Below are 144,179 nucleotides of genomic sequence, written 5' to 3'. Positions count from 1 at the left end.
CGGCTGCTCATTATTCCATCTCGTATTCACTGCTTCCCCCGCCCACTGGCGCCTATGATTGGTTGCAGTCAGACCCGCCCCCAATCTACACTCGGGCACTCTACCCGGCTCATCCCGAATTCCCCTGGTGCGGTGGCAATCGAGGTAATAAGGAGTTAATGGCAGAAGCCCATAGCTGCCACTAAGTCCTAGGTTAATCATGGCAGGTGTCTAAGAGACACCCCCAATGATTAACCTGTAAGTGAAAGTAAATAAACACATACACCCGAAAAAATACTTTATTTGGAATAAAAGATAAAAAAACACCCTTTTTTACCACTTTATTAATCCCCAAATATCCCTCCAGGTCCCGCGATGCATCCAGCTCTGCTACATGAAGCTGACAGGAGCGGCCGTAGAACACCACTGCTCTCTGTCAGCTCCAGGCAGCAACTGAAGTGAGTTGCGCTGTCAGCAGGGACGTCACTGAGGTAATGTGTGCGACAATGATGGGAGCAGTAGTACCGGTGTGTATGCGGTGATGAGTGCGGTAGTGCCTGCGTGTGTGCGGTGATGATGGGTGCGGTAGTGCCGGTATGTGTGCGGTGATGATGAGTGCGTAGTGCCTGCGTGTGTGCGGTGATGATGAGTGCGTAGTGCCTGCGTGTGTGCGGTGATGATGAGTGCGGTAGTGCCTGCGTGTGTGCGGTGATGATGGAGGTGGTAGTGCCTGGGTGTGTGCGGTGATGAGTGCGGTAGTGTCGGTGTATGTGCGGTGATAATGGGTGCGGTAGTGCCGGGGTGTGTGCAGTGATGTTGGGTGCGGTAGTGCTGGTGTATGTGCGGTGATGATGAGTGCGGTAGTGCCGGGGTGTGTGCAGTGATGATGGGTGCGGTAGTGCCGGGGTGTGTGCAGTGATGATGATGAGTGCGGTAGTGCCGGGGTGTGTGCAGTGATGATGGGTGCGGTAGAGCCGGGGTGTGTGCAGTGATGATGATGAGTGCGGTAGTGTCGGGTGTGTGCAGTGATGATGATGAGTGCGGTAGTGTCGGGGTGTGTGCAGTGATGATGGGTGCGGTAGAGCCGGGGTGTGTGTAGTGATGATGATGAGTGCGGTATTGTCGGGGTGTGTGCAGTGATGATGATGATGAGGAGTGCGGTAGTGCCGGGGTGTGTGCAGTAATGATGGGGTCTCTCTCTCGGATTAACGCAACGCGTTATTTCACAGGAATCCGTTGCCTACACTACAGTATTTACAACGCATCCGTCACATGCATCACACAACGCATTGTGACGGATGCCGTTCAACGCAAGTGTGAAAGTAACCTTATTTTTATAGAGCAACGCACTCAGTAATGAAGAAGCTGTATAGAGCAGCGCACTCAGTAATGGCGATGTTGTATAGAGCAGAGCGCTCAGTAACGAAGAAGTTGTATAGTGCAGTGCACTCAGTAATGGAGAGGTTGTATAGTGCAGCGCACTCAGTAAGAGAGAGGTTGTATAGAGCAGCACACTCAGTAATGAAGAGGTTGTATAGAGCAGCGCACTCAGTAATGGCGATGTTGTATAGAGCAGAGCGCTCAGTAATGAAGAGGTTGTATAGAGCAGTGCACTCAGTAATGGAGAGGTTGTATAGAGCAGCGCACTCAGTAATGGAGAGGTTGTATAGAGCAGAGCGCTCAGTAATGAAGAGGTTGTATAGAGCAGTGCACTCAGTAATGGAGAGGTTGTATAGTGCAGCACACTCAGTAATGAAGAGGTTGTATAGTGCAGCACACTCAGTAATGAAGAGGTTGTATAGTGCAGCACACTCAGTAATGAAGAGGTTGTATAGAGCAGCGCACTCAGTAATGAAGAGGTTGTATAGTGCAGCACACTCAGTAATGAAGAGGTTGTATAGAGCAGCGCACTCAGTAATGGCGATGTTGTATAGAGCAGAGCGCTCAGTAATGAAGAGGTTGTATAGAGCAGCGCACTCAGTAATAGAGATGTTGTATAGTGCAGCACACTCGGTAATGAAGAGGTTGTATAGTGCAGCACACTCAGTAATGAAGAGGTTGTATAGTGCAGCACACTCAGTAATGAAGAGGTTGTATAGAGCAGCGCACTCAGTAATGAAGAGGTTGTATAGTATAGTGCAGTGCACTCAGTAATGAAGAGGTTGTATAGTGCAGCACACTCAGTAATGGTGAGGTTGTATAGTGCAGCACACTCAGTAATGGAGAGGTTGTATAGAGCAGCACGCTCAGTAATGGAGAGGTTGTATAGAGCAGCGCACTCAGTAATGGAGAGGTTGTATAGAGCAGCACACTCAGTAATGGAGAGGTTGTATAGTGCAGCGCACTCAGTAATGGAGAGGTTGTATAGAGCAGCACACTCAGTAATGGAGAGGTTGTATAGTGCAGTGCACTCAGTAATGGAGAGGTTGTATAGTGCAGTGCACTCAGTAATAGAGAGGTTGTATAGAGTAGCACACTCAGTAATGGAAAGGTTGTATAGAGCAGCGCACTCAGTAATGGAGAGGTTGTATAGAGCAGCGCACTCAGTAATGGAGAGGTTGTATAGAGCAGTACACTCAGTAATGGAGAGGCTGTATAGAGCAACTCAGTAATGGAGAGGTTGTATAGAGCAGCACACTCAGTAATGGAGAGGTTGTATAGAGCAGCTCAGTAATGGAGAGGTTGTATAGAGCAGCGCGCTCAGTAATGGAGAGGTTGTATAGAGCAGCGCACTCAGTAATGGAGAGGTTGTATAGAGCAGCACACTCAGTAATGGAGAGGTTGTATAGAGCAGCACACTCAGTAATGAAGAGGTTGTATAGAGCAGCACACTCAGTAATGGAGAGGTTGTATAGAGCAGCACACTCAGTAATGGAGAGGTTGTATAGAGCAGCACACTCAGTAATGGAGAGGTTGTATAGAGCAGCGCACTCAGTAATGGAGAGGTTGTATAGAGCAGCGCACTCAGTAATGGAGAGGTTGTATAGAGCAGTACACTCAGTAATGGAGAGGCTGTATAGAGCAACTCAGTAATGGAGAGGTTGTATAGAGCAGCACACTCAGTAATGGAGAGGTTGTATAGAGCAGCACACTCAGTAATGGAGAGGTTGTATAGAGCAGCGCACTCAGTAATGAAGAGGTTGTATAGAGCAGCGCACTCAGTAATGGAGAGGTTGTATAGAGCAGTACACTCAGTAATGGAGAGGCTGTATAGTGCAGCACACTCAGTAATGAAGAGGTTGTATAGAGCAGCACACTCAGTAATGAAGAGGTTGTATAGAGCAGTGCACTCAGTAATGAAGAGGTTGTATAAAGCAGCACACTCAGTAATGAAGAGGTTGTATAGAGCAGTGCATTCAGTAATGGAGAGGTTGTATAGAGCAGCACACTCAGTAATGAAGAGGTTGTATAGAGCAGCACACTCAGTAATGAAGAGGTTGTATAGAGCAGTGCACTCAGTAATGAAGAGGTTGTATAGTTGTCAGGGCCAGGCGGTCGGGCAGACCCAGGAGGTGGATCCACTGGGCCGAACTCTAAGATGGTGGTAAGGAGTCCGGTAGCTGCAGCAGTATGGGCAGTAGAACAGTCCGTGCAAGTGAAGGTACCGAAGAAGTCCCTGGGACCACGGAGTCACGGATGGTAGTCCGGGTGACGTAGCTCAGGTTCGGAAGCCGAGATGATGTCAGGCGGGGTCCGGAACCTTTTGGAGCGAGATGACGGGTCACAGCAGGGATCCAAGATGGTACGGACTGTCAGATGGCAGACGGACAGCGTGCGGGGTTCGGGATTCAGCAGGACCGGCTGGCGAGGCAGGATCAGCTCTAGAAGAGAGATACGTGAGTATGGCAAGACGACACAAGGAGACCTGACTCCTAGCTTGGAAAACACGAAGATCAGGCCCCGCCCTCTTGGACAATACACCCCTTTATACCCTGTACCTGTTTAGCCTCATTTCCTGTTAATGGACGCTGGCCCTTTAAGAAAGGGTCAGTGACCGCGCGCGCGCCCTAATGCGCATGCGCGCAGCCCGGGTGCCAGAAGCCAGGGAAGGAGGCTGAGAAGAGGACGCAGGGGAGCCGGCCAGAACCTGGGAAGCCGTCGGGCGCCGCGATCGGAGACCAGGGGGCCTGGGAAGGACGGGCACCGGAGCCAAGGACCCGGGGAGCGTGGCAGGTGAGCCGGGGAGCGGGGCTGAGGACCCGGGGAGCGGAGCAGAGGACCCGGGGAGGGGAGCCAAGGACCCGGGGAGCGTGACAGTACCCCCCCCCCCCACGCCCCCCTCCCCGCAACCGGGACATGAAGGCACGGATCAGAGGAGTGCCCACGTTCTCCCTGGGCTCCCAGGACCTATCCTCAGGACCATACCCCTCCCAGTCCACCAGAAAGAACTGTCGGCCTCGAACAGTCTTCATGGCCACGATATCCCTTACCGCATAGATGTCGTCATCGGCAATAGGTGGAGGAGCCGGACTGGCAGCAGCGGAGAAGGGACCAAGGACAACCGGCTTGAGCAGGGAGACGTGGAATGAGTTGGGTATCCTCATCGTGGCCGGGAGCTGTAGCTTGTAGGAGACCTCGTTGATCTTGTAGAGGACCTTAAACGGCCCGATGTAGCGAGGACCCAGCTTGTAGGAAGGAATCTTCAATCGGATGTATTGGGAAGCAAGCCAGACCAGGTCACCAGGAGAGAAACACGGAGGGTCCAGACGCCTCTTGTCAGCGTGTTTCTTCATCCGCTGGGAAGCGCGTCCAAGGGACGCCTTGACAGAGTCCCAAATGGTAGCGAAGTCACGGGCTACAGTATCAGCCGCAGGGACATCCGAAGAAGGGGATATAGGCAATGGAACGGAGGGCTGAAGTCCGTAAACGACATGGAAGGGAGATTTGGAGGACGACTCACTGATGTGGTGGTTATGTGAGAATTCAGCCCAAGGCAGAAGCGTGGACCAGTCGTCGTGATGGGCGTTGACATAGTGACGTAAGAAGGATGTCAAGATTTGATTGACCCTCTCCACTTGGCCATTAGACTGAGGATGGTATGCGGAAGAAAAGTCCAGAGTCACTCCCAGATGTTTGCAGAGCGCCCTCCAGAAGCGGGAGGTGAACTGAGTTCCTCTGTCGGACACGATGTGGGATGGAAAGCCATGCAAGCGGAAGATGTGATGGATATAGGCTTCCGCGAGTTCCTGAGCAGAGGGCAGTCCAGCCATGGGGATGAAGTGAGCCATTTTGGAGAACCGGTCCACCACGACCCATATGACTGTGTGTCCAGAGGATAATGGCAAGTCCGTAATGAAATCCATCGCTATGTGTTGCCACGGAACTGAGGGTATAGGCAGAGGCAGAAGACGGCCATAGGGCAGGTGTTTGGGCGTCTTGTTTCTGGCACAAGAGGAGCAGGCAGAGACAAAAGCAGCGACGTCCGTGCGAAGGGATGGCCACCAGTAATGGCGTACAATCGCACCCCATGTTCTCTTCTGGCCTGCATGACCGGCTGTTTTTGAGGCATGACCCCAGTGCAACACTTTTTGCCTGTCAGTCTCAGAGACATAGGTCTTTCCGGGCGGTATCTGGGCCAGGGTGACAGGAGCCACCGAAATGATCTTGCTAGGAGAGATGATGGGTTGGGTAGTCTCTTCCTCCTGCTCCATGGGCATGAAAGACCTAGACAAAGCATCAGCGCGTACGTTCTTGTCCGCGGGTCGGAAATGGAGCTGGAAGTCGAACCTGGCAAAGAATAGGGACCACCTGGCTTGGCGTGGGTTCAGTCGCTGAGCTGACCGCAGGTATTCCAGGTTCTTGTGGTCCGTGTAGATAATCACGGGGTACACTGCTCCTTCCAGGAGGTAGCGCCACTCCTCCAGAGCCAGTTTGACCGCCAATAGTTCTCGGTCACCGATGGTGTAATTACGTTCAGGCGCTGAGAAGCTCTTGGAGAAGAAACCGCACGTCACCATCTTGCCGGAGGAGGACTTCTGCATGAGCACTGCTCCGGCTCCCGAGGAGGAGGCATCCACCTCCAAGGTGAACTGGCGGTTTAACTCCGGACGGTGGAGTACAGGAGCGGAGGCAAATGCTCGCTTCAGCGAGCAAAACGCGGCGTCGGCCGCAGGTGACCAGTCCTTTGGATTAGCCTCTTTTTTGGTCAAAGCGGAGAGAGGAGCAGTCAGGGCAGAGAAGTGAGGGATAAACTGGCGGTAGTAGTTGGCGAATCCCAGGAACCGTTGGATTGCCTTCAGTCCAGAAGGGGGAGGCCAGTTGAGTATGGAGGAGACCTTCTTTGGATCCATCTGCAGTCCAGTGCCCGAGATGATGTATCCCAGGAAAGGGAGAGAAGACTGCTCAAAGACACACTTCTCATATTTGGCGTAGAGACGATTCTCTCTCAGTCTTTGTAAAACCAGCTGTACGTTCTCTCGGTGGGTCTGGAGGTCCGGAGAGAAGATAAGGATGTCGTCCAGATAAACTACTACACAGATGTAGAGGAGGTCCCGGAATATGTCGTTCACCAATTCTTGGAAGACTGCTGGTGCGTTACACAGGCCGAAGGGCATCACGCAGTATTCATAATGCCCATCGCGAGTATTAAACGCGGTCTTCCATTCGTCCCCAGAGCGGATACGAACTAGGTTGTAGGCACCCCGAAGATCCAGCTTGGTGAACACACGGGCTCCTCGGAGCCGGTCGAACAATTCGGGGATGAGCGGCAGAGGGTACTTATTTTTTACGGTGATCTGATTCAGACCCCGGTAGTCGATGCATGGGCGTAGGTCACCCTCTTTCTTCTTAACGAAGAAGAAGCCTGCTCCCGCAGGAGAGGAGGATCTCCGGATGAATCCCTTTGCCAGGCTTTCTGTGACGTAGGTGGACATGGCCCTGGTTTCGGCTGGGGACAACGGATATATCCGTCCTCGAGGCGGTGTTGTTCCTGGGAGTAGGTCGATGGCACAATCGTAGGGACGGTGTGGCGGAAGTACCTCAGACTCCTTCTTGTCAAAAACGTCTGCGAAGGACCAATAGGCCGAAGGCAGTTCCGGCAGGTTCTCTGGAACCGGAGGTCGTCGGATGGGTTGTATGGACTTCAGACACTTCTCATGACAAGCAGGACCCCATCGGGTGATTTCGCCAGTACCCCAGCTGACTGATGGTTCATGTGTCCGCAACCAGGGAAGTCCCAGCAGGATTTGATGGGACATGTGTGGAAGGACGTAGAGAGCGATGTTCTCGGTGTGCAGGGCACCGATACGCAGTACGACCGGACTGGTGACCCAGGAGATGGTATCAGAGAGGGGTCTCCCATCCACAGAGGCAATCACTAGGGGCTTCTCGAGTGGAGTAACAGGCAGCTGGTACTTGTCCACCGTGGCCTGCTGGATGAAATTGCCTGCTGCTCCAGAGTCGAGGTATGCCTCAGCCGTGAAGCGCGTCTCTCCCGTTGACACTTGCACAGTCCACATAACCGGGTCTGAGAGAGTCCCAGCACCTAGGGTGGCCTCTCCTACCAACCCTAGGCTTTGGAGTTTCCCGGCCTTTCCGGACAGGAGCGTAGGAGGTGTGTGTCCTCTCCGCAGTAAAAGCAGAGGCCCTTGGCGAGCCGCTCTGCTCGACGTTGTTCAGACTGTCGTACTCGGTCGATCTGCATGGGCTCGTGGACGGGAATCCCAGCTGTTGATGACTGAGATACGGAGGGCTTCTGTGGAGGAGAGGAATGCCGTACCGGACGTCTCTCCCGAGACAGCTCTTTGGAGCGCTCCTGAAAACGAATGTCCACTCGAGTTGCTAGGGCAATCAGGGCATCTAGGGTGGAGGGCACGTCACGACCCGCCAACTCATCTTTGATGCGACTCGAGAGTCCTTCCCAGAAGGCGGCTGTTAGGGCCTCATTATTCCACCCGAGTTCTGAAGCCAGAGTGCGGAAACGGATGGCGTATTGGCCCACCGTCAATGTTCCTTGACGTAAGCGGAGAAGGGATGAAGCAGACGCAGAGGTGCGTCCCGGCTCGTCAAAGGTGCTACGAAAGGCCTGCAGGAACTCTTGAAGATCCTTGGTCATAGGGTCCTCCTTCTCCCACAACGGGTTCATCCACGCCAGTGCCTCGCCCTCCAGGTGAGACATGATGAAGGCGACCTTGGCTTGGTCGGAGGCAAACAGATGTGGTAGCTGCGTGAAATGAAGGGAACATTGGTTTATGAAGCCCCTTCAGGTCTTGGGATCTCCGGCATAACGAGGTGGTGAAGCCAAACAGAGTTGGGAAGCATTCGAAGAGGCTGCCACGGGTGCGGGAGCCGTGGATTGACTAGTGGAGGCCCGGAACGTTGAAGGCGTAACTGCCGCTTGTAACGTGTACAGGCGGGTATCCACGGAAGTCATAAAGTTCAGCATGCGGGTCTGGACTTCACGCTGGCGTTGGAGTTCCTCTTGCAAGGCCGCTAGTGCTGCAGCGGGATCCATGGCCTGATCTTACTGTCAGGGCCAGGCGGTCGGGCAGACCCAGGAGGTGGATCCACTGGGCCGAACTCTAAGATGGTGGTAAGGAGTCCGGTAGCTGCAGCAGTATGGGCAGTAGAACAGTCCGTGCAAGTGAAGGTACCGAAGAAGTCCCTGGGACCACGGAGTCACGGATGGTAGTCCGGGTGACGTAGCTCAGGTTCGGAAGCCGAGATGATGTCAGGCGGGGTCCGGAACCTTTTGGAGCGAGATGACGGGTCACAGCAGGGATCCAAGATGGTACGGACTGTCAGATGGCAGACGGACAGCGTGCGGGGTTCGGGATTCAGCAGGACCGGCTGGCGAGGCAGGATCAGCTCTAGAAGAGAGATACGTGAGTATGGCAAGACGACACAAGGAGACCTGACTCCTAGCTTGGAAAACACGAAGATCAGGCCCCGCCCTCTTGGACAATACACCCCTTTATACCCTGTACCTGTTTAGCCTCATTTCCTGTTAATGGACGCTGGCCCTTTAAGAAAGGGTCAGTGACCGCGCGCGCGCCCTAATGCGCATGCGCGCAGCCCGGGTGCCAGAAGCCAGGGAAGGAGGCTGAGAAGAGGACGCAGGGGAGCCGGCCAGAACCTGGGAAGCCGTCGGGCGCCGCGATCGGAGACCAGGGGGCCTGGGAAGGACGGGCACCGGAGCCAAGGACCCGGGGAGCGTGGCAGGTGAGCCGGGGAGCGGGGCTGAGGACCCGGGGAGCGGAGCAGAGGACCCGGGGAGGGGAGCCAAGGACCCGGGGAGCGTGACAATAGTGCAGCACACTCAGTAATGAAGAGGTTGTATAGAGCAGCACACTCAGTAATGAAGAGGTTGTATAGAGCAGCACACTCAGTAATGAAGAGGTTGTATAGAGCAGTGCACTCAGTAATGAAGAGGTTGTATAAAGCAGCACACTCAGTAATGAAGAGGTTGTATAGAGCAGTGCATTCAGTAATGGAGAGGTTGTATAGAGCAGCGCACTCAGTAATAGAGAGGTTGTATAGTGCAGCACACTCAGTAAGGAAGAGGTTGTATAGTGCAGCACACTCAGTAATGGAGAGGTTGTATAGAGCAGTACACTCAGTAATGGAGAGGCTGTATAGAGCAACTCAGTAATGGAGAGGTTGTATAGAGCAGCACACTCAGTAATGGAGAGGTTGTATAGAGCAGCACACTCAGTAATGGAGAGGTTGTATAGAGCAGCACACTCAGTAATGAAGAGGTTGTATAGAGCAGCGCACTCAGTAATGGAGAGGTTGTATAGAGCAGTACACTCAGTAATGGAGAGGCTGTATAGTGCAGCACACTCAGTAATGAAGAGGTTGTATAGTGCAGCACACTCAGTAATGAAGAGGTTGTATAGAGCAGCACACTCAGTAATGAAGAGGTTGTATAGAGCAGCACACTCAGTAATGAAGAGGCTGTATAGAGCAGCTCAGTAATGGAGAGGTTGTATAGAGCAGCACACTCAGTAATGGAGAGGTTGTATAGAGCAGCACACTCAGTAATGGAAAGGTTGTATAGAGCAGCACACTCAGTAATGAAGAGGTTGTATAGAGCAGCGCACTCAGTAATGGAGAGGTTGTATAGAGCAGTACACTCAGTAATGGAGAGGCTGTATAGTGCAGCACACTCAGTAATGAAGAGGTTGTATAGTGCAGCACACTCAGTAATGAAGAGGTTGTATAGAGCAGCTCAGTAATGGAGAGGTTGTATAGAGCAGCACACTCAGTAATGGAGAGGTTGTATAGAGCAGCTCAGTAATGGAGAGGTTGTATAGAGCAGCGCGCTCAGTAATGGAGAGGTTGTATAGAGCAGCGCACCCAGTAATGGAGAGGTTGTATAGAGGAGCACACTCAGTAATGGAGAGGTTGTATAGAGCAGCACACTCAGTAATGAAGAGGTTGTATAGAGCAGCACACTCAGTAATGGAGAGGTTGTATAGAGCAGCACACTCAGTAATGGAGAGGTTGTATAGAGCAGCACACTCAGTAATGGAGAGGTTGTATAGAGCAGCGCACTCAGTAATGGAGAGGTTGTATAGAGCAGCGCACTCAGTAATGGAGAGGTTGTATAGAGCAGTACACTCAGTAATGGAGAGGCTGTATAGAGCAACTCAGTAATGGAGAGGTTGTATAGAGCAGCACACTCAGTAATGGAGAGGTTGTATAGAGCAGCACATTCAGTAATGGAGAGGTTGTATAGAGCAGCGCACTCAGTAATGAAGAGGTTGTATAGAGCAGCGCACTCAGTAATGGAGAGGTTGTATAGAGCAGTACACTCAGTAATGGAGAGGCTGTATAGTGCAGCACACTCAGTAATGAAGAGGTTGTATAGAGCAGCACACTCAGTAATGAAGAGGTTGTATAGAGCAGTGCACTCAGTAATGAAGAGGTTGTATAAAGCAGCACACTCAGTAATGAAGAGGTTGTATAGAGCAGCACACTCAGTAATGAAGAGGTTGTATAGAGCAGCACACTCAGTAATGAAGAGGTTGTATAGAGCAGTGCACTCAGTAATGAAGAGGTTGTATAGTGCAGCACACTCAGTAATGAAGAGGTTGTATAGAGCAGCACACTCAGTAATGAAGAGGTTGTATAGAGCAGCACACTCAGTAATGAAGAGGTTGCATAGAGCAGTGCACTCAGTAATGAAGAGGTTGTATAAAGCAGCACACTCAGTAATGAAGAGGTTGTATAGAGCAGTGCATTCAGTAATGGAGAGGTTGTATAGAGCAGCACACTCAGTAATAGAGAGGTTGTATAGTGCAGCACACTCAGTAATGAAGAGGTTGTATAGTGCAGCACACTCAGTAATGGAGAGGTTGTATAGAGCAGTACACTCAGTAATGGAGAGGCTGTATAGAGCAACTCAGTAATGGAGAGGTTGTATAGAGCAGCACACTCAGTAATGGAGAGGTTGTATAGAGCAGCACACTCAGTAATGGAGAGGTTGTATAGAGCAGCACACTCAGTAATGAAGAGGTTGTATAGAGCAGCGCACTCAGTAATGGAGAGGTTGTATAGAGCAGTACACTCAGTAATGGAGAGGCTGTATAGTGCAGCACACTCAGTAATGAAGAGGTTGTATAGTGCAGCACACTCAGTAATGAAGAGGTTGTATAGAGCAGCACACTCAGTAATGGAGAGGTTGTATAGTGCAGCACACTCAGTAATGAAGAGGTTGTATAGTGCAGCACACTCAGTAATGAAGAGGTTGTATAGAGCAGCGCACTCAGTAATGGAGAGGTTGTATAGAGCAGTACACTCAGTAATGGAGAGGCTGTATAGTGCAGCACACTCAGTAATGAAGAGGTTGTATAGAGCAGCACACTCAGTAATGAAGAGGTTGTATAGAGCAGTGCACTCAGTAATGAAGAGGTTGTATAAAGCAGCACACTCAGTAATGAAGAGGTTGTATAGAGCAGCACACTCAGTAATGAAGAGGTTGTATAGAGCAGCACACTCAGTAATGAAGAGGTTGTATAGAGCAGTGCACTCAGTAATGAAGAGGTTGTATAGTGCAGCACACTCAGTAATGAAGAGGTTGTATAGAGCAGCACACTCAGTAATGAAGAGGTTGTATAGAGCAGCACACTCAGTAATGAAGAGGTTGTATAGAGCAGTGCACTCAGTAATGAAGAGGTTGTATAAAGCAGCACACTCAGTAATGAAGAGGTTGTATAGAGCAGTGCATTCAGTAATGGAGAGGTTGTATAGAGCAGCACACTCAGTAATAGAGAGGTTGTATAGTGCAGCACACTCAGTAATGAAGAGGTTGTATAGTGCAGCACACTCAGTAATGGAGAGGTTGTATAGAGCAGTACACTCAGTAATGGAGAGGCTGTATAGAGCAACTCAGTAATGGAGAGGTTGTATAGAGCAGCACACTCAGTAATGGAGAGGTTGTATAGAGCAGCACACTCAGTAATGGAGAGGTTGTATAGAGCAGCACACTCAGTAATGAAGAGGTTGTATAGAGCAGCGCACTCAGTAATGGAGAGGTTGTATAGAGCAGTACACTCAGTAATGGAGAGGCTGTATAGTGCAGCACACTCAGTAATGAAGAGGTTGTATAGTGCAGCACACTCAGTAATGAAGAGGTTGTATAGAGCAGCACACTCAGTAATGAAGAGGCTGTATAGAGCAGCTCAGTAATGGAGAGGTTGTATAGAGCAGCACACTCAGTAATGGAGAGGTTGTATAGAGCAGCACACTCAGTAATGGAAAGGTTGTATAGAGCAGCACACTCAGTAATGAAGAGGTTGTATAGAGCAGCACACTCAGTAATGAAGAGGTTGTATAGAGCAGCTCAGTAATGGAGAGGTTGTATAGAGCAGCACACTCAGTAATGGAGAGGTTGTATAGAGCAGCTCAGTAATGGAGAGGTTGTATAGAGCAGCGCGCTCAGTAATGGAGAGGTTGTATAGAGCAGCACACTCAGTAATGGAGAGGTTGTATAGAGCAGCTCAGTAATGGAGAGGTTGTATAGAGCAGCGCGCTCAGTAATGGAGAGGTTGTATAGAGCAGCGCACTCAGTAATGGAGAGGTTGTATAGAGCAGCACACTCAGTAATAGAGAGGTTGTATAGTGCAGCACACTCAGTAATGGAGGTTGCATAGAGCAGTGCACTCAGTAATGGAGAGGTTGTATAGAGCAGTGCACTCAGTAATGGAGAGGTTGTATAGAGCAGCGCACTCAGTAATGGAGAGGTTGTATAGAGCAGCGCGCTCAGTAATGGAGAGGTTGTATAGAGCAGCGCACTCAGTAATAGAGAGGTTGTATAGTGCAGCACACTCAGTAATGGAGGTTGCATAGAGCAGTGCACTCAGTAATGGAGAGGTTGTATAGAGCAGTGCACTCAGTAATGGAGAGGTTGTATAGAGCAGCGCACTCAGTAATGGAGAGGTTGTATAGTGCAGCACACTCAGTAATGCAGAGGTTGTATAGAGCAGCTCAGTAATGGAGAGGTTGTATAGAGCAGCACACTCAGTAATGGAGAGGTTGTATAGAGCAGCTCAGTAATGGAAAGGTTGTATAGAGCAGCGCGCTCAGTAATGGAGAGGTTGTATAGTGCAGCACACTCAGTAATGGAGAGGTTGTATAGAGCAGCACACTCAGTAATGGAGAGGTTGTATAGAGCAGCACACTCAGTAATGGAGAGGTTGTATGGAGCAGCGCACTCAGTAATGGAGAGGTTGTATAGAGCAGCGCACTCAGTAATGCAGAGGTTGTATAGAGCAGCGCACTCAGTAATGGAGAGGTTGTATAGAGCAGCACACTCAGTAATGCAGAGGTTGTATAGTGCAGCACACTCAGTAATGGATATGTTGTATAGAGCAGCACACTCAGTAATGGAGAGGTTGTATAGAGCAGCACACTCAGTAATGGAGGTTGTATAGAGCAGCACACTCAGTAATGCAGAGGTTGTATAGTGCAGCACACTCAGTAATGCAGAGGTTGTATAGTGCAGCACACTCAGTAATGGATATGTTGTATAGAGCAGCACACTCAGTAATGGAGGTTGTATAGAGCAGCACACTCAGTAATACAGAGGTTGTATAGTGCAGCACACTCAGTAATGCAGAGGTTGTATAGAGCAGCACACTCAGTAATGGGGAGGTTGTATAGAGCAGCACACTCAGTAATGCAGAGGTTGTATAGAGCAGCACACTCAGTAATGGGGAGGTTGTATAGTGCAGCACACTCAGTAATGGAGAGGTTGTATAGAGCAGCACACTCAGTAATGGAGAGGTTGTATAGAGCAGCGCACTCAGTAATGGAGAGGTTGTATAGAGCAGCGCACTCAGTAATGCAGAGGTTGTATAGAGCAGCACACTCAGTAATGGAGAGGTTGTATAGTGCAGCACACTCAGTAATGGAGAGGTTGTATAGAGCAGCACACTCAGTAATGGAGAGGTTGTATAGAGCAGCACACTCAGTAATGGAGAGGTTGTATAGAGCAGCGCACTCAGTAATGGAGAGGTTGTATAGAGCAGCGCACTCAGTAATGTGGAGGTTGTATAGTGCAGCACACTCAGTAATGGAGAGGTTGTATAGAGCAGCACACTCAGTAATGGAGAGGTTGTATAGAGCAGCACACTCAGTAATGGAGAGGTTGTATAGAGCAGCACACTCAGTAATGGAGAGGCTGTATAGAGCAACTCAGTAATGGAGAGGTTGTATAGAGCAGCACACTCAGTAATGGAGAGGTTGTATAGAGCAGCACACTCAGTAATGGGGAGGTTGTATAGTGCAGCACACTCAGTAATGGAGAGGTTGTATAGAGCAGCACACTCAGTAATGGAGAGGTTGTATAGAGCAGCGCACTCAGTAATGGAGAGGTTGTATAGAGCAGCGCACTCAGTAATGCAGAGGTTGTATAGAGCAGCACACTCAGTAATGGAGAGGTTGTATAGTGCAGCACACTCAGTAATGGAGAGGTTGTATAGAGCAGCACACTCAGTAATGGAGAGGTTGTATAGAGCAGCACACTCAGTAATGGAGAGGTTGTATAGAGCAGCGCACTCAGTAATGGAGAGGTTGTATAGAGCAGCGCACTCAGTAATGCAGAGGTTGTATAGAGCAGCGCACTCAGTAATGGAGAGGTTGTATAGAGCAGCACACTCAGTAATGGAGAGGTTGTATAGTGCAGCACACTCAGTAATGCAGAGGTTGTATAGTGCAGCACACTCAGTAATGGATATGTTGTATAGAGCAGCACACTCAGTAATGGAGAGGTTGTATAGAGCAGCACACTCAGTAATGGAGGTTGTATAGAGCAGCACACTCAGTAATGCAGAGGTTGTATAGTGCAGCACACTCAGTAATGCAGAGGTTGTATAGTGCAGCACACTCAGTAATGGATATGTTGTATAGAGCAGCACACTCAGTAATGGAGAGGTTGTATAGAGCAGCACACTCAGTAATGCAGAGGTTGTATAGTGCAGCACACTCAGTAATGGGGATGTTGTATAGAGCAGCGCACTCAGTAATGAAGAGGTTGTATAGAGCAGCACACTCAGTAATGGAGAGGTTGTATAGAGCAGCGCACTCAGTAATGGAGAGGTTGTATAGAGCAGCGCACTCAGTAATGGAGAGGTTGTATAGAGCAGTACACTCAGTAATGGAGAGGCTGTATAGAGCAACTCAGTAATGGAGAGGTTGTATAGAGCAGCACACTCAGTAATGGAGAGGTTGTATAGAGCAGCACACTCAGTAATGGAGAGGTTGTATAGAGCAGCGCACTCAGTAATGAAGAGGTTGTATAGAGCAGCGCACTCAGTAATGGAGAGGTTGTATAGAGCAGTACACTCAGTAATGGAGAGGCTGTATAGTGCAGCACACTCAGTAATGAAGAGGTTGTATAGAGCAGCACACTCAGTAATGAAGAGGTTGTATAGAGCAGTGCACTCAGTAATGAAGAGGTTGTATAAAGCAGCACACTCAGTAATGAAGAGGTTGTATAGAGCAGCACACTCAGTAATGAAGAGGTTGTATAGAGCAGCACACTCAGTAATGAAGAGGTTGTATAGAGCAGTGCACTCAGTAATGAAGAGGTTGTATAGTGCAGCACACTCAGTAATGAAGAGGTTGTATAGAGCAGCACACTCAGTAATGAAGAGGTTGTATAGAGCAGCACACTCAGTAATGAAGAGGTTGTATAGAGCAGTGCACTCAGTAATGAAGAGGTTGTATAAAGCAGCACACTCAGTAATGAAGAGGTTGTATAGAGCAGTGCATTCAGTAATGGAGAGGTTGTATAGAGCAGCGCACTCAGTAATAGAGAGGTTGTATAATGCAGCACACTCAGTAATGAAGAGGTTGTATAGTGCAGCACACTCAGTAATGGAGAGGTTGTATAGAGCAGCGCACTCAGTAATGGAGAGTTTGTGTAGAGCAGTACACTCAGTAATGGAGAGGCTGTAAAGAGCAACTCAGTAATGGAGAGGTTGTATAGAGCAGCATACTCAGTAATGGAGAGGTTGTATAGAGCAGCACACTCAGTAATGGAGAGGTTGTATAGAGCAGCACACTCAGTAATGAAGAGGTTGTATAGAGCAGCGCACTCAGTAATGGAGAGGTTGTATAGAGCAGTACACTCAGTAATGGAGAGGCTGTATAGTGCAGCACACTCAGTAATGAAGAGGTTGTATAGTGCAGCACACTCAGTAATGAAGAGGTTGTATAGAGCAGCACACTCAGTAATGAAGAGGCTGTATAGAGCAGCTCAGTAATGGAGAGGTTGTATAGAGCAGCACACTCAGTAATGGAGAGGTTGTATAGAGCAGCACACTCAGTAATGGAAAGGTTGTATAGAGCAGCACACTCAGTAATGAAGAGGTTGTATAGAGCAGCGCACTCAGTAATGGAGAGGCTGTATAGTGCAGCACACTCAGTAATGAAGAGGTTGTATAGAGCAGCACACTCAGTAATGGAGAGGTTGTATAGTGCAGCACACTCAGTAATGAAGAGGTTGTATAGAGCAGCACACTCAGTAATGAAGAGGTTGTATAGAGCAGCTCAGTAATGGAGAGGTTGTATAGAGCAGCACACTCAGTAATGGAGAGGTTGTATAGAGCAGCTCAGTAATGGAGAGGTTGTATAGAGCAGCGCGCTCAGTAATGGAGAGGTTGTATAGAGCAGCACACTCAGTAATGGAGAGGTTGTATAGAGCAGCTCAGTAATGGAGAGGTTGTATAGAGCAGCGCACTCAGTAATGGAGAGGTTGTATAGAGCAGCGCACTCAGTAATGGAGAGGTTGTATAGAGCAGCGCACTCAGTAATAGAGAGGTTGTATAGTGCAGCACACTCAGTAATGGAGGTTGCATAGAGCAGTGCACTCAGTAATGGAGAGGTTGTATGGAGCAGTGCACTCAGTAATGGAGAGGTTGTATAGAGCAGCGCACTCAGTAATGGAGAGGTTGTATAGTGCAGCACACTCAGTAATGCAGAGGTTGTATAGAGCAGCTCAGTAATGGAGAGGTTGTATAGAGCAGCACACTCAGTAATGGAGAGGTTGTATAGAGCAGCTCAGTAATGGAGAGGTTGTATAGAGCAGCGCGCTCAGTAATGGAGAGGTTGTATAGAGCAGCACACTCAGTAATGCAGAGGTTGTATAGTGCAGCACACTCAGTAATGCAGAGGTTGTATAGAGCAGCACACTCAGTAATGCAGAGGTTGTATAGAGCAGCACACTCAGTAATGGGGAGGTTGTATAGAGCAGCACACTCAGTAATGCAAAGGTTGTATAGTGCAGCACACTCAGTAATGGATATGTTGTATAGAGCAGCACACTCAGTAATGGAGAGGTTGTATAGTGCAGCACACTCAGTAATGGAGAGGTTGTATAGAGCAGCACACTCAGTAATGGAGAGGTTGTATAGAGCAGCACACTCAGTAATGGAGACGTTGTATGGAGCAGCGCACTCAGTAATGGAGAGGTTGTATAGAGCAGCGCACTCAGTAATGCAGAGGTTGTATAGAGCAGCGCACTCAGTAATGAAGAGGTTGTATAGAGCAGCACACTCAGTAATGCAGAGGTTGTATAGTGCAGCACACTCAGTAATGGATATGTTGTATAGAGCAGCACACTCAGTAATGGAGAGGTTGTATAGAGCAGCACACTCAGTAATGCAGAGGTTGTATAGTGCAGCACACTCAGTAATGGAGAGGTTGTATAGAGCAGCACACTCAGTAATGGAGAGGTTGTATAGAGCAGCACACTCAGTAATGGAGGTTGTATAGAGCAGCACACTCAGTAATGCAGAGGTTGTATAGTGCAGCACACTCAGTAATGGATATGTTGTATAGAGCAGCACACTCAGTAATGGAGGTTGTATAGAGCAGCACACTCAGTAATACAGAGGTTGTATAGTGCAGCACACTCAGTAATGCAGAGGTTGTATAGAGCAGCACACTCAGTAATGGGGAGGTTGTATAGAGCAGCACACTCAGTAATGCAGAGGTTGTATAGTTCAGCACACTCAGTAATGCAGAGGTTGTATAGAGCAGCACACTCAGTAATGCAGAGGTTGTATAGAGCAGCACACTCAGTAATGGATATGTTGTATAGAGCAGCACACTCAGTAATGGAGAGGTTGTATAGTGCAGCACACTCAGTAATGGAGAGGTTGTATAGAGCAGCACACTCAGTAATGGAGAGGTTGTATAGAGCAGCACACTCAGTAATGGAGAGGTTGTATAGAGCAGCACACTCAGTAATGGAGAGGTTGTATAGAGCAGCACACTCAGTAATGGAGAGGTTGTATAGAGCAGCGCACTCAGTAATGCAGAGGTTGTATAGAGCAGCGCACTCAGTAATGGAGAGGTTGTATAGAGCAGCACACTCAGTAATGGAGAGGTTGTATAGTGCAGCACACTCAGTAATGCAGAGGTTGTATAGTGCAGCACACTCAGTAATGGATATGTTGTATAGAGCAGCACACTCAGTAATGGAGAGGTTGTATAGAGCAGCACACTCAGTAATGGAGGTTGTATAGAGCAGCACACTCAGTAATGCAGAGGTTGTATAGTGCAGCACACTCAGTAATGCAGAGGTTGTATAGTGCAGCACACTCAGTAATGGATATGTTGTATAGAGCAGCACACTCAGTAATGCAGAGGTTGTATAGTGCAGCACACTCAGTAATGCAGAGGTTGTATAGAGCAGCACACTCAGTAATGGATATGTTGTATAGAGCAGCACACTCAGTAATGGAGAGGTTGTATAGAGCAGCACACTCAGTAATGCAGAGGTTGTATAGTGCAGCACTCAGTAATGGGGATGTTGTATAGAGCAGCGCACTCAGTAATGAAGAGGTTGTATAGAGCAGCACACTCAGTAATGGAGAGGTTGTATAGAGCAGCGCACTCAGTAATGGAGAGGTTGTATAGTGCAGCACACTCAGTAATGGAGAGGTTGTATAGTGCAGCACACTCAGTAATGCAGAGGTTGTATAGTGCAGCACACTCAGTAATGGATATGTTGTATAGAGCAGCACACTCAGTAATGGAGAGGTTGTATAGAGCAGCACACTCAGTAATGCAGAGGTTGTATAGTGCAGCACACTCAGTAATGGATATGTTGTATAGAGCAGCACACTCAGTAATGGAGAGGTTGTATAGAGCAGCACACTCAGTAATGCAGAGGTTGTATAGTGCAGCACACTCAGTAATGGGGAGGTTGTATAGAGCAGCGCACTCAGTAATGAAGAGGTTGTATAGAGCAGCACACTCAGTAATGGAGAGGTTGTATAGTGCAGCACACTCAGTAATGGAGAGGTTGTATAGAGCAGCGCACTCAGTAATGGAGAGGTTGTATAGTGCAGCACACTCAGTAATGGAGAGGTTGTATAGAGCAGCGCACTCAGTAATGAAGAGGTTGTATAGAGCAGCACACTCAGTAATGGAGAGGTTGTATAGAGCAGCACACTCAGTAATGCAGAGGTTGTATAGAGCAGCACACTCAGTAATGGAGTGGTTGTATAGAGCAGCGCACTCAGTAATGGAGAGGTTGTATAGAGCAGCGCACTCAGTAATGGAGAGGTTGTATAGAGCAGCGCACTCAGTAATGGAGAGGTTGTATAGAGCAGTGCACTTAGTAATGGAGAGGTTGTATAGAGCAGCGCACTCAGTAATGGAGAGGTTGTATAGAGCAGCGCACTCAGTAATGAAGAGGTTGTATAGAGCAGCACACTCAGTAATGGAGAGGTTGTATAGAGCAGCACACTCAGTAATGGAGAGGCTGTATAGTGCAGCACACTCAGTAATGGAGAGGTTGTATAGAGCAGCGCACTCAGTAATGGAGAGGTTGTATAGAGCAGCGCACTCAGTAATGGAGAGGCTGTATAGTGCAGCACACTCAGTAATGGAGAGGTTGTATAGAGCAGCACACTCAGTAATGGAGAGGTTGTATAGTGCAGCACACTCAGTAATGGAGAGGCTGTATAGTGCAGCACACTCAGTAATGGAGAGGTTGTATAGAGCAGCACACTCAGTAATGGAGAGGCTGTATAGAGCAGCGCACTCAGTAATGGAGAGGCTGTATAGTGCAGCACACTCAGTAATGGAGAGGTTGTATAGAGCAGCGCACTCAGTAATGGAGAGGTTGTATAGAGCAGCGCACTCAGTAATGGAGAGGCTGTATAGTGCAGCACACTCAGTAATGGAGAGGTTGTATAGAGCAGCACACTCAGTAATGGAGAGGTTGTATAGTGCAGCACACTCAGTAATGGAGAGGCTGTATAGTGCAGCACACTCAGTAATGGAGAGGTTGTATAGAGCAGCGCACTCAGTAATGGAGAGGTTGTATAGAGCAGCGCACTCAGTAATGGAGAGGTTGTATAGAGCAGCGCACTCAGTAATGGAGAGGCTGTATAGAGCAGCGCACTCAGTAATGGAGAGGTTGTATAGAGCAGCGCACTCAGTAATGGAGAGGTTGTATAGAGCAGCGCACTCAGTAATGGAGAGGTTGTATAGAGCAGCACACTCAGTAATGGAGAGGTTGTATAGAGCAGCACACTCAGTAATGGAGAGGTTGTATAGAGCAGCACACTCAGTAATGGAGAGGCTGTATAGTGCAGCACACTCAGTAATGGAGAGGTTGTATAGAGCAGCACACTCAGTAATGCAGAGGTTGTATAGAGCAGCGCACGCAGTAATGGAGAGGTTGTATAGTGCAGCACACTCAGTAATGAAGAGGTTGTATAGAGCAGCACACTCAGTAATGGAGAGGTTGTATAGTGCAGCACACTCAGTAATGAAGAGGTTGTATAGAGTAGCACACTCAGTAATGGAGAGGTTGTATAGAGTAGCACACTCAGTAATGGAGAGGTTGTATAGTGCAGCACACTCAGTAATGGAGAGGTTGTATAGAGCAGCGCACTCAGTAATGAAGAGGTTGTATAGAGCAGCACACTCAGTAATGGAGAGGTTGTATAGAGCAGCACACTCAGTAATGCAGAGGTTGTATAGAGCAGCACACTCAGTAATGGAGTGGTTGTATAGAGCAGCGCACTCAGTAATGGAGAGGTTGTATAGAGCAGCGCACTCAGTAATGGAGAGGTTGTATAGAGCAGCGCACTCAGTAATGGAGAGGTTGTATAGAGCAGTGCACTCAGTAATGGAGAGGTTGTATAGAGCAGCGCACTCAGTAATGGAGTGGTTGTATAGAGCAGCGCACTCAGTAATGAAGAGGTTGTATAGAGCAGCACACTCAGTAATGGAGAGGTTGTATAGAGCAGCACACTCAGTAATGGAGAGGCTGTATAGTGCAGCACACTCAGTAATGGAGAGGTTGTATAGAGCAGCGCACTCAGTAATGGAGAGGTTGTATAGAGCAGCGCACTCAGTAATGGAGAGGCTGTATAGTGCAGCACACTCAGTAATGGAGAGGTTGTATAGAGCAGCACACTCAGTAATGGAGAGGTTGTATAGTGCAGCACACTCAGTAATGGAGAGGCTGTATAGTGCAGCACACTCAGTAATGGAGAGGTTGTATAGAGCAGCACACTCAGTAATGGAGAGGCTGTATAGTGCAGCACACTCAGTAATGGAGAGGTTGTATAGAGCAGCGCACTCAGTAATGGAGAGGTTGTATAGAGCAGCACACTTAGTAATGGAGAGGTTGTATAGAGCAGCACACTCAGTAATGGAGAGGCTGTATAGTGCAGCACACTCAGTAATGGAGAGGTTGTATAGAGCAGCGCACTCAGTAATGAAGAGGTTGTATAGAGCAGCACACTCAGTAATGGAGAGGTTGTATAGAGCAGCACACTCAGTAATGGAGAGGCTGTATAGTGCAGCACACTCAGTAATGGAGAGGTTGTATAGAGCAGCGCACTCAGTAATGAAGAGGTTGTATAGAGCAGCACACTCAGTAATGGAGAGGTTGTATAGAGCAGCACACTCAGTAATGGAGAGGCTGTATAGTGCAGCACACTCAGTAATGGAGAGGTTGTATAGAGCAGCGCACTCAGTAATGGAGAGGTTGTATAGAGCAGCGCACTCAGTAATGGAGAGGCTGTATAGTGCAGCACACTCAGTAATGGAGAGGTTGTATAGAGCAGCACACTCAGTAATGGAGAGGCTGTATAGTGCAGCACACTCAGTAATGGAGAGGTTGTATAGTGCAGCACACTCAGTAATGGAGAGGCTGTATAGTGCAGCACACTCAGTAATGGAGAGGTTGTATAGAGCAGCGCACTCAGTAATGGAGAGGTTGTATAGAGCAGCGCACTCAGTAATGGAGAGGTTGTATAGAGCAGCGCACTCAGTAATGGAGAGGCTGTATAGAGCAGCGCACTCAGTAATGGAGAGGTTGTATAGAGCAGCGCACTCAGTAATGGAGAGGTTGTATAGAGCAGCGCACTCAGTAATGGAGAGGTTGTATAGAGCAGCACACTCAGTAATGGAGAGGTTGTATAGAGCAGCACACTCAGTAATGGAGAGGTTGTATAGAGCAGCACACTCAGTAATGGAGAGGCTGTATAGTGCAGCACACTCAGTAATGGAGAGGTTGTATAGAGCAGCACACTCAGTAATGCAGAGGTTGTATAGAGCAGCGCACGCAGTAATGGAGAGGTTGTATAGTGCAGCACACTCAGTAATGAAGAGGTTGTATAGAGCAGCACACTCAGTAATGGAGAGGTTGTATAGAGCAGCACACTCAGTAATGGAGAGGTTGTATAGAGCAGCACACTCAGTAATGGAGAGGTTGTATAGTGCAGCACACTCAGTAATGGAGAGGTTGTATAGAGTAGCACACTCAGTAATGGAGAGGTTGTATAGTGCAGTGCACTCAGTAATGCAGAGGTTGTATAGAGCAGCGCACTCAGTAATGGAGAGGTTGTATAGAGCAGCTCAGTAATGGAGAGGTTGTATAGAGCAGCTCAGTAATGGAGAGGTTGTATAGAGCAGCTCAGTAATGGAGAGGTTGTATAGAGCAGCGCACTCAGTAATGGAGAGGCTGTATAGTGCAGCACACTCAGTAATGGAGAGGTTGTATAGAGCAGCGCACTCAGTAATGAAGAGGTTGTATAGAGCAGCACACTCAGTAATGGAGAGGTTGTATAGAGCAGCACACTCAGTAATGGAGAGGCTGTATAGTGCAGCACACTCAGTAATGGAGAGGTTGTATAGAGCAGCGCACTCAGTAATGGAGAGGTTGTATAGAGCAGCGCACTCAGTAATGGAGAGGCTGTATAGTGCAGCACACTCAGTAATGGAGAGGTTGTATAGAGCAGCACACTCAGTAATGGAGAGGTTGTATAGTGCAGCACACTCAGTAATGGAGAGGCTGTATAGTGCAGCACACTCAGTAATGGAGAGGTTGTATAGAGCAGCGCACTCAGTAATGGAGAGGCTGTATAGTGCAGCACACTCAGTAATGGAGAGGTTGTATAGAGCAGCACACTCAGTAATGGAGAGGCTGTATAGTGCAGCACACTCAGTAATGGAGAGGTTGTATAGTGCAGCACACTCAGTAATGGAGAGGCTGTATAGTGCAGCACACTCAGTAATGATGAGGTTGTATAGAGCAGCGCACTCAGTAATGGAGAGGTTGTATAGAGCAGCGCACTCAGTAATGGAGAGGTTGTATAGAGCAGCGCACTCAGTAATGGAGAGGTTGTATAGAGCAGCGCACTCAGTAATGGAGAGGCTGTATAGAGCAGCGCACTCAGTAATGGAGAGGTTGTATAGAGCAGCGCACTCAGTAATGGAGAGGTTGTATAGAGCAGCGCACTCAGTAATGGAGAGGTTGCATAGAGCAGCACACTTTTAGTGATAGAGGCCCCTCTGTGATTTCCCGCTCACACAGCACGGGCCGGTATAAGTATACTATTCACTGTTATGCAGCTGGGGTCTCCAGGGAAATGGAGGCTCAGCTACACAGTACACAGTAGTCTAGTGTTCGTCCTAGTAGGAATACACTGCGCTTGGTGATTCGTACAGATCTGGTGACGTGGAGGCTGCCGCTCGCAGTTGTGCGTGTCACGCCTCGTTTCTATACGCACTGAGTCCGTCCCCTCAGGTGACCTTACTGGGTCTGTGATTGGAGGATTAGAGCGACCTCCTTCTTTCCGGCAGGCTTACGCACGTCTCTATTCACAGACACAAGTTACGCCGGAGCCGCTGTCAGGAAGGCTAGAGCGGTGGTCAGAAGTGAAACTACCGGCGGAGCAGCGTGGAGTGGACGGTCACCCCTCTCTTCATTCATTCTCTGCTCAGGACCTGCTGGCCGCAGCTCGGGGCTTGTACATGTGGCGATTGCTGATGTGGAGCCATTGATTGCAGATAGTGGCGCTGTGTGCGGCTGATCCTCCGCTCCTGTGTCTGCAGCTGGATGAGGACTTGATGGACAGTTCTCGGTGCTCGCCTGTTCTGTGCTGTGTGGACGGTCACGATGTGGGCCAGAGCCCTGTGTGTGGGCCTGCTGGCTGTTACTGTGGGGCTGATCCATCACCTGCAGCCGGACATCTCCGAGGCTGCCCTGGAATACCTCACCTCCTCCCTGCACAGCCTTTCCTCCAGGGAGACCACCTCAAGCCCCTCGTTTGAGGAAGCTCTGTCCGCCGCATGGGACCAAGTCATCACAGCCCCCAGCAGGCACTGGGGCAAGGTGGCAGTGGGGTGAGCATGTCCTCTATTCTAAGCAGCACTGCATGAGCACCAGATGACCTGGCCTCTGACTGCTGATCCCAGGCCCTTGTTTACATCACTGCAGAGATGACGTCACGTGCCTCCATGTGACCTCTCAGCCAATCACTGGCCACATTGGTGATCCTAGCCTGTATAAGGCACAAGTTCACTGAGGCTGTTGATTGGATGTTACATGAATGCGAGTGTCACTGATGCAGGAAAGTAAAGACTGACAGGGACCACCAAAGTGTGGGAGCTATGGGGGGGCTAGGCAGGTGAGTAATGGGTGTTAGTTTATAAATTTCCCAAAATGGAAACTGTCACGCGGCTCCTCCTGCCCAGTATGGATCGGAGCTTGGCTGCATGATTGGAGCCAGGTAGATTCTGCTCTGGTGTGTCAGAGATAACTTGGTGTAAGGATGTGCACTATACAGAGAGACTGGACTAGTCCGGCGCCTCCCAGCACCAGGAGATTGACAGGCTTCTCACTAAGCTCGCACACGGGAGATACCTGTCAATCACCTGTAATGCTGCGGGAGAAGCTGGCTATGGTGCCCGGCTGGCTAGATATTCTCATTGTATTTTTTTTCTGTAGCATTTCAGAGAAAAATATACAGTCTAATTGTATATCCAGGGTCTCATTCCTGCCGCCTGTGGTCTGGGCAGCGGGAATAACGAAGCAGGTTCCATTAAGGTATCACAGCATCCCACTATATGTAGATACACAGAATGTGGGGGAAGGGCAGACGTCAGGGAGCCGGTGTACGCAGTAATCTTTTGGTGGCACATAACTTTTTTTGATTGTATACAAGTTAGGCTAATGAAATATTACGTGGCCTCCTGAAGTGGCCTAACTGGTTCCATAATTCAATGCTATTTGGGAGTAAGAGTCCCATTTTCCTATATCTAACTCTGATCTTAATGCTGACACTGACCATCTTTATTCTGCAGAGCCATAAAAAGCAGGGCTGTGGAGTCGGTAAGCCAAACCTTCGACTCCGACTCCGACTCCGACTCCTCAAATTCTCTTGCACCGACTCCGACTCCGGCTCCGACTCCGACTCCGGCTCCGACTCCGACTCCGACTCCTACATATATTGCTTAGTTAGGTGAAAAATTTATTGTAGTACATGAATATGTGTATGTGAACATCAGACATTTAATAATTTTTATGATACAATAATCAAGATATTTGGATAGAACATAAAATATATTTATTGGAATACAACTTTAGAACACAAAAAACTGTAATAAATTGTAAATATGTAATACACTATGTAATATACAGTAGATTACATATATATCTTGTGTGTGTATATACACTGTGTGTATATATATATATATATATATATATATATATATATATATATATATATATATTACATATTTACAATTTATTAGTTTTTTGTGTTCTAAAGTTGTATTCCAATAAATATTTTATGTTCTATCCAAATATCTTGATTATTGTATCATAAAAACAATTAAATGTCTGATGTTCACATTGTACTACAATAAATTTTTCACTTAAATATAAGCATTATACTAAATGTTATTATTTAGTAAAATATTCAGCACATTCTGCATTGCACTCCTGTCCCCAATTTATTATATATTTTAGGAGTCGGAGTCGGTGCATTTTATACCGACTCCGACTCCGACTCCACCAAAATGAGCTCCGACTCCGACTCCACGACTCCGACTCCGACTCCACAGCCCTGATAAAAAGGATTAAATGTCTGATGTTCACATTGTACAATACATTTTTCACTTAAATATGAGCAATATATGTGGGAGTCGGAGTCGGTGCAAACGAATTTGAGGAGTCGGAGTCGAAGGTTTGGCTTACCGACTCTACAGCCCTGTTCACAAGTCAGTCACCTAGAGAAAGACAGCTGTAAAATGCTGCGGAAGAAGTTGTACTAGATATATAAAATGATTACCCCGAGGCCGGACAAACCCTATTAGGGTTAGTGCACACAGTGAGTGTCCAAGTGTCCACAGTGTTTTGGACATGGCGTGTTTTTGCTGCTTCCTAAATGCTGCATTACATATAGTACAAGCACAGTGGGTGGGATTTCTAGAAATCTGTCCGCTGTTCTGCTTTTAGACTCTCCATAAACTGACCTGCGGTGCCATAACATGTGAATTTATTCTGTGGAGACGCGAGTGTTCTGAGTGGGAGATCACAGGTATCACGCTGTGACTGTAATCCTGATCGAGGGCACGGATAGTGCGTTCTCCTGCCCAAGAGAAAGTACACTGCGTCCAGAACGCCGGCTCCCCGGATTGTGTGCATGTACTCGAAGGATATGTGCACACATGGTCTTTTAAGACACAAGTGCACCTACTGAGGTTTCCTAGCCAATACTACATTGGAAGAAAGCCACGGCCTTTTTTTTTCTCTACCAGTTGGTTCACTTGCGGTATTTGTCGTCAGTTGTCCAGCATTTCTGATGATGGGGTTTTTTTTCCTATAACTTCAACTGGAGAGCGGCTTCCCAGCCGCCTGAAGAGTGAGCGAGCTACTTTACTGACCCCTGGGTGTTTATAAATAATAAAAAAGAAGCATGTGCACAGCAATGTCATGTCTACATTGCTGTTCATTATGTTAGTTTTTTGCGTTGGTTTTTCCGGCTGAAGGTGGAGTTTCCAGGCGGATTTTACCTGGAAGACATTCTATGCACAATACCTAGGAAGAATGCCTTCTTTTTTTTTTTTTCCCAGAAGCATGGTTTTTGAAGAGGTTTGCTTTAGCAGTTCTGCTTAAACTACCTCCCACCCCCCAAAACTCAGCATGGTAACCTAGCCTAATAGCCATGGATCGCTTGTGCCGCTTTATTGCACAAGGATAACCAAAGATTTGGTAAATTGCTTCTGTTATGGATGCAACAGGAACTATAAAATAAATCCCTTTGAGAAAAGGGAACTACAGTAATGTACATGCACTGTGTGGAGTCTATAAGGCGCTAGTGGCTGGCGTGAAAATCAGTTTTGTTTCTTTTCTTGCATAGCACAACTACCATATTTTTTGTTCTTTAAGACGCTCAGGATTATAAGACGCATTCCAAATTTAGAAGAGGAAAGTAGGAAAAATAATTTTTAATGTTAAAATGAGGGTCCGTCTTATAATCCTAGTGCGTCTTAGGCTATTTGCGCACGTGTGCGTATTTATATGCAGTTAAGCTGCGATCTGCACAGCAGCATAACTGCATGCGTCCTGTGTCCCCAGCATAATCTATGAAGATTATGCAGGAGACGTGCGCACGTGGTGTATTAGAGCGCAGCGCTTTGGCTGCTGCCCGAAGCGCACGTTCTAAGAAGTGACATGTCACTTATTCTGTGCGCTCTGCATGCAGCCCCCACTCTGTCTATGGGAGGGTCTGCAGTCAGAGCGCATGGAATCGGCTTTTTTTTTCATTACGGACTCTTTCTGCAGCGATTTGAAGTGCACGTGTGCTGTTCAAATCGCTGCAGAAATTTCTGCAGGGACAGTACGCAACGTGCGCACATAGTCTTAATCTTCGTGCTTACCAGGGGGAGTGCCGGTGGTGGAGCGGCTCAAGAAGGTCACAGGAGGCAGGGTCAGCGATGCTGCGGGCTCAGCGGAGGGGGTATTGCGGCTCAGGACGGTTGGTGATACTGCGGGGGTGTCACGGCGGCAGGCTCCTTTTATCGGCCAGTGGGTTGCAGGGGTGACGCTACAGGGGAGCGACTCAGGAGGGTCACAGGATGGGGTGTCTCGGTGGCGGGTGCCATTGATTTGACTGTTAAAGAAATGGATTTCCAGAAAATGGCCGTGGAGGCAGTGCGTGTGCAGATATGACTCTGAGGTTATTCTCTTGAAGTTCATCTCATCAATCTGTGCACACGCCGCCTCCGCAGCCATTTTCTAGACGTTTATCAAGTCAACCGCTGGCGACTCAATGGAGCCCGCCACAGAGACACCCCATCACTGCAATGACACCCCCGCAGCCCACCAGCAGATCAATGGCGCCATGACACCCCCGCAGCTCATCCGCAGATTAATGGCACCAGACGGAGCACTCCCGAGCCTGTCCTGTGACCCTGCCTCCTATAACCCCGCTTCACCACCGCCGCCCCTAGTTTTGGGGAAAAAAGTGAGTCTTACAATCCAGAAAATACTGTATATTAAAAATTAAAATAAAACATAAATTGAGTTATATTGTAAAAATGCATTTTTCGTAAAGACCTGATTTAAACAATTGGTCACTTTCTGATGATACATTCCATGTAATACCTACACATATTAAAAAAAACTAATATACACACATATACTGTATTTTCCTGAGTAAAAAATTCAAATGGTTAATGGGAATCTGGCAGTAGCATCAGCTCTTCTAACCCATCTATATGGGCATGTAGGTCATAGGAAGCTGAAAAAAATATCTGCAATCTGATGTTTTATTCCTGACAAAGCTTGTATGTAAATAAGCTATTAAGATCTATGGAATGGACCGAGATCTCCATGAAAACCTGCCAACAGAGTTTATTTTAAATGAAAGGGAGCGTTACCAGTGTGAGACATGTAGTGACTGACAGTTTGCTCTTTTGATCTCTCAGCAGAGTGTGTATGATTACAACTAATACAGTACAGCAGAGCTGAGCTGTGTCTCATTGCAGACACCTTGGCAATTGCAGCGTTCTGCCCACCCACTGTCAGCTCTGCTGTACCACCCTTCCCCCACACTGGCTGCCTGTTTTTACACATCTGAGTGAGGGGTGAAGCCTCTGAAGAAATACCCAGTTGGAAATGTATTTATTTTGTCATACACCAGTGTAATGTTCCCTTTTTCAGGTTGGGCACACTTGAGTTTTTAGGATCTCTGATCCATTTCACTTGTAGATTTAATTCAGTTTTTAGCTGTTTGTATTTATATATTGGTATCTCATCAGCGGAAAATGTAACCAAATAACTGAGTGCCATGGTGCTTGTGTTTATAATTTTGAATGTCTGTTCTGTATTTCGTGGTGAAGGTCTGTGTGACGTGAATTTATACACTAATATTACTACTGTTACTATTGTTTTCTTCTTTCTCTACAGAGTGAATGCGTGTGTTGACGTGGTAGTCTCAGGGGTAAGCCTGCTCCAAGCTCTAGGACTAAACCCGCGGTCTGGAGGCGATCACTTGGTCCTTACTTCACCGGAGGAGCTAGCGGCTACATTTGTGCACTACATGCAGCGTGGCGCAGCAGCCGAACGTTTTTACAGTGATGCAGACAGCTTTCAGCACATCTCCCGCACTGCCACACAAGACCCAGGTGCCAAGGTGAGCCCATACATGTGGGTGGAAGACCACCTGGCTATACTGGCTCTGTTCTCCGATAGCACCTAATAGGACCCTATTACTGACGGTCTTCATCTCCTTGCTGTATTGTGGGGAGAAAAAAAACCCGTACATGTTCTTGTTAAATGCATGTATGCAGGAGGGGTGAAAATGTTTGATCGCTATGGGTCCATCATGAGACCCCAATTGATCGTGCAATAGACTCCTAGTAAGTGTGCAGCTCGGCCGACAGGAGTGCACACATGAGCGGGCTACGAGTTCAGATTCAATAGAAGGGCTATCCTTTGTACTGGATCCGAGCTTTAATATGCGGTTTCTAAAAATGGTATCATGTTTGGGGTTTTCCAGTATATAGATCTCTGAAAATCACTTCAAAACTGAAATCTTTGATGTTTTCAACATTTTCTTGAAAAAGATGCAGCTGCAATTTTAAAGCTTCCAACATAACACGATAAAGAACATTTTACTGATGGTGCTGATGTAAAGCCAACATGAGAAGTGTTATTTATTAGAGGTGGTTCACACCTTTTCATTACTGGCCACATCAATATTATGTTGAGAAATGAGGTTTCTCTCAAATACCTTGTGTTGCCAATACTGCCTGTGTACGGCGCTATTGCGGACCAATTATCCCCATCGCGTGACCCCTGGGCTCCGTGACCTCTGATGTCCAGTGATGTCACGTCAACTGAGGCAGGCCACAGTCTTCCTGAGTGACTGGGCTGTGGGTGGCGTTTCACCGCTCATCACAGTCCAGTGTTGTGTGGTGGGACTATCTGGAGTAAAGGAATAATCATTAGGGATGAGTGAACCCAAACTGTAAAGGTCTGTGTTTGCACCAAATACTGGTCTGGGGCTCAAACATGGTCTTTTTATAAAAAAAAAAAAAAAGTCCGAGTAGAGGTGATGTACATATGCTAACCATTTGATCGAGCATTGGGGTGCTCAGGTACGCTCTGTGCTCAGCCCAGGAGAGCCGCTTGCAGTCTCTGGCTGTCACTGGGGGGTCAAAACAACGTTTTCGGATGCTGTGTGTCCAAAAAACCCCTGCCTTCCATCCCCCTTAAATGCTCTGTTTATGGCAGGCTGTACGTGGGTGAAGAGCTGAATTGCCCAATAGGTGAATTCCATTATACTCATTACTCGAGTTGTCCCCTTAAGTTCGGGGCCCTAATGACTTATATGGAGTCCGGGGGTCCAGGAACAAGTTCGGGTCCCAAAATAAACTTTTAACTAAAGTCCAGCCAAACCTGGCAAACTCGAGCATACATAGGTCCGCTCATCTCTAATCATTCCAGTTTTGAAAATTGCTAATTTTATACATTTTTTTTTTCTCAAATTTTTTTTTTTTAAATAAATAAACGCAAATCCTAATCAATTGAAATTTCCCATTATCATAAAATATAATGTGTTGCAAAAATAAATCTCAATCACGGGATGTGTTGAAACATTGCAGAATTATTGTCACAGAAACTGACATATGTCACATTTTACAAATTTGGCCCTGTCAGTAAGGGGTTAAGATATAATTGTTTTTCTTTGTCGCTCCATTGGGAGACCCAGACAATTGGGTGTATAGCTTCTGCCTCCGGAGGCCACACAAAGTATTACACTTTAAAAAGTGTAACCCCTCCCCTCTGCCTATACACCCTCCCGTGCATCACGGGCTCCTCAGTTTTATGCTTTGTGTAGAAGGAGGCACACATTCACTCATGCATCTCCATTTTAGTCAGCAGCAGCTGCTGATTTTATCGGTTGGAAGAAAAGAGGGCCCCCACAGGGCCCCCGGCATGCTCCCTTCTCACCCCACTAAGTCGGCGGTGCTGTTAAGGTTGAGGTACCCATTGCGGGTACAGAGGCTGGAGCCACATGCCGTTTTCCTTCACCATCCCTTAGAGGCTCTGGATGAAGTGGGATCCTAACCGGTCATCCATTCACTGGGACCGGGCTCCCTCCGCAGCCCCTGTGGGAATCTGACGGACAGGAGTCTATTGTATCCTCAGGGACAAGGCCCTGCATCAAAAGGTACTCTGTGTCCCCATGGGGACGGTGCATGGAGCGCTTGTTTCTCAGACGCTGCAGCAGCTGCTGGTTTGTGAAGACCGGGACTTCCGCGCCGACCGCGCCTGTTTGTCAGCCGCGGTATTAAATCTAGTCCCCGGCTTCATCGCGGCCTAGTACCATAACTCCCGCCCCCGGGCCTGCCAGTCAGGGGTAAGGGCGGGATGGTCGACCTGACGTCGGCAGTGAGGGCTGGAGCATACTTTAGGTGTCCTATACCCCCCCCCCTCACTGATCACTGTAGGGCCCCAGATTCCCGCACTTTAATAGCCGCCGCCCACGGCTCCCTCCTCCCCTGAGAGCTCCGGCAGCCATTTTTATACAACATTCTGCCGGTGGAGGATTTCAGGAACGAGCTCTGGGAGACCTAAGGCAGGGAATCTGGTGGACACACACCGCTTTGGGCGGTCGGTAAGCCACACCGGTCACCCTTGCTGGTCCCCCTAGGGTGCCGGAGTGTGTGTATGTATGTATGTATATATATATATATATATATATATATATATATATATATATATATATATATATATATATATATATATATATATATATATATATATATATATATATATATATATATATATATATATATATATATATATATATATAATATATATATATATATTACAGTTAGGTCCAGAAATATTTGGACAGTGACACAAGTTTTGTTATTTTAGCTGTTTACAAAAACATATTCAGAAATACAATTATATATATAATATGGGCTGAAAGTGCACACTCCCAGCTGCAATATGAGAGTTTTCACATCCAAATCGGAGAAAGGGTTTAGGAATCATAGCTCTGTAATGCATAGCCTCCTCTTTTTCAAGGGACCAAAAGTAATTGGACAAGGGACTCTAAGGGCTGCAATTAACTCTGAAGGCGTCTCCCTCGTTAACCTGTAATCAATGAAGTAGTTAAAAGGTCTGGGGTTGATTACAGGTGTGTGGTTTTGCATTTGGAAGCTGTTGCTGTGACCAGACAACATGCGGTCTAAGGAACTCTCAGTTGAGGTGAAGCAGAACATCCTGAGGCTGAAAAAAAAGAAAAAATCCATCAGAGAGATAGCAGACATGCTTGGAGTAGCAAAATCAACAGTCGGGTACAGTCTGAGAAAAAAGGAATTGACTGGTGAGCTTGGGAACTCAAAAAGGCCTGGACGTCCACGGATGACAACAGTGGTGGATGATCGCCGCATACTTTCTTTGGTGAAGAAGAACCCGTTCACAACATCAACTGAAGTCCAGAACACTCTCAGTGAAGTAGGTGTATCTGTCTCTAAGTCAACAGTAAAGAGAAGACTCCATGAAAGTAAATACAAAGGGTTCACATCTAGATGCAAACCATTCATCAATTCCAAAAATAGACAGGCCAGAGTTAAATTTGCTGAAAAACACCTCATGAAGCCAGCTCAGTTCTGGAAAAGTATTCTATGGACAGATGAGACAAAGATCAACCTGTACCAGAATGATGGGAAGAAAAAAGTTTGGAGAAGAAAGGGAACGGCACATGATCCAAGGCACACCACATCCTCTGTAAAACATGGTGGAGGCAACGTGATGGCATGGGCATGCATGGCTTTCAATGGCACTGGGTCACTTGTGTTTATTGATGACATAACAGCAGACAAGAGTAGCCGGATGAATTCTGAAGTGTACCGGGATATACTTTCAGCCCAGATTCAGCCAAATGCCGCAAAGTTGATCGGACGGCGCTTCATAGTACAGGTGGACAATGACCCCAAGCATACAGCCAAAGCTACCCAGGAGTTCATGAGTGCAAAAAAGTGGAACATTCTGCAATGGCCAAGTCAATCATCAGATCTTAACCCAATTGAGCATGCATTTCACTTGCTCAAATCCAGACTTAAGACGGAAAGACCCACAAACAAGCAAGACCTGAAGGCTGCGGCTGTAAAGGCCTGGCAAAGCATTAAGAAGGAGGAAACCCAGCGTTTGGTGATGTCCATGGGTTCCAGACTTAAGGCAGTGATTGCCTCCAAAGGATTCGCAACAAAATATTGAAAATAAAAATATTTTGTTTGTGTTTGGTTTATTTGTCCAATTACTTTTGACCTCCTAAAATGTGGAGTGTTTGTAAAGAAATGTGTACAATTCCTACAATTTCTATCAGATATTTTTGTTCAAACCTTCAAATTAAACGTTACAATCTGCACTTGAATTCTGTTGTAGAGTTTTCAATTCAAATCCAATGTGGTGGCATGCAGAGCCCAACTCGCGAAAATTGTGTCACTGTCCAAATATTTCTGGACCTAACTGTATATGTATGTATGTATATGTGTGTGTATATATATATATATATATATATATATATATATATATATATATATATATATATATATATCTCCCTCAGTGATCACGCTCCTAGGAGACAACAGCATGTCGTCCACAAAGAGCAAGGGCGCTAAGACAAAAGGTTTTTTTGCAACCTGTACCTCTTGTAGGGCTATGTTACCTGCGGGTTCCACCTACCCTCACTGTGAGCAATGCTCGACCCCTGTTGCACTTGCCCAGCCGGAGCCTCGGTCACTAGTGGGCCCCTCGGCTCAGGCAGACCCTCCTGCTTCCCCTGTCCAGGCGGCAGGGACAGAGTTGGCAGTTTTTGCTGAGAAACTCTGAGTCACTTTCACAATCCATGGCTCAGTCTATGGACAAATGGTCTGCCAAGATACTAGAAGCCCTGCAGTCCAGACTGGTCCTTACACAGGCCCCAGGCACTGTTGGATCATCACCTCCAGGCCCCTCTCGGTCTGCGCCGCAGCGTGCTCCCGGGGTGGCCCCTAGGTCTCATGTGGAGGAGTCCTGCACGGACCACAGTCCCAGACCGGCTAAGCGGGCTCGCTGGGAATCTTCCCCGACTTCCTCACACTGCTCGGGGTCTCAGCTTGAGGACTCTCTGGAGGATGAGGCAGACGTCGCAGCTCAGGGCTCTGACCCTGACGTTGCTCTCAATCTTGATACACCTGAAGGGGACGCCATAGTAAATGACCTTATATCGTCCATCAACCAGGTGCTAGATCTCTCTCCCCCAGCTCCACCTATAGAGGAGTCGGCTTCGCAGCAGGAGAAACACCAGTTTAGGTTTCCCAAACGTACACGGAGTGCGTTTTTCGATCACTCCAACTTCAGGGATGCTGTCCAGAAGCACAGAGCTTTTCCGGACAAGCGCTTTACTAAGCGCCTTAATGACACACGTTACCCCTTCCCCTCTGACGTAGTTAAGGGTTGGGCTCAGTGTCCCAAGGTGGATCCTCCAGTCTCTAGACTGGCAGCTAGATCTGTAGTATCAGTTGCAGATGGCTCATCGCTCAAGGATGCCACTGACAGGCAGATAGAGCTCCTGGTGAAATCCATCTATGAAGCCACAGGTGCGTCCTTTGCCCCGGCCTTTGCAGCCGTGTGGGCACTCCAAGCTATCTCAGCTTGTCTGTCTGAGATTAATGCGGTGACACGTACCTCTGCTCCGCAAGTTGCGTCTTTGACTTCCCAGGCGTCGGCTTTTTCGTCCTACGCCATGAACGCCGTCCTGGACTCTGCTAGCCGTACAGCGGTAGCATCCGCTAATTCGGTGGCAGTCCGCAGAGCCATGTGGCTACGCGAATGGAAGGCATTCTCTGCTTCCAAGAAATTCTTAACCGGTTTGCCGTTTGCTGGCGACCGTTTGTTTGGCGAACGATTGGATGAAATTATTAAGCAATCCAAGGGAAAGGACTCGTCCTTACCCCAGGCCAAACCGAAGAAACCTCAGCAACGGAAAATACAACAGAGGTTTCGGTCCTTTCGGCCCTCAGCCAAGTCCCAATCCTCCTCGTCCAACAGGCCAGAGAAGGTCCAGAGGAACTTTTTTGCGTGGCGGTCTAAGGCACGCCCCCAAAAAACCGCCGGAGGCACTGCCTCCAAGGCGGCCTCCTCATGACTCTCGGCATCCCCTAGCCACATCCTCGGTCGGTGGCAGGCTCTCCCGCTTTTGCGACGCCTGGTGGCCACATGTCCAAGACCGATGGGTGAGAGACATTCTGTCTCACGGTTACAGGATAGAGTTCAGCTCTCGTCCCCCGACTCGTTTCTTCAGAACATCTCCGCCCCCCGAGCGAGCCGAGGCACTTTTTCAGGCGGTGAACACTCTGAAGACAGAAGGAGTTGTGATTCCTGTTCCTCTCCAGGAACATGGTCGTGGTTTTTACTCCAACTTGTTTGTGGTGCCAAAGAAAGACGGCTCATTCCGTCCCGTTCTGGACCTCAAACTGCTCAACAGACATGTGAGCACCAGATGGTTTCGGATGGAATCTCTCCGCTCTGTCATCGCTTCGATGTCACAAGGAGACTTCCTAGCATCGATCGACATCAAGGATGCTTATCTCCATGTGCCGATCGCACCCGAACATCAACGCTTTTTGCGTTTCGCCATCGGGGACGAACACCTTCAGTTCGTGGCATTGCCTTTCGGCCTGGCGACAGCCCCACGGGTGTTCACCAAGGTCATGGCATCTTTTGTGGCGGTCCTACACTCTCAGGGCCACTCGGTGATTCCCTACTTAGACGATCTTCTGGTCAGGGCACCCTCTCAGATGGCGTGTCAAAACAGCCTTTCTGTCGCTCTGGCGACTCTCCAGAAGTTCGGGTGGATCATCAACTTCCCAAAATCCAAGTTGACACCAACCCAATCACTAACGTACCTTGGGATGGAGTTTCATACTCAGTCAGCAGTAGTCATGCTACCGCTGGACAAGCAGCTTTCGCTGCAGGCAGGGGTGCAATCGCTTCTTCGGGGTCAGTCGCACCCCTTGAGGCGCCTCATGCACTTCCTGGGGAAGATGGTGGCAGCGATGGAGGCAGTGCCCTTCGCGCAATTCCATCTGCGGCCACTCCAGTGGGACATCCTCCGCAAATGGGACAGGAGGTCGACTTCACTCGACAGGAACGTCTCTCTTTCCCTTGCAACCAAGACGTCACTTCAGTGGTGGCTCCTTCCCAACTCTCTATCGTAGGGAAAATCCTTTCTACCCCCCACCTGGGCTGTAGTCACGACGGACGCGAGCCTGTCAGGGTGGGGGGCGGTTTTTCTCCACCACAGGGCTCAGGGAGCCTGGACTCCGATAGAGTCATCCCTTCAGATCAATATTCTGGAGATAAGGGCAGTGTATCTAGCCCTATTGGCCTTTCATCGGTGGCTGGAGGGCAGGCAGATCCGGATCCAGTCGGACAACGCCACTGCCGTCGCATACATCAACCACCAAGGCGGCACTCGCAGTCGTCAAGCCTTCCAGGAAGTCCGACGAATTCTGCAGTGAGTGGAAGCCACAGCTTCCAACATTTCCGCAGTTCATATCCCGGGCGTAGAAAACTGGGAAGCAGATTTTCTCAGCCGACAGGGCATGGACGCGGGGGAATGGTCTCTTCACCCAGACGTATTTCGAGAGATCTGTCGCCGCTGGGGAACGCCGGACGTCGATCTCATGGCATCACGGCACAACAACAAAGTCCCGGCATTCATGGCCCGGTCTCAAGATCACAGAGCTCTGGCGGCGGACACATTAGTTCAGGATTGGTCGCAGTTTCGACTGCCCTATGTATTTCCTCCTCTGGCAATGCTGCCCAGAGTGCTGCGCAAGATCAGGTCCGACTGTCCTCGCGCCATTCTCGTCGCCCCAGATTGGCCGAGGCGGTCGTGGTACCCGGATCTGTGGCATCTCACAGTGGGTCAACCGTGGGCGCTCCCTGACCGCCTGGACTTGCTGTCTCAAGGGCCGTTTTTCCATCTGAATTCTGTGGCCCTCAACCTGACTGTGTGGCCATTGAGTCCTGGCTCCTAGCGTCCTCAGGGTTATCTCAAGATGTCTTCCTAAGGTGGTATCCCCTTTTTCATCTCAATCAGGATATCTCCTTACCTTCATTTTGCCCTCATCCAGTTCACCAATGTGAAAAGGATTTGCACTCGTTAGATCTGGTGAGAGCTCTCCGGCTCTACGTGTCTCGCACGGCGCCCCTGCGCCGTTCTGATGCGCTCTTTGTCCTTGTCGCTGGCCAGCGTAAGGGTTCGCAGGCTTCCAAGTCAACCTTGGCTCGGTGGATCAAGGAACCGATTCTTGAAGCCTACCTTTCTTCTGGGCTTCCGCTTCCTTTGGGGCTGAAAGCCCATTCTACCAGAGCCGTGGGTGCGTCCTGGGCATTGCGGCACCGGGCTACGGCTCAGCAGGTGTCTCAGGCAGCTACCTGGTCTAGTCTGCACACTTTTACTAAACACTATCAGGGCATACCTATGCTTCGGCAGACGCCAGTCTAGGTAGGCGAGTCCTTCAGGCGGCGGTTGCCCACCTGTAAGAGGGGGCCGTTTCGGCTCTTTTTATCGAGGTATTCTTTTACCCACCCAGGGACTGCTTTTGGACGTCCCAATTGTCTGGGTCTCCCAATGGAGCGACAAAGAAGAAGGGAATTTTGTTTACTTACCGTAAATTCCTTTTCTTCTAGCTCCTATTGGGAGACCCAGCACCCGCCCCTGTTCCCTTCGGGCTGTTTGTTCTTTTGTGTACACATGTTGTTCATGTTGAATCGTTTCTTTTGGTTCATGGTTTTCAGTTCTCCGAACATCCTTCGGATTGAATTTACCTTAGACCAATTTATAAGTTTCCTCCTTCCTGCTTTTGCACCAAAACTGAGGAGCCCGTGATGCACGGGAGGGTGTATAGGCAGAGGGGAGGGGTTACACTTTTTAAAGTGTAATACTTTGTGTGGCCTCCGGAGGCAGAAGCTATACACCCAATTGTCTGGGTCTCCCAATAGGAGCTAGAAGAAAAGGAATTTACGGTAAGTAAACAAAATTCCCTTCTTTGTGTCCTTTCAGACAAGGAAGATAAAAGCATCCATGCTATATAAACTACAGTTTATAACCTTGGGTTTTCCAGTGTTTGAATATTCAGTACATCATCACTTTTTCTTCTTTTTAGCACTTTGTTGGTGGAAATGCTGCACTTATTGCTCAGAGATTGGCCGGTCATCCACATACTGAGGTAACCACCTACACCTGTCATATATATATGTGTGTATATATATATATATATATATATATATATAATTATACTATAATTAGCCTGTACTGCCACAGACGCTATTCATGCCAGAAATGAAGCGCTATTGTTCCCGAGAGTATCACAGACAGCCTCCATATTAGATAATAGGGTCTATTGGGTGATAGTACGGCACAATGTAACTTGGTTTCCGCTCTTTTGCCTTATTTCACCCTATAGCTGGTTGTGGAGCTCCTCATAGAGGACACACTCGTACACTGTATGATAGGAGGGGAACATCTGCAGACAGACGGGCAATGCTATACACTCCTAGCAATCAGTTGGTGTTCTTTTGTTTTTTCTTAGGACTAATATAATGTGAATTAAGTGTGTTTTCACATCTTTCCTTTACAGATTCTTCTTTGTGGCCCAATAGGCCCTAAACTTCATGAACTGCTAGATGAGCGGATCTTGGTGCCACCAACCTCATTACAAGAACAGGATGAGTATCATCTGATTTTGGAATACAAAGCAGGTAAATAATTTATATACATGTCTGACTGTTCATGTAAGATAAGGGCAACATTCATTAAAAAGATGTTCTTTCTTCCAGGAGAGCAGTGGGGCTCCGGTCGCGCTCCTGCCGCCAATCGGTTCATTTTTTCCCATGACTTGTCCAATGGTGCCATGACATCATTGGAAGTTTTACTTTCAAACCTAGAGGATTTCCAGCCAAAATTATTGGTTCTTTCTGGGTTGCACATGATGGAGGGTTTAAGTCAGGAACAAAGGACCAGTCGTTTACATGAGGTAAGAAAAAAATGGCTTCAAGGTGCTTCAATATTCCCCAAAAACGTTTCTTCTAGTTGCACCTTCTAATTGAATAAAGAGGAATAATATACTGGTATCTTTAGGCTCAATTGGATTTTCTGGACAAATCAAACTTTGAATTGCAAAAAAAATTCTATATGAGTCGCAAATTAGTAGTCACGTGGCTAGAAGCCTAAGGCTACTGTCAAAATCATTGCAAATATACAGTGGGTACATTATCATTTCACAGATCTAGTTTGTATTTTTTTTTTTTAACAAAAATTCATTATTTTTCCATTTCAAGAATTTTATTGATTTTCAAGTTCAGCATGACAGCGCAAAACAAAATATTTTGTTGATCATTCAACTTACAAGTTTGCGTGCCAACTTATACATAAGACAGAATGGGAAGAAGGAAAATAAAATCTTGGTAATATAGAGGTGATGCGAGGGAAAGATTCATTATTTATTAGTTATATCTACTGGAATATATTTAAAGGGGTTGTCTGGTCTAAATCCACATGTCTGCAGTCACTGTATGACTACACACTTGTGAATCCTCACATCTAATATACTGAGAAGATTCTTCAGTGTCAGAGCCAAGAACGATGGTCATTATATGAACAATTCAAAAATAGCACAAAAAAAAAAATAGCCATTTAACAAGCACAAGTGTCAGGTCATTATAGCCCTGTAAAAGGTTAATTAAAATTGCATTGCCACTCAACTGTATTTCTCTTTGGTACAACCTTTCAGGCTGCCAGTGCTTTGTCCGATGTTCCTTCAGATATCCTTATTCATTTGGAATTAGCAAGTATGACGGATGGCGAGTTGATGAGAGGCATAATCTACCAGGTAACCACTGAGCTTGGAAAAGCTGAACTGTATCGAGTTATGCAAAATAGAATATGTCAGAGAATCTCTTAAACAGATGAGTATGTTTAACGCCTTACTATCATGTGCCGTACATGTACGGCCCAAATCAATATTGGGTGTATGGAGCAGGCTCAGTTGGTGAAGCTGACCCATACCTGGCAGGTGATGGCTGTGATGCACCCAGGCTCTAACAGCTGCGGGTGAAGCATAACTCTGCCCCTGACTATTAAAAACCGCTGTCAAACTCTGAGAATGGCATTAACAGCACTACATCATGAGGGTGCGTCATTCTATGCGTCCTCATGACATGATGGTGAGGCCGCTGAAAGGTTTCTTTGAAAGCTAGGGGTCTGTTGAAGACCTCCATGCCTGTCATCCTAGAGCTCCTTTGAGACCCAGCCTGTGGCCCAACTTCAAAGGAGACTGTGGTTTTTACTTTATGCCAGAATACATGTGGTATCGCGTCGTCCAGAAAAGTCTGAGTTATCAAAATCTAAAAATAATTAACCGGATCAGTGTAAACACTGTAAACGGGGGACAAAATTTCAAACAGTCAAGATTTCAGGGGGGGATCCAGTTATCTAATACATTATGTAGTAAAATAAGTATTCTCTTTCTAAAGTACAACTTATCCTGCAAAAATAAAGGCCCTCATTTATCTATGTGGACAGAAAATTAAAATGATTGCTCTGAGGCCTCATTCACACATCAGTATTTTTGTATCAATGTTTGTATAGCACAGCCAGAAGTGGAACTTACAGAAAAAAATCGATAATTGAAAGATTGACACTTGTTCTATATTTTTTTTTTTTTGGTTTTTTTTTGGAGACACTCCAGGTTTTGGCATACAAATATTGATGTGTGTATTAGGTTGGAAGAAGGAAACGAGAAACCAGAAATTGACCATGGCAAATATTTTCAGCTTTGGTTTATGGGATGATCTTGGTGCATAGATTCTTAATGAGATGGGTAACGAGAGGGGTTGTCTTTTTATAATGAGTTCCATATTTGTGTTCTCTTGGTCAGCAGGTCTTCCCTTTGATAAGTTCTCTTGGACTCAATGAACAAGAACTACTGTTTTTGACCCAGTCAGCGAATGGTCCTCATTCCGCCTTGTCTGCCTGGTCCGGAGTTCCCGATGTTGGAGTAGTGAGCGATATCTTGTCTTGGATCCTCCAGGGTTCTGGTAGTGAAGGCTCTGGTCTTACGAGGGTTCATTTTCACACGCTGGCCTATCATATAATTGCCACCATTGATGGCTTTTGGGAAAACCAGGTTGCTGCTGTAGCTGCAGGTGCTCGGGTTGCTGGAACTCAGGCATGTGCTAGTGAAACCATTGATCCTGCACGAGTAATGCTTAAAAGTCCACTGGAGTTTTCCACGTCGCAAACGGAGACTGGTTATACTGCAAGGATCAGTGCTAAGGAGCCAGTTGCCGTGTGGAAAAGTGGAGGAGTGACCTTTCATTTTACACCTGTCCTAATATGCAAGGATCCAATTAGGACAGTCGGGTTGGGAGATGCTATATCAGCAGAAGGACTGTTGTTCTCAGAGTCCAAAGCTCAATAATAAAACATCTCTGCACTACAGGAACACGGGTGACGTCTACCGCTGTCGACATCGGACAACTGCTTGAACACTTTGTTGCTGCCCTATACTGTTTGGTACAGTTTTATGTCCATTATTTATAGGGGGTCAGGAAATACAAATCTAAACAAATACATGCTAGTGAAGATGCTAGCAATGTTACAATATTGAAGTATGTAATTTATGCTTTATTTAAGTAAATATGCATTCCAAACATTAAAGAGAAACATAACCCCAAATGGCCATAAATTTGCGAATTTCAGCTCTAGCCAAAGTTTAGTAATTGTTTTTTATTAACTTGGAGGCATTCTTCTGTTTTTAAATATGAATGTCCCCATATAAACGCAGGATGAGATGCTGTCATGTGAAGGATTTGTAAGGGTATGTACACACAGTGTCTTTTTCATGCAAATTCTGCCTGAAAAAAGCTCCCCATAAGATGGCCATATTGCTGTGCACATGTTCCGTCTTATCACTTTTCTCCACTTCAGGGTTAAAGCGCACCAATCACCAGTATTTTCCTGTATAATCTAAAGCCAGTGCTATATTGGCACTATCAGGCTTATTCTATACATACCTTTAGTTGTCAGCTAGGATCTATAAATTTTGAAACGTAAGCAAGTAAAGTTTTGTAACACGAGCAACTTTTTGAGTGGCAGCAGCTGTCGATCAACTGGTAGCTGGGTTGGGTATTCATAGTAATTCCCATCTCCCTGCCTCTCCATCCTCCCCCTGTTATTTATGCTAATTCAATTATAGAATCGTTTTACTAAGTGACTAGAAAGGCCTGTGCTAATATGTGACCAAAAGGGGCGGGGCCTCGGCCGACAGAAAAAATAGTGCTGCTTCCTGGTATCATCTATGTTGGCTGATTCCCGGCCCCTTCTGGTCACATGGGTGTGACATCAGCCTAGGTCCTTCTAGTTACTTAGTAAAATGACTCAGTAATAGAATTAGCATAAATAACAGGGGGGAGGATGGACAGGCAGGGGATCGGGAATCACAGAGTACCTACCCCAGCAATCACTGATTGGCAGCTGCTTTCATTCAAAAAGCTGCTCATTTTACAAACTTTACTTGCTTGCGTTTCAAAACCTTTATATCCGAGCTGACAACTAAAGGTATGTATAGAATCAGCATGATAGTGCCAGTATAGCACTGGCTGTAGGTTGTATAGGAAAATCCTGGTGGTTGGTGCGCTTTAAGAGACCCTAAAGCTATTAAGTGTCGCTGTCATTATTTTGGCGACTTCTGCTAGGAAACTGCTCAATCTGTATACCTAAAGGCCCTGTCACACAGAGATAAATCTTTGGCAGATCTGTGGTTGCAGTTAAATCATGGACATATTGTTCCATTTGTACACAGCCACAAACCTGGCACTGATTGTCCACAATTTAACTGCAACCACAGATCTGCCAATCAGTGCCAGGTTTGTGGCTGTGTACAAATGGAACAATATGTCCATGATTTCACTGCAACCACAGATCTGCCAAAGATTTATCTCTGTGTGTGACTGGGCCTTAACAGCATAGAGTGGGAGCCACTGTAAGAACGACGGCAAAGCCCCTTCAGGAAGACTACCGGCGGTTTCCTGATGCTGCGCCAGTGTCAAAATGGTGCCACGTGCACATACCTCAAAGAGGCAAAATAGGATAGATTTTTATTATTTTTTTTTTTCAAATGAAAAGAAATCCGTTCACTTCAGTGGTACAACCGAGTGTTAGTCGCAATGTTGTCCCAAAACGTGGCTGGGGTAAACTATTTCTCCTACTGGTGTATTTTGGAGTTGCTGTTCATGCACTAATTGAACGTTTCTATGTAAAGTACTTTGAAGCGGCTCGCCATGTAGTTGAGATTGCCAGATCCAAAGCTATACTGTGCGGACATATGCACACACAGGATCCGTTATGTCATCCGCCTCGTGACTTTCACTGACTTAACAAAATGTGCTTTTTGTTTATCTGATGCAGTAATTCCGTCTTTGTTCATCAGATTTGTAGTAAACTTGAGATTATTCTTCGTTAAAACTTATTACAAACCTCATTTTTTAACAATTGTTGACAAGTTTCCAGATAATTTATATTACAGAATATAGAAGCGGCATGAAAACTACATTTGGTGATAAGCAAATCAAAATGTAGTTCTTCCATTGGTTTAGAATCACAGTATATGCTGGCACTTGTGGTTCCACAATTGTAGATGACTAGCCTTAGTACATGGTGGAGCAGTTTTCTATCTCTGGGATATTACTTGTAATGGTGAAATGTTTTAATGTCTGGGTATCATTCACTCCACCTTTTATCTCTTGGTGTTACGTGCATCCATCTCTGAATCTCTCTGGTGAATTTTTATCGGGACCAAAAATATTTATGCCTTTTCTGTATTGTTGTCCCTTTCTTTTTTCCTTTGCCTATATATGTATGTGGCCGTACTTAACGCCTAATGAAATGCCTTTTTTCTTCTTTTTTTTTTTTTTTTTTTTTTTTTCTTTTTGTACCTTCTTTTTATTTATTATTATTTTTTTTTTTTTTTTTTGCTGGGATAACCTCCCATTTAATCCTATCTAACTTACTGTTACAATTTTATAACAACTTGATGAGTCATATCTCGTTATTTATTCTAGTTTTTAAAAAGCAGGTCAAGTAAAAAATGACTGAATCTGTGCACACGTGCGGATTCATTGACAGTGATAAGACAATGGTCCTATTACTATATTGAGTGGATGCAAAAAGGGAAACTTGAACTGTTTGGCCGCTACTTTTTTTTTTTTTTTTTTTTGATACTGCAAATCCACCCACTATTAAAATAGGGAGTGGATTTGTAGTATCGGTCGCGTTCACTATAGTTTTGACGGAGCTGCTGTTTTCCAGCAGTATCTCTGAAATCTTCTGGCCAGGCCTGGTAACAGCTGATTGGAAGAGGTTCCTGGTATTACACCCCCACCGATCCAATATTTATAGCCTACTGTAAGTATAAGCCATTAATAAAAGAAAAAGTTGTGGTCAACCTCTTTAAAGCGCACCAATCACCAGGATTTTCCTATTCATTGTGATCCCACCCCCTTGTCTGTCGTCCTCCCCCTGTTATTTATGCTGATTCTATTATAGAATAGTTTTACTAAGTGACTAGAAGGACCTGTACTGATGTCATACCCATGTGACCAGAAGGGGCAGGGCCTCAGCCAACATAGTCACAAAGTAAAATGATTCTATAAGAGAATTAGCATAAATAAAAGGGGAGGAACATCAGGCAGGGGGCGGGGATCACTATGAATACCCACCCCAGCTATTGCTGATCGGCAGCTGCTGCAAATTTAAAAAGCTGCTCATTTTACAAACTTTACTTGCTTATGTTTCAAAACCTACACATCCGAGCTGACAACTAATGGTATCTATAGAATCAGCCTGATAGTGCCAGTATAGCACTGGCTTTAGGGTTTATATGAAAATCCTGGTGATTGGTGCGCTCTAAGTTCTTATCCAGTGTAATAGCGTGGACGTCTGGAGTGTCTGTGGAGCAAAACCCCTGCACTGAAATCATGAGTGATGTCCAAGTGGAAGCACTGCTAACTTTCCTCACGTAATTGATCACAATATATTACAATGCCTTTTTTCCCTTTGGCTCACACCTGATTTTGTAACTTGTGATAGTACTTTGTAACTTTTTTTTCCTTTTTTTTATAAAAAAAATAATGTAATAAAAATGTGTTTTCTTACCAAACTGTTTTTATTGTATTTATTTGCAGTAATATATTAGGTAGGCTACACTCACATATCCATGTGAATTTTTACATCATTGACAAAGTTACTGCATTCGTCTGTGCAGGTTTTTTGTTTTTTTTTTTTCTTTCCCATTTTCTTTTTAAAACTAAATCAGACTGTACTTCAAAATTTCCATCTGTTTTTGACTGATCCATTGTTAAGACAAAGTGTCTTCTGCTCTTTATCCATGTCTGAAGGGAATCTGTCAGCAGGTTCCTCCCCTCATCTCCCTGAAGTTTTTATCTGTTCATATAGCTCTCTCAAAAAAAAAGTCCAAGAAAACCATAACATGCCAGTCTGATTTTCCTTTACTTTAGACATAAAGACTGATGGCACTCCAAAAACTGCAGTGCAAACAGGTGCATAACTAAACATGACAAAAAAGGAGACAATTGCACTCTGAAATGCATTTCAGAGTCCAACTGTCTTTTTTTTTTTTTTTTTTGTTTCTCCTTTACTGATAAATGAGCATTTGAATTAAAAGGCAAATGAAGCTGTAGAACTGAAGCCTTCGTCACTCCAGCTCTATTCCCCACCCAGCACCTCCTGCTTGACCGACAGCTCTATGCTGTCACTTCATGCAAAGGAGCCATCAATCAAACAAAAAGACAGCTCTAGGCCGAAAATAAAGCTGGAGTGACAGAAGCTTCAGATCAACAGCCTCATTTGCTTGTAAATTCAAACACTGATTTTTGAAAACTGCACTGGCATAGTTTGGAGTGTGAACTACTGCTGACAGACTCCCTTTAAAATATCCCTGGAGACTTTAATAGCAGAGTCTGATCTGCAAAACAGATGTCAGCGGGACATGCTCTGAATTTCACAGACCGGACACGTGGATCTGTTTTTAAAACCTGTGAGTATGGCTCAATAAAACGGGATCAGTGTGCTGTCCTAAATAAACAGCCAAAACATGGACATGTCACGCGAATGCAGATTTAGGCTTCATTCAGATGTTTGTGTTCCAGTTATAACCTATACTGCTATTCACATGTCTGTTTTTACATGGTCCGCGGGTCCCCGAGCAAAATACGGAGACATGTCTGTTGACTAGAAATGATTGGTTTGTTCTTACGTGGATTGAATAAAGTTACATTTTCTGAAAAACTATTCTATTTGTGGATCACAAAGAAAAAAAACCAAACTTGCCCAGCAACATTTCCTACATTGCTGTAACATCATAGAGTGTGCTAACATTATTGTACATTGTCCTGCGGCTCTCCCCATAATGCCCTGTATCTATATCTTATGGATTCTCTAAATCTGCAATATGTGAGAATATAAAACTTAACCTTTTACTAAGTTAATATCCTAAAAAAGGGAAGGCGGGTGTACTCTTTGGTATAAACCCCCCCCAATAATGCACACTAATCAAATGAAAGGTCAAACACCACAAAACCAACACAAAAATCTCTCCCTTTTTGTTTAAAAATGAAAAGGGGAGAATCCCACTTGGGAAAGAATGAGCTGTAATATCAAATTCCCAGTCAAAATATTAATATAAAAGATATATGAAACCATATCCTGTGGCACTCAATAATATATGCTTACATTGGCATTGCATTACTGCTATAATAATATTGGGGAAAGGAGAAAAAATATATAGCTAATGTGAAAAAAATGAGTAAAAAGACATGGGTATTGCATTACTGCTTTTGAAAATATTGACAAAAAGAGATTTTTAGCTTGTGTATTGGCCAATCCCTGTGAGCCCGATAACCAATGGCAAGGTAATTTCATGATATCAGGAACCTAACTAAATGCCTCTGTGCAATATGTTTTTAATTGCACATAGAGGCATCTACAGTTAGGTTCCTGATATAATGAGATCTCTTTGCCATTGGTTCCTGATATGAGATCTTTGCCATTGGTTATCAGGCTCACATGGATTGGCCAATACAGAAGCTAAAAATCTATTTTTGTCAATATTTCCAAAGCAGTAATGCAATGCCTATGTCTTTTTAGTGATTTTTCACATTAGCTGTGTATTTTTCTCCTTTCCCAGATATTTTATAGCAGTAATGCAATGCCAATGTATCCTTATATTATTCAGTGCCACTGGCTATGCTTTTGTAGTTGGTTTTTTTTTTTTGGTTGACGTCTGTTAACATTTGTGGAAGCTGCTGGTCAGTTTTCTGATATAGTTGTACTATAAAAGATGGACTGGTCTCACCCATCCTGTGGTCTTCATGGGTAGTCATCAGTATCCTTTTAAAGTTCACTTCCTAAACTGCAAAGGGGGCAATCTGGTCCTAGGAAGCTATTACATATGCCCTATGAATGACTACTTAAGTCCTGTGAAACCCCATTTGCTCCCGTCCTTGCAAGGGCCGACCACAGCTGTCCCTAACACTATCTAACTGCTGGCATCTGTAGGCATCCCAACATATTACTTCTAGTGATGGGTGTCGTCCCCCCCCACACACACACACACACACACACACACCCGATGGTGTGGATCTGGAGCTTCGCACGATCATTTTGTAAAGATCGGGATCGAGAACGCGAACTTACATCCGATCACCGAACTCGAGCTTGTTGGAAGACAAATCTCCGTCCGAGTCTCAGGTATTTTGCAGACTTCAACAGGTTTTCTTCAAGAATGGTCCTGAACCTTATGTGAGAACCTTGTGTATATGGTGAGTCACACAGGCTGCAATTCACAATGGGCACGGGAAAGAGGAGACAAAAGGTGGCTTTACACACTGCAACATCACAAACGACATCGCTGTAACGTCACCGGTTTTGTGACGTAATAGCGTCCTCCCTAGCGACATTGCAGTGTGTGAAACACATCAGCGACCTGGCCCCCTGCTGTGAAGTTGCTGATCGCTACAAATCGTTCAGGACCATTCTTTGGTCCTTTGTTTCCCGCTGTGCAGCATGATCGCTAGAAAGTTTGTGTGTAAAGGGGACTTTACAGCAACTTTGTTAGCGACTTCCCTTTCAAAAAGCTGCTTTACAACGTCCCCAGTGACTAGCTAGGACGTTCTGCAGGTCCGGATCGCTGTTGCGTCGTTGGCCAGGTTTGCCTGTTTGACAGCTCGCCAGCGACTCACCAGAGACATTGTAGCGATCCCGGCCAGGTTGGGATCGCTGGTGGGATCGCTGAAAGTCTCAGTGTGTAAAGGGGCCTAAAGATACTCTTGGAATGAAAGCCTGTGATAAGGACGATCATTGGGCAGGTGACCGCTGTGAAGGAGCACCTGCATAAGGTTTTCACCAGAGGGATGTATTAACCTGCCTCCTTCCTTATTCATTGTTGACTGTAGTGAATGAGTGTTACCACATATATACAAAGTCATTATCATCGGTGACCACCTGTCCCGCTCTTCAACATCATTATACATGTTATGAGACCCATATTTAACGTTTCAGGTCGTCTTCTATGGATCATGCACATTGGTATAAGCTTTAATTGCTCTCCTTGTGCCCTTCATTAGTTTCTACTGACAGTCCTTTGAGAGAGGCATATCTTGCTGAAAACGTTCTGATACTGTCTGTAAAATACCAATTTTCACTACGGATTATACTACAATAAAAGATATTTGTTTGAACACAATTCTTTGGAGTGTGACGGAGTTATTTTCTATTATTTTTGTCTTTGTACTACTGAGCACCTTGGCAGTTGAGCCAGGCTTTCTCTATTTCTGTGCTCAATAAGCCGAGGAGAAGATAATGCCTCTCCCAGTGGCGTAACTACAGTTTGATGGGCCCCGGTGCAAAGTTCAGACCTGGGCCCCCCCTCCACATACACCGACACTTTGGTACGAAATAATGACACTGACACTCTGGGTACAGGATAATGATGCTGACACTTGGCTCTTAACCACAGCACCCAGATTTCCCATGATCTTAAATCCCTCCATCAGCACCCAGCTTTCCTATGTTCTGATATCCATGTTGTCCTCGGCACCCAGCTTCCCCATGCTCTGCTATACATCTTTCCCTCAGCACCCATCTTTCCCATATCAGAGCATGGGAAAGCTGGGTGCTGAGGGAAAGAGCCTTTTTCCCTCAGCACAAAACGTTCCCATCCCCTGATTGTATCTTTGTCCCCCCTTGTATATTGTTCTCCAAATACAATAATGGCCCCCTTATAGCCTTCCAAATAGTATAAAGGGTCCCACATAACCCTTTATATATTAGAATACACTTCCATAGTCCTCCATGTATTATAATGCATTTCCCATAGTTCTCCATGCATTATAATGCACCCCATAGTACTCAATATATAATACTGCACCACATTGTCCTCCATATATTATAATGCACCCCCATAATCCTCCATGTATAAAGTAGCCCTTCAATTATCATGAATTTCTCATAGTTCTCCATGTATTATAATTCACCCCATAGTTCTCCATATATTATACTGCACCACATAGTCCTCCATATATAGCCCTATAGTCCTCCATGTATAAAGTAGCCCTTCAATTATTATAATGAATTTCTCATAGTTCTCCATATATTATAATTGACCCCATAGTACCCCATATATTATACTGCACCACATAGTCCCCAATGTTTTATAATGCACCCCCATAGTCCATGTATAAGGTAGGCTCCATAGTCCTCCATATATTATAATGTAGCCCCCATAGTCCTATATGTATTATAACACAACCCCATAAAACTTCATATTGTATTATGCAGCCCCATACTCCTCCATGCATAATGCACCCCTATATTCCATGTATAAGGTGTCCTTCATTTTGTATTATGCAGCCCTCCCAGACCTCCATATATAATAATGCAGCCAGCCTCCCCAGTCCTCCATGTATAATAATGCAGCCAGCCTCTCAAGGCCTCCATGTATAATGTAGCAGCCAGCCTCTCCAGACCTGCATGTATAACAATGCACCCAGCCTCCCCAGGCCTCCATGTATAATATAGCAGCCAGCCTCTCCAGACCTCCATCTATAATAATGCAGCCAGCCTCCCCAGTCCTACATGTACAGTGCCTACAAGTAGTATTCAACCCCCTGCAGATTTAGCAGATTTGATAAGATGCAAATAAGTTAGAGCCTTCAAACTTCAAACAAAAGCAGGATTTATTAACAGATGCATAAATCTTACAAACCAACAAGTTATGTTGCTCAGTTAAATTTTAATAAATTTTCAACATAAAAGTGTGGGTCAATTATTATTCAACCCCTAGGTTTAATATTTTGTGGAATAACCCTTGTTTGCAATAACAGCTAATAATCGTCTTTTATAAGACCTGATCAGGCCGGCACAGGTCTCTGGAGTTATCTTGGCCCATTCCTCCATGCAGATCTTCTCCAAGTTATCTAGGTTCTTTGGGTGTCTCATGTGGACTTTAATCTTGAGCTCCTTCCACAAGTTTTAAATTGGGTTAAGGTCAGGAGACTGACTAGGCCACTGCAACACCTTGATTTTTTCCTTCTTGAACCAGGCCTTGGTTTTCTTGGCTGTGTGCTTTGGGTCGTTGTCTTGTTGGAAGATGAAATGACGACCCATCTTAAGATCCTTGATGGAGGAGCGAAGGTTCTTGGCCAAAATCTCCAGGTAGGCCGTGCTATCCATCTTCCCATGGATGCGGACCAGATGGCCAGGCCCCTTGGCTGAGAAACAGCCCCACAGCATGATGCTGCCACCACCATACTTGACTGTAGGGATGGTATTCTTGGGGTCGTATGCAGTGCCATACAGTCTCCAAACGTCACGTGTGTGGTTGGCAACAAAGATCTCGATCTTGGTCTCATCAGACCAGAGAACCTTGAACCAGTCTGTCTCAGAGTCCTCCAAGTGATCATGAGCAAACTGTAGACGGGCCTTGACATGACGCTTTGAAAGTAAAGGTACCTTACGGGCTCGTCTGGAATGGAGACCATTGCGGTGGAGTACGTTACTTATGGTATTGACTGAAACCAATGTCCCCACTGCCATGAGATCTTCCCGGAGCTCCTTCCTTGTTGTCCTTGGGTTAGCCTTGACTCTTCGGACAAGCCTGGCCTCGGCACGGGAGGAAACTTTCAAAGGCTGTCCAGGCCGTGGAAGGCTAACAGTAGTTCCATAAGCCTTCCACTTCCGGATGATGCTCCCAACAGTGGAGACAGGTAGGCCCAACTCCTTGGAAAGGGTTTTGTACCCCTTGACAGCCTTGTGACCCTCCACGATCTTGTCTCTGATGGCCTTGGAATGCTCCTTTGTCTTTCCCATGTTGACCATGTATGAGTGCTGTTCACAAGTTTGGGGAGGGTCATAATTAGTCAGAAAAGGCTGGAAAAAGAGATAATTAATCCAAACATGTGAAGCTCATTGTTCTTTGTGCCTGAAATACTTCTTAATTCTATAGGGGAACCAAACAGAATTCTTGTGGTTTGAGGGGTTGAATAATAAATGACCCTCTGAAAAAACTTTTCACAATTTAAAAAAAAATAAAAAAAGAAATAACATTCTTTTTTGCTGCAGTGCATTTCACAGTTCCAGGCTGATCTACAGTCCAAATGTCACAATGCCAAGTTAATTCCGAATGTGTAAACCTGCTAAATCTGCAGGGGGTTGAATACTACTTGTAGGCACTGTATAATAATGCATCCAGCCTCCCCAGTCCTCCATGTATAATAATACAGCCAGCCTCCCCAGGCGTCCATGTATAAAATTGCAGCCAGCTTCTCCAGGCCTCCATGTATAATAATGCAGCTAGCATCCCCAGGACTCCATGTATAATGCAGCCTCCCCAGGCCTCCAGGTATAATGTAGCCTCTCCAGACCTCCATGTATAATGCAGTCTCTCCAGGCCTCCATGTATAATAATGCAGCCTCCCCAGACCTCCATGTATAATGCAGCCTTTCCAGGCCTCCATGTATAATAGTGCAGCTTCCCCAGACCTCCATGTATTATAATGCAGCCTCTGCAGGCCTCCATGTATAATAATGCAGCCTCCCCAGACTTCCATGTGTAATGCAGCATCTCCAGGCCTCCATGTATAATGCAGCCACTCCAGGCCTCCATGTATAATGCAGCCTCTCCAGGCCTCCATGTATAATATTGCAGCCTCCCCAGAACTGCATGTATAACTGCATGTAGAACTGCCTTCCTAAGCCTCTGACCACCGTGTACTCACTAATTTCTATTAATAAAAACCAAACAAGTACTCACCCTCTCTCTTCCTTCCACGGCTGCTCTGTCTTCACGTCTCCTCGTTCCACCGCTGCTGTCCTCACCTCTCTCCTCGTTCCCCAGCCACTGCTCTGTCCTCACCGCTTTCCTCTTCCACCGCAGCTCGTCCTCCCCTCTCCTCGTTTTCCCGATGCTACCGTCGGTGTCCTCCCGTCCTGCGCTCTGTGCACTCAGCACAGCAGTCGCACGGGAGTGACGTCATCGCGCAGGCACAGGGGGAGAATGGTGATGCATAGCACCGCACCGACTGCACTATGCTTCATCATTACTGTGCACGGTGACGGGGGAGCTGCCACAGCCGCTGACACCAGGCAGGGGGTCCCGGTGCCGTCGGCGGCATCGGGTCATATAGCGGCTGCGTGGTATGTGACAGATCAGCGCAGCTCTTCTCTCACTGACAGGAGCTGGCTGCTGATCTGCCTGGCGGCCGCCGAGCCCCTAACCTCCCGGGCCCAGTCGCAATGGCGACTGCTGCGACCGTGGTAGTTACGCCCCTGGCCTCCTCTATCACATTCTTCCATGCCTCTCAATTTTCATAAAATAGTAAAAGGGACAAAATGTGATGTAGTGAATTTTTCTATATACCTTTTTACAATTTCTTTCTACCCTGTCAGGAAGAGATATTAGAGGGGTTATGATGGCAGTGAGGGAGAATCATTGAACAGGAAATCCGGCACTCCAATATGTGGATGAAGGCGAAATTTGAGATCACACCATCCATAATGATGCATAAAAAAGTGATGTTTCGGTCTACATGATCTTTACAGTGCCTTGCGAAAGTATTCGGCCCCTTGAATTTTTCAACCTTTTCCCATATATCAGGCTTCAAATATAAAGATAAAAAAATAAAATTTTATGGTACAGAATCAACAAGTGGGGCACAATCGTGAAGTTGAACGAAATGTATTGCTTATTTTAAACTTTTATAAAAAAAATAATAAACTGAAAATTGGGGTGTGCAATATTATTCGATCCACTTTCAGTGCAGCAAACTCACTCCAGAAGTTCATTGAGGATCTCTGAATGACCCAATGTTGTCCTTAATGACTGATGATGATAAATATAATCCACCTGTGTGTAATCTAGTCTCCGTGTAAATGCACCTTCTCTGTGATGCTCTCTGTGCTTTAAACAGAACACTGAGACTATCATGAAGACCAAGGAACACAACTGACAGGTCTGTGATACTATTGTGGAGAAGTTTAAAGCCAAATTTGGTTATTATTATTATTTATTAATTTATAGAGCACCGTTAATTCCATGGTGCTGTAGTTAGAAAAAGATTTCTATAACTTTAAACATCCCAAGAAGCACTGTGCAAGCGATCATATTGAAATGGAAGGAGTATCATACCACTGCAAATCTACCAAGACCCGGCCATCCCTCAAAAATTTCAACTCAAACAAGGAGAAGACTAATCAGAGATGCAGCCAAGAGGCCCATGATCACTCTGGATGAACTGCAGAGATCTACAGCTGAGGTGGGAGAGTCTGTCCATAGGACAACAATCCGTCATACACTGTACAAATCTGGCCTTTATGGAAGAGTGGAAAGAAGAAAGCCATTTCTGAAAAATATCCATAAAAAGTGTCATTTAAAGTTTTCCACAAGCCACCTGTGAGACACACCAAACGTGGAAGAAGGTGCTCTGGTCAGATGTAACCAAAATCGAACTTTTTGGGCACAATGCCAAACGATATGTTTGGCATAAAAGCAACAAAACTCATCACCCTGAACACACTATCCCCACTGTCAAACATGGTGGTGGTAGCATCATGGTTTGGGCCTGCTTTTCTTCAGCAGGGACAGGGAAGATGGTTAAAATTGATGGGAAGATGGATGGAGCCAAATACGGGACCATTCTTGAAAAAAACCTGTTGGAGTCTGCAAAAGACCTGAGACTGGGACGGAGATTTGTCTTCCAACAAGACAATGATCCCAAACATAAAGTAAAATTTACAATGGAATGGTTCACAAATAAACGTATCCAGGTGTTAGAATGGCCAGGTCAAAGTCCAGACCTGAATACAATCGAGAATCTGTGGAAAGAGCTGAAAACTGCTGCTCACAAACGCTCTCCATTCAACCTCACTCAGCTCGGACTGTTTGCAAAGGTAGAATGGGCAAGAATTTCAGTCTCTCGATGTGCAAAACCTATAGCGACATACCCCAAGCGACTTGCAACTGTAATCGCAGCAATAAGTGGCACTAGAAGGTATTAGCCTAAAGGGGCCGAATAATATTGCACACCCCAATTTTCAGTTTTATTTTTTATAAATTTAAAATAAGCAATACATTTCGTTCAGCTTCACAATTGTGTCCCACTTGTTGATTCTTCACCATAAAATTAAAAAATTTTATCTTTGTTTGAAGCTTGAAATGTGGGAACAGGTTGAAAAATTCAAGGGGGCCGAATACTTTCGTAAGGTACTGTATCAAACCAGCACCAAAAAGGCTTCATACTGCTAGGGTAATAGTAATATTGAAAGATGACTAGTGCAATAACAATATGCGAATGTGAGGGACATTCAGCAACTACCTGCGACAGCATGGTGTAGATCCATATCCAGGACTCTCCCACTGTATCTGGGATGGATGGGAGCTATGGATCTATTTTTTGGTCATTGTTTCATAGTTGTAGCAACCATAACCTAAAGTGTTTGTTTTTTGTTTTTTTTGTTTGTTTGTTTGTTTTTTATAACTGAATGTTTTATTAAGTTTTTAGAACAGATACAAAAAAAAAATACATGGATGCATGGATATGTCTCACAAGCTTGTTAATAACTGTAAACCAGAAATCAGTATCCATATTATCCACTAATACACTGAGAACAGGGAATATGACAAGACGAACAATACAATACTAGACAGGGAAACATAAGGGAGGGGGGATGGATTGGGGAGGGTGAGCATATCAGGCTTCCATCAAGGCTGTACTTCACTGTTATTCTTTGTTGGCCCAATAAGTATCCCAAAGTGACCAAACTCTCAAAAAGATCTACTGTGTTATTTGACAGGGCAGATAAATACTCCATCCTTCTCACATCTTGGATCCGAGACTGGAGATCTGTAAGTGAGGGTGGATGGGCCAACCTCCAGTTATGGGCAATTAGACATCTAGCTGCTGTGGTCATGTGTAATAGTAACCGCTTCACTCTTTTCCCCAGCTGAGCAAGTGGTATATTTAATAAATAGAATTTAGAATCCAGGGGAATCCGAAGGTTAGTTACTTTATAAATAAGAGATTGCACCAACCTCCAGAAACACTGGATATTGGGGCATACCCAGAATATGTGCGGTATGTCTCCTCCTGTGGCTCCACACCTCCAACAATTGTCAGGTATAGCTGGGTTTAGTTTATGTAGTAGTGATGGGGTGTGATACCAATACATAAGTAATTTATACTGATTTTCCTTATAGACATAGCATGAAGATGTCTTAGAGGCCGTATCCCAGATCCGCTTCCACATACACAAGGGAATGGACTCACCAAGGAAATCTTCCCATTTCCTCATATATGTATGCTTTGGCTTGTCTTCTGGGCACGGAGCCATTAAAATACGATATATATCGGAGATGAGGCCTTTAGTAGAGGCCCCAGCTCTGCACAATCTCTCAAAAAGTGTAGGGATAGAGACTTCTAATGAGGTAAAAAGGGAATGCATCAGGTGTCTAACTTGTAAATACCGATATTGGGAATTGCCTGGGAGATTAAATTTAGCAGCTATGGTGGCGTATAGGAGAAGGACTCTGGAGTGTGCGTCTACTATGTCAGCAAAGCAAAAGAGTTTCCTGTCAAACCATGTCTTAGTCGCTGTACCCTGCATACCGTCCGGCATTCTGGGATTAAAAAGAAAAGAAGTCAATGGAGAGTGTTCAGATTTAAGTGGAAACTTCTTGACACAACAGTCCCATATCCTCTTCGTAAAGGCTATAGGGCCCAGGGTATGTGGATCAGGCTTATTAGATGAGGTGCCCCAAAGGTAGGAGTTAGGGTGTATTGGGGCTAGCCATAACTTCTCTATTTCCATCCATCTAGAGAAGGCACTGCGATTAGACCATGCAGGGATGTGACGTAAGTGTGCTGCCCAATAGTACCTAGTAATATCAGGGACTCCCAGGCCTCCTCTCAGTTTACTGTCAAATAATGTCGTTTTCTTGATTCTATGTCTCTTATGGGCCCAAACAAATTGAAGTATACTAGACTGAATGTTGCGCAATTCTTTGTATGGCACACACACCGGAAGGGTCTCAAACAGGTAAAGGAGCTTTGGCAGAACAGACATTTTGACTGCAGAGATTCTTCCAAACAGAGACAATGGGAGCTTGTTCCAATTGAGCAGGAGCCTTTTTATCTCAGTAAATAAACTAGGATAGTTCTGCTGATACAAAAGCTTATACTTAGATGTTAATTGTATCCCAAGGTATGTCAAGGATATGTTTTTCCATTTATAGTTGTAGTTTCCCTGTAAGGAAGAGACCCGCACCTGTGGAATATTAAGAGGCAGAGCTTCCGTTTTGTTCTGATTGACCTTATGCCCTGACAACCTTCCAAATTGTAGTAATAGGGAATGCAAATTCGGGAGGGTGGTATGTGGTTGGGACAAGATCAATAGGACATCATCCGCATATAGAGATAGCTTAAACTCCTTATCTCGTACCATTACTCCATGTATATTAGGGTCATTGCGAATAGCAGCAGCCAATGGTTCAATACACATGACAAAGACAAGGGGGGACAAAGGGCATCCCTGACGAGTGCCGTTGTGTATTTGAAAGGGTTGAGATGTGGCATAAGGAAGCTTGACCGAAGCTGAGGGGCATGAATATAGACTTTTCAGGGCAGTAATAAATGGACCTGAAATTCCAAATTGATGCAATGTTTCGAACATGAATGGCCACCCCAGACGGTCAAACGCCTTCTCCGCATCCAAACTAAGAAGGAGTGCTTCACTCTCTGTCTTATTAACAACCTCTACTAAGTCAATGATCTTCCTGGTGTTGTCCCCTCCCTGTCTACATGGGACAAAACCCACCTGGTCTTTATGTATTAGGTGAGGAAGTAGAACTGAAAGGCGTAGAGCTAGTAGTTTAGTGAAGATTTTCAAATCAGCATTAAGGAGTGCTATGGGCCTATAGTTGGCACATTCCATAGCATCCTTCCCAGGTTTGGGTATAAGCGTAATATATGAATGTAACATACTTGAGGGTATAGGGGAGCCCGTGAGGAAGCTATTAAATAATTTAACTAAATAGGGGGTAAGTCGATCCGCAAATGCCTTGTAGTAGAAGTATGTCAGGCCGTCTGGACCCGGTGATTTTCCATTAGGAAGTAATTTAAGCACCTCTCCTACCTCTTCACACGTGATTTCTTTATTCAGTGTGTTTACAGCATTCTTAGTAAGGGTAGGCAGCTTACACTGCTCAAGAAAGGAGTGGATTAGCTCCCTCTGTTTTCCTGGTTGTTTGTTTTTTAAAGATGAGCTGTAGTTTTTGTTCAAGTACTTGTTATGACAGAACCACGACACTCTGATGGGGATAGACAAACCAGGGGACATGCAAAACCAGAAATCCACAGGTCCAAACATAGACTGGTACTTGCACTAGACCTGGCCCTGATTTGTCACTGCCTAACAGTGGCGGTTGGCACCCTAGGATCACGTAATGGTGCCCCCCCCCCCTTGTTGATGGTTGACCCTGAGTGTCTTGAACCTTAACTGCACCCTAAGCAATAAACCAAGTGTAACAAAAACAATAAATATAAATGAAGTGCACATAAGCAGAAGGTGAGACGCAGGGCTAGGAACATACAAACACCATCGTATAGGAATGATGGAATAAAAGAAACCAAAAAAAATAACAGAAGATGTGGAAATTCTCCCAAATCTAAATGAAACAAAATAGGACATAACTGATTAGGGATTCACACAAACAAAACTGCAGGGGACAGTAATAGCAATGTCTCAGTAAGAAAAACTTTAACCAAGGAGCTGGGACTCCAGACACCCATCCATCCAAAAATATCTGAGGCATGTGACTAGTTTGTATAAATATCACCTGTCAAAATGTGATTGGGCAAACCAAACGAGAAAGTGTACACACCTGAAAAGACGTGAAAGAGGGAGGCAGAAATTAAGAAAGATGAGAGATCCTTCAGGAGTTGGACCAACACTAAACAGGCTGTGGTCCAACCTAGAGGGAAACTGACCAACATCCAAAGATCACTGGTTTGAACCCCAGAGTGGAGCCATGCCAGTGATGTTTTGCCAAACATGCTTGTATGGCTGTGTTCACACGTAGCATAAATGCTGATTTTTTTTGTCTTCTGCGAATAAATGTTCAAGCAAAGTTTAATATGATTTCATGAAAACTCATTCCCACTTTGCGTCTATTATTTCTCTATACACAAGCTTTTATGGGAAGTCTAAAAACAATGCAATTGTATCTTTAAGTACAGAATCAAAGCCTTTACGTACTTAAAAAAAAAGCTGCTTCAAATCTGCACCAAAACCGGAGAAGATTGTTATTGCATACTGTGATCCAGACACCTACAGTAAACGAGCAGATAAAAAGCTGCAGAAAAGAAAAGCAGCATTTATACTTCGTGTGAACACAATCTTAGTGTTACATTTTTTATTACTTTTTTACGGATTTAATGAAGAATAAAAACCATTTTTATGTAATTTATTAATCTCTGTAAATCTGGTCACTGTATTGTACAAGTTATGGTTACAAGGACACCAAATACTGTATGTATATTATTTGCTGATCTTTCATTGTTATTGCATTTTTTAAAAACTATGTCATTGTGATTATTTCTAACATTTAAGTAATTTTATAGGAAGAAAAACATATTACCTTTTCCAATCTAGAATACAGTTACACTGCACTGGAATATAGAGATGTAGCTTTATGTACTAAAGGGGGCTTTACACACTACGACATCGCTAATGCGAACTCGTTGGGGTCACGGAATTGGTGGCGCACATCCGGCCGCATTAGCGATTCCGTTGTGTGTGACACCGATGAGCGATTTTGCATCGTTGCAAAAACGTGCAAAATCGCTCATCGGTGACATAGGGGTCCATTCTCAAAAATCGTTACTGCAGCAGTAACGAAGTTGTTCCTCGTTCCTGCGGCAGCACACATCGCTCCGTGTGACACCGCAGGAACGAGGAAGCTCTCCTTACCTGCCTCCCGGCCGCTATGCGGAAGGAAGGAGGTGGGCGGGATGTTACGTCCCGCTCATCTCCGCACCTCCGCTTCTATTGGGCGGCCGCTCAGTGACGTCGCTGTGACACTGCACGGATCGCCCCCTTAGAAAGGAGGCGGTTCGCCGGTCACAGCGACGTTGCTAGGAAGGTAAGTATGTGTGACGGGTCTAGGCGATGTTGTGCGCCACGGGCAGCGATTTGCCCGTGTTGCGCAACAGATGAGGGCGGGTACCTACACTAGCGATATCGGGACCGATATCGCAGTGTGTAAAGCCCGCTTTATTCAGTGTGACTGTATTGAAGAATACTATTCACATTTAATGATAGAAAATTCTCCTATACTTGGCATTGCAGTCTGAGGCTCATTGTTAAGGCAGCTGGAATCCATGCAAGAGGTTGGATGTTTGAATCCAGGAAACACTAGAATTCTGTTACATACAGTCTGGCCAAAATTGTTGACACTGTAGAAATTGTTCCAGAAAATGAAGTATGTCTCCTAGAAGATTATTGCAATTACACGTTTGATTATGCACAGGTTTATTTGTTTCCTTTGTGTGTATTACAACAACACAAAAAAAAAAATAAAAACAAAAAAAAAACACAGAAAAAAAGGGCAAATTGTACATAATTAAACACAAAACTCCAAAAAGGTGCTGGACATAATTTTTGGAACCCTCAACTTTAATAATTAGTTGCACGCCATTTGCAATAAATAACTGCAATCACTCGCTTCCTTTAACCATCAGTAAGCTTCCCAACACCTCTCAACTGGAATCTTGGACCACTTTTATTTTGCAAACTGCTCCAGGTCTCTCATATTTGAAGGATGCTATCTCCCAACAGCAATTTTAAGATCTCTCCACAGGTGTTCAATGGGATTTAGATTCGGACTCACTGCTGCCACTTCAGAAGCCTCCAGCACTCTGTTTCCATCCATTTCTGGAGACTTCTTGAAGCACAAGTGTTTGGGGTCATTTTCCTGATTGAAGACTAATTACCTGGGAAGCAAACCCAGCTAACACTGGGCAGTAGAATGCTACCCCAAAATCCATTGGTAATCTTGAGATTTCATTATGTTTTGCACACAATCAAGGCGCCGGTGCCAACGGCAGCAAAATAACCCCACGACATCTCTGAACCTCAACCATATTTCACTGTAGGTACTGTGTTCTTTTCTTTATACCTCATTCATTTTTCGGTATACAGTGGAATGATGTGCTTTACCAATAAGCTTTATATTGGTCTCATCTGTCCACAAGTTACTTTCTCAGAAGAATTTTGGCTTATCAACATTTTGGTAAATTGCAGTCTAGCTTTACAGTGGGGAAAAATAGTATTTAGTCAGCCACCAATTGTGCAAGTTCTCCCGCTTAAAAAGATGAGAGAGGCCTGTAACTGACATCATACCACAACTATGAGAGACAAAGGGCAACGAAGGTGTAGCTTCGTAAGAAACATATGAAGGTCCTGGAGTGGCCTAACCAGTCTCCAGATCTCAACCCCATAGAGAACTTTTGGAGGGAGTTGAAAGTCAGTGTTGCCCAACGACAGGCCCAAAACATCACTGTTCTAGAGGAGATCTGCATATAAGAATGGGCCAACATACCGCCAACAGTGTGTGCCAACCTTGTGAAGACTTACAGAAAACGTTTCACCTCTGTCATTGCCAACAAAGGATATATAACAAAATATTGAGATGAAGTTTTGTTATTGACCAAATACTTACAGTGGTACCTTGCTTAACGAGAACAATCCGTTCTGGGACTGTGCTTGTTAATCAAGGTACTTGTTCAGCAGAGCAAGATTTCCCATAGGAAATCATTGCAATGCTGACGATCCGTTCCACAACTTCTAAAATGTCCCATCCTGGTCCCCTAATCTGTCATTCCACACATGCACAAACAGACACAAACTCACATGCACGCATGCACACACACACATTATATGCTCACCTTACCTTCCGTTCCATCGCCGGTCTGCTGGGACTTGCTGTTCTCTGGTACGGGGCCGGGCTGTGTAATGCGTTACCATAACGACGAGGCAGGAACTTCCCGGCCAGAGCGCTGACGTCAAAAGCAGAGCCACTTGCCTCTTATTGGCCAGCGCTCTGCCTTTCATTAGCGGTGACAGGAAGATCCTCCCTCGTCGCTATGGATGCAGATACACAGAGTGGACTGGAGCGCAGCGGTGCACTACAGCACCCAGGAGGCCGGCGATGAAACGAAAGGTAAACATATTGTGTGCTCACCTTACCTTCCGTTTCAACGCAGGCCTCCTGGGTCTTGTAGTTCGCCGCGAGGACGTCGCGATGTACCCGGGAACTACAAGAACCATGAGACCGGCGATGGAACGGAAGGTAAGGTGAGCATAATACTGTATGTGTGTGTGTGTGTTTGTGTGTGTGTGTGCGTACATGTGTGTGTTTGTGTGGACTGCAAGTGCGGGTCAGAGTGCGGTGGATGGACGAAACCGGAAGTGTGTGCGGTGAGAATTTCGCTCGTACAGCAAAGCTTTCTCGTAAAGCGGGTTACAAATTTACAGAAAGCTTTGCTTGTTAAGCGAAATTCTCGTTAAGTGGGTTACTCGTTAAGCAAGGTACCACTGTATTTTCCACCATAATTTACAAATAAAATCTTTGCAAAATCAGACAATGTGATTTTCTGGATTTGTTTTCTAATTTTGTCTCTCATAGTTGTGGTCTACCTATGATGTCAATTGCAGGCCTCTCTCATCTTTTTAAGTGGGAGAACTTGCACAATTGGTGGCTGACTAAATACTTTTTTTCCCCCACTGTATATCTCTGTGTCAGCAGTGGGGTCTGCCTGGGTCTCCTGCCATAGTGTTTCATTTCATTCAAATGTCGATGGATAGTTTGCGCTGGCAGTAATGCACCCTGAGCCTAAAAGACAGCTTGAACTTCTTTGGAACTTGATTGGGGCTGCTTATCCACCATCTGGGCTATCTTGCGTTGCAATATTTCAGAATTTTTTCTCTGCCATTCACGTACAGGGAGATTAGCTACAGTGCCATGGGTTGTAAACTTCTTGATTACTGTATTTTTCGGACTATAAGACGCACCTGACCATAAGACGCACCCTGGTTTTAGAGGAAGAAAATAGGAAAATAAAATTTTAACCAAAAAATGTGGTCATGACACACTGTTATGGGACGAGGATCTGCTGCTGACACTGTTATGGGGGTAATGTCCCCAAATTCTCTACTAAGGTACCCCATTCTGGTAACGATCCTCCTGCCTTGTATATGATCCTGCTCATATACCCCCATCCATCCTGCTCATATACCCCCATCCTGCTATATACACCCCCATCCTGCTCATAATATACCCCCATCCTGCTCATAATATACCCCATCCTTGTATATGGCCTGTATCCTATGGCACAGAAAAAAAATTTAATGTTTATACTCACCATTCCTCACTCCCTGCAGCACCGATCATCTTCCTGTCTCAGCTGCAGTGCCGCTGAGTGGAGCCATCACCGTTGTCTGCAGCATCGCAATGTCTTCCTGTCTGTGCCGGTCAGCTGATCTGTGTAGAGAGCGGTGAGCACTGCGATGACGTAATCGCTGTGCGCGCCGCTAGTGTCCACACAGATCAGCTGATCGGCACAGACAGGAAGACATCGCGATGCTGCAGACAACGGTGACGGCTCCACTCAGCGGCACTGCAGCTGAGAAAGAGAGGAAGATGATCGGTGCTGCAGGGGGACGGCTCCACACACGGTGACGGGTGAGTACACTGATTCACTGCACCCCGCGCTGATGATGATGTTCGGGGGGCAGTGAATACAGCCGCACATGATCATTTCAGGCTGTAGTTGCCAGGGGTGATCATGCGGGCCGGCTATTAATTATGTGCGCACCCCCCGCTCATTCCCCCGCCCACCTGTCAGCGCTGGATTCAGCGCTGAGAGATGATGGGCGGGAGGATGGGCGTGCATATGAAATGAGCGGGAAAATGTGGTCACGGCAGGCTGCTACAGCCTGCTCGTGCCCCGATGACTCGCTCCACCGAAGCACCCTCATTCCCCGCAGCCACATTCAGACCATAAGACGAACCCCCCACTTTACCCCAACATTTGGGGGGAAAAGAGTGCGTCTTATGGTCCGAAAAATACGGTATGTAGCACAGTGTGGACAAAGTAAAATCAAGATTTCTGGAGCTGGACTTGTAATCTTGAGATTGTTGATATTTCCCAATAATATTGGTTTTTAAGTTCTCAGACAGATCTTTTGTTCTTTCTGTGCGACATGCTGAGTGTGGCACACACAGACACACAATGGAGACATTGAGTCAACGTCTCAGCTTTTATCTGGTTTCAGGTGTGATTTTCATATTGCCCTCACCTGTTACTTGCCACAGGTGAGTTTGAATGAGCATCACATGCTTGAAAGTAGGTTGTTTGCACACAAATTTGGAAAGTTGCCAACAATTTAGTCCGACCTATTTTTGGGGTTTTGTGTGAAACTATGTCCAATTTGCCTTTTTTCCCTCTTTTTTTTATCTTGTTCCAATAGACACAAATAAAATTATCATGTGCATAAGAAACATGTAATTGCAATAATTTTCTGGGAGAAATACTTCATTTTTTGGAACAACTTCAAGGGTGCCAACACTTTTGGCCATGACTTATCTTATTTATTTTACTTATTTAGCGCTATTAATTCTACAGCGCTTTACAGATGTCATCATCACTGTCCCCATTGGGGCTCACTATCTAACGTTCTTATCAGAATGTATTTGGTTTGTTGGTGGAAAGCCACGCATAAAGACCATACAAACTCCTTGCAGATGTCTTGGTGGGATTTTAACCCAGGACCCCAGTGTTGCAAGACTGGAGTGCTAACCACTGAGCCACGGTGTTGCACCTATCCAGATCATTCTGTAATATTGTACTCAAGCTCCGTATTTATTATCCTACAGAGTTTGTTGACATCAGCGCAAAATAACAAAGACTGACACTTCACTCTCAATCCCGTCTACAAGATAGATCATTAGGAAGGAGATTATAAAGAATTAGTCCCTGCGGTACCCCACTGCTGACTAAATTTCATTTAGAGAATGTACCATTTACAATGACTCATTGCTGTCTTTTAACCACTTTTTATTCAGGTGCTTATAGTTTGCCCTAGTTCTTGCTTTTAGATCTTCAGTATTAGGCAGTTGTGTGGTACAGTATCAAATGCCTTGGCAAAATCCAAATAAATCATATCAGCTGCATTACCAATATCCATATTTACACTTACCTCCTCATAGAATCCCAACATGTTGGTTAGACACGACCTATCGATCATGAATCCATGCTGGTTGTCAGTTATGATATTATTCTCTCTAATATATCGTTGCATGTCATCTCTTAAAATGTCCTCAAAAACCTTGCACACCACTGATGTCAATTACCATATTGTAATTACTTGGATCCACCATCTACCCAGCCTATAAAACTAAGCTCTTCCATTAATTGATAGAATTTAGCTTTCCTAAAGTTCTAAAGTGCCAGGTTTTTGCATTTTCTCTTTGAAATGTTTTATTGAATATTACATTGACATTATCATATTATGATCGCTGCTGCCCAAATGCTACGAGACCTGTAGATCTGAAATTGCATCTGGTATATTTGACACGACCAGATCCAGCAAATTATCTCTTCTAGTTGATTCATCCCTATCCATTGAATGTCTGGATAGTTAAAATCCCCCAAAATAAAAGACCATATTAATATTTCTGCCTTTTCCATTTGTTGCAACATTTTATCCTTTACCTTGTTCGCAGCTTACCATTATTGCCTTCCCTATGTATATTTACCCATACTGACTCTACATTGTCGCAATGCCCCCCAATGTTGTCATTGTGCATAGGTCTTAAGTTGGATTTAACAAAAATACACACCACTCCACCTTTTGTCTTTCCTGTCCTCTACGTTTGTCACCCAGTCACAGCTTTTGTCCATGCAGGTTTCTGTAATGCCCACTACATCGTAATTTGTTGCTGACATAGGTAAACTAATCTAAGGCTGGGGCCACACTGGGACTAAGGCAATCATCACATGACACTCGGCTCGCGCTGGCAGCACAGCAGGAGCCGAGTGTCATGCGAGTGTCACTACGACTGAGGACTGATCATGCGATCCTACCTCAGCTGCGGGGGTGGGCCGGCACTGAGGAGGGGGCGAGGGATTTATCTCCCTCTCTCCTCCGTAGCCGGCTATTGCTATTCTCGCACTGCACTCGCGGTACACCGGTGTACTGCGAGTGCAGTGTGATCTTTCTCTCGCTCCAAAGACTTGAATGGGTGCGAGAGAAAGAGTCTCGCATTACAATCGCAGCATGCTAGCATGCTGCGATTGTTTTCTCGGTCTGATTGAGGCTGAGAAAATAATTGCCCTTGGTGCTATTAGGTTAATATTGGTCCGAGTAGAATGCGATCTTTTATCGCACTCCACTCGGTCTGATTTTCATGCCGTATGTCTTAGGCCTTATTTGCAGATGATGCAAAGCTTGGAGGGATAACTTAAGCTGGGTTCACACATAGCGACAGCGACGTCGCTGTTACGTCACCATTTTCTGTGACGCAACAGTGACCTAGTAAGTCGCTGTTATGATCGCTGCTTAGCTGTCAAACACAGCAGACGCAGCAGCGATCATAATGACATGCGTCGCTGTGGAAGCCATGCTGCACTTGGTAACTAAGGTAAATATCGGGTAACCATTACCCGATATTTAACTTGGTTACCGGCGCACATGCTTAGCGCTGGCTCCCTGCTCTCCTAGCCAGGGTACACATCGGGTTAATTACCCGATGTGTACTCCGGCTCCGTGTGCAGGGAGCCAGCGGTGTGCTCTCACGCTGCCAGTGCCGGCTCCCTGCTCACGTAGCTGGAGTACAAATCGGGTAATTAACCCGATGTGTACTCTGGCTAGGAGTGCAGGGAGCAGGGAGGTGGCAGCACTGGCAGCGTGAGAGCGGAGGTGCTGGTAACTAATGTAAATATCGGGTAACCAAGGAAAGGGCTTCTTGGTTACCCGATGTTTACCTTGGTTACAGCTTACCGCAGGCTCCCAGAAGCCGGCTCCTGCTCCCTGCTTGCTTCAGTTCGTCGCTCTCTCGCTGTCACACACAGCGATGTGTGCTTCACAGTGGGAGAGCGATGAGCAAAAAATGAAGCAGGACATTCAGCAACGACCGGCGACCTCACAGCAGGGGCCAGCTCGTTGCTGGATGTCACACACAGCGACAGCGACGTTGCTGCCACGTCACAGAAAATGGTGACGTAGCAGCGACGTCGTTGTCGCCGTCGCTGTGTGTGACACCACCTTAACACTAGAGAAGATAAAGGATTTATAATTATCTAGATAAGCTAGAACAATGGGCAGCGAATAATAGAATGGTATTTAACATGAGAAATGCAAAAAAATTCTACATCTGGGCAAGAAAAACAAAAATGATATTTACATAATAGGAGCAATAAAGCTAAGCAACATAACATGTGAAAAATACTTGGGTATACTAATAGATCACAGACTGAACATGAGTCAACAGTGTGATGCAGCAGCCAAAAAAGGCAAACATAGTTCTGGGATGTATTCGCACATCAACTAATTATCCCTCTCTACTCGTCTTTGATTAGACCTCATCTAGAATACTATGAAAAAAAAAGGTAATTGAAAAATTTTAAAAAAAAGGCATTGAAAAACTGGAGCAAGTTCAGAGAAGGTGAGGATGGTGAGTGGACTTGAAACTATGTCCCATGAGGAACGATTAAAGGATCTGCAAATGTTTAGCTTGCAAATAAGAAGGCTAAAGGCCTTGTCACACACAGAGATAAATCTGCAGCAGAACTGTGGTTGCAGTGAAATTGTGGACAATCAGTGCCAGGTTTGTGGCTGTACAAATGGAACAATATGTCCATGATTTCACTGCAACCACAGATCTGCCAAAGATTTATCTCTGCGTGTGACGGGGCCTTAAAAGGAGACTTAATAGCTGTCTACAAATATCTGAAGGGATGTCACAGTGTAGAGGGATCATCCTTATTCTCATTTGCACATGGAAACACGAGAAGCAATGGAATGAAACTAAAAGAAGATATAGATTATATATTAGAAAAAAAACTTTCAGACAGTGAGAGTGATCAATAAGTGGAATAGGCTGCCACTTCAGGTAGTGAGTTCTGCTTCAATGGAAGTCTTCAAACACAGGCTGGACAGACATCTCTCTGAGATGGTTTAGTGAATCCTGCATTGAGCAGGGGGTGGACACAATGACCCTAGAGGTCCCTTCCAACTATAACAGCCTATGATTCTATGAGGTGTGCCAGTAATAGGTGGGAGGTAATACATTGATTTTTTTTTTTTTAAAAAAAAGCAATTTTACACACTAATTAGATAACTGTCATACTGTATTGCTAGATTATACAGTACAGTCACATCTGACAAATGTGGAGGAGATAATAATAGCACTGGCCCTATAAACAGTTAACAGTTGCACCTATGGGAATGGAGCTCACAGGAGGTTTAACAGAAAGCAGCAAGCAAACAAAGAAGATCACATAGGGATTTAAATAGGAAAATGTTCTCTAGGCTAAAAATAGGTTTTAAGATTGATCCATGTATTGTTAGAACACATTACTTTAGTTCTAATGTTATATCTACACTCTTACTTTAGCATATAACCTGTTTACTTGGACACAAGATTTTGGACATCAGCATTCTTGATTTCTTGACCTTTCTACCAAAGTCAGACATGCAAAATACTCTGCTATCTCTAGGATGATGGAAATACATGTAAGAAACATATGTCCTATAGCGTCTCCATCGAGGAGAAGAAGAAAGTGTATAAATACAGTTGAAACCAGAAGTTTACATACACTATTTAAAAAGACACATATGCATGTTTTTCTCATTATGAAATCAGAATAAACTTTTCCTGTTTTAGGTCAATTAAGATTCTCAAAATTATTTATATTTTCCAAATGCCAGAATAATGAGAGAGCGAGAAAATGTTTAAGGCATTTTTATTATTTTCTGGAAAGTCAAAACTTTACTGGTGAAATCTGACGAACCCATGCTGTTGAGGGGTGCCCGCTCTCATTCTAGGTCGCCTGCAGTTCGCAGTGTGATGAGAATCTGTTTCTATTGTGGTCACAAGGGTCATTACATTGACGTTTGTCTGACTAAACCCAAAACCGTAACTCCATCTAAAATGCTGCCTCCCCAGGTTGCGTTGAGGAAGGTGACATGGGTGCGTACATTTCCTCGGTTTTCACCTCCTTTCTGGCTAAGGATTTTTTGGGACAAAGAAGGGGATAGCCCTCCCAACTTCTCAAGGTAATGTTAGGTCACGGTTTTCTCCCGTTCCTACTCCTGAGTGTAAGGTTATGAAGTCGGTTTTTCAGCGATGCCAACGTGTTATTCCATATGAGACCTTGTAACACTAGTGAGTTACATGACACCGGGGAAAGAAAATGGCTGATTGGGCACAATTTGGCTATTTTCACTTAGGGGTGTAGTCACTTTTGTTGCCAGTGGTTTAGACATTAATAGCCGTATGTTGAGTTATTTAGAGAGACACCAAATTTACACTGTTATACAGGCTGGACACTGACTACTTTACATTGTATCAAAGTTTCATATCTTCAGTGTTGTCCCATGAAAAGATATAATAAAAAATTAACAAAAATTTGAGGGGTGCACTCACTTTTGTTATATACTTTATATGAAGGACTGTTGTGTTTTATAAACCAGCCACATATAATGGACAATTAGCAGTGAATCCATGGCAGGCGTAGTTTCTAAGTGCTTGGTATAAAGCGTAGTGCTTCCTCATAATAATTGTGATGGCCATGCCCTCCATCCTGCATTTCCGAATGTAGCTTTCTCAAGGGGTAGTTGAATATACGGTATGTCCTGCTTCCTTATATACGTTCAAATGAAAGTTGTCACAAACAGAATTTTGCCAGGTACCAGGGAGAGAAGGTCCTGAGGCTGAACCCTGTACTCCCTAATACAGGTTCTTTCACCCCATCACCAATCAGGTTCCTAGGCCCTTGCTAGTGAGCAGACCAGCAAGAGCACTAGATTCACCTCTGCAATCAAGAAACACAAGGGTAAGATAACAGACAGGGGAAATAGACACAAAAAGGAAAACCACTAAGCAGCTAGAATGCAGCTAACACCACAGCTGAAAATGACACGAAACAAAAGCATCTTTCAAAGCCTGGCTCCTTCCAAAGTGGACCACATAGAATATGAATCCTCATTATTTCTATCACCGGCATCAGATGATAGACCAAGTGACTTTATATTGCGAAGGGATGTGGTAGCAAAAGAGCTGCACCTGGGATTAAAGCTACAGACAGCAGCCAGACCGCAAAGAGTGCTTAACCCTTACAGCATTACAAACATGCAGATGTTATTCAAATACCATTAGTGGATCTGTAAGCACTAAGGCGTTGTGATCGTCTGATTCCAGACTCGCCCAAAATCACCCCCGGGTGTGACACACTCATGATACCAGTGGGACGTCAGTTGATTGGTGCATGGGCACAGAATTCCTCCTCCTCATCCTTATATCCGCATCTAGTATTCACAGTGGTGTGCGAGTGTTGAGGGAGAAAAAACTCCCCTGGATGTCATAGACACACACACACCTGACATGCTAAAGCCTTCAGATGTAATGATGAAGATCATAACAGGATGGAACATGCTTACGCACACTAGCAGCCATCTTGACAAAACTAAAAGGAAGAACCATGTTGTGTGATAGAACACATAAGGCAGTATTACAATAATGACAAAGTGCGAACTGATGGTGCAATCATTAAATTACAAAGAACATAAATGCAAAACAATCAATGAATTTAATAGCTAAAGAACAGTTCTAAAAGAAAAATAGAGAAAAAGACTAAAATAAAATTAGTGAATGAATATATATATATGTAAAAAAATACACTACATATCCATCAAGTCACGTCATATGAAGAAGTGCACAAAATTGTATTTGGTTTTACAGGAACCAAAATTATCTTGAGGGGCCATGTCATCTAATATATAAAGCTGAATGTGTGTGTGTGTGTGTGTGTGTATGTATGTCTGGGATTGGCATCTGCACCGTCGCAGCTACAGCCACAAAATTTTTCACACGCATACTTCTGGACCCCAAGAGCATCATAGGCTATGTTATGAGGCGAAATTTTAACCCTGCGAGTTCCAATTTACCAATCAATTTTGCCCCTATCTACATACTGGGGGAAAAGTGAAACGAAAAGTGTATCCGCACCGTCGCCTTTACAAGCACGAAATTTTGCACAGACACCTCATGTGACCCAGGGAACGTCATAGACTATGTTTTGACAGGAAAATTTAACCCCGCGCTTTAGAGTTACTCTCCAAAAAACATGCCTCCATTAAAGTAAATGGAGCCTGGAACTACAGGTTATTAGTAGGAGCTGTGATTGGTTGCTATAGGAACAAAAGACATTCATAGTATAAGAAGCTTATATGTGAGGTAATAAGATGTCGGTGGGGAGACGGATAGAGACAGACAGGGAGACAGACAGAGACAGACGGTTAAAGAGACAGACAGAGACAGACGGTGAAAGAGACAGACAGGGAAAGAGACTGACCTGGAAAGAGACAGACAGACATGCAGACAGGGACAGAGACAGGGAAGGAGGAGACAGCCAGAGAGACAGACAAAGATAGATGGGGAAAGACACAGACCTTGATAGAGACAGACGGGGAAAGAGACAGAGAAATAGAGACAGACAAGGAAAGAGACAGACAGACAGAGACAGGCAGACAAGGAAAGAGACACACAGGAAAAGACACAAAGAGACGGGGAGACAGACGGGGAAAGAGACAGACCTGGGAAAGAGACAGATGGGGAAAGAAACAGAGAGATAGAGACAGACAAAAAAAAGAGACAGACAGAGACAGACAGAGACGAGGAAAGAAACAGACGGGGAAAGCGACAGACTGAGCAGATAACTTGGCTGATTTAGTTAAATCTGTGTGGAATATCTATGGTGTTGAAATATATGTTGTGAAATGCTTCTATTAACTTAGCTTTTGCCTTAATTACACTTCTATCTATTTGTTTTGTGGTTTTTGTGTGCAGAATAAATTTTTGTTAATACATTCTATTTTGCTAACAACAGTTATTAACCCGGGTGAAGCCGGGTACTACAGCAAGTATTTTTAGTATTTTATATTTCTACAACTATATCCCCATCAACAAAGCTGTTTAGGGTTCTTTGTTCCCTTTTGATTGATATGCAATTGAATCACTGATTTTAACCCCTTCATCTCCTAGCCTGTTTTCACCTTCTTGACCAGGGCAATTTTTTCAATTCTGACCAGTGTCAATTTATGAAGTAATAACTCTGGAACGCTTCAACGGATCCCAGTGATTCTGAGATTAATTTTTTTGTGACATAATGTACTTCATGTTAGTGATAAATGTAGGATTACAATTTTAATATTTTGCATTTTTATGATCTTAAACCACAGTTATGACACACAAAACACTTAATAAATACCAATAACCACATGTCTACTTTACATCAGCATTCAGCACCAGTTTTGAATGGATACCCAATATGTGGTGGAAAATTACTGTTTGGGTGCATGACAGTGCTTAGAAGGGAAGGAGCGCTATTTGACTTTTGAATGCAAAATTGTCTGGAATCTTTAGCGAACACCATGTCGCGTTTGGAAAGCATCTGATGTGCCTAAACAGTGGAAACCCCCACAAGTGACCCCATTTTGGAAACTATGCACCTGTCACACGCGTTTCCCTACATGTAGAGGCCAGTGACAGCCTTTGGACTGGAGCCTCTCATCTGGCTCTCTACATTTAAATGGGTTTTGTTTCTCTTGGCACTGAAGTGTCAGTTTTTTTCTTGCTGCCTTTCCAAGCAGTTCCTTGCTGACGGTTTTCAGCTGCACTCACTTTATAGTCACGTCCTTTAGCTTTAAATAGTGGTGTATTCCAGCAATCCCTGCTGAAGATACAAAGTCATTTTTTCTCTACCACCTGTGAAGAAGGTTCTGCAGTTCAAGTTCCTGTGCTCAGGCTATATTCTTTTGGTTGTTTTTTCCCCCTGTTTGTCTTTACTTACCTGGTGTGTTATAGTACAGCGGTGAGGTCTAGTGAACCCTACCTGCCCCTCTCTAGTCAGGGCTACTATAGGGTCTTCTGAGGGTCTCAGGTTCCTGTTTGGCGACAGTTGTGGAGACTGTATAGGGACTGGCTAAGAGAGGAGGGACAGCTTCAGGTGAGCACTGGATATATGGACCCACTTTTTGATATACTTAAAAAAATGTATTAAGAGTACTATTTGGTGTCAGGACATGTAGGTAAAATAATACATGCATATATGACTTACGTTCCATGTACTATATATTACCAATGGCAGGTCTCTTCCTAACACTAAAACATGGTCTAAAAGGGCATAAGAAATGCGGTTTTAAGATACACACAAAAAAATATACAGCATGCTGATATTAAGTGTTTATTTTCACTATTTTATTGAAAATAAGAATCTATATACAACATCTATACATCAGCTTATATAGGCTGAAGAGCCTCTGTCAAAATACAGGAGTACAAATGTAATTATGTCATGCCAGAAAGGAATACACTAAAGACATTGTGATACCCAACAATATATAAAAATTAAACATGCCATTTTAACATACAAATGATTGTCTCAAAGGAAAGATCTTCAAAGGGGTTGCCCCTTCATAATAACTTATCACCTGGTAATAGGTTCAGGGAAAAATTTGCTGACCGCTTTGCGGAAAGGTGTTATTGACTGCCAAGGCACCTAAAGGTGACAAGAATGGGGGATTTGGAGTCCTCTGAATGAATAAGAGGTTGAGTATGCACCCCTTGGCTCCATTCATTCCCTAAGAGACTGACAAAGATAGAGTAGAGTGCTAGGCTTTCTACATCAGGTCCATAGACAATGATTGTTGAGCATGTGTGATCATCTCTCCAAACAAAAGGGGGATATTCTAGAGCTCCAGTTTTAGGATCTGTTGGGCCCAGTGGTCAGCAATCTGCAGTACCAACTATCCTGTGATAGTGGATAAGTTGCTATAATGGGCCAACCCCTTTGATAGCAGAGGTATGTACTGTTGACATTTAACTCTGTTCAGCCCTTTCTATGCATAAAGTCATCCTCCAACCGTATGAAATGTCTACCACGGCAGGCTCCATTACAAACTTACATCAGCAAGCTCTAGAAGCGCACAGCCAAAATAACAATTTCTGAAGAACAAGAAGGTTACATTACAATGTGTCTGGTTTAACTTTCACTTCTCCATGGAGAAAATGTAAGTTTCGGACAGAAGAAGAAATGCTTCCTTTTTCCCCTGGCTATTAGTCTTTATCAAAAGGGGGCAACACACATGATATGAAAATGGGATGTCTAGCAGGTAAAAATGTACCAATGCCTCAGAATGGATCAAAAATAACAAAAAGGAGTAAAGCGGGCTTTACACACAGCGACATTGCTAGCAATGTCGCTGGTGAAAGCACCCACCCTCGTCGGTTGTGCGTTACGGACAAATCGCTGCCCGTGGCGCACAACATCGCTTACACCCGTCACACATACTTACCTGCCTAGCGACGTCGCTGTGGCCGACGAACCGCCTCCTTTCTAAGGGGGCGGATCGTTCGGCGTCACTAAGCGGTCATCCAATAGAAGCGGAGGGGCGGAGATGAACAGGCCGTAACATCCCGCCCACCTCCTACCTTCCTCATTGCGGGCGGCCGCAGGTACGGTGATGTTCCTCGTTCCTGCAGTGTCACACATAGCGATGTGTGCTGCCGCAGGAACGACGAACAACCTGCGTCCTGCAACAGCAACGATATTCGGGAAAGGAATGACGTGTCAACGATAAACAAAGTCATTTTTATCGTTAACGGTTGTTTCTGCGTTTCACACGCAATTACGTAGCTAACGAGGCCGGATGTTCGTCACGAATTCCGTGACCCCAACGACATCTCGTTAGCGATGTTGTTGCGTGTAAAGCCCACTTAAGTCTCACCTTGCTGAGCCCCCCCCCCCCTCAACTCCTGTTCCAATGTTGTCCAGGTTCCCGGACAGTCTCTACCTACTGGATCTGTCTTGCCCACACAGAAATGCCAAGAATTGTCCACACAGCCAATCACTGGCTGCAGCAGGACCTGCCTCTACCAGTGATTGGCTGAGCGGCATTTCCTGTGTGAGGAGAGGGGATAAGGAATCAGATACTGGTGAACCTGGGCTGCATCAGAGTAGGATTGGAAAGAGGTCAAGTAAAAGGAGTATTCAGGAAAAAATAAATTGACCAGGTGGAGTATTGACATACCAACAGCTTTTAGTTGGAAAGGCTGAGCATCTAATGTGTATAGGGGTAACCTGACTGATGTGGGAAAAAATGATCGGTCTGTTAGATTTCAACATGCCTCAGCCTACATTATTTGTACTTTCTCCCTTCTACAAGTATGTCAAGTTTACCAGATATTGGATTGCTGGTAGATATTCTCAACACACGTCTTTCTAAAAGATGTGCCGGCTTAAAACAAATAATTTGTGAGCAATCTCTCTCCAGCTGGTTGCAAGAGGTCCTGCTACTGGTCTACGGGTTTTGGCTAACAGTCGGGTTGCCCCATTATAACATAAACCATATGGTCAGGAGACTCAGAGTGAGTGTCCCTTTTTTAGCAGTAAGAGAGGGCTTACTATCCTACCATTCACTATATATACCGTATTTTTCGGACTATAAGACGCACCCTGGTTTTAGAGGAGGAAAATAGGAAAATAAAACTTTAAGCAAAAAAATGTGGTCATGACACACTGTTATGGGGCGAGGATCTGCTGCTGACACTGTTATGGGGGTAATGTCCCCAAATTCTCTACTAAGGTACCCCATCCTGGTAATGATCCTCCTGCCTTGTATATGATCCTGCTATAAACCCCCATCCTGCTCATATACCCCCATCCTGCTTATATACCAGCATCCTGCTCATATTCCCCCATCCTATTCACATACCCCATCCTGTTCATATACCCCCATCCTGTTCATATACCCCCATCCTGTTCATATACCCCATCCTGTTCATATACCCCCATCCTGTTCATATACCCCCCATCCATCCTGCTCATATACTCCCTTCCTGTTCATATACCCCCATCCTGTTCATATACCCCCCATCCGTCCTGCTCATATACGCCCCATCCATCCTGCTCATATACTCCCATCCTGTTCATATACCCCCATCCTGTTCATATACCCCCATCCTTTTCATATACTTCCATCCTGTTCATATACCCCCCACCCCTCCTGCTCATATACTCACATCCTGCTATATGCCCCCATCGTGCTCATATACCATCCTGGTATATGGCCTGTATCCTATAGCACAGAGAAAAAAAACCAAACGTTTATACTCACCTTTTCCTCACTCCCTGCAGCACCGATCAATCTTCCTCTCTGCACCACTGACCTGTGTGTGTGTATGGAGCCGTTCCCCTGCAGCACGTGATGTCTTCCTGTCTGTGCCGATCAGCTGATCAGCACAGATCAGCTGACCAGCACAGACAGGAAGACATCGCGTGCTGCAGGGGGACGGCTCCACACACGGGGACGGGTGAGTGTACTGATTCAATGCACCCCGCGCTGATGATGACGCGTGGGGGCAGTGAATACAGCCGCACATGATCACTCCAGGCTGTAATTGCCAGGGGTGATCATGCGGACCGGCTCTTTACTATGCGCGCGTCCCCGCTCGTCCTCCCGCCCACCTGTCAGTGCCGGCTTCTGCGCTGAGAAATGGGCGGGAGGATGGGCGTGCATATGTAATGAGCGGGCCCACGTGGTCACAGCAGGCTGCTACAGCCTGCTCGTGCCCCCGATGACCCGCTCCACCTCATTCCCCGCAGCCACAGTCAGACCATAAGACGCACCCCCAACTTTCCCCCAACATTTGGGGGAAAAAAAGTGCGTCTTATGGTCCGAAAAATACGGTAGTTAACCTTGTATCTGTGCAAAAACATTCTTGCACTGAATAAAACAGTTTCTTGAGTATCTATTATAGTTCTTCATTATTGTCTTGAGAGATAATGGTGTCACCTTCTGTATTCTGTGCTGGACCCAGAATTTGAAGGGTCCTCTGGTTCAAGAGGCAGGGATGGAGGTTTTGAGACTTGAGCAGTGGAGCCTTATAGAAAACAAATTGTGGATGTTATGAATTCTCATCAAAGTAATTTTATAAAAAGAAGAAGCTATTGCATTTAATACCTCACCTGAAGGCAGAGTAGGAGCCTTACTGTATCCAGCTGCAGACGACATGGCCCTTCCTAGAGCTTGATTAGACCCCAGTGGTGTCTGCTCAGCACTTGGACCTTTAACTGCAGCACGCTGCTTAGCCTTTTGGTCTTTTGTCTGCTTTGTCCACACCAGATTCTCTCCAACTTGCAATGCAGCCCCCAATTTCTGTGCCATATCAACCATCTAAACAAAGAAGCCACAGGAGTTAGGTGTTATAAATATATGGTAAGCTGGTCCAGTAAAATACCTTCCTGTACTCTGATAAATATTAGAATTTAGCGGACTCAAAATATGCTTCATATTTCAATCCAATGTCACTATTTGAAATGGCTGTATCAGGGGCAGACATATCATTGGTTCAACCTGTGCAGGGGCCCAACAGGGTGGGGGCCCATTTCTACGTCCAAAACAGGTGGAATTTTGAATAGGGCCCATATACTGTTCTTGCACAGGGGCCCTTTTCTGTCTGTGTCCGCCAAGTGGGCTGTATGATGAGCATCTGTTGAAGATCAGTGTTTAAAATGTATTTTGAAAATGCTAGATGAGATTTAGTTCTTGTAATAAAATGTATGTTAGTGCTTTGTTACTGTTTGCTCCTTATTCGCACCTCGGGGTCAAATTCAGTTGAAGTCTCTCTGAGAACACCGACTTTACGCTCCAGCTCCTGGTACTGGGCCAGAGCTCCCTTCTTATCGCCCTGGTTATACAGCAGAATAGCAAAATTCAAATTCACAAGGGGATCAGTCCTGAGGAAGAAAGGAAGCGAAAATATGAATAAAATATTAAAACAACAACATTCAGGTAAATAAGTAATAAATAATGGAAAAGAAATGTTCTGCTCACTCACTGGTCGAGACTTGCTGCTTGTTGATATGAGCTTTTCGCATTCTCTGTATCTTCCAGATAAGTAAGTGACACTTAAAAAAAAGACAGAAAACATGTGTTAAGTATGAGTCTAAGGAGCAGGAAGAGCTGTGATGTTAAATTCTATATATACCACCTGCCAAAAGCATATAAAGTGTTGCATTTCCATGGTGCAGGGAGATGGCTGCACTCAGAAAGTGGAAGGCGGAGGCATACTGCTGCATGCTAAGATGAACAAGCCCAAGATTGTACAAAACCCTCCAGTCAAATGGGGAAAGGTAAAGGGCGCGCTTCAGACAACTGATAGCCTGTAACAAAAATACCACCAATAAGCATGTGTAGGAACAAAAAAATGGGGCAATTGCATACAGATTTATACATAAAGCAGATTACATGTCATTTCTTGCTCTGTCACAGAGCATTCCTACTTATATCATATTTATAAATCATATAAAACAATTTTTGTATAGTCCCTAAACATAGTGTCCATGTGACGACCACTATAAGCACATTTCTTATTCAAAGCAGTTGAAGGCTTTTTTAGCTGAGTGGAAACATCACTCAGAACCCAAAATGCTGCAATGACAAGGAAAGGGAAAGAAACTGGAAACGGTTTCCAAAGCTTAAAAAAAACACAGTAAATTACCTAAATATGTCTGAATATCCACCAGATGATGCCACTACAGGTTAAACTAATTATTATTATTTTTTTACTTTTCAGGTTTTTTGCCAATCTTTGTATAAGACCATTATTTTGGTGCTACCAAGTCATGTGTGTGAAGGATATCAATGCAAAGAACTACAGTTTGCATGATCTCTTGCCCATCAGTGGAGCTCTTTATTACAAGGGGAAAGATATTGCTGTAATTTACTCACTGTCTTTACAGACAACCCAGATCTGCTACGGACAAAGCTCTACTGTTTCCCAACTCGTGGAACACTGCTGCCGAGTATGTGAAACATGATCCCTCCTTAGACATTGAGGGACAGGAAAGAGACAGAAAACAGTGGAAATAAGTGGTGTATGATAAGTGATATCCCATATAATACAAGAAGGGGGAAATGAGAAAGAACCATGTCTTCAGTGTATGCCACACATCAGCATGGTCATATGTCTATACATGTGAGACTGACTTACAGAGCCATCTCAGCTACAGACACTACATAACTTAGGGACTAATCTTAGGGGTACTTTGCACACTACGACATCGTAAGCCGATGCTGCGATGCCGAGCGCGATAGTCCCCGCCCCCCGTCGCAGCAGCGATATCTTGTGATTGCTGCAGTAGCAAACATTATCGCTACGGCGGCCTCACATGCACTTACCTGCCCTTCGACGTCGCTCTGGCCGGCGAACCGCCTCCTTCCTAAGGGGGCGGGTCGTGCGGCGTCACAGCGACTTCACACGGCAGGCGGCCAATAGAAGCGGAGGGGCGGAGATGAACGGGACGTAAACATCCCGCCCACCTCCTTCCTTCCGCATAGCAGCCGGGACGCAGGTAAGGTGATGTTCCTCGCTCCTGCGGCTTCATACACAGCAATGTGTGCTGACGCAGGAACGAGGAACAACATCGTACTGTCGCTGCTGCGAAATTATGGAAATGTCGGACCTTACACCGATTATACGATAACGACGCTTTTGCGCTCGTTAATCATATGTAAAAGGATTCACATACTTTCGATTTGACCCCACCAACATCGCACCTGCGATGTCGTAGTGTGCAAAGTACCCCTTACTGTATATAAACTATTTCTACATACATTTTGAAAAAAGGTAAAACAACTTTACCTATATTAATCAAGAATAAATAATTGATTTGTTCTTAAAAGGAATTGTACAATGCATAAAATACCCTATATACATATCTATTTTAGAAAATCCTAACAATTTTTGTAAGTTTTTTAAAGGGAACCTGTCACCAGATTTGGCGACTATAAGCTGCGGCCACCACCCCTGAGCTCTTATACAGTGTGTCCACCCATATCCTGTCCACCGCCATTAACTTGAGAACGGCGGCAGCTATAGGCATAGAAGTGGAGTCTAGGTATAGTAAAGTAGCCATGCGCTACGCAATGAAACCACCTATAGCGCCACCTGGTGGAAAACAATGGAGTTAGCATTTTTATATCTCAAAAACGGAACGAGATAGAGAAAAAAATTGAATTACAAAGTTGTAGGGTATCATAAACTCAATACGAATCGACACCTTGCATACAGAAATGCTATGATAATGAAACCAATGACCCCCCCCAAAACATTGAATGCTGGTCATGCATATGGCGCTCATTTAACTTTGATGCTCGAAGTGGCCACTGTCAGCTGCAATGCACATCTGGACTCTGGACAGTATACTGTATCTTGCTGCACGTTGTGCAATATCGTAGGTGACACGATTGCACAAGCATCTGTGATACGTCGTCGTAGGTCCTGCAATGTTGGTGGAGGGGTCGCATACACCTGCTGTCTGAAGTGACCTCACAGAAAGAAGTCCAATGGGGTCAGGTCAGGTGACCGTGGAGGCCACTCCACGCAGCCACCATACCCAATGACTTCTAGGAAGGTCTCCATGAGGTATCGCCTCACGTCCACAGCCTTGTGAATTTACACATTCTAATCATAGCATTTCTGTATGCAAGGTGTCAATTCGTATTGAATTGATGATGCCCTACAACTTTGTAATTCACTTTTTTTCTCTATCTCTTTCCGTTTGAGAAAAAAAATGCTAACTCCGTTGTTTTCCACCAGGTGGCGCTATAGGTGGTTTTATTGCGTGACGCATAGCTACTTTACTATACCTAGACACCACTTCTATGCCTATAGCTGCCGCCATTCTCAAGTTAATGGTGGTGGACAGGATATGGGTAGACACGCTGTATACAGCATTCCAGAATGCTGTATATAAGAGCCCAGGCCAGGCTGTATAACGTAAAAAAACACTTTTATAATACTTACCTAGGGGATGGTCCGGTCCGATGGGTGTCGCTGCTCTTCAGTCAGGTACCTCCTCTCTGCTGCGATCTCCATCCTCCTTCTTCTCAGCCCCCAGTGAGGATGACGCGTCTACGTCATCCACACAAGCTGACATTGCGGTCGTGCACAGGCGCACTTTGATCTGCCCTGATAAGGGCAGATCAAAGTACTGTAATGCGCAGACGCGTGGAAAGGTTAAAGACCGCCCGCGCATGCACACTACAATACTTTGATCTGCCCTGACCAGGGCAGATCAAAGTGCGCCTGCGCAGGAACTCAATGCCAGCTAGTGTGAATGATGTAGGATGCGTCATGCACACGGACTTCAGAAGAAGGAAGACTGCGATCGCTGCAGAGAAAAGGCGCCGGACCAGAGAGCAGCAACATCTTCTCTGACTATGGGTAATGTTGTGAATACAGTTTCCAGTTTGGGGCTCCCTCTTGTGGTCAGTGCTGGTGGTGCAGTTGATTTGTGGAATTAAAGCCACACACCTGTACAGTCATGGCCAAAAGTTTTGAGAATGACACCAAAATTATATTTTCACATGATCTGTTGCCCTCTGGTTTTTAATTGTGTTTGTCTGATGTTTACATCACATACAGAAATATAATTGCAATCATATTATGAGTACCAAAAGGTTATATTGACAGTTAGAATGATTTAATGCAGCAAGTCAATATTTGCAGTGTTGACCCTTCTTCTTCAGGACCTCTGCAATTCTCCCTGGCATGCTCTCAATCAACTTCTGGATCAAATCCTGACTGATATCTGTCCATTCTTGCATAAGCAATGCTTGCATTTTGCCAGAATTTGTTGTTTTTTGTTTGTCCACCCGTCTCTTGATGAATGTTTTGTTCCATGAGCCATTTAGTGATCACCTTTGCTTTATGGCAAGGTGCTCCATCATGCTGGAAAAGGCATTGTTGGGCACCAAACTGCTCTTGGACAGTTGGGAGAAGTTGCTCTTGGAGGACATTCTGGTACCATTCTTTATTCATGGCTGTGTTTTTAGGCAAGACTGTGAGTGAGCCGATTCCCTTGGCTGAGAAGCAACCCCACACATGAATAGTTTCAGGATGCTTAACAGTTGGCATGAGACAAGACTGGTGGTAGCGCTCACCTCTTCTTCTCCTAATATGCTGTTTTCCAGATGTCCCAAACAATCGAAAAGGGGATTCATCTGAGAAAATGACTTTACCACAGTCCTCAGCAGTCCACTCCCTGTACCTTTTGCAGAATATCAGTCGGTCCCTGATGTTTTTTCTAGAGAGAAGTGGCTTCTTTGCTGCCCTCCTTGAAACCAGGCCTTGCTCAAGCAGTCTCCGCCTCACAGTGCGTGCAGAAGCACTCACACCAGCCTGCTGCCATTTCTGAGATAGCTCGGCACTGCTGGTAGTCCGATCCCGCAGCTGAAACAGTTTTAAGATACGGTCCTGGCGTTTGCTGGTCCTTCTTGGGCGCCCTGGAGCCTTTTTGGCAACAATGGAAGCTCTCTCCTTGAAGTTCTTGATGATGCGATAGATTGTTGACTGAGGTGCAGTCTTTGTAGCTGCGATACTCTTCCCTGTTAGGCCATTTTTGTGCAGAGCAATGATGGCTGCACGTGTTTCTTTAGAGATAACCATGGTTAACTGAAGAGAAACAATGATACCAAGCACCAGCCTCCTTTTAAAGTGTCCAGTGGTGTCATTCTTACTTAATCATGACTGATTGCTCGCCAGCCCTGTCCTCATCAACACCCATACCTGTGTTAATGGAACAATCACTAAAACAATGTTAGCTGCTCCTTTTAAGGCAGGAACGCAATGATGTTGAAATGTGTTTTAGGGGTTAAAGTTAATTTTCTTAGCCAATATTGACTTTGCAAGTAATTGCTGTTAAGCTGATCACTCTTTATGACATCCTGGAGTATATGCAAATTGCCATTAGAAAAACTTAAGCAGTAGACTTTGTAAAAATTAATATTTGTAGCATTCTCAAATCTTTTGGCCATGACTGTAGAGGACTCACAATCAGGTCTTTCAGATTGGGCTATATAACTGAGTAGTTTTCTCCTGTTACTTGCCGGTGCTCAATGGATATCCTGTGTGTTAAGGACATTTTCAAACCAGCCCTGCTCTCTACCAGAACTCCTCTCAGATAAGTTGGTCTTTGTACCTCTGCTTATTGTTTCCACTTTGTTGTTTTTTTTCTGCTTTGATACTGATGCTTCATTCCGATTTTGCCTGTGTGGAGTTCCTGGTGGAATTGGATCATTCCCTGCTGGGAGTGTTTCTATACTTAGCTCCATGATTCTGCAATGTATTGTGTTTTGTCATGTTTGGTATTAATTCAGTTCCTCATCTATATTAGTGTTTTTGGATCCCAGCAACATCAGAGTGATGATGTAGTGGGGGAGAGGCCGTGTGGTCTCAGGATTTTTCCATATCATGTGTGCTGGTATTTATTAGGGTTTTTACTGCTGCAGACAGTGCTCCTTCCTATCCTTTCCTATAAAGATAGTTTGGGCCTCACCTTTGCTGAATCTGTTTTCTGGCTTTGTATTGTGTTTTTTCCTATATCACCGTAGACTTTACATGTGGGGGACTATCTATATCTTTGGGGATTTCTCCGAGGCAGATTAGCTTTTCTTATATTTCTATCTGTAAGAATATTTAATTCTCCGGCTGTGTCGAGACGACTAGGTTATCGTAGGCTTGTCCCACAGCTACTTCTAGCTGTGTATTCAGGATTAGGTCTGCAGTCCGTTAAGGTTCCAGCCACTGGTTACTTTTTGGGTTTCCGCATTTTTTGATCCTCCTTGGTCCCCGAATCATAACAGGGTTATATACTAACTAAATCAGTGTGATTTATATAAAGCTGGAAAAACTGGCAGCATGTACATACTGGCACGTTTTATTATAACTGCAATAATTGGCAAATTGTTTAGGCAATCAATATATATTCAACTGCCTCGAGTGTGTCATAAATATTTTACTGAATCACTGGTATTCAATATATTTACATACATATGGCTGACATTCTAAAGTTAAAAACATATTCTGTACCTGACTAGTGTCATGTCAAAACTTCAATATGGATGGTAAAGTGGTTAGCTGGGTCCCAGATTAAATACACAGCAAAAAGTGAGAAGCAGGTAATTGTTCAGCCTCAGTATCAGGAGGGCTGCACCCCCAACTTGCATTAAAGCAAGATAACAGATAAAAATAACAAAAAACTGAGCTGTGACAAATGTTCAATAAACATGCAACATTACAAGCATGTGAATTGCAGCCTCAAGACTAGAAAAAAAACAAGGAGAAAATTGTAGAAAAAATACCCTGACTATAAATAAATAAATAAATTGCAAGTGCTTAATAAACAGGGTACTTAGTATATACATTTTTGCAAAAAGGTAAGAAGCTGTCTCACCTCGTCACGGTGTACCCGTGAGGTGAGACAGCTTCTTACCTTTTTGCAAAAATGTATATACTAAGTACCATGGTTATTAAGCACTTGCAATTTATTTATTTATAGTCAGGGTATTTTTTCTACAATTTTCTCCTTGTTTTTTTTCTAGTCTTGAGGCTGCAATTCACATGCTTGTAATGTTGCATGTTTATTGAACATTTGTCACAGCTCAGTTTTTTGGTTTTTTTGTCTGTTATCTTGCTTTAATGCAAGTTGGGGGTGCAGCCCTCCTGATACTGAGGCTGAACAATTACCTGCTTCTCACTTTTTGCTGTGTATTTAATCTGGGACCCAGCTAACCACTTTACCATCCATATTGAAGTTTTGACATGACACTAGTCAGGTACAGAATATGTTTTTAACTTTAGAAGGTTAGGGACTGTCTCAGATGGGTACACCGTGACGAGGTGAGACAGCTTCTTACCTTTTTGCAAAAATGTATATACTAAGTACCCTGTTTATTAAGCACTTGCAATTTATTTATTTATAGTCAGGGTATTTTTTCTACAATTTTCTCCTTGGTTTTTTTCTAGTCTTGAAACTGCAATTCACATGCTTGTAATGTTGCATGTTTATTGAACATTTGTCACAGCTCAGTTTTTTGGTTTTTATATGGCTGACATTGTAGACACTGGGAGGAATATACTGCACCAGGCGTTTTATAGGGCAGTCTGACACAGGAGCCCCTAGGACCAAAATGTGACAACCGCCTACTAATTGTTTTGCCATAGATCCATATGTCAGAAACTGAAATCTGTGCCAGTATATTCCTGCTATTATTGACTCCAATTTGTGGTGTAAATTCTAGGAAACAGCTTAGGCTATTGTAGACGATGAGCACATCATAAAATAGCACTGCCAGAAAACTGGCACAAATATCACATTAGCTCCAGTACAGTTACGTGGGTATTCCCATTTTCATATATGAGTATTGAGTTTAATAAACCAAGCACCTTTGCACATTATGGATTATTAAAATGTGTACTCATTTTTGAGATAACACTTTACTTTTGTTTACAGTTCATTACCTAGGAGACAGCAGTGGTCGCCTTGTCTCCCAGACAAAAAACTAAAAACAAAAGCAAAGTGTAAGGCTGCTTTCACACATCCGGTTTGAGCCGTACGGCTCAATCTGGCTTTGAAACCTATGCAACGGATGCGGTGAAAACACCGCATCCTTTGCATAAGTTTTTTACATGCGGCCCGTCCGGTTTTTGCCGCTTGCGGCATGCTACTGAGCATGCGCAGTGGCAAAAACCGCATGCGGCGGCCGGATGCGGTTTTTGCCGCATCGCGCCGCATCCGGCATCCATACGGATGCATTGAGAAAAGCGCCGCATCGGCCGGATGCGGCGCAATGCGGTTTGTTTTGCCGCACAAAAAAACGTGCCAGGCAACGTTCCATCCGGCCGCCGCATCGGCTAAATCTGCCGCATGTGGCAAAAACCGGACCGAACGCAAGGCCATGCGGCACTAATTAAAGTCTATGCAGGAAAAACGCAACCGGCAGCAAAAAAAAACGGTTGCGTTTTTCCTGCAAAGTGCCGGATTGTGCCGCATAGCAAAAACCGGAGGTGTGAAAGCAGCCTTAATATCTCAAGAACAGCTGCAAATTTAATAAACAGAAAAAGGCAAAAATGCTCTATCCAACAATACTCATACATAAAATGGGCAATGATCACTGAAGTCATTACTTTAAAAGGATTGTTAAAGAACTTTTTTTTTTTTAAATATGCAAAAACACCTTAATGGTAATGACACGAAACATGGAGTGATCATATCAATACGAGTAGAGGATCATATAGTAGGTAGCTTTTAAAAAAGATAACTAGAAGGAACCAGTCATGCTGAAAATGGCTTCCAATGTGCAGGTAGGATGTTACAAAGCAGGAGGAGCTGATCAGATCGATATACAATTTTGTAGGAAAAGTTTCAGTAAATTGATTGAAATATCCAGTTTGTATGATTAAGAGTTCAATAGGAGGTCATATTTAGTAATTAACAGTTTTCCCTGTATGACAGTGCATGCAAACATAGCTGTCAATCACTTAGTGGGGCCGCCCACTGGACTTATACATAAAAAAATGATGGATTTCAATTAATAAAACACAAGTTATACTTAATATATTCTCACAAACCTATACAGTGGAACCTTGCTTAACGAGAACAATCCGTTCTGGGAGTGTGCTTGTTAACCAAGTTACTCGTTCAGCAGAGCAAGATTTCCCATAGGAAATCATTGCAATGCAGACGATTCGTTCCACAACGTGTTAAAAGTCCCCTCCTGGTCCCCTATTCTATCATTCCACACACATGCAAGAAGAGAAGAAAGGGCGCACCGCCAAATATTAGATAAAAGGGTGCTCACCCATGCAGTAATTATATCATGAGGCAAAACACAAAGAAGAGTACTGCACAAAGAGGGGAGCACATCCAAGTAAAGTCTATAAAAACATATCCTTTATTGTATCAAAACATTAAAAGAGCATAAAACCAGAAAAACACACCCAGAGATAAATAGAAATATCAAAACCCCCCGTATTAAATAGCAATGAAGACCAACAATATTCATGAAATCATGCAAGAATAATGTATACATGTACAATCAGGGTCCCTATTAGGGCTAATAAGAACAGAGTACCCCTATAGGCGAATGCATGGGAACTACACCTGAGGTCAAAAAATATATATATATATATGCACAATTACATAAGGTTGCCAACGATCCTATACAGGGATAGATCACAATATGGTGTGCAAACCTGAAGGTGCAGAGCTTTTTAGCCAGATGATATAATACCATGCCATATCATATGAACGGAGAAAGTGATCCAGCCTATAGTAAGGCCATGCATCTGGATCAAAAGCAGATCCTATAGGGAGCCAGGAGACCGATAAGGGGGTAAGGAGGGAAGTCCCGTGGGTGAAGCCTCACGCGTATCGCCGCAAAATGGGGATTCCTTAGGGAAAAGTGGCACACACGTGCAAACACACACAAACATGTACAAACACACACAAACTCACACATGCACACGCACATATTATATGCTCACCTTACCTTCCGTTCCATCGCTGGTCTGCTGGGACTTGCTGTTCTCTGGTACAGTGCCGGGCTGTGTAACGCGTTACCATAACGACGAGGCAGGAACTTCCCAGCCAGAGCGCTGACGTCAAAGGCAGAGCCGCTTGCCTCTGATTGGCCAGCACGCTGCCTTTCATTAGCGGTGGCAGGAAGTTCCTCCCTCGTCGCTATGGATGCAGATACACAGCGTGGAGTGGAGCGCAGCGGCGAACTACAGCACCCAGGAGGCCAGCAATGAAACGAAAGGTACACTATATTATGTTATATGCTCCCCTTACCTCCGTTCCATCGCCGGCCTCCTGGGTCTTGTAGTTCGCCGCGAGGACGTCGCAATGTACCCGGGAACTAAAAGAACCATGAGGCCGGCGGTGGAATGGAAGGTAAAGTGAGCATAATACTATGTGTGAGTGTGTGTTTGTGCGCACATGCGTGTGTTTGTGTGGACTGCAAGAACGGGTCAGAGCGCGGTGGATGTATGGAACCGGAAGTGTGTGAGGTGAGAATTTCGCTCGTACAGCAAAGCTTTCTTGTAAAGCGGGTTACAAATTTACAGAAAGCTTTGCTTGTTAAGCGAAATTCTCGTTAAGTGGGTTACTCGTTAAGCGAGGTTCCACTGTATATCACTCTACTCAGTTTCTTCTCTACACCATGACGTCCACAGATCCAGACTGCATGTACAGTTGAAATCAGAAGTTTACATACACTAGCTAAAAAGACATATATACATGTTTTTCTCAATATCTGACATGAAATCACAATAAACCTTTCCCGTTTTAGGTCAATTAGGAACCAAAATTATTTATATTTGCCAAATGCCAGAATAATGAGAGAATGTTTTAAGGCATTTTTATTACTTTCTGCAAAGTCAAATGTTTACATACACTAAGAGTACTATGCCTTTAAATAATATGGGACAGCCCATATGATGATGTTATGTCTTTGGAAGCTTCTGATAGGTTTATTGGCAACATCTGAGATAATTAGGGACACACCTGTGAATGTATTGTATTGCAAACCTGAACCACTCTGGTTCTTTATGTAGTATCATGGGAAAAATAAAAAAAAAATCAGCCAAAATCTCAGGAAGAGAATTGTGGACTTGCACAAGTCTGGTTCATCCTTGGGTACAATTTCCAGATACCTAAAGGTGCCTTGTTCATCTGTACAAAAAGTTATATGGAAGTACAAACAAGATGAGAATGTTCAGCCATTATACTGCTCAAGAAAGACGGGTTCTGTGTACCAGAGATGAATGTGATTTGGTCAGACATGCGCATATCAACCCAAGAACAAAAGCAAGAGACCTTGTGAAGATGCTGGCGGAAGCTGGTAAGATTGTGTCATTATCCACAGTGAAATAAGTACTGTATCAACATGGGCTCAAATGCCACTTTGCCAGGAAGAAGCCATTACTCCAAAAGAAACATAAAAAGCCAGATTAATGTTTGTAAATGCACACAGGACCACAGACCTTAATTCTTGGAGACATGTCCTGTGGTCTGACTAAACTAAAATTGTACTGTTTGGCCATAATGACCATCGTTACATTTGGAGGAAAGAGGGAGAATCTTTAAAGGCTAAGAACACTATCCCAACTGTGAAACACGGGGGTGGCAGCATCATGTTGTAGGGTTGTTTTGCTGCAAGAGGGATTGTGTACTTCACAAAACAGATGGCATCATGAGGAAAGATGATTAGATGGCAATACTGAAGCAGCATCTCAAGACATCAGCCAGGACCTTAAAGTTTGGGCGGAAATGGGTCTTCCAATTGGACAATGACCCGAAGCATACTGCCAAACTAGTTATAAATTGTCTTAAGGATAATAAAGTCAATGTTTTGGAGTGGCCATCACAAAACCCTGAACTCAGTCCCATTGAAAATTTATGGACAAAGCTGAAAAGGCAGGTGAGAGCAAGATGACCTATAAACATGGCTGAGTTACACCAGTTCTGTCAGGAGGAATGGGCCCAAATTCCTACCAACTACTGTGAGAAGCTTGTGGAAGGATTTCCAAAATGTTTGACCCAAGTCATACAGTTTAAGGGCAATGGTACTAAATACCAATGAAATGTATGTAAACTTTTGACTTTGCAGAAAGGAATTAAAATGCCTTAAAACATTCTTTCTCTCATTATTCTGGCATTTGGCAAATATAAATAATTTTAGTTCCTAATTGACCTAAAACTGGATAGGTTTATTCTGATTTCATGTCAGATGAAAAAAGTGAGAAAAACATGGATAGTGTCTTTATAGATGGTGTACAGTGTGTCCACCCATATCCTGTCCACCGCCATTAACTTGAGAACGGAAGCAGCTATAGGCATAGAAGTGGTGTCTAGGTATAGTAAAGTAGCCATGTGCTACACAATGAAACCACCTGTAGCGCCACCTGGTGGAAAACAACAGAGTTACAATTTTTATCTCGCAAACGGAACGAGATAGAAAAAAAAGTGAATTAAAAAATTGTAGGGCATCATCAATTCAATACGAATCAACACCTTGCATACAGAAATGCTATGATAAGAAACCCATGACCCCCCAAAATATTGAATGCTCGTGACTCATATGGCGCTCATTTAACTTTGATGCTCAAAGTGGCCACCGTCAGCTGCAATGCACATCTGGACAGCTTACTGTATCTTGCTGCACGTTGTGCAATATGGTAGGTGACACGTTTGCACAAGCATCTGTGATACGTCGTCGTAGGTTCTGAAATGTTGGTGGAGGGGTCGCATACACCTGCTGTTTGATGTGACCTCACAGAAAGAAGTCCAATGGGGTCAGGTCAGGTGAGCGTGGAGGCCACTCCACGCAGCCACCATACCCAATGACTTGTAGGAAGGTCTCCATGAGGTATCGCTTCACGTCCGCAGCCTTGTGAGTTTTACACGTTCTAGTCATAGCATTTCTGTATGCAAGGTGTCGAGTCGTATTGAACTGATTATGCCCTACAACTTTGTAATTCACTTTTTTTCTCTATCTCGTTCCGTTTTCGAGATAAAAATGCTAACTCCGTCGTTTTCCACCAGGTGGCGCAATAGGTGGTTTCATTGCGTAGCGCATGGCTACTTTGCTATACCTAGACACCACTTCTATGCCTATAGCTGCCGCCATTCTCAAGTTAGTTGCGGTGGACAGGATATGGGTGGACACACTGTATGTAAACTTCTAGTTTCAACTGTACAAATTTGAAAAATGTATACAGATTCTGTTGATTCACTGAATTCATTATAAAGATCCAGCCACTCTCTATTTGGGGTGATCACTCATCCAGGTCTCCCCCTTGATGGCTATCTTTACCTACGTATCATTTTAATAATTTCAGGCTTACCCATAAAGAATATAACAGACTACCGCTTTTAGAGTCAGTCAAGAAAGCTTATGTTTAAGGATTTGCGGTCTATATAATATATGGTACATCACAAATTAAAACCAAAACAAATAGTTCTCCATTTTTACCGCTACATATTTCTTCTTCCCATAAAAGCACATTCCAATGTTGTTCCATAGCGGGGAGCTCTCCGGGACACTGGATGCAGCAACTCGATACTTACTGAGGGCAACATCATAATCCCCATGAGACTGCATCATACAGCCCGCTGCTAGTATTCCCTACAAAATGAAGTATACAAGCTTTGCAATGGAGGTACATTAGCAGAGTCAGTTTTAGAAGCTATAGTTCAACACTACTAAATCATGGTCTGGAAAATTCCAACAATATACAAAAAGCATGCAATGTTTATGGGTCCACTATAGATAAAAACATTACTAGACATACATAGAAACAACAATTGTTAGATATATCACTATACATACATTACCATTCAGTGCTCAGCATTAATGAGTACACCCTCTATGAGTAAGATTTTAATGAATAGCTCAATGAATAGAAGAACAATTTTCCAAAATTGTGAGATGTTCTAACCCAGGGGCCGGGAACCTATGGCTCGCGAGCCAGATATGGCTCTTTTGATGGCCGTATCTGGCTCGCAGACAGGGCTCCTACCTGTCTATGGGAAGGATGCATGCACCGCGCTCCATCAGGCCGCGGTGCACGCTGATCAGGCCCGGACTGACAGGCGGGAGGGGCGGGACTTCTCCCGGTGGGCTGGCCGGTGGAGGGGTGGGGGGGCCGCCGCCCCCCGCCTCTCCCGCAGGTCTGCAGTGGCGTAGCAAAGGGGGGGCGGAGGGGGCAGTCCGCCCCGGGCGGCACATGTCAGGGGGGCGGCATTTTGGCCACTCGCCTTCAGTTCTGCTGTCCCTGGGCTGAGTTCCGGGGACCGCAGTCCTCGGCAGGAAACTGTGCCTGCCGTCCCTTTAAGGCAGGGGTGGGGAACATCCAGCCCGCGATGACCTTTTCTGCGGCCCCCGGGGCACTGGGGCAGATTCCCGGAGGCTGCAGTGCTCGGGCAGCCGCTGATCTTGTCTATTGCCGGCAGACAGCACTGGGGGTGGGACTTCCTCCCTCCGGCTCCTACATGCTCCCCTGTGAAATTGCAGATAGAAGCAGAGTGATGGGGCAGGGGCCTGTATAGTGCCGTGCGTTCTGCCTCTCACCCTCCAGTTCTGTGCTCTGCTGCTCAGGTCTATAAGGTCTTTTCTTGGAGAGAAAAGAGGAGAATGAAGCCAGCCCTTGAACTGCTGCATCCATCACTTGTGCTGCACCTGATCTTACAGGGCAACTAAGCAGCAGGTACTTATATCTGTGTGTGCTGTGCATACGGCGCGTGCGTGTGCTGTGTATACGGCGCGTGTGTGTGCTGTGTATACGGCGCGTGCGTGTGCTGTGTATACGGCGCGTGCGTGTGCTGTGTATACGGCGCGTGCGTGTGCTGTGTATACGGCGCGTGCGTGTGCTGTGTATACGGCACGTGCGTGTGCTGTGTATTCGGCGTGTGTGAGTGTGTGCTGTGTATATGGTGTGTATGTGTGCTGTGTTTGTTGTGTTTGGCACTTAATAAAGTTTCATATTGTGAGGTTTATTGGTATATCTAATTCCTGGTGTGCATATGTTTACCTGCAGAGCTTTTTTTCTTCTCCTTATGTACTGTGTATACGGCATGTTGAGTGCTGTGTATGGCTTGTGTGTGTATCTCCTGGGTCTGAGCCTCTCTTTTTTGTTCATTTTCTGTAAGACCAACACTTTTAAAAGGGCCACTGACAGATACAATTGCTCCAGCGGTCACTTAGTACACAAAGGAGTGTTCCTCTCTGCTGCACTAAGCCACCGCTGGACCTAAACAATAATTCGCTGTAAAATAATAAAATGGATAATTGACATAACTGACAATGCGTTGTGTGACATGCCCAATATTCCAGCTTCTTTCTTCTGCGAATGCCTCAAAGCTGGCATTCTCTCAACATCAGGTGGAAAGAATGCCAGCTTCCAGTCATGCGCAGGAAAAAGAAGCCAGACTGCTGGACTGATGTCATGCATCGCAAGTTCACAATGTAAGTTATTTATTTGATTTTTTTACTGCTAATTACCATTGTTTCAGTCCAGTTGTGGCTTTATACAGCAGGGAGGAGAATTCCTTGCTGTACTAAGTGAACATTGGAGCGATTGATCTGTCAATGGCCCTTTAAACATATTGTACGGCTCTCGCGGAATTATATTTCAAAATATGTGGCGTTTACGGCTCTCTTAGCCAAAAAGGTTCCTGACCCCTGTTCTAACCTATAACATGAAAGTAAGATTAATAATAGAAATTTCATTACAAAAGCTTCAGTTTTATCTTTTTATCTAATTTTCAATTTAGTGGATACAAAAATTAATACACCCCACATAACAAAATACAACTAGTATGACCTCCATGATTTTTTTTTTCTTTTTTAAGAACAGCACCAAGTCTTCTAGACATGGAATGAACAAGTTGGAGACATGTTGCAACATCTATATTTTCAGATAAAACATGGTGGTGGCCATGTCATATATACACTATGGAATATATAAATTCATATATATTTTAGTCTGATTCCCGGATGTGGAGTCAGGAAGGAAATTTTTTTCCCCATTGGAACTTGTTTGACACATTGGGTTTTTTTTGCCTTCCTCTCAACATGTTAGGCTACAGGTTGAACTAGATGGACTTAGAGTCTCCCTTCAACCTTAAAAACTATGATACTATGATACTATGTCCTGATATGTGGCTGCATGAGCACTGCTGGTGTCGGGGAGCTACATCTCATTGATGGTATCATGAATTCACAGATGTTCTGCTCTGTATTGAATAAGAAGATGCTCCCATCACTCAGTGCCCTTGGTAGAAGTGCACTTTTTCAACATGACAATGATCCAAAATACACATCTAAGGAAGGAGAGAGGAGGGTGATGAAGTTTACTTAATGAAACGCGTAGTCCCCTCCCTCCCCCCGTTTGTCTCATTCTTTTTTTTTTTAAACTCGTTTTATTGAAAGTTAGGTAAATCATTACATTAGAGAATAAATCAGCAAATTGGACAGTAAGACAAAGTTCATGTAAACTGGTTGGTCATCAGGATAATAAAGGAACAACAATCAAGTCAGCGTCTATTACTTTCAGCATATTCATGGTACATCAAACATAGCAAAGGTGTCAGCTCGCGAGACATATCCATCTTGAGGCAAACAGCCCATATTGTCAAGGAGAGTGCAACCCAGGTTTCAGGGAACTCGTAGTATCCCTGATATAGTGTATCATGAATCACATGTGTCTCCTCGCCGCCTACCGGGGCACTACTGGCTATTATTGCGATAATACCGATTGTAGGTTATCAGCCAGAGAACCAGGTGAGCCGCCAGTCAAGGGCGATCTCATCCATCTACCCCAAATTTTGTCAAATTTAGTTAAAGAGCCTCTTGTCTTATAAACAAATTGTTCTGATGGAATTATAGCATTTACCAATGCAATCCAAGAGGCTCTAGTTGGGGGATGATTGCTCATCCAATTTAGTATAATGCCCTTCCGGGCCAGAAAAAGGACCTTTTTTATTAATAGATTCTCATCTTGGGACCAGGAGTGTACATCTACCACCCCAAATAGACACAGGATTGGGCACATAGCAACCGCTTTTTGAAGTATGGCGGAAAGAGTCATTACAATCTCACTCCAATAGGAGAGAATGACTCGGCAGTCCCATATCATGTGCCAAAAATCAGCACCGTCTCTCCCGCATCTCGGACAGCCCATCCCCACCGAATTATTCGCCTTTTTCATTTTGTTCAGTCTCTGGGGAGTGATATAACTTTGGTGTATTATATATAACTGAATCAGTCTATTATTAACTGCAGGAGAGACCAACGTGTGGGATTCGACAATGTCGTCCCACACTACATCATCAATCTCAGGGATCCTGGCACTCCACCTCTCACGGACAGAAAGAGGACTATTCATGGCCTTGGCCCGAATGAGGGAGGAGTATAGTTTGGAAATAAGACCACCAGGGCCCTGTGATCTAATAATTCCAATGACTGGGAAGGAAGAGAATCTAACCCCACGGCCAGAGAACTGAGCTCGAAAGGCGTGCCTAATCTGGAGATACTGAAACCCATGAGATTCCGGCAAATCGAATTCTGTCCGCAGTTGTGCAAAGGGGCGGAGTTCACCATCCCGGACCAGTGATCCCAGGGAGATTATTCCGCGATTCCTCCATTCACCAAACCCCGGCAACCCACAAAAATGTGGAAGGTCCAAATTATCCCATATGGGCGTCTCAGTTGGTACATCATGAAATCCGAATACGGCTTTAGCCTCTTTCCAGATCCTGGCCCCCAATTTGTGCATCGGGAGGACACGACCCTCAGGGGCCCTCCTGTGATCCGTCAGTAACGGCCACAGGAGATCCACACCTGTGAACTCTGCCAGGAGTCCCTCCGGAGAACCCCCAACCCCGGGGAGTGTCCATTGACCCAGATATTTCAACTGTCCGGCCAGGTAGTAAATATAAAGATCAGGAAGGGCCATACCCCCCATATCCTTGGGTCTTTGTAATTTGGCCAATTGGACCCTTGATCTGGACGTGCCCCAGACAAAGGTAATCATTAAAGATTCCAGGGACCGAAAGAAAGAGCGGGGGATCTGTACAAATACATGCTGGGTAATATAGAGACACTTTGGTTGCACTATCATTTTAAGGAGGTTAATCCTTCCCGCCACTGATAGCGGGAGTTGGCTCCATCTATTAAATTTCTCCCCGAAGTATGATAATAAGGGGGCAATATTTCTCGCTATCATCTCCGCAGGGCTTCCCGCCAGTATAATTCCGAGATATTTAAAATGATCCACCACCGGAACCCTACATATGTGGTCGTGCACCAGATCCTCTCTGTTCCGAGACAGATAGAGGAGGTACGACTTTGACCAGTTTATTGACAGACCGGAGAACTCCCCAAATCGATCAATCAATTGCACGGCTCTAGGAATGGAGGAATCCGGATCAGAAGCAAACAGTAACAAGTCGTCTGCGTACAAAGATAAACGTTCATCTCCCTTACGATGTCTCACCCCCCGGTAAACTGGGTCCGCTCGAATGCGCACTGCTAGCGGTTCCATGGCAAGGGCGAACAGGAGAGGGGATAGGGGACATCCCTGTCTGGTTCCCCTCCCCAAAGGGAAAGTTTCCGACACACCGCCACCCACCTGAATGTTAGCAGATGGAGCTTTATATATGATCTCAATCCATCTGATAAATTCGTTGCCGAAACCAAATGCCCGCAGCACCTCCAGCAGGTATGGCCATTCTATAGAGTCGAAGGCTTTGGCCGCATCCAGGGAGACCAGAGCCCAATCCTCCTCTAACTTGGTGCCCATCTGTAAGACCACCTGCGCCCTCCTCAGATTATCCGAGGTACTCCTACCCGGGATGAATCCTGACTGATCCTCATGTACTATAGAGGAGACCACTTTATTGAGTCTAGTTGCTAGAATTTTGGTAAGAATTTTATAATCAGAGTTCAACAAAGAGATCGGCCTGTACGAGCCACAATCCAGTGGGTCCTTATCTGGTTTCAATAGCAGGACAATGGTTGCCTCATAAAAGGAATCAGGCAACCGTCCCTTGCGGAACGAAGCCTCAACCGTTTCCAGGAGGGCTGGGGCCAGCTCCCCTTGATATTTGTCAAAAATCTCAAATCGGCAGTCCGTCTGGCCCAGACGCCTCACCCTTATTGAGGGTCTTCATCGCCTCCACCATCTCCTCCATACTAATGGGCTCATCCAAGGCCGCCCTCTGAGCCAAAGTCAATCTGGGGAACTCCAGATCTCGTAAGTACTCGGCAATCTCCTCCCTTGACACGGTCAGCCTGGACTCATACAGGTTCCTATAGAAGTCCAAAAATACCTCCAGAATACCATTGACAGAAGTAATTGATTCGCCACGAGGGTCTCTGATCTTAAGGACCGCAGGTGAGCTATTGGATTGGCGCACCAGGAACGCTAGTAAGCTACTGGATTGGTTCCCTTGCTCAAAATACCTCTGGCTCGTGAAGAATACATGTCTCTTAGCCTTATCTTGTAAATACAACAGATATTTCCTCCCGGCCTGAAGCCACTGAGATCTGTTTTCCTCAGAGGGGTCCGAGGTGAATCTATGTTCAAGCACTCTATTTTGGGTGGCCAGTTCCTCCTCCTCTCTGGCCGCCTGTTTCTTGATATAAGAAATAGAGGAGTGACAGCATCCCCTCAAATACGCCTTGAGTGCGTCCCAATAGGCCGAGTGATTCTCTTCCACGGAGTTCATTTCCGTGTATGCCCTGAGCTGATCAGGAATCCTGTCATTGGTACCAAAGAGTGACAGCCACCAAGGGTTAATTTTTACTTGACAATTTATGAGATTTACATCCTTCCCATTTAATGCCTACAAAGACCGGGGAGTGATCTGATACTGATCTGGGCAGGTGACATACCGATTGTATATGGGCACAGACTCTTTCATTTCCACAAATGTAATCAATTCTAGATAATGATTTTTTCCTGGAGTATAACATGTATATTCTCTCAGTACTGGGTTAAAAAACCGCCACATGTCACACCAACCCACTTCCTGTAAGAATGCACTCAATCTAGTTTGTATCGTGGGGGAGATCGGGACCTGTCGGGTGTTGAATCTATCCAGTCCTGTGTTATTAATCAAATTGAAGTCCCCCATGCAGAGCACCAGGGCTTGTGGGAATTGTGAGGCAAATTTAGCCGCCTCATATAGAATCGAAATTCCCATTGCAGGGGGGATGTATATGGCTAAGATCACTATCATAACCCCATCGATGTGAGCCTGGATAAACACATACCTCCCATCATTATCCTTTATCATCTTACCCGAGTCCCACCGCAGAGCTTTGTGAATTAGTACCTATACTCCCCTAGAATATGAGGAATGAACAGAGTGAGCTGACCATTGAACCCAAGGCTTCTGAAGCACTCTAGTGGTGTCCAACAATAAATGGGTCTCTTGTAAACATACAATCTGAGCTTTGGATCTTTTAATATGGGCGAATACTGCCGCACGTTTCCTGGATGTGCCCAGTCCTCTAACATTCCATGTCATCAAGCTTAAAGCCATTGAAAGATGCCACTTGCTGAATTGCTAGAAAAATGTCAAAAACTTAACCTACAGTAGAACTTGGGTAAACGTACCCTTAAATACAAACTATCGGTTGCGCACACACAGCCGACAAAAACTGGTCCAGTAGTGCGACCAGGAGAGATTTTCCCTAGCAACGACTAGGGTGAACCAACGTGGCTAGATGGTGTACTTGGTACGGGGGTGTCCTCAAACAAGGACTTAAGCTTCTCCTGCAGTCCAATAAAATGAATTACCCTGCAGCATAGCCTTTAATCGTGCATAAGTGAAGGGACCAAGAGTAGATGGGGATAGAAGTAAGAGAGAGAAAAGAAAAGGATAGAGAGAGAAAAGGGAAAAGGGGGAAAAAAAAAAAGGGGGGGGGAGGGGAGGGAGAAAGAGAAATAGGGTAGAGGATAGAAAGGGAAAGAGGAGAGATTAGAATAGGAGATAAAAGAGGGAACAAGAGAGAGAATATAGAGATATGAGGAGGAGAAAAAGTATGAAGACTGAAGGGAAAAGGAGAAAAAGAACAATGAGAAAGTAGGGGGGTGAGGTGAAGGGGGATAAGGAATTAAGCTGTTAGGGGGGAGGAGGGGGGAGAAGAGATGGGAGTGTGAAGGAAATAATAGAAGAGTTGGCAGGTAACCTTAGACTGTAAGTTATTATGACATATGGTAACCTTAGAAACTTGATATAGCACTAAAAGAGCAAAATTCAACATTATGAACTGAAGTGCGTTGCCAAATACTGCGAACCCAAAGTAAAGTTCCAATTTGGATCCAAAAAAAAAAATATAGGATAAAACAAGATCGCATGAAGGAGTTCAGGGCGTCGCAACAGCGGTCTGACCCATGTCCCGTCTGGTGTCAACTCGATCCGGTCCCATCAGCGACGATTGATCCGGAGCGCAGACTCGGCTAAGCAATGATCCCGGAGAACGCAGCACCCGTCCCATACGGAGGTGCGGCCCCAAGTCACCCGCTTACGACGAGGGCCAAACCTGGAGACCGGATCAATGAAAGACCAATAAAAGACGCATCCGGAAACTCACATGCCTCTGAGGAGGTCACATGCGCACCAGCGCCTCCCGATGAGATCATCAGCTTCTCAACTAACTGGAACCAGAAGATCAGGACGTGAACGCAATTGCGATCCTGCGCCCCGCTCCACTCGTATGCCAGGAGGGATGAAACAAACAAGAATCTTTCGCGCCTTCAGTATCAAGGGACGCCGAGTACCTGCATAGGATGATCCCCAAACGATCTCAACAGTGATTTCAGACACAACGTCCCAAGGATTAGAGTCGCATCACCGACCTTGCTCCAAAGAGGATGAAATAAGTGAATCAGAACCGCGACGCCATCACAACCACGACCCTCCAGGCAGCGCCCGCGACCGTGACGCATCAGCGCTTCCTCTTCAGTGTGTTGATCCAGTCATCCGCTTCCGCAGGAGAAGTAAAGAACAGGGATCGCTCTTGATGAACCACTCTGAGACGGGCTGGGAAGATCATGGAGTAAGCAATTTGGTGCTCTCTAAGGCGTTTTTTCACCTGAATGAAGGATGCCCTCGTTTTCTGGAGCAACGCAGAGAAGTCAGGGAAGATCAATATGGTAGCATTGTTGTGTAAGATCGGGCCCTTGCGTCGCGCCGCACCAAGGATCGCATCTCTATCTCTGCTGCTCAACAGTCGGGCCAGGAGAGGTCTAGGCTGCGCTCCCGGGGGAGGAGGTCTGGCCGGTACCCGGTGGGCTCTATCTATAGCGAATGCCGCTGACAGTGTCGCATCAGGGAAAGTTTCGGAGAGCCATGTTTCCATTAACTTACATGGGTCGCTCCCTTCTGCCCTCTCCGGCATCCCCAGAATTCTTAAATGATTGCGACGCAGGCGATTCTCCAGATCATCCGCCCTCTGCGCCCAGTTGTTTGCCGCGCTTTCCAGAGAGGACAGTCTGCCCGGCGTCGCTCTTGCGTCGTCTTCCAGCGTGGAGATCCGCTGCTCCGTCTCCTTTACCCGCTCTCTCAGGTTTTGTAAGTCCAGCCGGAGGAGACCCACATCAATCTTAACCTCCTCGATTTTACCCATCAACGACACTTTTGAATCCTGGATCGCTGCAAGTAATTGCGAAGTAACTTGCTGTAAGGTTAGCGATTCCTTGGATCCGGCCTCCATGCTCTCCTCCTCCTCCGCCTCACTGGATTCCCGCTCTGCCTGCTTGCCGGCGCCATCTTGCTGGGAGTCCCGGGCAAACTTCTTCAGCTTCTCAGCCGCCGCTGCACTGCGACCTCTACTCATGGTACCGATCCAAATGCGCACCGCACCACAGGTAATCCGGAGGTGTGTTTAGGCACCAATTTTGGCAGGATTAATAGTATATATCAGCGTTGGACTGCGGAGCTGCTCTCAGATGCGACCGCTCATGCTGCCTGCTGGCCACGCCCCCCCCGTTTGTCTCATTCTTATGCTGGTTTTTCGAAAACTTTTTTAAGTTAATTAATAAAGACATGTTTTATTTATTTCTTTTTGGACACTTTTTCCTTGCTGGAAAACCCTCCTCTCCGCTTTCTTGGATTACCAATGTGGTGGTCTGCTCCCCTACCGCCATGCGGGGAATACGTGATCCAAAACTGGGACTTCAACCTGGACAACTTTGTTAACGGTGAGCTGGCATTTTTTTGTTTTTCTAAAACATACATCTGTTGCATTTCTGAAGAACAACAGGGTGAAAGTGATTTAGTTGCCAAGTATGTCTCCTGATCTGAACCCAATTGAACACTTATGGGAGATACTGAAGAGACAAATTCTGCATCACTCTCCATTAAAGCATCCAGGCTATAAAAAAGGTCTTTCTTGAAAATTGGAAAAAAATAGATGTTGCAATATGTCGCCATCTTGTTCATTCCATGCCCAGAACACTTGGTGCAGTTCTTAAAAATCATGGAGGTCATACAAAATACTAGATGAAGTAGTTTTTGATGTGGAGTGTATTCATTTTTGCATCAAGTCATTTGAGTAAAACTAAAGATTTTGTAATGAAAGAGTGGGTCAGAGTGCGGTGAAAGTATGGAACAGGAAGTGTGTGTGGGGAGTATTTGCTCGTACTGCAAAGCATTGCTCATAAACTGAGTTACAAATTTACAGCAAGCTTTGCTCGTATAGTGAAATACTCGTACACCAAGGTACTCGTAAACCGAGGTTCCACTGTAAATACATTACTTCTATATACATAATCACTATTGATAAAGCCATTACTATAAATAGGTAGCACTATAGATCACATTACATCACATAAAAGGCGCTCATTTCTTTACCTTATAATTGCTGGGGTTATAGGTGAGAGCATTCCCGAGATACTCAAAAGCTTTCTGATACAGACCATTCTGTGGTAAAAAGGGAAAAATGGTAATATATGTAAATTATACACTGCTGAAACTACACAGAGAAAATGAGAAAAGATAATCAACATTTTAATACAGAGGCTGAATATTTGCTTCGTTTGGACTTCTTGTCTCTTCTCAACAGATGACGTCAGGAGAAATAAAGGAGAAAATTGAAACGCCAACCTTTTTGCTTTCTAGGGATATAAGCTGCTACCATCATCCATTTTTATGCTTCTTCACTTAAACATATCGATACTCATATGAGCTGAGCGTGTGTAAGGGAGTCAGGAGAGACGTCTATCGGGCAAATGAGTGTTTGTGCAACAGCTGCTACATGTGTATGGGCCCCTTCACCGATGGATGATTGTAAATCAGCATTCCTAGAATTGCCAGTTTTCTCGATAACCGTAAAAAGCCCACCAAACACCCAAAAAACAAGGAAAAATTCATTCGAGGACAAAATTAATTTTTCAGATAGATTAAAAATCATCACTCTTGGCAGCACACTGTACTGTGTAAACAGGATAATGAGCTGCTGAAAACAATGACAATGCATTACTGATCCTCCTGTCTACATTAGAAGAGAGATCAGCTCTAAAATAGTCGCCTGATAGCCATAGTCATAGCCAAGTTGCACAGATGTTTTTGTTGAGCAACGTTTCAGAGTGTTGCTGTAGTCTGACAAATGTCAGTGTGTCAGCCTAAACTTAAGGAAAAACAATCACCAAAAATCCAGTTTCATTACAAAATAAAAATATGTAATGTTATTATAAGCATGTGTTTACTTCTTTTTCTTAAATACTGACAGCTATAAGTCAGTGGGCCCAATTCATCAAAGCTTTTATTCGAAAATTTTGTAGACAAAAAAGCACTGACAGGTCGAATAATTTTGGCACCACTTTTATCATTTTCATGCCTTTTTTGCCCAGCTCTGACAAAATAGGCAGAACTGTGACGTGACAGGGACGTTACGAACGACACGAGTGTCTGATAGACATTTCTCCATTACTAACACCAGGGCTTGATGCCAGCTGACATTACACAGTTGTCATCAATCCCACAAACCATTACCCAGATTGTTACCCCACCAGGGTAATAGGGAAGAGCTGGGTAAAGCGCCAGAATTGGCGCAGCGGTGGGCTGCCTTTTTTTAGGCTGGGAAGGACCAAATAACCATGGGCCTTCACAGCCTGATAATACCAGCCCCCAGCTGTCTGCTGTACCTTGGCTGGTTATCAAAAATGAGAGGGGACCCAGGCAACTTTTTTAAATTATTTATTTAAATAATGAAGAAAAAAAAAACAGCATGAGAACCCGTCTATTTTTGATAACCAGTCAAGGTACAGCAGGCAGCTAAGGAATGCAACTTGTAACTGCTGCTTTACCTGTGCTGGTTTTCAAAAACAGGGGCAACCCCAAGTAATTTTTTTTTCTTTTAATTATTTATCTGGCTAAATAGCTTTACAAGCTATATATCTATCCATTAATATATTTAGCATTTATCTATCTTTGCACATTTTTTACACATAAATAACATTAATTTCAGTATCATGCATTTTTTTCCGGTACGTGTGGGTCACATGTATCAGACACTGGCTGTATAGTCAAAGTCAGGTATGTTTCACTCTGTACTACTGTGTGTGTTTCAGATAAAATCATACTTTTAATACTCGCCGAAGACAGAGCTGCACTCTGAACTAGCGGTACAGGCGGGTTCCCGGTTGCTCCGCCCTCCAAAACACCACTGCGTTTCAGAGAGTAAAACATGGTTTTACAATAAATCAGGTCCCCCTCTCTCAATGATTGTCATCCCAATGATTGAAAACACCAGATTCTAATCATGTTCAATTTTGTCAGCCAAGACTAAAGGTTCACATACTTATTCCACTCACAAACATTTGATATTGGATAATGATCCGCATTTAAAAAATAAAGTCTAATTTTTTTTCATTTATTTTATATGATTGTCTTAATCTACTTTTAGTACTTTTTTTGAACATCTGATGTAGTTTTGGGTCAAATTTATACAGAAATATGTAAAATAATGAGTGGTTCACAAAATTTCAAGCACCACTGTAAACAGCGCTTTGATATTTGGAGCGAAAGAGCGCGTGATTTAGGAATGGCATATTTTTCCATGATAAAAGTAAAGATCACGCTGGTCGAAGCTAAACTTGGGATTTTTATTCCCCTGTAAGGCTATGTGCGCACTAGGACGTTTTTGCACTTCTTAAAAATGCTGCGTTTTTAGCAGCAAAAAAACGCACAAAAACGCAGCGGTAAAAACGCATGCGTTATTAGCGCATTTTGGGCTGCTTTTTTTTTTTAAATTCTTTATTTATACAAGTAAAATATATCTTTGTACCGTGTTAGCCAGTAGAGATAAAAAATTGTTTAAAAGAACTGAAGTCCCCAGTTATTAAAAGGTATCAACCACTGAGGACTTCAGTTCTTTTAAACAATTTTTTATTTATACAACAGACCCTTACAAACCATAAAGCAGTCAGCTGAAAAATGAACAACAACATTTGAGGAGAGTTTGGTAGTATACATTTCAGTACAAAATCATTAGCATCTGAGCAAACCCCACAAATCGTCGAACGGGTCCGTTCCTTTTCAAATTTTTAACAGGAACAGGGGAGAAAAGTATCGTAAAGAAAGGCAAAAGAGCCAAAAGATCACTCAAAAACCTCTCAGCAGGGGAGGGTTCGCACAAATTGGGAAGAAGGGGATATAGGAGAAGGGTGGAAGGGGGAAAGGACATGGCAGAGCAGGGGGGAGATGGGAGAAGAGAAGGGAAAGGAAAGAAGAAAGAAGAAAAGGGGGAAAAAAAAAGGGAAGAGGGGGAGGAAAGTTTACCAGGGGGGAAAGGCCAACGACAAAGGAGTGTTTGCGCCCCCCTACGCATCGCGTAACAGGAGCTCGTATTCGCTAGAAAACTTAAATTCCAACCAGGGAAGCCAGATCCTGCAGAAGCACTCGTACCGGTCATACAAGGAGGAGGTCAGTTCCTCCATCTGTAGAAGGTCATTGACCCTGGAGGCCCAGAGGGACAGGGTGGGGGGTGCGTCAGACTTCCACTTCAAGGGGATAAATGACCTAGCCGCAATCACCAGAAAGTGCAGAAGCGAATGTTTGTATGAAGAGACCGACGTCTCAGTCAATTTAAGTAGGAACAACTCCGGACCTAAAGTCTGCGTCGTTCCAGTCACGTGTTTGATCACCTCCCCCACCCTGTCCCAGAATCCTCGGAGAGCCGGACACGACCAGAATATGTGCACAAAGTCCCCCTCAACCGTCCCACATCTCTAACACTGGGGGTCTACTCCCGGGAACATCTTGTGTAATCTGGATGGGACCCTATACCACCTTGCCAGGAGTTTATAATTGGATTCCTGAAGTCTGGAACTTATTGAGGTCTTGTGTGCGAGCGACAAGATTTTAGTCCTTTGCGTAACTGTCAGGGAGAGTCCCAGGTCGCGTTCCCAGTGTGCAAGATATGTGGGGGGAGGTCGCTAGGGTCTACTAACATCCCATACACCAGGGAAAGAGAGTGTCGTAGCACCCCCTCCCGAGTACATAGCTTTTCAAACTCCGTGGGACGGGCCGTGTATAGCGAGTAGTCAGGGAGAGAGCTAATGTAATGTCTGAGTTGCATGGATCTCCAAATTCCCAACTATCTTGGTGTCTTCACATTTGGGCTGCGTTTTTGATCTCTGCGTTTTGCTGCGTTTTTCCAATGCATTGCATGGGTGAAAAACGCAGGAAAGAATTCACATGTCCATTTTTTTTTTAGCTCAAAAACGCAGCTAAAAAAAAAAAAGTTGTGTGCGGTCAGCAAAAATGAAAAGTCATAGACTTTGCTGGGCAAGCAAAGTCATGCAGTTTGGAGCCCAAAAATACACAAAAACGCACCCGAAAAACGCGCAAAAATGCCCAGTGCGCACAAAGCCTAAGACTTTATCAACTGTTCATACTGCTACTTTCTGCATAAAAATAAAGAAGGAATGTATACTGAACGGCGATGTCAGTTGATCAGGTTCATCTGTGACAGTTTTGCTCTACAGGCTTCACTGAAAAATGGCGGCACAAAATAAAAAAAAAAAAAATTTTTTGAAGGAGACCAAAAGGTGAAGAAAGATAGGATGTGAATTTTATGTTTATCACCTGCAAATACATGAGTCCTAGCGTGGTCAACAGCTCCGTACTCTCCGGAGACAACCTGTGAAGTCATAGATTCGACATATACGTTACATTCACAAAACATTACATAAAATTCCTCATGTGTTTTACCATTACTAGAGTACAGAAATTAAGAGCCCCATTCTATTCTGAGGCACTGTACTTGTTTCAGTGGCAAAAGGATGTTATTATCAGATGCAAATGCCAAGTATATTCAAGGATTTTTCATGACTACAAAGCTATTCTAAAACAGAAGTCATCATAAAACTGACCTATTGTATAAATCGGGGATTTATGTATTTTTTTTACATTTTTGGCAATGTTTGTTTTGTGGTTTTTTTGTCCATATCACAATCAGTATTACAAATAAAGAACAACTGGGGCATTTTGAGACTCTACTTTCCTGTTTCAGGAAACAACACATGTACATTAGCAGCAATGAACAGACTTTGACCTTATCTTTTGTATTGAGGCATCTAATGAGGGTGTGTAAAAGTCATTGTAAGAGAGAGGGAGCAGGGTCAGGTGTGATATCACCCATTATGATTGGTGGATCCTGTGTTAGATCGTGATAAAAGTCACTGTAATCCTGCCTCTGATGATAACAACCCTTGCTGAAAACTCTTCCTGAAAGGGCAGTAAGTAGGAGTCTAAAGAAGGGAATTTTGTTTACTTACCGTAAATTCCTTTTCTTCTAGCTCCAATTGGGAGACCCAGACAATTGGGTGTATAGCTTCTGCCTCCGGAGGCCACACAAAGTATTACACTTAAAAGTGTAAACCCCTCCCCTCTGCCTATACACCCCCCCGTGCATCACGGGCTCCTCAGTTTTGGTGCAAAAGCAGGAAGGAGGAAACTTATAAATTGGTCTAAGGTAAATTCAATCCGAAGGATGTTCGGAGAACTGAAAACCATAAACCAAGAACAATTCAACATGAACAACATGTGTACGCAAAAGAACAACAGCCCGAAGGGAACAGGGGCGGGTGCTGGGTCTCCCAATTGGAGCTAGAAGAAAAGGAATTTACGGTAAGTAAACAAAATTCCCTTCTTCTTTGTCGCTCCATTGGGAGACCCAGACAATTGGGACGTCCAAAAGCAGTCCCTGGGTGGGTAAAAGAATACCTCGGTAAAAGAGCCGTAAAACGGCCCCTTCCTACAGGTGGGCAACCGCCGCCTGAAGGACTCGCCTACCTAGGCTGGCATCTGCCGCAGCGTAGGTATGCACTTGATAGTGTTTCGTGAAAGTGTGCAGACTCGACCAGGTAGCCGCCTGACACACCTGCTGAGCCGTAGCCTGGTGCCGCAAAGCCCAGGACGCACCCACGGCTCTGGTAGAATGGGCCTTCAGCCCTGAAGGAACCGGAAGCCCAGAAGAACGGTAGGCTTCAAGAATTGGTTCCTTGATCCACCGAGCCAAGGTTGACTTGGAAGCCTGCGACCCTTTACGCTGGCCAGCGACAAGGACAAAGAGCGCATCCGAGCGGCGCAGGGGCGCCGTACGAGAAATGTAGAGTCTGAGTGCTCTCACCAGATCTAACAAGTGCAAATCCTTTTCACATTGGTGAACTGGATGAGGACAAAAAGAAGGTAAGGAGATATCCTGATTGAGATGAAAAGGGGATACCACCTTCGGGACAAATTCCGGAACCGGACGCAGAACCACCTTGTCCTGGTGAAACACCAGGAAGGGGGCTTTGCATGACAGCGCTGCTAGCTCAGACACTCTCCGAAGTGATGTGACTGCCACTAGGAAGACCACCTTCTGCGAAAGGCGTGAAAGAGAAATATCCCTCATTGGCTCGAAAGGTGGTTTCTGAAGAGCCGTTAGCACCCTGTTCAGATCCCAGGGTTCTAGCGGACGCTTGTAAGGAGGGACTATGTGGCAAACCCCCTGCAGGAACGTGCGTACCTGTGGAAGCCTGGCTAGACGCTTTTGAAAAAACACAGAGAGCGCCGAGACTTGTCCCTTAAGGGAGCCGAGAGACAAACCCTTTTCCATTCCGGATTGAAGGAAGGATAGAAAAGTGGGCAAGGCAAATGGCCAGGGAGTAAAACCCTGATCAGAGCACCAGGATAAGAAGATCCTCCACGTCCTGTGGTAGATCTTGGCGGACGTTGGTTTCCTGGCCTGTCTCATAGTGGCAATGACCTCTTGAGATAACCCTGAAGACGCTAGGATCCAGGACTCAATGGCCACACAGTCAGGTTGAGGGCCGCAGAATTCAGATGGAAAAATGGCCCTTGAGACAGCAAGTCTGGTCGGTCTGGTAGTGCCCACGGTTGGCCCACCGTGAGATGCCACAGATCCGGGTACCACGACCTCCTCGGCCAGTCTGGAGCGACGAGGATGGCGCGGCGGCAGTCGGACCTGATCTTGCGTAACACTCTGGGCAGCAGTGCCAGAGGAGGAAATACATAAGGCAGTTGAAACTGCGACCAATCCTGAACTAATGCGTCTGCCGCCAGAGCTCTGTGATCTTGAGAACGTGCCATGAATGCCGGGACCTTGTTGTTGTGCCGGGACGCCATTAGGTCGACGTCCGGCTTCCCCCAGCGGCAACAGATCTCTTGAAACACGTCCGGGTGAAGAGACCATTCCCCTGCGTCCATGCCCTGGCGACTGAGAAAGTCTGCTTCCCAGTTTTCTACGCCCGGGATGTGAACTGCGGAGATGGTGGAGGCTGTGGCTTCCACCCACAGCAGAATCCGCCGAACTTCCTGGAAGGCTTGCCGACTGCGTGTGCCGCCTTGGTGGTTGATGTATGCCACCGCCGTGGCGTTGTCCGACTGAATTCGGATCTGCCTGCCTTCCAGCCACGGCTGGAACGCCTTTAGGGCTAGATACACTGCCCTTATCTCCAGAACATTGATCTGAAGGGAGGACTCTGGCTGAGTCCAGGTACCCTGAGCCCTGTGGTGGAGAAAGACCGCTCCCCACCCTGACAGACTCGCGTCCGTCGTGACCACAGCCCAGGATGGGGGCAGGAAGGATTTCCCCTTCGACAAAGAAGTGGGAAGAAGCCACCACTGAAGGGAGGCCTTGGCTGCCCGAGAAAGGGAGACGTTCCTGTCGAGGGACGTCGACTTCCTGTCCCATTTGCGGAGAATGTCCCATTGAAGTGGACGCAGATGAAACTGCGCAAAAGGAACTGCCTCCATTGCTGCCACCATCTTCCCTAGGAAGTGCATGAGGCGCCTCAAGGGGTGCGACTGGGCTCGAAGGAGAGATTGCACCCCTGTCTGTAGTGAACGCTGTTTGTCCAGCGGAAGCTTCACTATCGCTGAGAGAGTATGAAACTCCATGCCGAGATATGTCAGTGATTGGGCCGGTGTCAATTTTGACTTTGGGAAATTGATGATCCACCCGAATCTCTGGAGAGTCTCCAGAGCAATGTTCAGGCTGTGTTGGCATGCCACCCGAGAGGGGGCCTTGACAAGCAGATCGTCTAAGTAAGGGATCACCGAGTGTCCCTGAGAGTGTAGGACTGCTACCACTGTTGCCATGACCTTGGTGAAGACCCGTGGGGCTGTCGCCAGGCCGAAAGGCAGTGCCACGAACTGAAGGTGTTCGTCCCCGATGGCGAAACGCAGGAAGCGCTGATGCTGTGGTGCAATCGGCACGTGGAGATAAGCATCCCTGATGTCGATTGATGCTAGGAAGTCTCCTTGGGACATTGAGGCGATGACGGAGCGGAGAGATTCCATCCGGAACCGCCTGGTTTTCACGTGTCTGTTGAGCAGTTTTAGGTCCAGAACGGGACGGAAAGATCCGTCCTTTTTTGGCACCACAAACAAGTTGGAGTAAAAACCGTGGCCCCATTGCTGAAGGGGAACAGGGATCACCACTCCTTCTGCCTTCAGAGTGCTCACCGCCTGAAGAAGAGCATCGGCTCGCTCGGGGGGTGGAGATGTTCTGAAGAAACGAGTCGGAGGACGAGAGCTGAACTCTATCCTGTAACCGTGAGACAGAATGTCTCTCACCCATCGGTCTTGGACATGTGGCAACCAGGCGTCGCAAAAGCGGGAGAGCCTGCCACCGACCGAGGATGCGGTTTGGGGAGGCCGAAAGTCATGAGGAGGCCGCTTTGGGAGCGGTTCCTCCGGCGTTCTTCTTAGGACGTGACTTAGACCGCCGTGAATCGGAGTTCCTCTGACCCTTCTGTGGCCTGTTGGACGAGGAGAATTGAGATCTGGCTGAGGGCCGAAAGGACCGAAACCTCGATTGTACCTTCCGTTGTTGAGGTCTGTTTGGTTTGGACTGGGGTAAGGACGAGTCCTTTCCCTTGGATTGTTTAATGATTTCATCCAATCGCTCGCCAAACAGGCGGTCGCCAGAAAATGGCAACCCGGTTAAGAACTTTTTGGAAGCAGAGTCTGCCTTCCATTCACGTAGCCACATGGCCCTGCGGACTGCCACCGAATTGGCGGATGCTACCGCCGTACGGCTCGCAGAGTCCAGGACAGCATTCATGGCGTAGGACGCAAACGCCGACGCCTGAGAGGTTAAGGACACAACCTGCGGAGTAGAGGCACGTGTGACTGCATTAATCTCCGACTGACAAGCTGAGATAGCTTGGAGTGCCCATACGGCTGCGAATGCCGGAGCAAAGGACGCGCCGATAGCTTCATAGATGGATTTCATCAGGAGCTCTATCTGCCTGTCAGTGGCATCCTTGAGTGATGCACCATCTGCCACTGCAACTATGGATCTAGCCGCCAGTCTAGAGACTGGAGGATCCACCTTGGGACACTGAGCCCAACCCTTGACTACGTCAGGGGGGGAAGGGATAACGTGTGTCATTAAGGCGCTTAGTAAAGCGCTTATCTGGAAAAGCTCGGTGTTTCTGGACTGTATCTCTGAAGTCGGAGTGATCAAGAAACGCACTCCGTGTACGTTTGGGAAACCTAAAATGGAATTTCTCCTGCTGAGAAGCTGACTCCTCAATCGGAGGAGCTGGAGGAGAAAGATCCAACACCTGATTGATGGACGCTATAAGGTCGTTTACTATGACGTCCCCTTCAGGTGTATCAAGGTTGAGAGCGGCGTCAGGATCAGAGCCCTGATCTGCCACCTCCGCTTCATCCTCCAGAGAGTCCTCATGCTGAGACCCTGAACAGTGTGATGAAGTCGAGGGAAGCTCCCAGCGAGCCCGCTTAGCCGGTCTGGGACTGCGGTCCGTGTCGGAGTCCTCACCGTGGGACCTATGAGTCGCCCCAGGAGCACTTTGCTGCTCCAACCGAGGGGGGCCTGGGGTCAATGATTCAACAGTGCCCGGGGCCTGTGTTACCGGTCTGGACTGCAAAGCTTCTAGTATCTTAGCAGACCATTTATCCATAGACTCAGAAAGTTTGTCAGCGAATACTGCAAACTCTGTCCCTGTCACCTGGACAGTGGCAGCAGGTGGTTCCACCTGGGCCGAGGGTCCCACCAGTGGCAGAGGCTCCGGCTGAGTGAGTGTCACAGGGGCCGAGCATTGCACACAATGAGGGTAGGTGGAACCTGCAGGTAGCATAGCCGCACATGAGGTACAGGTTGCAAAGTAAGCCTGTGCCTTGGCACCCTTGCTTTTTGCGGACGACATGCTGTTGTCTCCTCTTAGAGCAATCAGAGAGGGTATATAGCCAAAAGCAAATAGTGCGGCCGTACAGAGTAAATGTATACAATATAAGCATATAAATATACACTTCGGCACCCAGGGGGGCCAGCACCTAGTAACAGGTGCGGCTTACCGACCACCCGCAGCGGTTGTGTGACCACCAGATTCCCTGCCTGGGCCTCCCAGAGCTGTGGAGCTCGGTGTTGTCTCCCCTCTGAAGTTCTCCACCAGCAGTAGTACTGATAGCAATGGCTGCCAGCGTTCTGAGAGGAGGAGGGGGCCGTGGGCGTGCCTCAGAAAGTGCGGGAATCTGGTGCCCCACGGTGCTCAGTGAGGGGGGAGGAGGATACTAAGTATGCTCCAGCCCTCAGCGCTGACGTCCAGTGCAGCGTCCCGCCCTTACCCCTGACTGGCAGGCCCGGGGGCGGGAGTATGCGGTACTAGGCCGCAAAAGCCGGGGAGTAAAGTTATAAGCGCAGCCGGCAAACAAGCGCGGTCAGCGCGGTAGTCCCGGCGCACCAACACACCCAGCAGCTGCTGCAGCGTCCATAACACAGGCGCTCTATGCGCCGTCCCCAAGGGGACACAGAGTACCTCAGAGGAGCAGGGCCTGTCCCTGACGATACCCGGTCTCCTGTCCAGCAGATTCCCCCAGGGGCTGCGGAGGGAGCACGGTCCCAGTGCCTGGTGACCGGTTAGGATCCCACTTCACCCAGAGCCCCTAAGGGATGGGGAAGGAAAACAGCATGTGGCTCCTGCCTATGTACCCGCAATGGGTACCTCAACCTTAACAGCACCGCCGACCAGAGTGGGGTGAGAAGGGAGCATGCCGGGGGCCCTGTTATGGGCCCTCTTTTCTTCCATCCGATATAGTCAGCAGCTGCTGCTGACTAAATTGTGGAGCTTGCGTGCATGTGTGCCTCCTTCGCACAAAGCATAAAAACTGAGGAGCCCGTGATGCACGGGGGGGTGTATAGGCAGAGGGGAGGGGTTTACACTTTTAAGTGTAATACTTTGTGTGGCCTCCGGAGGCAGAAGCTATACACCCAATTGTCTGGGTCTCCCAATGGAGCGACAAAGAAAATGCCACATTCGGCAGTGTGAAAATATATGGGAAAATAAAACAATATTGCAAAAAAAAATGCTAAAAAGATACATGTACCACAAAACCTGATTTGAAACAATAGGTTATTTTCTAAATATAGCTTCTGTTTAAGATAGGCCACTGATTTCAGTTTTGAGGGGTGCAAGCTCCTGGTAGACCCCACAGATCTGATAATAATGGCCTAGCCTTAGGAAAGGTAATCAATTTTATGTACCCAGTAAACCTCTTTAATTATAGGGAAGATCATCTTTTTAGGTCAATATTCAGAAAGATTATTTTTTCCAGTAATTAATTCATATAGAAAGCAAAGCTTCTATGTCGGGCAGCAGAATCATGGGACGAATACTCACTGCAGTGCCTGTAGATAGGTCTGGATGGCACCCTCCGTGTTACCCTCCAGAAGCTGGATCTTTCCCAAGGTTATGGCGCTCAGCTCTTGTCTGTGCAATTGTAGAGCAAGATTCAGCTGTTCTTTACTCTTCATAGAAAACAGAAATAATATAAAGGGTAACAAGACTGCCCAAAAGCAGATACGGACCACAATCGTGCTGCCTATGCGAGCCTCCTGCACAAGGTAGGGATCTACAAGAGCCTGGAAAGCCCTGATCCAAACCTTACAGCGAGTCTAGCGTTCAATAGCTGCAATTGAGAACTGAAGGACAAGGATTGCAGCTCTGCAGCTATATTTAATGGCCACCTGCAGCTAAAATAAAAGATAGGCAATTGTAGAAATAGCTTTTTTTATACAGCTCTTATGCTAACCTACAATGCCTTGCAAAAATATTTATACCCCACACATTTTTTCATATTACAACCACAAACATTAATGTATTTATTTGGGATTGTATGTGATATACAAAACACTAAGTAGAAAGTATTTGTGAAGTGAAAAGGAAATGATACATGTTTTTCTAAATATTTTAAAACTATAAATGTGAAAGTTGTGACTTGCATTTGTATTCAACCCCCCTGAATCAATACTTTGTAGGATCACCTTTCACTGCAATTACTATTCCAAGTCTTTTAGGGTATATCTCTACCAGCCTTACACATCTAGAGGCTGAATTTTTTGTTTACACACTACCTGAAGATCAGTGAGAAGCATCTGTGAACAGTAATTTTCAAGTCTTGATTTAAACCATTGCATTGTAGCTCTGGTGGTATGTTTGGGGTTGTTGTCATGCTGGAAGGTGAACCTTAACCCCAGTGTTACCGTATTTTTCGCTTTATAAGACGCACCGGAATATAAGACGCACCCCAAACTTAGACATAAAAAAAGGTAAAAAAAAGAAAAATGGGGTCCGTCTTATACTCCGGTGTTCTCTTACCGGAGGGGGGCAGCAGTGGTGGTGAAGCGGGGTCACAGGAGGCACAGGTTGTGCTGGCAGGCGCGACAGGTCAGTGGCAGCGGGGTCTGTGGTTGCAGGTGCCGTGGCTGCAGGCGCGGTGGCGTCCGCGGTGGCAGGATCCGTGGGGTCCGTGGTGGCGGCAGCAGCCGTGGCGGGTGAGCCGTGCAGCAGGCCGGTGCAGTGAGTGGTGAGCCGTGCAGCAGGCCGGTGCAGTGAGTGTCCGCGGTCCCGGTTCAGTGGTGGCAGCGGCGACTGCTCAGTGGTGGCAGGGACTGCTCAGTGGTGGAGTGTGTCCGCGGTCCCGGTTCAGTGGTGGCAGCGGCGGCGACGGCTCAGTGGTGGGAGTGGCGGCGACGGCTCAGTGGTGGGAGCGGCGGCGACGGCTCAGTGGTGGGAGCGGCGGCGACGGCTCAGTGGTGGGAGCGGCGGCGACGGCTCAGTGGTGGAGTGTGTCCGCGGTCCCGATTCAAGTAATGGCGCCCGGAGCGACGCATGCGCAGATGGAGCTCTCATCCAAGGGTATGAGACACACAGCCATGGGTACCCGTCTGCCACCGCATGCAAGCACAGGTACCCGGCTGCCGACCCCACACAGCACCCGCTGCCGCCCGCACACAGCCACGGGTACCCGGCTGCCGCTGCACGCAAGTACAGGTACCCGGCCGCTTGCATGCAGCCACAGGCACCCGGCCGCCCGATCGCCTCAGACAGGACCCCCCCCGGTACCGCTTTATAAGACGCACCCCCCATTTTCCTCCCAAAATTTGGGAAGGAAAAGTGCGTCTTATAAAGCGAAAAATACGGTAAGTCTTTTGCAGCCTCTAACATTTTTTCCTCCAAAATTACCCTGTATTTAGCGCTCCATCCATCTTCCTATCAACTCTAAACAGCTTCCCTATTGCAGCAACGTAAAGCATCTCCACAGCATGATGCTGCCACCACCATGTTTGACAGTGGGGATGGTGGTTTCAGGGTGATGAGTAGTGTTAGATTTACGCCACAGTTTTACTTTTAGCCCTAAAAGTTCTACTTTGGTCTCATCTGACCAAAGCACCTTCTTCCACATGTCTGCTGTGTCTCCTGCATACCAAGCTGAAAATATGCTATAAATTAACATGCTTACTCCGCTGTATGCCTAGGAGCAACATTTCAATTTGCTTTAGATTCAAAACTAGAGGGGTTTGTTTAGAAACAAGCAGGTTCATATGAAACAATTATTTCATATTTCCTACCTTGCTGAAGTCCTTCAGATATAAGTAACAAACTCCCAAATTGTGACAGATTTCCTAGAGAATAAAATGCAAGGATGAATAAATAAATTAAATTTTGAAAAAAAGTTAAATTTAAAATGGTTAATTATAGAAACATTGCATTCTCTTCTCGCCAGGCAATGCTTCTCGTTACTACCAAAAAGAGAAATACAGTATGGATGAAAAGTGATGGTGCAAAAGCTAAATGAATGCCCCATGGTACCATAAGGAGGACTGGAGACTGTTCCATGACCAGAGACACACACTGCTGTAAGTATACAGAAGCAGATCTGTATCCAAGCTACAGCAAAACTGTCAAACAGTGGCTGGTAGGCAAGAAGACATGAAGGAATAAAGCAAAATAACGAGAGCAAAGATTCACACCGTACCCAGTCTTTATTATTGAGTCTGGCCGCCTCATTGTAAACCTCAATGGCTGCTCTGTGCTTCCCCAGCAAAAACCTGGAAAAAAAAGAAGAAATCCATAAGACGTCAACACCACTGAAGCAATCAGTCCAGAGAACAGGTCGTTTAGCTCATAGAGAATTGTGTCTCCATCACTTGGTTGTGAGGACGAGATCTAGAGAAGTTTCCAGCTTATGGAGATCAATGGAAAGGTCTCCATTTACTGAAAACAAACAGGTTTCTATTAGATAGCGATGAAGTAAAATACATTATAATATTATCTGGCATCAGATCAGAGAATGATTAAGTCTGTTACATTTAAAACATAAAATACCTTAAAAGTAATGGTACAGTGATGTGTTTCAGTATTACGGTGACACATCCCTAGATGCCTATATAGTCAATGTCAGATCTTAATAGTGGTGGGCGATCCCCTAATGTACGGACATCAAACCTATTCAATAGAGACAGAGCTTCAAAGGAATCAGCCGTTTAGGAAAAATAGTCTTTGAACTCTCTTTGCATCTCCATGGGGATATGTAGCTTTTATCTACGAGTGTGCCTATGGTATATCAGAAAATCATTTTACTGACTTCTGTAACACAAGTACTTCAATAATAATTGATTTTGTTAATGAGAATTTGTCTCCTGAAAGTTACCTTAGACACATGTACACACAGCGCACTCCTTGTGGGCATAGTGCACTCTCCATACAAAATAAAGCACTTGCTGCATCCACATGTGACATAATGCATTTCTTATTACTCGCCTCTCCTGGACCCATTTTCACCTCCTATCCATCTCTCGCTGATCCTTGGCACATCGTGTTACCATGGCAACCCAGTGCACACCTCTGATATTATGCCCCCGGGACTTATGGAACAGCTCAGGTGGTGACTTGTCGCCAGAGTATTTTGGTAGTTGGTGTCCTCACCACTACTGTGGACTGCATCATCATTTCTGGACTTACTGATCACATAACAAACCTAGCTCTGCTACAGGGTATTCTGCAATCCTACTGGCCAATTCTTCCTGGGAACCACAACAAATCCAGGTCTGCTACATCACTGGATACTCTGCTATACTGATGGTCAGTTCTATCTTGGACTCTGCTACATCACTGAATTAGCTCTCAAACTGTGTCAGATCTATATTGCATTTCATGACAAACTCAGCTCTGCTACATCATAGACTTTACTCTACTACACCCGCTGGTCCACTGCTGCCATAGAACCTCCCATGTGACTGAGCTCACCTACAACAGCTCCTCACCCAAGTATCCTGTGCTTTCTTGTTATCTACTACTCCATTATGACCATTTCAACCTCCAAAACTCTGCTTCATCTGATCTAGTGATTCTCATTTTTTCTTCCTATTAAGAAAAAAGCCTAAAGATTACATGGTGTCAGACTGGATCACAACAAATGCATTACCCTTGTGAAAGCTCCATATATATGATTCTATTGTGCACCTTCTTTCTATTCTGTGTAAATATGAGGTTCTAGCTAGTGATGATGCAGCACGCATTTCTGTTGCAGTGAGAGCTCACATACCCTGTACTGAAAGAATGAGGAGTGCGCAGTGGCAATTGTCCAAGGATGTGTTCAACCACAACTTGTCATCAGTTATTGCACTTGCATTGTACAACTTAAAGGGATTTTCCACCACCTACTTACCCCTTCTACAAGTAACTTTCCAAAATATAGCACATTGTAAATAGTTTTGATCTCCCTAGTTGCCCCTGCTGACGCAGATCACGCAACACATCTGACTTCTTTGGTGCTGCCTTTGCCGTCTTGTCCAATCTTCCCCCTCCTAGCCTTCTCCAATCGGCATTGAAAGACTAAGCAGAAGGACTCTTATTACAGGACTAGAAACTCACGTGCATGGCAGTCCAACTCAACCCCTGCTGTAGCTGTACCTGACACTTCACTGTCAATGTACAATCTCTATTGAGAGCCTGGTGTCAGAACAGCTGTACCCAGTAAACAAAGTGATACATAGTTGGATTCAGAATCTCTTTGCCTACATCATCCTGCTCTCAGAGAAGGTAGCAAAGACCTGCTGACAGATTACATTTAATGCCACTGCAATCATTCTAGCCACACTTCAAGGGAATATGTCAGCAGGTTTTGCTATCTCATCTGAGACCAGCAAAATGGAGGCAAAGAGATCCTGAATCCAACAATGTATCACTTAGATTACTGGCTGCTGCCATTCTGCCAGAATCAGAGTTTTTACATTTAGCAAAGCAGCAGAGCTGAGTGAGCTTCCTCGCCCACACCAGTCTCACTATAGAAATTGTACATTGACAGTGAGATGTCAATCACAAGAGGTGGGGGAATGGGTGTGCCTGCCTGACATCTGTGTTAAATTGTAGTGCAGCAAGGATAATCACTAGATCAGACCTGGGCAAGGGGCGGCCCGCGGGCCACATCCGGCCCGTCTACTCTCTGTGACTGGCCCGCCTGGTTCAGGGCGTTCTTGCTGGCCGGTCAGTGATGAGGGCAATCTAACCTGTTGACGGAGCTCCAGGCTCCGGGACGCCCGTGTTCAGATTGCCCTCATCACACGCTGCGTGCCGGTGTGTAGGGAACAGAGGACAGATCCTGCAGCGCCGCACAGTGCAGGCAGCGGAATGCAGGAATCTCTCCTCTGTTCCCTGCCCGGCAGATGCTCTGTGTGACACACGCGCGCCCTGATGTCGTCAGTATGGCGCGCATGTGTCATTTGAAAAGTTCCCGCCCGGCAGGAGAAGAAGCTGCAGCAGCCTGGGCCGCACGGAGAGAAGCAGCGGAGGGGGCTCCTAGGAACACAGCATCGGCGCAGCCTGGGCATGCAAAAGAGAAGCAGCTCAGCGGGGGGGCACATACGGAGGTGCCTGAGGAGGGACAGTAAGAAGGGAGAGGTGAGTGGTTACTAGTAACCTGCGGGGACAATGGGGGGAGGGGGGCCGCCCGACTACCTGTCTCATTGGTGTGTGCGGATGCTCCGGCCCTCAAGCTCCCTGTCTGCAGTGACAGGAGACCGGCAGCTGCACACACTGGTCTACGGAAGCTGCATTCAGCCTCTCACACGGAGCAGACCTGGGGGCGGGGCCGGAGCTTCTCTTCAAAGAAGCTGATTCCTGACTTCCTGCACTGTTTCTGCTCTCCGCTGAGGCCGGCTCCACTGCGTGTACAGACACTTTTTTTTTAAGGTAAATACGCATACGTGTGGGTGTATGTGTGGGTGTGTGTGTGTATATATATATATATATGTGTGTGTGTGCGTGTATATGTGTGGGTGTGGGTATATATGTGTGTGTGCGTGTATATGTGTGGGTGTGGGTATATATGTGTGTGTGTGTGTATATGTGTGTGTGTATGTGTGTGTGTATATGTGTGTGTGTATGTATGTGTATAGGAAGCCTGGCTGTGTGTGTGTGTGTGTGTGTATATATGTGTGTGTGTGTGTGTATGTATGTGTATAGGAGGCCTGGCTGTGTGTGTGTGTGTGTGTGTGTGTATGTATGTAGGGGACCTAGCTGTGTGTGTGTGTGTGTGTATGTTGGAGGCCTGTGTGTGTGTGTGTGTGTGTGTGTGAGAGTGTGTGTGTGTGTGTGTGTGTATGTAGGAGGCCTGGCTGTGTGTGTGTGTGTATGTTGGAGGCCTGTGTGTGTGTGAGTGTGTGTGTGTATGTAGGAGGCCTGGCTGTGTGTGTGTGTGTTTGTGTATATGTATGCATGTGTATAGGAGGCCAGGCTGTGTGTGTGTGTATGTATGTAGGAGGCCTGGCTGTGTGTGTGTGTGTGTGTGTGTGTGTGTATGCATGTGTATAGGAGCCTCTGGCTGTGTGTATGTATGTAGGAGGCCTGGCTCTGTGTGGTGTGCGTGTGTGTGTGTGCGCGCGCATGTAGGAGGCCTGGCTGTGTGTGTGTGTGTGTGTGCACGCGCGTGTGTGCGCATGCGTGCTTGTATGTAGGAGGCCTGGCTGTGTGTGTGTGTGTGTGTACGTGTATACACACATACACTCACACACACACACACACATATATACACACACATACACACATACATATACACACATATATATATATTTATATATATAAATATATATATATACATACATACACACATACATACAGACACACAGCCAGGCCTCCTACATACACACACACATACACACACACATATATACATACATACACACACATACATACACACACATATACATTCACACACACACATACATATATACACATTATATATATATATATATATATATATATATATATATATATATATATATATATATATATATAATGCCGGACTACTATAACTAACTCGGTTCTACATCTTTTATATATATATATATATATATAGAATGATGTACAACCGAGGTAATTATATTAGTCCGGCCCCCTAAAACCATCCCAATTTCATATGCGGCCCCATGGAAAAATTAATTGCCCACCCCTGCACTAGATGATCAAGCCTTTAATTAAACGAAACCGCACAGCCGGATGAGAGGCATAGTTGATTTTTTTTAATCCCTACAGCATGCTGTCCTCAGATTACATAGCAACAACTTAGACAGATTCCCTTTAATAAACTCTGGTACAATAGTCAGAACTGAGCTTGTATAATCTGTTAAAAGTATAATTGTAAAAATCTTACAGTGATCGAGCTACTTGTTTCAGGTTATCGGGACTTGTTGGATTCAAGATTGCACATGTTTGGAAAAGTTCAAGAGATTCCTGGATTTTCCCCTCTAATCTTAAAATCAATGCTAAAAAAAGAAAAAAAATATTAGAATTAAATCTAATATGGAGGAACTGATACAGAAATCACGTGAAATTAAAAAAAAAATCTGTCTAAACAGCTACATCAGATAAAAGGCAAAAAATAGAAGAAATATTACAACTAAATATTCAATGTAGTGGTAAAAGAAGAACAGCTTGGTGGCTTCTATATTGTATGTAGAGGTTTTTTCTTCTTACCTTGCACATACACTGCGTATTCACACACCCCCTCTGTAGCCTGGAGCTGTTCCTTAATTGCAACCTGGAAATATACAAAATTATTATCACGCTCATTAGTATCATCATGGTCATCTCTGGCCTACAAGACCAACGCTAACTTCATGAGCATATATTTTACATCTATATCATATAAGGTTCAATTCACACTAGCTTCATCACACAATACACTGGTGTTTGTCTGCAGGTTTCTCATTTATTTAGAGTAGCATAATATGAGGACAGAAAGTCTGATTACAGGCATGTAACACTTATTAGACTGTGTGATTTAGTTTCTATACAATCAATGTTTTATCAGAAGGAGATTATCACTAGCTGACTAGGTCTCAGTGCAGAGCAGTCCAGCTAATCTGTGTAACCCCGCCCCCAACCACTGATTAGCAGCTTGCTCACAATGCAGTGTACACAGGAAGCTGCTAGTCAGGGGTGTGGGTGGACTTATACTGTTTAACTCTTAGCTCTGCTACATCTACATCAGACAAAACAGGGATTTTATCAAAACTGCACCAAGCAGCCCAGTAAGTGATACATCCCTGGAATCAGGGTCTCTGTCTCTAGATTATGCAACCATCATATTGCATAGCAAAAACCTTCTCCAATAGATTCCTTTTAAGATTCCTTTTGTCAGCGTATGGATCACTAAGGCCGGCTTCACACTTGCGATTAACTCGCACGAGTGCAATGCGAGAAATTCTCACATTGCACTCGGACCAATTTTAATCAATGAGGCAGCTCCCATCTGCTAATTTTTTCTCAGTCCAAATCGGACTGAGAAAAAAAAAATCGCAGCATGCTGCGTTTTGGGGAGTTTCTCGCGCGTGTCTCCCCAATGAAACTCTATGGGTGCATGGAAAAAAACAGATGTCACAGGGACGGCACACACATCATCCTAGTGACATGCGTTTTTCAAAATACATTTATCGCATGTTGCAGAAAACACTGGAAATGAGTGAGGTCTGTCAATGTCGGTCAATTTCTATCTCTGTCAGTCTCTCTCTCTGTCTCTCTGTCTCCCTGTCGTCGGTCTCTATCTCTCTCTGTCTGTCTGTCCCTCCCCCCCGCTCTCATACTCACCGATCACCGGCGCGGCGCTGCACGGCTGTCATACTGCTCCAGCGGCTTTTCCTCTTTTGAAAATGCCGGCCACTCATTATTCCATCTAGTATTCACTGCTTTCCCCCGCCGCCTATGATTGGTTGCAGTTAGACACACTCCCACATTGAGTGACAGCTGTCTCACTGCAACCAATCACAGCCGCTGGTGGGCGGGTTTATATTGTGCAGTAAATTAAATAAATAAATAATAAAAAAAAAATGGCATGCGGTTCCCCCAATTTTCATACCAGCCAGGGTAAAGCCATACGGCTGGAGGCTGGTATTGTCAGGATGGGGAGCGCCACGTTATGGGGAGCGCCCCACACTAAAAATATCAGCCAGCAGCCGCCCGGAATTGCCGCATCCATTGATGCGACAGTCCCGGGACTGTACCCGGCTCATTCCGAATTGCCCTGGTGCGGTGGCAATCGGGGTAATAAGGAATTAATGGCAGCAGCCCATAGCTGCCATTAAGTCCTAGGTTAATCATGGCAGGCATCTCCCCGAGATACCTTCCATGATTAACTTGTAAGTTAAAAAAAATAAAGACATACACCCAAAAATCCTTTATTTGAAATAAAGGACAAAAAACCCCACCCTCTTTCACCACTTTATTTAAGTCCTCAAATACCTCTCCAGGTCCGACGTAATCCACAGAGGTCCCATGGCGCTTTCAGCTCTGCTACATCAGAAGCTGACAGAGAGCGGCCACAGACCACGACCGCTATGTGAGCTCCCCGCAGCAACTGAAGTGAGTCGTGCTGTCACTCACGTTACCGCAGCCACAGATCTCAGCTGGAGGACTGCAGCTGTGGCCGTGGGCAACCTCAGTGACAGCACCGCTGATAACGGAGATCACTTTAAGTCACTCAGGGGATTTGCGGTCACCAGTGAGACCTTCACCGGTGACCAAAAATCAGGCCACGACACACAGACAGAGCCGCGGGATGACAATGAAGTCGGGTGACGTTCATCCGACTTCATTCTGATCGTGCGGCTCTGTCTGTGTCTGCTGTCAGTGGCCATTCAGCTCTGCTACATGGCTCTGTCTGAGTCTGCTGTCAGCGGCCATTCAGCTCTGCTACATGGCTCTGTCTGTGTCTGCTGTCAGCGGCCATGTAGCAGAGCTGAATAGCAGATGACATAGCTGCTGAGAATAAAAACGGATCACGTACAGATCACACACGGATTGCACACAGACTACAATCAATTGAAAAATCACAAACACATTGCTGTTGCATTGCACACTGATCAAGACTTGAACAGAGCTCATGCTACTTTCTAGCATGAGATTCGGTCCGATTTTACACTCGCAAGTGTGATTCCAGCCTAAGTGTGGATCTAAGTGTGCAGATAATGAATTAGGCCGAATTTGGCAGGAAGGGACCAGAAGGTAACTGGATACATAGTCACTATAAACAATGTTTGTATTTCTTATCACTTTCACTCCTATAATACTTCATTTTTTACTTACCCCTCTGATCCCTACACCCAGTAATGAGCTATTCATCTCTCCCACCATCCTCCCCACTCATCTCACCCTCTCCTCAGATCTGTTCCTCCACATAACACCCTAGGTCTCCAGACACACACGCCCACCTCATGGCCTCTCCTGCTCCCATTTACTAACACTCTCTGCTTCTCCTCACTGCTGGTGATATCTCTCCTAATCCTGGCCCTCGTCACCATATCCCCATTGTCATATCTAACTGCCATCCACGATCTATGACAAATTTTCACAACCTTTCTAACCTTACACCCATCCACCCAGCCCCCGCTCCCCCAGTCCCACTAACAGGAGCTCTATGGAACGCTCACTCCATCTGCAACAAACTTTCCTACATCCATGATCTTTTCATCACTAATAAACTTTCCATTCTTGGCATCGCAGAAACCTGGCTCACCCCCTCTGACACAGCTTCTCCTGCTGCACTTACTTATGGTGGTCTCCATCTGTCTCACCCCCCCTCCCCTGCCCCAGTAAGAAGCATGGTGGAGAAGTTGGTTTGCTCTTGTCCGAAAAATGCTCCTTTCCACCGATTCCACTGCCACCTTCTGCTACTCTCCCCTCTTTTGAGGTGTACTCTGTTCGCATCTACTCCCTCTCCAACTGGCTATCATTTATCGCCCCCCAGGGCCAGCCACCACCTTTTTTGACCACTTCACCACCTGGCTACTTCATTTCCATTCCACAGACATCCCCACCATCATCATGGGTGACTTTAACATTCCCATTGACACTTCTCACTCATCTGTCTCTAATCTTCTAACAGTCACTTCCTCCTTTGGCCTCACCCAATGGTCTTCTGCAGCTACTCACAAAGATGGCCACACACTTGACCTCATCTTCACTCGCCTCTGTTCCCTATCAACCCTCTCTAACTCACCTCTCCCCCTTTCTGACCACAACCAAACTCACATTCTCTTCCCTCTCTTCTCCAAGTACGCAACCCCCCCTCCACAAACTTTCACACCCTCGCAGAAATATCAAACACCTTGATTTAGACTCACTTTCTCAGTCCCTTCTCCCTCTTGCAGACATTGCTTCTTTACACGATGCAGATGCTGCTGCCACTTTATACAACACCACCATCTATGCAGCTCTCGAATCAGCTGCCCCCCTCACACAGACCAAAACCCGTACAATCAACAGGCAACCCTGACACACAAGCCATACTAAAGAATTGAGACGGGCTTCCAGAATCGCTGCGCGCAGATGGAAGAGGTCTCATTCCACCGAGAACTTCGTCACATACAAATAAGCCCTCACCACTTTCAAGTCTGCACTCACTGCTGCAAAACAAACCTACTTCTCATCTCTCATATCCTCTATCTCACAACCCTAAACAGTTATTCAACACTCTCAACTCTCTCCTCCGTCCCCCAGCACCACCTCCCTCTCCTCTCATATCAGCTGAAGACTCTGCCTCTTTCTTCGAGCAGAAGATTGACAACATCAAACTTTGGCCCATAATCACCACAGACCCTTCTAACAACTACTCAGCCTTCTTCCTCCAAATCCAGCTTCTCCACTATGACAGAAGATCATCTTTCCACTCTACTCTCAAGATCACATCTCACAACCTGCACAGTTGATCCACTTCCATCCCACCTCATCCCCAATCTCATCACAGTCTTCATCACAACCCTAACCCATCTCTTCAACCTATCACTAAAAACTGGTGTATTCCCTTCATGCTTTAAACATGCCTCAATAACACCCATCCTCAAAAAGCCCTCCCTTGACCCTTCCTCTCTGTCAAACTATCACCCCATATCACTTCTCCCCTATGCCTAAAAACTACTGGAACAGCATGTCCATCTTGAACTGTCCTCACACCTCTCTTCCTGCTCCCTCATTGACTCTTTACAATCCGGCTTCCGACCGCATCATTCCACTGAAACTGCTCTAACTAAAGTCACTAACGACCTACTAACCGCCAAAGCAAAGTGACACTACTCTGTCCTCCTCCTCCTGGAACTGTCCTCTGCCTTTGACACAGTAGACCATTCCCTTCTACTACAAATTCTCTCATCTCTGGGCATCATTGACCTGGTCCTATCCTGGATTTCCTCATACTTAACCGACCGAACTTTCAGCGACTCCCACTCTCACTTAACCGACCGAACTTTCAGCGTCTCCCACTCTCACACACGTCCTCATCTCGCCCCCTATCTGTCGGTGTCCCCAAAGGTTCAATTCTAGGACCCCTGCTGTTCTCCATCTACACCTTCAGTCTGGGACAGCTCATGGAGTCTCACAGCTTTTAGTATCACCTCTATGCTGATGATATGCAGATCTACCTCTCTGGACGTGACATCACCTCCCTACTAACCAGAATCCCACAATGTCTTTCTGCTATTTCATCCTTTTTCTCTGCTCGATTCCTAAAACTGAACATGGACAAAACAGAATTCATCATCTTTCCTCCTCCTCACTCAACCCCCCCACCTAACATATCCATCAATTTCAATGGTTGCTCACTTTCCCCAGTCCCACATTCTCGCTGCCTGGGAGTAACTCTAGAGTCTGATTCTCTTTCAAGCCACACATCCAAGCCCTCTTCACCTCCTGTTGCCTCCAACTCAAAAATATTTCCAGGATCCGTATATTCCTTTCCCAAGAAGCTGAAAAACCTCTAGTGCATGCCCTTATTATCTCCCGCCTGGATTATTGCAACCTCCTGCTCTGTGGCCTCCCTTCCTACAGTCTCGCACCCCTACAATCTATTCTAAACTATGCTGCCCGACTAATCCACCTGTCCCCTCGCTACTCCCCGACCTCTCCTCTCTGCCAATCCCTTCACTGGCTTCCCATTTCCCAGCGACTATTGTTCAAAACCCTAACCATGACCTACAAAACCATCCATAACCTGTCTCCTCCCTACATCTGTGACTTATTCTCCCGGTAAACCTGCACGTAACCTTCGATCCTCACAAGATCTCCTTCTCTACTCCCCTCTCATCTACTCTTCCCACCATCGCATCCAAGATTTATCACGTGCCTCCCCCATACTCTGGAACGCCTTGCCGCAAAATATCAGAGTCTCGCTTACCTTGACAAGCTTCAAAACGAACCTGAAGACCCACCACTTCCGACAAGCCTACAACCTGCTGTAACCCTCTGTCTGATACAGCACCGCACGACCCTCTCTACCCTCACCCATCCCTTGTAGACTGTGAGCCCTCGCGGACAGGAACCTCTCTCCTCCTGTACCAGTCTGTGTTTTGTATTGTTTATGATTATTGTAGTTGTCTATGTTATGTATACCCCTTTTACATGTAAAGCGCCATGGAATAAATGGCACTATAATAATAAAAAAATAATAATAATATTAATAAATACTTATTATTGCCTCATTCAGATGTCTGTTTTCACATCTGTGTCTTGTCTACCATTTTCACGGCCTCATAGACTTGTATAAGTGATTGTGGTCTCGGACCACAAAACAAACATGGAAAGAAAAAAAATAGTGGAAAAATAATCTTCAAATAATATAGTAGGTACAGCTTCATACAATATAGTTGGTATTTGTTCTATCAGGGAAAAAAAACTGATAAATATGGATGTCTGAATAAGGCCTAAAATTCATCCAGGTCCTATTGACGGATGCCCCTTCCCCACATTGTGTCTGTCAGGTCTCACGTTTAACTAGATGAAAGAATACCGTAAATCCCGTTATTCTGACCGTGAAAAAGACACTCATAAAAAGCAATGCAAATGTGAATCAATCACTACTCACCTTACAAGCCTCGTAGTCCTTATGGACATAGTGCAGGTGAATCAGCCAGTTTCGTCTTTCCAGGATCGGGAGTTCTGCAGCTGAAAAACATTTGACAGCAGTGGTACCCTAATATATTTACAGTGTAGTACTACATACCTGTATACATGACACATACAAGGAACCCGTCAGCTGATAAATACTGCCGAAACCGTGACGTCTGAACAGACGACAGCAGCTAACATCGGAGTGCCCGTAACTGGGGGTGCATGACAGACGCCATGCATAGCAGGCACACCGAAGTCAGCTGCCGGACACTGACCAGCTATGGAAGAGGATGCCATGCGATGTATGGCACATGTATACCAGGATGGGGACAGGATGAGGAAACATATACCAGGACGGGGAACCAAAATACCAGGATGTGGCCCAGGATAGGGACATCTATACCAGAATGGGGGACTGATTTACTAGGATGAGGGACATATGTACCAGGTGGAGGCCCAGGATGGGGGACATTAGTACTCAATGAGTGGACATTACTACATAATAATGGGGCATCTGTGTAAACTCATATGACTTTATAGGATTTAGAATGCTACAAGAGCCCATACATCTGACCAACTTGCATTGGAAGGGGGGGCCGATCCCCATACAGATGGCTGGTCCTTCTGTGTACACTGCCTGTGAGTTTCTTTTAAAAAGCAGTGTGGAGGTATGCGAGAAGAAGCAGCGAATACATAGCATAAGGAACAGTCTATCTGGGACTGAGATGCAGCATAACGTCCCTAGCCCTACAATCCAGGCACAGTGCCCTAGCCCCACTGAGCAGGGACAGCGCCCCTAGCCCCACTGAGCAGGGACAGCGCCCCTAGCCCCACTGAGCAGGGACAGCGCCCCTAGCCCCACTGAGCAGGGACAGCGCCCCTAGCCCCACTGAGCAGGGACAGCGCCCCTAGCCCCACTGAGCAGGGATAGCGACCCTAGGCCCACTGAGCAGGGACAGCGGCCCTAGCCCCACTGAGCAGGGATAGCGGCCCTAGCCCCAATGAGCAGGGACAGCGGCCCTAGCCCCAATGAGCAGGGACAGCGCCCCTAGCCCCACTGAGCAGGGACAGCGCCCCTAGCCCCACTGAGCAGGGACAGCGCCCCTAGCCCCAATGAGCAGGGACAGCGGCCCTAGCCCCACTGAGCAGGGACAGCGCCCCTAGCCCCACTGAGCAGGGACAGCGCCCTTAGCCCCACTGAGCAGGGATAGCGACCCTAGGCCCACTGAGCAGGGACAGCGGCCCTAGCCCCACTGAGCAGGGATAGCGACCCTAGGCCCACTGAGCAGGGACAGCGGCCCTAGCCCCAATGAGCAGGGACAGCGGCCCTAGCCCCACTGAGCAGGGACAGCGCCCCTAGCCCCACTGAGCAGGGACAGCGGCCCTAGCCCCACTGAGCAGGGACAGCGGCCCTTGCCCCACTGAGCAGGGACAGCTGCCCTAGCCCCACTGAGCAGGGACAACGCCCTTAGCCTTAATACCAAATGAAAGCTATCGTAGCCTGACTACCGAGGAAAAGCGCTCTTAGCCCTACTACCCAAAGACAGCTGTCATAAAGCCCTACTACCCAAAGACAGCTGTCATAAAGCCCTACTACCCAGAGACAGCTGTCATACAGCCCCACTACCCAGAGACAGCTGTCATACAACCATAGTACCCAGAGACAGCTGTCATACAGCCATAGTACCCAGAGACAGCTGTCATACAGCCATAGTACCCAGAGACAGCTGTCATACAGCCATAGTACCCAGAGACAGCTGTCATACAGCCATAGTACCCAGAGACAGCTGTCATACAGCCCTACTACCCAGAGACAGCTGTCATACAGCCATAGTACCCAGAGACAGCTGTCATAGAGCCCTAGTACCCAGAGACAGCTGTCATACAGCCCTAGTACCCAGAGACAGCTGTCATACAGCCCTACTACCCAGAGACTATATAAGCAAGGATGGTTGACCTTGGGGAGATCAACATCCAACACCGTGGAGACACCATCATGTGTTTCTCAACGCAGTGATTCTAGAGCAATGCCCCCTGGGAAGTATTCAAAACAAGAAAGCCTGCGGAGACACCATCACATGTTTCTTAACGCTGGCAGGAAACTAGCCAGGTCTTTCACCGGGAAGGAACAACCATGGGAAGGACAGTCTCCAGTCAAGGAGACCACCTATGCCAAACATGGTATCCATCCACAGACAGCTGTTTCGGAGTATTTGCCCCGCATCAGTGTGGAGTAGGTCAACCATCCTTGCTTATGTAGTCTTGTACTAGGCATTGCTCCCACTAGCCAGTTTCCTACTCCACACTGATGAGGGGCAAATACCCCAAAACAGCTGTCTGTGGATGGATACCATGTTTAGCATAGGTGGTCTCCTTGACTGGAGTCTTCCCTTCCCATGGTTGTTCCTTCCCGGTGAAAGACCTAGCTAGTTTCCTGCCAGTGTTGGGAAACATGTGATGGTGTCTCCGCAGGCTTTCTTGTTTTGACTACTACCCAGAGACAGCTGTCATATAGCCCTACTACCCAGAGACAGCCGTCGTATAATCCTACTACCCAGAGACAGCTGTCGTATAGCCCTACTACCCAGAGACAGCTGTCATATAGCCCTACTACCCAGGGACAGCTCTCCTATAGCCCAACTACCCAGGGACAGCTATCCTATAGACCAACTACCCAGGGACAGCTCTCCTATAGCCCAACTACCCAGGGACAGCTCTCCTATAGACCAACTACCCAGGAACAGCTCTCCTATAGACCAACTACCCAGGGATAGCTCTCTTATAGCCCTAAAATCCAAGGACAGCTCTCTTAAAGCCCCTGGACAGTTTGTGTATTGCAGTCCATGCTCGTATAGTGGTCCATGAAGATCTGCATGAGCCCTTACAATTACAAGCGGCCCTTTGAAGGCAACCATAATGCTGAAGTGGCCTTTGGTGAAAATGAATTTGACACCTCTGCCCTAGGCAATTCAAAGTATTCATGAAGGAACAGAAGTAGCTCAGGCCAGAATGGAAGAATGCTCATACAGGACAAAACTAAGTGGATGAAAAAAAACTACTGCTGGACAATGTAAGTAAATATCTTTCAGGACTATCCCAACCCTCATTAACTTTCTGGAGTATAAACTGTATTTAGCAATTTTGTCTGGATCAAACAGTTCCCAGCACTCACCACTGAGGAATACAACGTTTCTTCCACCTCTACCCAGTCCTCCATTGCCAAATCCAGTATATCTGCCCCTTAATTTCACATGAGCCTTATCATCAGGCTTGATAACAAAAAAAAAAAAGAAAACACGTAAATCAGTGGTCCCTCCAATTTTGAAAATGAGGAGCGGTGACGACATTCAGAAGAGGAGCAGAACGGTGCTGCATCCCAGAGAAGATGCAGAGGTTAGTATATTATATTATTATTATTATTATTATTAAAATCACACTATATAACATGCGCGTGTAGACAGATTTAGAAATTTAAAAACAGCTTCTTTGAAGGGGCCTTTCACCATATGTTTTATGGTGAACTAGACACTCATTGTGATAGGCGCTGTAAAGCAGAATAAAACTATTTTTTTATTTCTTTTTTGCCTGTCAGTTGTGTAGTTATTAGCAATCAAGGTTTTTGGCACCTAAACAGTTACAAAAAATTACGTTTAAGTGGGCACTACCAGAGATTTTACTGGGGGCACCTTCCTCTTTCTGACGTGGACCGATCATAAACAGGCAGCAACACAATGGGGAAAGAAGAACACGCTCACACAATAGCATTGACAGCCTGTTCCCCTCACTGCACCCCTACTAGAGTTGTAACGAACCACACATTCAACATCTTGCACTAAAGTAATCAGGATAGCATCCTATATATCAATCAAACCACTAGTATCCCCAAAGGAATACTCATGATGCTGATAAATCCATTTAAAAATTTAGCTTTATTAAATACTCAATAGCATAAAAACATACAAACAGAAGGCATAGTAGGGCAAAAGAGACTGCAAATATAACCCCCCCAATAATGGGGAGGGGCGGGTAAAGAAACAAAAAGCCTACGGTAAAGGCAATTAATAGTAAATGCAGAGATCTATAACCATAGGTCTTATGATAATCAACAATATTAGTATATGGCCAGGTATCTGGATCACAGACTTATGAACATCAGGTTATAAAGTCAATATTTAGTCCCATTGAGATTGGTAGCAGGGGATTTCTAATATACAATAACATACAAAGTATTTAGATAAAGTTATTGGAACAGCCCCCAATCTTAAACATCAATCACTGTGGATCATCATAATCATCCTCTCGGACCCAGCATAACAATAAAGGTACCACGTCCCATTGGGATTAATAGAAGGGGGATTCTAATAGAGAATAATTAGAAAAAGTACCATATAGAATTGTTCAGATTATCCCCAACCTACATAACACAACACTGTGGGTCATAATAATCCTATCCGGCTCAGCATGGCAATGCACTCCCACTAAATAGCAACAAGCATGATTGCCACCCTAATCTGGGTAGACACATAAAGATAACAACCTAGACAGAGCTACGTAAAGGCACCGTCACACTAAGCGACGCTCCAGCGATCCCACCAGCAACCTGACCTGGCAGGGATCACTGGAGCGTTGCTACACGGGTTGCTGGTGAGCTGTCACACAGGCAGATCTCACCAGCAACCAGCCCCCAGCCAGCAGCGACGCGTGGAAGCGATGCTGCGCTTGGTAACTAAGGTAAATATCGGGTAACCAACCCGATATTTACCTTGGTTACCAGCGCACACCGTTTAGCGCTGGCTCCCTGCACTCCTAGCCAGAGTACACATCGGGTTAATTACCCTATGTGTAATCTTGCTATGTGTGCAGGGAGCAGGGAGCCGGCACTGGCAGCGTGAGAGTGGACGCTGGTAACGAAGGTAAATATCGGGTAACCAAGGAAAGGGCTTCTTGGTTACCCAATATTTACATTGGTTACCAGCGTCCGCAGAAGCCGGCTCCTGCTCACTACACATTCAGACATTCAGGATTGTTGCTCTGTCGCGGTCACACACAGCGATGTGAGCTTCACAGCGGGAGAGCAACAACTAAAAAATGGTCCAGGACATTCAGCAACAACCGGCGACCTCACAGCAGGGGCCAGGTTGTTGCTGGATGTCACACACAACAACATCGCTAGCAAGTCGTGCCTCAGCAGCAATGTTGCTAGCGATGTTGCTTAGTGAGACGTGGCCTTTACAATTGTTAAGCAGATATGAAACCGCAGACCTGACCATAAATAGGTGTATCTCTCATCCCACCGCGCCTCAAGTTGTATCTCTCCACCCACCCCTCCCCATTATTGGGGAATTATATTTGCAGTCTCTTTTGCCCTACTATGTCTTCTGTTTGTATCTTTTTATGCTATTGAGTATTTAATAAAGCTAAATTTTTAAAAGGATTTATCAGCATCATGAGTATTCCTTTGGGGATACAAGTGGTTTGATAGAGTTGTAACGAGACTCAATTTTGTAGCACTGCCCCTCCCCCCACACTGAATAGCAGAGATGTAAGGTGAGAGCTGATAGTTAGGCCTCTTTCAGACGTCGGTGCAAAACACACGTTGGTGCAAAGCACACGTTTTGCACGATCCGTGGTGTAGGTATGTATGCGTGTGTGTGTTCAGCATGTGCTGTCAGTGTGCTATCCGTGTGACATCCGCATATCACACTGACAGCATGAACTTCTATTCTCACCTGTCCATGGTGCTGCTGCCTCCGGCGCTGTTGCTTCCGGTCCTCTGTGCAGTGCATATTCAATGAGCATAATGAAGGGGGGGGTTTGGAAGCAAGTGACAGCAGCTACGGTAAGAAGACAGCAGTGCAGGAGACAGGCGAGTATAGAAAATTCTTTTATTTTGCAAACATGTGGTTTTCGCAGGTACATGTCACACTGATGTCACATGGAGCACATCAGTGTGCAGTCTATGCGGTCTATATGACACCTGTGCTGCTGGAAAAAAAAACGGGATATGTCTACGTGTGGAGCACACGGACACAGGTATGCTCCATACGGACACACAGTCCAAGGGAAAACGTGTGCGCAAACCCATTGATTTTAATGAATCTACGTGTGTCTGTGTCTCCGGTACTTGTGAAAACAGACCTCACACATACCAGACACACGGACATGTGAAGGGGGCCTTTATTACACTGATGAGGCTGCAGAGAGTAGAGGAGACTGTTTGTCAATACATGTCTCTTACCAATCCTGTCCCAAGTAAAGAAAAAGGGAGACAAGCGCACATAAGGCAATAATGAATTTTGACAGTGAAATTGGGGTGTGAGGGGCTTGCTCTCTTGATTGGGGTGTGTAGGTCACAACTCCAATAAATCCCCAGAGATTATTCAGCTGCTGCAAATAAATGAGATCTTCTTTTGCAGATAGATTGAGGAGAAGTAGGAGATAGACATATGTAGTTCAGTTTTGAAAAAGGGTTTGGTACGAACCTGAGACATGGAAATAAAAGCTACCTGAGTCATTACCACACGTGGAACTACTCCTCCTTCACAGCAGCGCGGTCCACCAGAACGTCCATCTCCTACTTCACCTTGATTGTGTTCTAAGCTGTTGCATGCTCACCTTTCTCCAAAATGTTGCTGCCTCCTTATGATCAGTCAGCCACAAAAAGCCAAAGAAGTACAACCCCCCCCCAGTGAAATCTCTGTTAATGTCGACTGTGACTTTAAGACTTTATAAAAGTAATTTAAAGGGAACCTGTTAGGTGCAATATGTACCCAAGACCACGAGGAGTTCTGGGTGTATATTTCTAATCCCTGCCTAACCATCCCTGTATACACTAGCATAGATAAAGAGATCTTTAGAAAAAGTAATTCTGAAGATCCTTTATGATATGCTAATGAGCACAGGGACTAGTCGCAAGGGTGTTACTTCCTGCGCTTATTTCACCCTCTTAGTATGTTAGCACGCCCACAGGGGCGTGCTAACATGCTATTCAATGCCCATTGTCCAGCGTCATCAGCAGTGACGCGGGTACCTGTGTTCATTGTCACTGCTTCAGAACGCTCGGCATAAAGTCAGTGAGCATGATCAGAAGTCGTGGCAATTCCGCTCATGTGCACTAGACCTCTCTGAAGCCAGGACTCGTACATACGGCTTTGTAGTGCGCATGACCGGAAGTATCAGGACTTCTCATCATGCGCAATGGCCCTAAGCCCGGCGTTCTGAAGCGGTGACAACGGACACTGGTATATGCATCATCAGGGCAATGGACATTGAATAGCACGCTCCTGTGGGCATACTAACATACTAAGAGGGCGGAATGAGGGCAGGAACGTTACGCCCTTGTGATTAGTCCCCGTGTTCATTAGCATATCATAAAGGGTCTTTAGAAATACATTTTCTAAAGATCTCTTTATCTATTAAATCCCACCAAGGACACCATCTGCAAGGAGTTTGTATGTTCTCCCCGTGTTTGCGTGTGTTTCCTCCGTGTACTCCGGTTTCTTCCCAAACTCCAAACACATACTGATAGGGACTTTAGATTGTGAGCCCCAATAGGGACAGTGTTGCCAATGTATGTAAAGCACTGTGGAATTAATAGCGCTATATAAATGAATTAATATTATTATGCTAGTGTATACAGGGACAGTTAGGCAGGGATTAGCAATATGCACCCAGAACTGCTCGTGGTTATGGATGCATATTGCTCCTGACAGGCTCACTTTAACCATTTAAATTTCAAATTCTTTACAAATATCGTTGCAAAAGAGGCAAAAGTTATAAAAAAAAGGATCCTCTTTATTCTGCTCTGCAGCTACTATTACATTGTGTGTCCGGTTCAACGTAATTTGGTGAAAGGTCCCATTTAAAAACACCCATCTGTGCATCTGTACATTGCGCTGATTAGCTCTGATTACAATATATACACTATAAAAGAAATTGCAGTTATTTTCAAACTTTACAACCTTTTTCTTCTTTGCGCCAATAAAAAAAAATGTAAGCAATTTTGTAAATGGTTGTCATTAGAATATCCTCCAGATGAATGAGGACCGCTCTTCTGCAGACCTATGGTGGACCGGCCGCGGCTGATGTAGCTCAATGTGAACAGGCAAAATAATCCCTGCCTGTAATATGAATGTGCAGTGGTTTGATTTGCCCTATTATTTCTTACTCGCCTACTTTAGGCACTATAGACGCGATCTAGATCAGGACAGGTTAGTGGAGATACAGGCGAACGATCATCTACATCTATTGTGCCCCTCCAAGTCATCCTTAAGTCTGTTTCCCAATTACTGTAGGTTTTCACTTGTTACTTTTCTGTCTTTCCTCAATATCAATCCATTCACAGACTCTACTGGACCAGACAAATCAGTTATACCATCTAAAATGACAAACGAGGCCATCTATAACATGTGCTTTCTTTAATCTCAGACTAAGGGGTACTTTGCATGCTGCGACATCGCTAGCCGATTGTAGCGATGCCGAGCGCGATAGTCCACGCCCCCGTCGCACATGCAATCTCTTGTGATAGCTGCCGTAGCGAACATTATCGCTACGGCAGCTTCACACGCACTCACCTGCCCTGCGATGTCGCTCTGGCCGGCGACCCGCCTCCTTCCTAAGGGGGTGGGTCGTGCGGCGTGACACGGCAGGCGGCCAATAGAAGCGGAGGGGCGGCCAATAGAAGCGGAGGGGCGGAGATGAGCGGGACGTAAACATCCCGCCCACCTCCTTCCTTCCTCATTGCAGGCGGGACACAGGTAGGAGATGTTCCTCGCTCCTGCGGCTTCATACACAGCGATGTGTGCTGCCGCAGGAACGAGGAATTATGGAAATGACCGACACTACTCAGATCACCGATTTTCGATGCTTTTGCGATCGTTTATCGGTGCTTCTAGGCTTTACACATTGCGACGTCGTTACCGGCGCCGGATGTGCGGCACTTTCGATTTGACCCCGACGAGATCGCAGTAGCGATGTCGTAACGTGCAAAGTACCCCTTAATCTCCTCACACGTCCCTTCTGCTCCTCACAAGACGTCCTTCCCTGGTCTCCTCACATAACTGTCTCATAGGTCGGGGAGAGCCGGATGGGTTTGGGTAGTGAGCTTCAAACACAACCTGAAAGCTCAAGAATGCCAACATCCTGCGAAACTCCAGCTACAACTGCACTGTTATTTCACCAGCGCTCATCCTCACCGCCATCTTGGTTCTTCTAAGACTTCGCGGGCAGTGTGGTCACTCCCATTGTACCTGCCTGACATTTAGATATGATTAATTAAAGAGTAACTCTTATTTTCTTAGCAAACAATATAATATTCTCAGCAATTTAAGACCTTTTATTTTTTTAATACATTATATTGCCTTTGGATCCAATTTATGGCAGCAGTTATGTTCTGGACTCGTTACTTTGCAAGCTTCAACCCAAACACGTCCATCATTTCCATTCAGCAGAATGTAAAAATACAACAAGAACGAGGTGACAGAAATACGAGGAATCTCCCACCTTTTTTAATGCGAGGTTTTCTGACGTTTGTAGAATCGGACGGGACCTGTGAAATAAAGGCAGAGGAGGTTTTAACAATGGAGGTGCATATAGATGACAGTCCTTCTACCGGGAGCATAGATAATGACCAGCCCTAGACCGAGGAATCGGAGAGAAATGAGAACACCGGTAGTAAATTCAATTTGGCAGCCAAGTGAAAGTGTATTATGGAGACGCTTATCACAGAGCCCCGCCATATTATTTATTTTTTCCCTATCAGCAAATGGAAATTGGGAGCAGTTACCCGCCCTGCATCTGGCGTTAGCTCTGCTCTATTGAACTTAATAGGGGTGAGCTGCAATACCAAACAATCTGTGGATATGTAGAATGCCATTATCAGAAGAAAACTGACATGGTTTTCTAATAGTGGACAATCCCTTTAAGCTCTGGAAAACTAGTAAGCATTCATCCCTCATTATCATTCAGTACACTATAAATTTTAAAGCTCTGTTCACACTGGATGTGGCTAGTCTGTCAAAAACCAAAGCCACTGCAAGAGGACACCCTAGAGCAGGGGTCAGGAACCTTTTTGGCTAAGAGAGCCGTAAACGCCACATATTTTGAAATATAATTCTGCGAGAGCCGTACAATATGTTTAAAGGGCCATTGACAGATCCATCGCTCCAATGTTCACTTAGTACAGCAAGGAATGCTCCTCCCTGCTGTATAAAGCCACAACTGGACTGAAACAATGGTAATTAGCAGTAAAAAAATCAAATAAATAACTTACATTGTGAACTTGCGATGCATGACATCAGTCCAGCAGTCTGGCTTCTTCTTTTTCCTGCGCATGACTGGAAGCTGGCATTCTTCCCACCTGATGTTGAGAGAATGCCAGCTTTGAGGCATTCGCAGAAGAAAGAAGCTGGAATATTGGACATGTCACACAACGCATTGTCAGTTATGTCAATTATCTATTTTATTATTTTACAGCGAATTATTGTTTAGGTCCAGCGGTGGCTTAGTGCAGCAGAGAGGAACACTCCTTTGTGTACTAAGTGACCGCTGGAGCAATTGTATCTGTCAGTGGCCCTTTTAAAAGTGTTGGTCTTACAGAAAATGAACAAAAAAGAGAGGCTCAGACCCAGGAGATACACACACAAGCCATACACAGCACTCAACATGCCGTATACACAGTACATAAGGAGAAGAAAAAAAGCTCTGCAGGTAAACATATGCACACCAGGAATTAGATATACCAATAAACCTCACAATATGAAACTTTATTAAGTGCCAAACACAACAAACACAGCACACATACACACCATATACACAGCACACACTCACACACGCCGAATACACAGCACACGCACGCGCCGTATGCACAGCACACGCACGCGCCGTATGCACAGCACACGCACGCGCCGTGTGCACAGCACACGCACGCGCCGTGTGCACAGCACACGCACGCGCCGTGTGCACAGCACACGCACGCGCCGTGTGCACAGCACACGCACGCGCCGTGTGCACAGCACACGCACGCGCCGTATGCACAGCACACACAGATATAAGTACCTGCTGCTTAGTTGCCCTGTAAGATCAGGTGCAGCACAAGTGATGGATGCAGCAATTCAAGGGCTGGCTTCATTCTCCTCTTTTCTCTCCAAGAAAAGACCTTATAGACCTGAGCAGCAGAGCACAGAACTGGAGGGTGAGAGGCAGAACGCACGGCACTATACAGGCCCCTGCCCCATCACTCTGCTTCTATCTGCAATTTCACAGGGGAGCATGTAGGAGCCGGAGGGAGGAAGTCCCACCCCCAGTGCTGTCTGCCGGCAATAGACAAGATCAGCGGCTGCCCGAGCACTGCAGCCTCCGGGAATCTGCCCCAGTGCCCCGGGGGCCGCAGAAAAGGTCATCGCGGGCTGGATGTTCCCCACCCCTGCCTTAAAGGGACGGCAGGCACAGTTTCCTGCCGAGGACTGCGGTCCCCGGAACTCAGCCCAGGGACAGCAGAACTGAAGGCGAGTGGCCAAAATGCCGCCCCCCTGACATGTGCCGCCCGGGGCGGACTGCCCCCTCCGCCCCCCCTTTGCTACGCCACTGCAGACCTGCGGGAGAGGCGGGGGGCGGCTGCCCCCCCACCCCTCCACCGGCCAGCCCACCGGGAGAAGTCCCGCGGCCCTCCCGCCTGTCAGTCCGGGCCTGATCAGCGTGCACCGCGGCCTGATGGAGCGTGGTGCATGCATCCTTCCCATAGACAGGTAGGAGCCCTGTCTGCGAGCCAGATACGGCCATCAAAAGAGCCATATCTGGCTCGCGAGCCATAGGTTCCCGACCACTGCCCTAGGGGCTATGTGTTTTGGCTTAAAGGGACTCAGTCAGCATGGAATGACTGTTCATAAGTACAAGCACTCGATGCATCATGGCTAATCATTTCTATACACCTTCCCACCAGCTTGTTTTCCATCTATCCCCTCCCTTCTCTGCTCTGCTCTATGAAGCCAGAGCTGTCACTCAAAGAAGAGGGAGGCAGAGATAGAGAAGGCAGGTGGGAAGATGTATATAAATGACTGACCCCGCCATGATGCACTGAATGTCTGGACTTTGTTTGGAGTCATTCTGTGCTGACCAAGCCCTTTTAAAGATGTTTGTCTAATAGGTAAAATTGCAAAGTGCTTGTAATAATGCCATTTACTTGCTATTAAAATAAAATCTCCATTCTCAAGAACAGAGGGATTTTTACTTCTGTTGTTTAGTGTTCACTCCGTAGGTTACTGGCCCCCGCTGCTGTCTATCAGAGGTGGCGTCTGATGTAGAGCTGCGAGTGCTGCGGTGAAGATGACGTCCCTGTGGACAGCTTCCGGCCCCGCTCTCCGCTGATGACGATGAGACAATCTGCCTCCGCTATCATCATCACAGAGCGGGCCTGTAGTACAAGCATCCAAGAAAAGGAGGAAGGGGAGCAGAGCGCTGCTTAAGATCAGCCATTAGAATAAACTCTTTAAGGAGAACCAGGTAGTTCCGTGAAATATCTCATAGAAAAATTTGCTTTTCTCATAACATTTTGGAGCATTTCTTGGTAAAAAGTCCCATTTACATGTCAGTTTCTCACTTATGAGAGTTTTCTATTTTTACACGGATAGCACTTGTACCTGACAGACATTCACATGGCCATGATTTTTTATGGACTGAGTGGTCCATGCAAAATTGTGGAGACACATGCGATACAGATACAAGTGTCCGATCAAATTGTAGAATTAACGTATATGGGTCTGTGAAAAAATCTGACAGCATTGGATGCCATCTGTGTGGTCCGATATTCACTGAAAGATAGAAGAAGGTGGAGAAGCTTTTATTTCTCATCAGTGAATCAGCACTAACAAAACACCCACAGGAAAATCACTGAAGACTTGGTCTGTTTTTCACGTATGCTCAAATAAAAAAAATGGGCACCCGAATGAGGCCTCACTGCATTTTGTTATTCGCATGGTTCTCCTCCATTGAAATTCCAATATAACCATTACCCAGCTTACCCCGGTCCATAGGGTGTCTCTGCAGTCATGGCAGCTCCGATTATAGACCCTCTAGGTAAGCAAGGATGGATGACCTTAGGGAGATCAACATCCAACACCGCGGAGACACCATCATGTGTTTCTCAATGCAGTCATTATAGAGCAATGCCCCCTGGGAAATATTCAAAACAAGAAAGCCTGCGGCGACACAATCACAAGTTTCTCAACGCTGGCAGGAAACTAGCCAGGTCTTTCACCGGGAAGGAACGACCACGAGAATGGCAGCCTCCAGTCAAGGAAACCGCCTATACCAAAACATGGTATCCATCCACAGACAGCTATTTCGGGGTATTTGCCCCTCATCAGTGTGGAGTAGGAAACTTTCTTTTTTTTTGTGGAAACTTTCTTGTTTTGAATATTTCCCAGGGGGCATTGCTCTAGAATCACTGCGTTGAGAAACACGTGATGGTGTCCTGGCGGTGTTGGATGTTGATCTCCCTAAGGTCAACCATCCTAGTGTTATGGTTAATATTCACTAGCTTATGTTGTCTTCTACTAGGCAATGCTCCCACTAGCCAGTTTCCTACTCCACACTGATGAGGGGCAAATACCCCGAAACAGCTGTCTGTGGATGGATACCATGTTTGGCATAGGTGGTCTCCTTGACTGGAGACTGCCCTTCCCGTGGTTGTTCCTTCCCGGTGAAAGACCTGGCTAGTTTCCTGCCAGCGTTGAGAAACATGTGATGGTGTCTCCGCAGGCTTTCTTGTTTTGAATATAGACCCTCTAGGGACATGGGTGTTTGACAACAGGAATGGTGGCTCTCAAATTGTAATGCACTGATAGGCTTCCAGGGAGAACAGAGGAAGTATCAGGAGTTTTAAGAGAAGTTGCTCCAGAATTACTATTATATGGAAAGTAGAAGAATTTATAAAGCCCGATTGTCCTGACGTAACCACTGAGCCAAGGTTGTCTTTCCTAATTCCTGCACATTTTTATTGCATCATGGAGGGTAATAAGCCAAACATCACTGTACTCATTCAATATCTAAAGGTGGATGCTGATCTCTAGGGAAGACGTGCGGAAATCGATGTCTGAGCTTCCATTCACACATCAGTGTGTCACCATTCTAGAGAAATGGGACATTTTATTTTGCAGGTATCATCCTAGTTGCTTGTTTTGTTTTTTTCTTCATCCATATTTCTTCACTGATCAGGCAGACGCTCTGAACTTTCCTTTATCCATAGACTCTGTTTTCCATGTTTCATCTGATTCATATGAATCCACAAACCGGATGTGAATCTGACATGCTGTGCGCCCACGGACCGGAGACATCGACATGCTTTTATATCTGATCTGTGTGCGGAACAATAAAACTCTACGGTGCAGTGTTCTGTTTGAGAAAAGAAAAGGGCAGCACAAGGCTGTGTCCCAGATTCCCAACACCAAAGCATTACACGGGGCGAAGAAAAGCGCTCCCTCTGTGCCTGACTACTCCTGAGAATAGGCCCCGCCCCTATGACTACTCGCAGCTGGCGGCTACTTTACAACTGTATTACAATCTAGAGGATTTCTCTGTAGCCGGATCACCGTCCTGCACGGGGAGGCTTCCAATTGGATGGCAGACTCCCCTATGTCTGTGATTGGCATCATTAGGAGACAGTGATCACACGGATCATCTTCCCAGACACACGGCCTCCTATGGAGCAGAACAGCCCGGGCCCCTCCATCCCGGACACTTCTGGATCAGCTCTGCCCCAGGACTCAGCCCCATCCCCGTCCTCTGACAGGAGCCTTCATACACCAAGCAATAAATGTCCCCCACACCACAGACACAGCACATACAGGGCCAGAGAACCCTGCACTACACTAGCGATCCACTGCTAATGTTAGCGCCATCCATTACCGTAGTCAGTGTGTCCTCCGCCATCACGTGACAGGATAAAGTAGCGGCTTAGTTTCCAAGACAACAGAATTGACATCACTTCCGGTAGTTGCACCTTTCTTTCTGTTCCGCGGAAATGAAGATGAGCGCCTCTGGTTCCGGCCTAACAGCAGCACAGCGGGAGGATGGTCTGCGCCTGTGAGGCTTGTACAGGGCGGATGTGCTCACTGCGTATAATGAGGCGGGAAACGCGGGATGAGAATGAGCCCCTAAAAGACATTGCTAAAATAACAAAAGGCGGTGACCCCAACAAAAATCATCACTGTGCACTGAGCTGTCAGCATTCACCACACTACTATATAGCAATGGCTAAAGGATTATTCCCAGAATATCTGTCTCCTGTCTGCAGCATGTGATCACTATGGGACCCTGCGGAGCGCCATCAGGAGTATAACAGGCGCATGCGCGATGCTGCTCCATTCATTAATGGGGTTATCCGGTGTAAATGACAAGTCTGCGGTCACTCTATGAGGCTGCGGACTGAATCCTCACATGGCGCACACACACTGCACTGTGAGGATTCTCCGCTGTCAGATCCGGGAATGGCGGTCACATGGCCACATGTATGCGATATACAGTGGATACAGAAAGTATTCAGACCCCTTTACATTTTTCACTCTGTTTCATTGCAGCCATTTAGTAATTCATTTTTCACTCAATGTACACCCTGCACCTCATCTTGACAGAAAAAAACAGAAATGTAGTAATTTTTGCAAATTTATTAAACAAGAAAATTTCACATGGTCATTTTTATTCATCCCCTTTGCTCATTATTGAGTAGAAGCGCCCTCCTATTTGAGCTAATACAGCCATGAGTCTTCTTGGAAATGATGCAACAGGTTTTTCACACCTGGATTTGGGGATCCTCTGCCATTCTTCCTTGTACATCCTCTCTATCTCCATCAGGTTGGATGGTGAACGTTGGTGTGACAGCCATTATCAGGTCTGTCCAGAGATGCTTAATTGGGTTTAGGTCAGGGCTCTGGCTGGGCCAGTCAAGAATGATCACAGAGTTGTTCTGAAGCCACTCGTTTGTTATTTTAGCTGTGTGCTTAGGGTCAGGGCCGTATTTACCACTAGGCACCCGTGGTCCGGTACCTGGGGCGGCGCACTTCGGGGGGGGGGGGGCTTTACCTTCTGGCAGCAAAATAAAAACTTTTTTTTTTACATCTTCTCCGCCTCCGTTAGTCGATTAAATCCACTGTGTTTTTGGTGCGTATGTGTTTGCCTGCCTTCGTGTGCTGTCCCTGTGCTATCTGTGCAAGATCCGGATAGCACACGGACAGCATGAAAGTGTATACTTACCTGCCTCCAGCGCAGCTGTTAATTCCGCGCTGAGTGCTGTGAATATGCAGTGAGCATAATGAGCGGGCCCGGAAGCAACAGCAGAGGCAGAGACAGCAGCGCCGGAGACATGCAAGTATAATAATTCTTTTTTTTATGTGACCTGTGTT

General features: G+C 45.8%; 2 protein-coding genes across 3 annotated transcripts; one reads left to right on the top strand and one right to left on the bottom strand.

The window, feature by feature from the left end:
* The first annotated feature begins 24,576 nt into the window (after window positions 1–24,576).
* Window positions 24,577–43,318, top strand: ADPGK (ADP dependent glucokinase). 2 transcript variants are annotated; one of them, XM_075342669.1, is made up of 7 exons: window positions 24,577–25,083; window positions 30,155–30,380; window positions 39,424–39,486; window positions 39,898–40,018; window positions 40,097–40,293; window positions 41,050–41,148; window positions 42,199–43,318. In XM_075342669.1, the coding sequence occupies exons 1-7, from the start codon at window positions 24,857–24,859 to the stop codon at window positions 42,736–42,738; spliced, it is 1,473 nt and encodes a 490-aa protein (XP_075198784.1). In that variant the 5' UTR covers window positions 24,577–24,856; the 3' UTR covers window positions 42,739–43,318. The 2 variants fall into 2 exon arrangements, with proteins under 2 accessions (XP_075198784.1, XP_075198783.1); XM_075342668.1 differs by having other exon boundaries at window positions 42,196–43,318.
* A 34,164-nt stretch (window positions 43,319–77,482) lies between these two features.
* On the bottom strand, window positions 77,483–142,762 carry BBS4 (Bardet-Biedl syndrome 4). The gene is made up of 16 exons (XM_075342667.1): window positions 142,687–142,762; window positions 137,287–137,332; window positions 127,760–127,839; window positions 121,384–121,447; window positions 121,061–121,172; window positions 116,387–116,459; window positions 115,980–116,033; window positions 113,749–113,876; window positions 106,679–106,733; window positions 102,443–102,511; window positions 92,052–92,204; window positions 79,222–79,393; window positions 79,069–79,138; window positions 78,829–78,967; window positions 78,197–78,404; window positions 77,483–78,111 (listed from the first exon to the last, which is right to left on the bottom strand). The coding sequence occupies exons 1-16, from the start codon at window positions 142,708–142,710 to the stop codon at window positions 78,020–78,022; spliced, it is 1,539 nt and encodes a 512-aa protein (XP_075198782.1). The 5' UTR covers window positions 142,711–142,762; the 3' UTR covers window positions 77,483–78,019.
* Between the last annotated feature and the right edge of the window lie 1,417 nt (window positions 142,763–144,179).

The sequence above is a fragment of the Anomaloglossus baeobatrachus genome, chromosome 4 (assembly GCF_048569485.1).
Source record: "Anomaloglossus baeobatrachus isolate aAnoBae1 chromosome 4, aAnoBae1.hap1, whole genome shotgun sequence".
Classification (NCBI taxonomy): Eukaryota; Metazoa; Chordata; class Amphibia; order Anura; family Aromobatidae; genus Anomaloglossus; species Anomaloglossus baeobatrachus.
Note: the sequence above shows the minus strand (reverse complement) of the source record. Positions and strands in the feature narration are given on the sequence as shown.

Coding starts and splice junctions, on each gene's coding strand:
- ADPGK (XM_075342668.1), top strand. CDS start 24,857: ATGTGGGCCAGAGCCCTGTGTGTGGGCCTGCTGGCTGTTACTGTGGGG. Junction 25,084..30,154: donor TGGGGCAAGGTGGCAGTGGG/GTGAGCATGTCC, acceptor CTTTCTCTACAG/AGTGAATGCGTGTGTTGACG. Junction 41,149..42,195: donor TGAGAGGCATAATCTACCAG/GTAACCACTGAG, acceptor TCTCTTGGTCAG/CAGGTCTTCCCTTTGATAAG.
- BBS4 (XM_075342667.1), bottom strand. CDS start 142,710: ATGGCGGAGGACACACTGACTACG. Junction 137,333..142,686: donor CGGAGGACACACTGACTACG/GTAATGGATGGC, acceptor TTTATTTCACAG/GTCCCGTCCGATTCTACAAA. Junction 106,734..113,748: donor ACCTATCTACAGGCACTGCA/GTGAGTATTCGT, acceptor ATGACTTCACAG/GTTGTCTCCGGAGAGTACGG.